Raw genomic sequence first — 144,179 nt, 5'->3', positions numbered from 1 at the left:
ATAGAGCACTGTTTACCAATAATTAACAAATCCAACTGATATTAAGAACTTAGCCCCCTCTAATGGAGCAGGCCACAGGGAAATATCAAAGAAGTGCTAACAGCTGGCTTGTTAATATTCTCAGTCTTTTTTCTTTTACAAGAGAAAACAAATGGGAAAGCACAGAAGCAATTACACAGTAGTCCTGTTTAAGATAAACCATGAGAAGTAAAAGTACTGGCTGGATTGATAGCATTACCATATTTCAGATCATAAATTCCTACACTGGCTGCAGGAATATAAAATACTACCAGATTAAGAAGTACTAATATATAAGCAGATGACTTTATTCTTTAGTAAATACTAAGAGAAAGACCCAGCCACAGATCCTAATGGGGAGGAGCATTTATCTCATTAAATCACCACCACAGGCCATCTGTTTTCAAGTCAAATCCACATGAAGGGACCCTTCAGATAGCAAAAAGACCATAGAGAATGCCAACTTTCACCTTGCTCTCATGTTTTGTGTTTTATATCTTAGTTTATTTTAAGCCACTGTGAATGTAGTTATTTGAACAGGTAAAAAATAAAAACTAAATACAGAGCTAATCCTTTCAAGAGGTTGCTATCCAATCCTTTGGATTTTCTCTGCCTTCTTCACTCCCTCCTGGATACGCATATCACGTCTCATCTCAAAGGTCAATTGGTTGAAGAAGGCTTCCCTGACTTTTAGACATGGAAAGCTCCCTGGCCATATATAGTGCGTGTCATTTGGGTTATCATACTCATCATATGTAAGTTTCCAGGGTGCTAAAACACCATTTATCTTTGGCATAGTTCCATTCTTTTCAGTACTCAGTGGAGTGCCTAGCACATGATGGATATTCAATCCGTATTTATTAAATGAGTGAACAAATGAATTAATGAAAAGCTTACATGGTAAAGATATAATTGTTCCAGCATGGCCCTAAACTAAGTAGAGATTTTTAGATAACATTTTAGAGGTATCACCTGGAAGGATACACTTAAGAAACTTTTTAATCAGGAGAACTTTATACTTATTAGGTCTAGAATACATATCCTATATTAGGTAATGGGTCTCAAACCCGTGTCTATCTAAGTAGCACCCAACTTATTTAATGTGTGTGTGTGTGTGTGCGCGCGCTTTGCAGGTGAAGAGGGCGGTTAGATGCCCCTACAGCTTCTTGCATTAACATGCTTAAATGCCCAGAGGAACATTTGTAGAAGATATTATTCCCTGAGTCACTGTAAGCTCTAGTTCTAAGAAACTACTTGGGTCTCCTGAAAATTTAGATTCAGTTTTAAACCAGAAGATAATCTAACTAGTTATTATTCATCAGGAACTCATTCTTTGGTTCTTCTTATTCCAGCATCTTGAAGTAATCATTTTCCCAATCATATTAGACTATCTCCCCCCACACAACAACTTACACTGGGACTCAGGACTCATGCCGAAGGAGTCTAACGATATATGGAAATATTTGAGGATATTATAGCCCAGCAAATAAAATTTAAAGCAAAAGATTAGTAAAATCCAATTTTACTAAATGGAGAAGCATTATGATTTAGTACCTTATACTTTGTGTAGTAATCAAACTATTTCAGTTTAAGTATGTCTGAAACAAGTATATAAAAACCAAAATTAATGTTCACACACCTTCATGAATACCAAATGCTAAATGGCTTAGACAGTAAAATAAGACAAAAAAGGAAAAAATAGGCTTAAAATATCATTAACCTTTACTTCAATTTCACTATTTGGAGTAGAGGGGTCTCTTGACATCATTTCAAGCTTTTAGCTGTTTTGGTTTTGAACAGTGATAGTCTAGTGAATTATGAACCTGCTGTAAACTATCTTATTAGCCTTGTTTTGAAATAAGTATGCCTTTATATTTAATGGTACAATGTTGAACTTGAAAATGTTTTGGGGTTTTTAAATTGCTCCTCAGGTTATTTTTATTTAATTTCAAGAAAAATAAAACCCTAAACTTCATAAATACTTCATTTTTGTTTTCATGAATACGTGTGTGTGACAAGTGCCCTTTGTTTCATCTTCATTTTTTGTTTATGTATATTTGTACAAACAATAATTCTTATTTTGTTTCATCATATTTCTGACTTTTTTCTTAGTTTAGATTTCAAAGTAGGTAAATGTAATCAAAGATATTGGAAATAAGGGTTAAATTTAAGCCTACTTTTCAAGGAAAATAATTACATCTTTTCCTTGTGTCTATTTTCAATATATAATATTAACATGGATCCAGCATTTTTAAAAAAATAGTGCTTCCAATTTATACTGTAGCATGAGAAATTGCTAGGTATATAGACCCAAGCTTCTATTCTACTCAAGCTAATATTCTTCATATTAAATGCCTAATGACTTCTAGAGAAAAATTGCATTGTATCACAGCATCTTTGCACTTAAAACACTATCTACTGGGAATATGTTATAGCAATACAGTATAATTAACTTCAGTATGATTTAAACTTGTTTCTCTTATTACTAATGAAAGTTTTGGTATCCCAATATACATTATATCATGATAATCTTTTAATCAAATTCAGGAAGGCTGGAGGAAGGAAGTGTTTGCATAGCTATGGGTTGAAGGGTTTTAGAATGGATATACCAGAAAGAAAAAAGGAGGAAGCCATTCGAATGTTTAGAAATATTGATAAAAGGGTGAAATGTGTTGCTGAAGAGAGAAGGAAGCAAATTCAGGAAGACTTGATGGATTAGGTAAGTGTCTCCATTAAGTTCAAGGCCTAATGTAATAGAGTAATAGAGTGAAAACTGAATGACTAAGAGTATTGTCAAAGTGGGCCAATTAAATTAAATTTTCAAGGGTGGAGCAGCTCCCAGGATGGTTAGGTAAGGTAAAAATCAAGAGAATGTGCTGTGGAAATGGAGAAGAGATACCCAAACTTTGAGACTACTTAATTGACAAAGTAGTGACCAAATTGGTGGGAACATTTGGGGTCTGAGGGTACCTGTGATCTAGATGCCACAGTTATCAGTGAATTGATCAAAAGGCACTTGAATGTAGGCAAAACTTCAGCGGGGTAGAAGGCAATAGGCAGATAGCCAGAGCTCAGAGAGGAGAGACTTTAGCTCCGGGGAGTCGGAACAATGAATCCATGATCTAAAAGCCACAGTGAAGAATTGTAGAAAGCCAGTTTTGTTTTTGTTGTTGTTTTCACAGAGAAAAAGCAGGCTCCATTGTGAAAACTGCAAAGAAGTGAGGGTTCTTTAGGGATGAGCCAAGTTTCCATAGTGGAAAGAAAGTGGAAGGAACACTGTGTGAAGAAAATGAGAGAACACAAGCTAGCAGATACTGATGATATTCCACTCAGATTCCATCTAATCCTTTTTACTGGTTTTGTGAGCTCCCCCCACCCCATCCACGTCCCCGTCCCTGTACCATCACCACCATAGTTCAGTAGCCTGGCCTTTGTAGGGTTTCTGGATTTACAAATAAAAATATAGAATGGCCAATTAAGTTGGAATTTCAGGTAGACAACAAATATATATGTTTTTTAGTATGAGTTTGTTCCATGCAGTGTTTGAGCCATACTTATACTAAAGAGAATTTGTTGTTTATCTGAAATTCAAATTTAATAGGATGTCCTGTATTTTATCTGGCAACCTTTTAAGGGGAACAGACTTGTAGGTATAATTTAGGCTCCAGAGCTCCTGTGTGGGATCAAGTGAGGCTAAATCTTTGCCTGAAGGTGGATCCCTGCTTGACTTCTTCCCTCTCCCTGCCCTCCTCCCCTCACTCCCTTCCAGGTCTCTGCTGGTACCATAGTGAGTCACTTACACATGATTCCTTGTCTCAGGTTTGCTTCTGTGGCATACGAATTATGACGAGGACTTTATTTAAAGAGAAACCGAGTATAAGAGTGGAAGAGTTTGTAAGGAGGTCAGCAATGGGACCATGAGTCAGGAAGAAGGCAAAAGGAAGGAACCACCCCCGCCCCCGCCACCCCACCACCTCTAGTTCTACAGATGAGGAAATTGTCACTTAGAAAAGTTCCTTAACTTGCCAGGCTAGTACAGTTAGAAAGTGGCCTTGCTGAGGATCAAATATAAACGATCTGATGCCAAAGCCTTTGCCCATGTCTGCACACAATACTCCTTAAGGCAGAGGAATAGGCATGTAAGTGCCTTGACAATATACCACCACGTGCCATCTGCACAGTGAACAATACACACATGTTAAAGCAATGAGCCCGGTTTATATTTTATGTGGTGCCTCTGAGAAACAGAGATCAGAGTGATGAATGGAATGGACTGACCTCAGGGTCCAAGGCCTGAAAGAAACACTTTGGTAAAACTGTTAGGACCCAGAGCTAGGATGCTTCTGGGTGCTTCCTGAGGGTGGAAGTCCCTGGCAGCCTCTCCGTCATGCCCTGGGAGCTGGAAGAGAAATCAGCTTTCCAAATGCCCTTAATGGCAGAACATACACAAGCTCTCAGAGAAGTTTCCAATATGAATCACATATATGCTTATAGGCACACTTTTCTCCCTTATTATTTAAACTTTCATTAGGAAACATGTTCCGGGTTAAAAAACACAAACATTTTTAGGTGAAAACATGAGGACGTTATTTTATTTTATTTTATTTATTTATTTTTTTTTTTAAAGATTTTATTTATTTATTTGAGACAGAGAGAATGAGACAGAGAGAGCACGTGAGAGGGGGGAGGGTCAGAGGGAGAAGCAGGCTCCCTGCTCGGCAGGGAGCCTGATGCGGGACTCGATCCAGGGACTCCAGGATCATGACCTGAGCCGAAGGCAGTCGCCTAACCAACTGAGCCACCCAGGCGCCCATGAGGACGTTATTTTAAAATATAGTTACTTACTTAAAGATTTATGTGATGCTCTCTTTGTGGTTTTTTTTTTTTACTATGACCTATTTTTCTTTTGTTCTCATTAACACACATTCCTTAAATATGAAATATTCATGATATTTAATAAATAATAATAGTGTTTTTCAATTGGAGATTAAAAGTTTGGAGAATGTGTGGCTGGGGAATGTGAAATATATCTTTGGCATTTGGACAGCCGTGGCTCCAAAATTTGGAGTTAAAAGGCAAGCAAAGAATGTTTTATTGCCAGTATCTAAAACAAATTTTATTGGAAACTTTTATGTTTGTAGGTTTGAGTAGTTTTTATAGTGAGGAGTTCTGAAAACTGCCATAAAATTTTGCTTTGGGGGTTATGATTACATTTGTATCTTTTCCAAACTTATATAAATAAAGAAGACAGTTTTTACTGTGAACGCTTAAAAGGTTAGAGATGTATTTGGTCTGTGATGAACCTTTATAGGTTTGATGTTACAGGAATTTATTTTAAAAATATCAATAAAAATACAACTTTAGAGGTCCTGATAAAGAAATTGCAGGAAACTTGATGTTGAAGTTTCCATTCAAATAGACTCACTAAAGATAATTTAATTAATTTATTGTACTATGCAAAGTATCTTTAATATTAGCTGATGCTACAATTTTACATGGTCGTGATATGTGGTTTACAATGGTTTTTGTTTTTTTGATGGCTAGGCAGTAATAAGAGGTGGATTTTTTTCTTGCTAGAGCTGTTTAAGCATAGGCTGGACAATCACGTAGTTGGGAAATTATAGAGGAAATCAACACATCTTAGAGGAGACCAGATGAACCTTAAAATCCTCTTCCAAACCTGACACTGTGATTTTTAATCTGTAAGGGGCATAATTTAACAAAAATAATATGTGGAAACATACCCCTTTCTCCTTTTCCTTCATACCAGAGGTTTTATCCTACAAAAACACATTCTGTAGCAGAGAGCAAAAGAGGAGGTAGAAGGAAGAAAGAGAGGGAGGAAATATTTGCGGTATAAATCATGTATTACACACGATTTAAAACAACTATGTAAAGAAGAAAGTATTTCCTCATTTTCTAAGTGAGGTAACTGAGTTAATGTGGAGCTAGAATCCAAACCTGAGTGTCCTTGATACCCTGACAGTTACTTCCCTAATTTATCAATTTTTAAATTTTACTACTTAGAATGCAAGGTGAGGTGAAAAGTGAGAAAGTGACTGTCTATCATATATAATAATATATAATAGATAATATGGGCTTGGGCTTCAAAGGCAATTGTCTCGATATTTCTGGGTGAGTCAACCAACAAATATCTATTGGGCACATATTATGTGTCAGATACTCTACTGGACACTGTAGATTCTGCAGTAAACAAAGCAAATAGAGTGCTTGCCCTTAGAAAGCTTGCCTTCTAGTGGAGGAGGAGACCAACAATACACATAAATAAGACAATTCCAAGCCTTGATAAGTGCTTTGAAAAAAAAATTCACGCAAAACAACAGCAACGACAACAAAAACCCCCTAAATTTGGTTTGGGTAAGAGTGGAAGGGGCTGAGGATGGGCAGAAAGGTTGAATATAGTTTGTGGAGAGCACTAAAAGCCATGCTAATGAATTTGGGCTTGACCTTGCAGGTGGTGGGGGATCCAATATGAATTTTTTTTCTAGAAAATTACATGAATAAATTTGTGTTTTAGACAGTTTCCGCTACGGATGGTGTAGAGACTGGAATGGAAAGGAAAGACACAGAACACAGGAAGAAGAAGGAGGCTCTTCTGGTAGTTCAGGAAATGGTGATGACATTACCAAGCTAATGAGGACAGATTGCGACTGTTAGTGAAATCTACGACCCAGTATTGGTGACTAGCTCTAAAGAAGGAGGGAGGCGATGAGCTGTATGGTGGCTGGGCTTGCTCATCTTGGATGCAAAGATAGCTCTCTTAGTTTAGAGAGATGAAGGACATAGGAGGGGGCTGGAAGAGGAATAAGATGTTTTCCCACAGATTATAAATTAGGTTTTTGGACAAATTGAACTTAAGGTAATTGTGGCATCGTCTAAGTTGATTTTTTTCAGTAGGCATCTGGAAATATACCATTTTCCTCACAGCAGTTGGGTTGAAATAAAAACTAGGAAGTTAGCAACTAGATGTGTTAATTGAAGCTATGCTATAAGAATGGATTAACGATGTTACAAAATTTGGGGGAAATGGATGTTGGGTATACATTAAGAAATATTGGTGATTAACATGCTTTTTTCCCCGAGTAATATCTTTAGAAGCTAATATAATAAGCACCAAAACTACTTAAAAAATACAGACAACAAAGGAAATTTCCCTGGAGTGTGCCCTCCTCTTTGCTTCCCTGTTCCCACCTGTCTCTTTCATTCTCTCTGTCTTCCACATGTACTTGGTTCTAACAGCATTTTAAGAGATTCTCAGCCTTTTCATTTTCTTTGTGGTAAAGATGACTCTTAATTGAAGAAAATTAAGTCAGAGGAAGAAGAATGCCCTAGCATCAACCTTGTACAGATGAATAGGAAGGTTAGCATGGTATACTGGAAAGAGCAGGAAATATGTTGCTAAAAAGCCCGGGTTTCCAGCCCAGCATTTCGACTCACTAACAGTATGAGCTAGGTCATGGACATTAACCCCTTTGAATTTCTGTATACACTTCACAGGATTGTAACAAGTATCAAATGAAATGATACATGTAGATGTGTTATGTACAGGGCTGTACAGATATTAGGTTTTCATCTACTGTCTGGCTTACTCAATAAATGTTTGTTGAGTGAATGATCACCTCTATTAAGGATTCTTGGATCTACTCCTATAAATCTGTCAGTCTCCATAAAATTGTTTCTTTAAGCATTTATAGCTGCCAGGATTTCTGGCCTTCAGTATGTTTTTAATACAGTCTTTTATTTTTTTGTTGCATTGGCTTTATCTTAAATAACAAATGTATTAAATTATTATATGTGTATCATATAATTAGTATTAAATTATGCTAACAATAATACTAATTTGTTTCGATTATCCCCTTTCAAAATGATCTTGATTTCTCTTTTTCTGTAAATCTTTTTCATTCACTTTTCAACTATATACAAAGAACATAAAAATATTTAAAATACTCTATAAAGCTAAACATAACGTTATAGCAACCAGAGAAGGCTATCATTTAGTTACGTTTTCGTTCAGCCATGATTTTTATATCGCCTACTAAATTGTATTTACTTCTAACATTTTTTTCTTACTGTAAAATATTCAAAATTGACCTGGACACTTGTCTTAAAAACTTGAAACTTAAACACCGTGATTATTTCTTAGACCCTGTTCCAGACCTCTGCGTATAATTGTATGATTTCTGAGGGGCATGCACTCCAGTCTGCAGCTTGCTTTTTCTAGGAGATTCAGTAAAGCTCCATTCCATGCTATGGCAAGAGATTTGGGTAGATTGCAGTCCAAATCTAGTACAAATAAACTGTGGAGATTAATGATAGTGAAAACATAATACTAGACTATAAGCTTTATGAAAACAAAGGCAATGTCAGATATTTTTAATATATTTTCAAGATCTAGCAGAGAAGTGACTCATAAAAGCTAATGTTGAACTAATAAATGGTGTGTGAAGCAAGTTTTAAGTTATGATTTCATAAATATTGTTTCATGCAATTAAGAATTTCTTTCTTTAATAAATTAGAAAGCATGTAATTTTTGTCCCCTGGCTTCTGGCTGGTCCTTCAACATACCCAGCTTGTTCTTATTTTGGAAACCTTAACTTGAATAATTTTTTCTGAATGGAATTCTCTTCCCCTCATAGACCTTTATATAGTTTGTTCCCTAACTTTATTCAGATCTCTCCTCAGCTGTCCTTCAGAGGGTCATTCCTTGACCACCTCATTTGGGTTTTTTTCTGCCTTGTCCCTAATTATTAGTCTCTGTCTTCTTTTCCTAATATATATATATATATATATATATATATATATATATATATATATATATGATTTATTTATTTATTTAGAGAAAGAGCGTGTGAATGGGGATGGGATGGGAGGAGGACAGAGAGAAAATCCTCAGGCAGACTCCCCACTGAGTGGGGAGCTGGATGTAGGGCTCAATCCCAGGACCCTGAGATCATGACCTAAGCTGAAATCAAGAGTCAGCCGCTTAACCGACTGAGCCATCCAGGTGTCCCTTTTCCTAATATATTTTTATTTATAGTATTTATTGTTACTGGAAATTAACCATTTCTTTGTACATTTGCATATTATTGCCCCACCACCACCACTCACACACACAGACACACACAGACATACACAGACACACACACACACACTGGGTTATAAGGTTTATACAGGCAGGGATCTTGTTTGTAGAGATCACTGCTATATCCCCGAAGCTTAGAAGAGTGCCTGAAAAATATTAGGTGTTCAATAAAAGATCTGTTGACTTGATAAATGAATTTCTGATATTTATATTTGGTTTATCTCCCAGGAATCCTGGAAGATCTTTGAGAGTAGAAATTAAATCATACGTCCTACTAATCCATGGTAAGGTTCAAGTTACTGAGTAAATACTTAAATGTACCATTTACTGGGGACTTGTTGTAAGCCAGGCACATGGATTTTCTCACTCAGTCTTTGAAACAACTTTCTGGCGTGGTTATTATTATCCCATTTTGATGGTAACGAAACTAACACACAGAAATTTTAAGTCATTACCTCAAAATCATTCAGTTATCAAGTGGCAAGGCTGGCATTTAAACCCCATTTAAACACAAAACCCTATGCTTTCTGTAGAATTCTCCAGAATGGAAACATACTGAATTCTGTTTCTATTTTATGATCCAACAGCAAAATTTTCCACAGCCCACCTAAAACTAAACCTGCAATTCAATCCTGTACTCAACAATTTGGCCTGATGTAAATGCTCTCATATTGGAAACATATTTTCCAGCCCCCAAAACTAACTCTCAGGCTCCAAACATAACCTCCGTGGATGGAAGGGCCTCCCAATTTTTTTTCTGTTATGATTCTTTCATCCAGAACATTTTACTACCATATCTTAGCACCTGAGTGAATGTTATCAGTTTCATACCTCCCCAGGTGACGTCATTTATACAACTTAAGTTCATTAGAATCTGTGTTACATATATGCTAAGTATAAAGTGATTTCATGGACAACAAAAGTTGTGTAACCATTACTGACAAAAATAAATACCAAATATTTCAGTACAGAATTGGACCCCAGTATATGAAATGAAGGAGAGAGCTGTCAAAGGAAACTTGCACCAGATGTTAAACAGGTGGGGTAGACTATTGGGGCGGGCAAGAGAGAGTGAACTCAACTCCCCCGAAACAAAATTAAGGAGAAATTTTAAGAGCTGAGGTGAGCTAGTGGAAAAGTACTGGAGGACATTAGGTGGGAGGTTGGTCAATGTCATTAGGTCACCTACAGGCAGGGATGTTAATAGAAGTTAGGCTCCTACCGTCCCACAGAGACTGGCAGATAGGGGCACTGTCTTTCTTGATCAAAGTTCAAGCAAGATGCTTCCTGGGTTCTGGAGAAAGACATTCCCAGGTTGTGAAACTGTCAAGAGGTTGGGAGAAGATTTACATCTCAAAGGGGCAGAGAAAGAATTTACAATATAAATTTTCTAATATAAGTCCTATAAGAAAAGGGAGATCCGGGGCTTAGAGTCAGGAAGAAAACTGTCTAAAGTTGAGTCGAGCTGTGGGAAATAGTAAGACCCCCTTGCTCGGTATAAACAGGTGGTCATCAATGTATAACAAATATTTTTGTCCATAGACTTGGATAATAATTGTGCCTAGCTAATATCAATAAATAGCTTTGGATTTTTCTCTTGAGTCTGCCTTGTAGTGTGATAATTACTGCAGTTTATCAGAGGAGTTGTCATGAAGCATAAAATAAAGGACCCTTTTGTCTATTTTAGAGATTACTATCTAGTGAGGGCTTTTGGGGAGATAATTCCCCCAATTTATTAACTAACCCAAAGGGCCAATTTTAGAGTGGGAATTCCAGATCTTCCTTATGACAGGTCTGTGGGTAGAAAAGATTATTTCTTTTTCTTTTTTTTTAAAGATTTTATTTATTTACTTGACAGAGAGAGACACAGCGAGAGAAGGAACACAAGCAGGGGCAGTGGGAGAGGGAGAAGCAGGCTTCCCGCGGAGCAGGGAGCCCGATGCGGGGCTCCAGAGCTCGATCCCAGGACCCTGGGATCATGATCTGAGCCGAAAGCAGACGCTTAACGGCTGAGCCACCCAGGCACCCCTAGAAAGGATTATTTCAGAGAGTTAAACTTTACATGCTTCAGAAAACAGCATTGGTTATGGTATTTAATAGCTGTGTTCCTGAATGGTATATGAGTATAGAAATTTTGCAATGGACTTCTATTTTAAATCTGATAAAATTTATTCATTCAACAAGTATGTATTGAGCACATTATGTACTATGTGCCAGATACACTTCTGAACATTGGGGATTCATTAATGAACGAAAATGCCTGCCTTTCTGGAGCATGTATTCCCGGTTGGGGGGTGGGAGGGAGACAGTAAACAATAAATGTAACACATAAGTAAATTATAGAGTATATTAGACAGTGGTGAGTGCTAAAGCAGGTAAAAGGGACTGAAAGGGCAAAGGGTAGAGCAGGGACAGGTTATCACATTAAACAGGGTTTTCAGGGCAAGCCTCATTGAGTAGGTGAAATTGAGCGAAAACGTGGAGGGAGTTAATCCTGAAGACATCTGAGGGAAGAGTGTTCTCAGCAAAGGGAACAGCAGTGCCCTGTCCCATAGCTGGGAGCATGCCTGGTGTTCCTGGAACAGCAGAAGTTCAGTGTGGCTACAACCCGGTGATGAAAGGGGCTGGGTAGTAAAGTCAGAAGGGGAGTGGTGAAATCTTTTTTTTTGAAAACTGCATACACTCTGGGGGGCAAAGGATGAAGCTAGGGGAACAGTTAGGTGGTTATTAAAGTAAATCACCTTTTAAAGCAATTGCACATTACAAAAGCAAATACTATTTTGCATGTGGATTACTTCATAAATTATACATTTTATTAGTTCAAGTTTTGTTGAATACTGTGTTTGTATAAAAGCTCACCTATAATTTCAAAATGTTGATGAAAACAGCAAATTAACTTACAATGAGACAAAAATTGATCATCCAAATAATAAAAACAGTTTATTTATTTATAGAAGATTTTAGTGATTTCTTTCACTTCTTACCTAATTGATTGTCATCCTATTAGCGTCCAAACAGACTTTGGTTGTTTGACTACCATAATCTTATGAAAATGATATATACCTCAGTCTCCCAAACAAGGCTTTTCTTTGAATAGCACTATACTGTTATCCCAAGAAAAGTAGAGTCATCAATATTTTCCAGACATTTGGATAGAATGCTTAGCATCTATTGATACCATCCTATGCACACTATCTTTGACTTGGTAATGTGAGGACCAATTCTAAATCCATATATTTATTATTTTTCTTAGATATCCATGGGATCTTTATATCAAACACATTAATTTCAGAGAATCTTGTGAAATCAGAAAGATGTATTTACATGAACTCAGGGTGTCTACCAATTCTATGATTCAATGACCCTAGTGGACAAGGCACCATTTTTATCGGAGATATATGCAATGGAATGCAAGTGAAAATTATACTCTGGCTATTTTCTGTTTTTAATTATCTTAGAAAACAAAACAAGAAACAAAACTATTTCCATATTCTGCCAAGTATTTGTTGTCACCTACTTGAAAAAGGAGTAATTTTACCTAAAGAATTGACATAACCATAAGAAACGCCCCTACCCAGTTAATGTCAAATACTCTATTTTGTCCATTGATGCGTGGTTCAAAAATTCTTTCACAATACAAAGAGAAATTAGAAAATTTTTAGATCCAGCTTTATTAATTTGGAGTTTCATTCTGTAGCTCTGATTTATTTCCTATAGTCAATATCTCCCTGCTTTAGATACTTAAAAATTTGACTTTTGTGCATATCTAAAGTGAGACTTTTGATATCCAAATAATACTGTGATCTTCAAAGTCTAATAGTTTTTTTATTGACTGCATTACTTCCTTACATATAATTTTAAATACATTTAGTTAGATCCCTTTACTCTCTAGAACAGTAGCCCTTAATCTCCAGTATGTACGTGAAGAAGAACATATTTAAAATGCAGCTTCTTGGTCTCATCTGACCCCTAAACCCAGGAATAGTAAGATTAAGAAGCCAGGGAGCTATATTTTTAACAACGTTCCTGTTGATTCTGATATAGTTCCACACAGCAAAAGCAGCACTTTAAAATAAATCAACTATTGAGACATAATATACATGCAATAAAATATGCATATTTTATACAGTCTCATGAGTTTTGAAAATGCATAAACTGCATACAAACCATCCCAATCAAGATATAGAACATTTGTATTACCCTATAAAATTACATTGCACCCCACCCCAGGCAACCAGCAATCTGATTTCACTCACTATAAAATAATGTTGCTTTTTCTAGAATATCACATAAATGGAATCTTGCAGTATGTATACTTGTGTCTGTCTTCTTGTTTAACATAATAATTTTGAGCTTTATCCATGTTCTAATGTGCATTTGTAGTTTGTTCCTTTTTATGGCTGAGTAGTATTCCATTATATGTGTATACCATAATTTGTTATTCATTCAGCTCTTTAAGGACATTTGTGTGGTTGTACTTTTAGGGTATTATGACTGAAGTTACTATAAACATTTGTATACAAGTCTTTATTTAAACATAAGATTTTATTTTTCTTAGAAAAATATGCAAGAGTGAATTGCTGGGCTAAATAAATACTAAATCTTTATTTAACTTTATTAGAAACTGGAAGACTGTTTTCCAAAATGATTGTATCATTTTACATTCTCACCTGCAAAATAGGAAAGTTTCAGTTGTTCTATATCCTCCATCAACACTTGGTGGTTAGTCTTTTTAATTAGACATTGCAGTATAGTTGAAATGTTATTATAGTGTGGTTTTAATTTGCATTTTCTTGATGGTTAATGATGCTGAACATCTTTTCATGTGTTTATTAATTATTTGTGTATTTTCTTTTTTGAATTATCTATTCAAGTCTTCTGCTCATGTTTTAATTGGGTTGTCAAACTTCTTATTGCATTGTAGGAGTTCTTTATGTACCCTAAATACAAGTTCTTTATGTATCCTAAATACAAGTTCTTTGTCAGATATATGTATACCAAATATTTTTTCACAATGTATCTCTATTTTTTCTCGATGGTGTTGTCTCTTGATACATCAATCCTTTTATTATTAAGTAATCATGAATTCTACCTTTTGAGTATATATATATATATATATATATATATATATATATATATATATTCAGCTTTTGTATTGGATGGTATTTCATTTCTCTTTTTTTTCCAACCAACCTGTCTCTTTATATTTTAACTATCTTGTAGATACCATATAGTTAGGTCTTGTTCTTTATATAATCTTATAAACTTTGTTTTTTAAATGAATATTTTAAAATATTTAAAATATTTAAAAATGAAATATTTATTTCATTCATATTTAATGTAGTTATTTGTATAGTTAGAATTTGTTAAATTTTTTTGAGATGACTTGTCAGAATTCCAAGGGATTAGCCAAACACAACTTGACAGGGCTCAAAGGTCAAATGTCTTCCTCGCAAATCTCATCAAGATTTTAGGATTTGTTATGGTAGGTCTGAAGTAATCTTTTTTCTGAATGAGTTTGGTACTTAATCCTAAATTCTGGCTTTTCTAGCATCTTAGCTAGATACTTGGGGGTTTTAACAAAGTCTATCCACTCTGGCTGGGCTGGGACTCTAGAATCTCCCATCATTGTTTGACTTCAGTATCCCCATTCTATTCCCAACCCCATTAAGGCAACTTTCTGGTAAACCTTGTGCAGTCTCATCATGTACATGTCAGGTCCAACTCTTGGCCATGAGCTATGAGAAGTCCCATCCAGACTTTGGGGTCCTCCACTCCTACTCTGTGGAACCACCTTTCTACAGTTGCCCTGCTATGCCAAATCTAATCATTTCATCAGTCCCAAAGTGTGGTTTTTGCCTCCTCAGCTTGTCAGGCCATGGGCTCCAGAGAGTCCTATGCAATGGTGGGGAAATTAACTATATGAAGAGAACAGACTGAAGATGGGGCTCACTCTATGAGTTTCCCTTCTTTCAGAGATCATAGTCTTTTACAGCCTATTGTTTCCTACCTAAAAACAGTTACCCTTATATAGCACAGTTTTATAATTGCTTATGTGGGAAAGGCTAGATTACTACTCTCTCATAGAACAAAGTAGACTTCTGAGAATAATAATTTTTAACCTTTTAGGACATTTCGATAATATGCTGAAAGCTATAAACTTGTTTCTGCAGCATTAACAGATACATTATTTAGATCATCTCTAGCCTATATTTCGACCATATAGTCAAAGGGGAAGAAGTGGAGATTAGAAGGAGTGCTTCTGTTAATTTTTACTTACGTCTTAAGTAATTTAAATAATGAGCAACTTGTTGTATACAATTTTCTGATATTTTAATTATGCATCACACCCCTAATTATTGAAAAAGGACTTCGTCACATTTACATGAAGTCATCTTTGTTAGATATTTAAATTACAACCCTTGTTTTCTTTTTTCTGGCATTTTCCTTTATAGCATTAATCATTTCATTACCATGAAATATTGTGAGTCAACTTCTTTTTTTTTCTTAAAATTTATTTATTTGCGAGAGTGTGTGTGGAAGAGGAGGGGCAGAGGGAGAGAGAGAATCTCAAATTTCAAGCTGACTCCCCACTGGGGGGGGGGGGCCCAAGGAGGGCTTCAGTTTGACAACCCTGAGATCCTGACCTGAGCCGAAATCAAGAGTTGGACGCTTACCTGGCTGAGCCACCCAGATGCCCCTGTGAGCCAACTTCTTTTAAGTAAGTCTGTAATATTTAGTTACAGTGAGATTTTATTGTATTTTATTTTAACCAAACCCAGGAGTCCCTTCCATTTAACTTATGAGTTTATGACATTTATCATTGTAATAACATTTTCATTTAACTTTGCTGTCCTATTTTACTCTTTTGTGTAACAGTTTTTTCCTTAATTTATTATTTATGCTTAGTTATTTTGAATAATTAGGGAAAGGTATAGCACTGTCTTTAATTCTAGTAGTGGTTACTTTTATAAACTTATATAATAGTGATAAAACTTATATTTCTTAATCTATCACCCTTAGAAATGAGGCAGTATCTAATGAATACCAATTGTGAAATATCAATAAATTAGCACACTTATAAACATTTTCATTCACTCCCTCTTTTTACTGTTTCCCAAGTTTTGTTAATATGCTCTGAGACTTTTTCCTCCAATCAATTTTAGCAAAATATTATTATAATTTGTTACATGGTTGCCTAAATGATAGCCTTAGGTCCATGTTTAGAGATTCAATGATTCTTGCCACCCCTTTCATACCACACTTCATGGTTGGTTAATTTACACCTCAAGGTAAATTGAGAACTTCGGGCAATGTGCCAGGAACTAGGAATTCAGCAATGGGTAGGGTAGCCACTAACTATACTCCCTAACAGCAGTTCTCAGTATAGTAAGTGGAATTTCCAAATGAGGAAAGAAAAGTTGCTTCCCTTTTTTGTACTTTCAAAAATGTTCATTTAAAAAACTTTCATATCATTCTTTTACTTTTCATTGATATCTCATTTGATAGTAGGAACCCCTATGGGCACTCTAGTTTCATTATTTCATTTGTGTTTCGAGGCATACATACTTGACATTTTAAATTTTTATTCTATTTAATTCTCACGGCTTCACAAGCAGCTCTTTGGTTTACCTCTGAGTAAAACATTTCCCCTGTCTCGTCTGCTTCATTCACCCTCACATATTTGTTTTGAACATTTGAAATTGTGCTTGTTCAATGGTGTGTGAGTTTGAAATGCCAGGGGAAATAATTGGACAATGAAACCTACTCAAAGTTTAAAATCTTAATTATGTTTCTAATGTTCTATCAGTTGTCAGAAGCCCGCTATGTTGAATCCTAAACAGTTATCAGGAAGTTCGTGTGTCTTAAAAAGTATCCTGGGAATGAATTTTTAAAGCATGTCTCAACTCATTTCCTTTCAGATCTCTTTCCATTCACAAATCATTACCATTGTCTTTCCAAGTTTCTGGTGAGAAAGAAATCCCTGAGAGATACAATGAAAAAAAAAAGTATCTAAATTGTCAGATGGAGTAACAGGGAAGTTCTAAAAGGTAGAATTTTGTTTCCTTTCTAGATCAGGAGTTCCCTGCCATTCAGTGGTGGTCTATGAAGTTATTTCACTAATTTATTCCTTTGTAAAATGATAGGAGGAGAAAGAAAAGGTTACAGCAGTCACCCTTAAATCACTACCCTGAAAATTCAAGAAGCTATCATGGTCTGGGTGAGCCCACCTGCAAAGAATTTTGGGAAGAAGGACACCTGAGCTGCCTTCAACAGAATTTTTTTTTTTTAAAGATTTTATTTATTCATTTGAGACACAGAGATACAGAGAGAGAGAGAGAGAGAGAGAGAGAGAGAGCATGAGCAGGGGGAGAGGCAGAGGGAGAGGGATAAACTCCCTGCTGAGCCAGGAGCCCGATATGGGGCTTGATCCCAGGACCCTGGGATCATGACCTGAGCCGAAGGCAGACGCTTAACCATCTGAGACACCCAGGTGCCCCAGAATATTTTTTTTTCTTAAAGAATTCTATGATATAATCTTCTTCAGAAAAACTTTATTTTATGTATCTGAGAACTTCATAATGTGATTAGTACATAAAAGACCTTATTATGTCTTGTGTAATATAATAAAGTTTTATTTTATTTATTATTTATTTAAAAAATTTGTATTGACTACCTTTTCCCAAACTTTAATCACTTCTTTTCTCCACAAAACATTTAATAAGAGTTTGTTGTTTTTATTGTTATCCTAGGAAGTACAGTTTGAAAACCTTGCCTAGGAAAATGCTTCTCATGAAGCCTAAGACTTTGATATTTAATAGTTTCAAAGGAATAAAGAGGGTGACAGAAACTCATTTTATTTTATACTTGACCAACTGGAACACACTAACACACTTACATCCATACAGAAAGATGCTTCATTGAAAAATTCTCTCTCTACACTTAGACTTAACTCTAGGAATAGGATGAATATGTGGCTCCTTGTCCCCCAAATATTAACTTCATTCCTATTATTCCCAAATATTAACACCTTCTGTATCAGTTTAATGCATAAAAATGAAATCTCATTTAAACTAATATTATTGGTTATAAGTTCACTCTAAAGTATTAAATATTTAGGGGCACCTGGGTGGCTCAGTCGATTAAGCATCTGCCTTCGGCTCAGGTCATGATCCCAGCGTCCTGGGATTGAGCCTCACATCAGACTCTCTGCTCAGCGGGAAGCCTGCTTCTCCCTCTCCCACTCCCCCTGCTTGTGTTCCCTCTCTCGCTGTCTCTCTCTCTGTCAAATAAATAAATAAAATCTTTAAAAATAAATAAATTAATTAAATAAAGTTATTTATATACATATATATATATAAATATTTAAAAATTCCTTAATTCCAAATGGATTCCTTAAGTTGAAAGGCAGAATGGAACAGAGTTAGTAAAATCATGAGTGAAGTGAACAACTTTTTTGAGACTCGGAAGAGGAAGTTTCTTCAAGACAGAGGTTGAGGGACTGGAACAAAGATAACATTTCCTGACTTGACAGTTTGGTCTACCCATTACCCACTCTAGCTGTGCTACATAAAATCATTCTCAAATGCACATTTCTAAAGTGATTTCAGAAAAGAACATACCAACTCTTATTCAATGGTATTATGTGACAAATGCAACTTTGTACCCTTGTCAGCATTAAGTGTTAAAAAATTTTTTTTAATGCTTGCTAGTTTTATGCAGAAAAATCGCTCATTATTTGTTCATTAGAAGTTCTTTATTAGTAAGGTGAAATATTTTTAATTTTTCTGTGAATTATATTTCTATCATATCATGCAACATATGTTGGCTATGTAGGGTCTGATGATGTCATCTGTAATAATTCTGTCCCTTTATTTCACTTCCATCCTTTCAATTGTTTTGCTTTATGAACATATTCAGTGAGAATGAGGTATAAATAAAACCGATCAGTTTTTCGCCTTCTCTCAGTAATCCTAAGGGATGATTTGATGATAAAGTTGCTCAAAACTATGATGAGAATACAGTGGAAGATTGTTTATACATTCTATTTACCATGCTGTTTTTAATTTGGCTAAACACCACAAATGTCAGAAAATAAAGATGCTTGCTATCACCTTTATTAGTTAACAATTTAAAACAGCTAGTCATTTTGTTATACCAAGAAAAGGAAGTTATGTAAAGTTATTAGAAACAGCAGATAAAAAAGGTCATTTTAAAATCTAAAGACAACTGTTGTAATAGAATCTATAGATTACCCCAAATTTTTGGGAGATCTTGGATTGTTTATATCAACTGTATTATGGAATAAAATAGCTATCTTCCCTACTGAAAAGCTACAGTTTATCATCTTTCTCCTTGTACTGAAATCTAGATGAAATCCAGGTGAATTATTTTACATAGAAAGCAAATTCTAATTTCTAGATATTCAGGGAATAGGTGCTCAGTCTTATTGATGGAAAGCCTCACCAGTGGAAATGAGTTTCATATAATAAAAATTTTACCAAATTTTTACCAAATTTAACAAACTTGTAACCTAGTTTTTAAATAATGTTTAAAAAAAAACAAGATTGGTAGTTAGATACATTTGGTACACTGTTTCTTACACTGATGGTTTAGGTATGTGGCCGCTTTTTGGATTTGTCTGAATAGTCAAAATATCCCATGCTAGAGATAAAGACCTAAAGAGGAAGGAGGAAGAAATGGGAAGGACTATTGCAATTGATGAGGGGTTTGTAATGTATGGAAATGAGAAGGATAGAGACAGCTAATGATACCAATGGCTAGAATTTATACTTATTATTTGCCAAGCATTGCACTTAAGTGCTTCCCCACAAAAGTATAGGTTTCCGCTTTCAAAACAGATTTGTATGGCAGTTGTTATTTTTAATCCCCAATGATGTGAATAAGAACTGAGGCTTAGAGAAGTGAAACCTCTTTCCCAAGATCAAGGAGTTTAGCAGCAGAGATAGAGTCAGCACATAAACTTATATGAATTAGAAACTTGGACTTTTTTTTTTTAAAGATTTTATTTATTTGACAGAGCGAGACACAGCGAGAGAGGGAACACAAGCAGGGGCAGTGGGAGAGGGAGAAGCAGGCTTCCAGCTCCGCAGAGAGCCTGATATGGGGCTCGATTCCAGGACCCTGGGATCATGACCTGAGCCGAAGGCAGAAGCTTAACAACTGAGTCACCCAGGCACCCCAGAAACTTGAACTTTTGTTTTGTTTTGTTTCTTTCTTTCCTTTCTTACTTACTAAAAGTGATATATGTACCTAATTTAAACATTCAAATAGTTTAATGAGACATAAAAAAAAAAAAAATCAGCCACCTTATTTCTGAAATCCCACACACCACATCAGATGCAATACACTTAATTCTTTTACCTGTGTCTTTTGGTCATTTACCCCAGTATGTCTAAATATCAAAGTTTTACTGTGAATTTTTGTAAATCAAGTTTAGTGAGCTCTAATATATCACAAGATGAGTTTAGATAAATGTGTTCATCCATGTAATCACTCTAATCAAGAGATAGTCATTATCATCATGCCAGAAAGTTCCCTGGGTTCTCCTTTTCAGTCAACCCTTCCACCCACCCTGACCCAAGGCACTGACGTAATTTTTATCAACATAAATTTATATACATTAGTTTTATTTCTCAGAACATCATGTATAGTATATTCTTTATGTATCTGGCTGCTTTTGGCTCAGCAAAATAATCTGGAAATGCATCCATGTTGTTGCATGTATCGGCACTTAGTAACACTCCCTTTGATAGATACACCACAAGTTATTTCTAATATTTGGCCATTAGGACTTAATTTACCATGAATATTTGTGCACAAGTCTTTGTGTGGACATATGTTTTTATTTCTTTGTAGTAGAATGAGGTAAGTGTATGTTTAACTTGATAAGAAACTGCTAAAACATTTTCCCAAATTGTACCATTCACATTTTCACTAATGGTGTATGAGACTTCCAGTTACACTTTCCCACTGACATTTATTTTTGTCAGTATTTTTATTTTAGCTATTCTCTTGGATCTGTAGTTATATCTCATTATGGTTTTACATCTTCCTGAAGGGTAATGATTTTGAGCATCTATTCATGAGTTTATTGGCTATTCATATATTTTCTTGTGGGAAATACCTCTTGAAGTCCTTGCCCATATTCCACTGGTATTTTTTTTCTTCTTATTTTTGAGTTGTAGGAATCATGAACATAGTTTTTGTATGTATTTTGTCAGACATATTTACTGCAACTATTTTCTCTCAAAGTGTGATTTGCCTCATTATTTTCTTAATTATGTCTTTTGAAAAACAATTTGTTGAAGTCCAATTTATCAATTTTAATCCTATCATGAGTGCTTTTTATTTTCTAAGAAATATTTGCCTATGTGAAGGGCATAAAGTTTCTCTACTCTGCTTTCATTTAGAAGTTTTATGGATTTAGATTTTTCATTTAGAACCACGATTCAGGGGTGCCCGGGTGGCTCAGTTGGTTAAGCAGCCGACTCTTGGCTTCAGCTCAGAACATGATGTCAGGGTCGAGGGATCCAGCCCTATGTCGGGCTCCACTCAGCATGGAGTCTGCTTGAGACTCTCTCCCTCTCTCCCTTCCCCCACTCACACACACACACACACACACACACACACACACACACACACTGTCTCTCTCTTTCTGAAATAAATGAATAAAATCTTAAAAAAAGAACTGTGATTCATTTCAAGTTAATTTTTGTGTGTAGGGTCAAGGATTGTTATTTTTGAACTGATATTCAAATGATCAAACATCATTTGTTTGAAAAGCTACCTTTTCCATGAAATTACTTTGGCACCTTTGTTAAAAATCAATTGACCATATATGTATAGATCTCTTTCTGGAATCTCTTTTTTGATCCATTAATCAATTTTTAAAATTTTTATATGTATAGCACACATAGTTATTATAGCTTTATATTAAGTCTTAAAATCATGTAGGGTAGGCCCTACAGTCCTTTTTATCTTCTTCAAAGTTATTTTACTTATTCTAGGTTTCTTATTCCACTATTTTTTAATTTCCATTTTAGATATTATGTATTGACCACTTAATTCTCAAGATGAGAGGTTAGCTATTTTCTTCTTTCCCCATTGTAATTTTGTCCAAATTTTTGGTTAAGTCAGTATTCAATTTATTGCTTGGTTATTATAGAGATATAATATTACTTATAGATGATTCATATGATATATAATCATTTACATTCTCTTTCTTGTAAAAAAGGTTTTTTGTAAAATTTTTGTTTTTCTTGGCGTTGGTATTTGCCTTATACTGCTGTTTGTTTAACCTTAGATATAGCTATCTCCAATTCTTCTCTACCTCTATACCAGAAATTCAAATCTCTTTGAAAAATGTTCATATGTATTGTTAGCACTTCATCAACTTCTGTCTTAATAATAATGTTTTCTCTCTAAGCTCGATATACAGTTGTCATCCCAGAATTTAGCACCATAATCTGGTAATCCTCTTAATTTATATCCTGTATTAGATTAAGATTTTCAGTTTCTTGCATCCTGTATCTTCCTTTTACTTAGTATGGAACACATCCTCCAGTGGCTAAGAAAATATGCATAGCAGCTTAATTTTTTGAGAAATTTTGCGCTTGAATAATGTATTTTTCCTCAACTGACATTGTAAGTGGATGTAAAATTATAGGTTAGAATCATTTTTTCCTCAGAATTTTTAACTATTGCTTTATTTTCTTTTAGCTTCCCATGTTTCTGTTGGGAGGTTTAATGTACTTTTGAGTCCAGATCCTTTTATGAGTGAGTGTGTCTGTATGTTTGTGAGTGTGCATGCAAAGAGGCATCTGTGCCATTATCCAAACAGAATGTTGTGTGTGCATATACACACATACGTTTGAATGCTTTTAAGTTATTTTCATTCTCATTCATCTAAAATTTCATGATAACATTCCTTAGTGTGTGTCTATTTTATGTACTGTGCTAGGTACTTTTGGCACACTTTCAATTTAGACACTTATGCTCTTCAGTTTGGGGATATTTTATGGAATTTTAAACGTAAATATCTTGTTTTGTTTTCCCCATTTTTTTTCTTTCAGAAAATCTATTATTCAGGTACTGGATTTCTAGACCAGTTTTTCTGCTTTTCTAATATCTCCTATATTTTATATCATAGTGATTTTATTTTAATTTCTGGATATTTGCTCAAAGTTATCATCCTATGTTTTTTTCTTTTCTTGATTTTTTTGTTGTGGTAAAAAACACAACATAAAATTTATCGTCATAACCATTTTTAAGTGTATAGTACAGTAGTGTTAACTAAGGCACATCGTAGTGCAACGTATCTACAGAAGTGTTGCATCTTGCAATACTGAAACTCTATACCTTTTGAAAAATAGCTCTCCTTTTGTCCTCCTCTGAGGCCCCAGTAACCACCATTATACTTTCTATTTCTAAGAGTTTAACTCCTTTAGATACCTCATACAAGAGGAATCATGCAATACTTGCCTTTTTTGTGACTGGCTTATTTCACTTAACATAATGTCCTCAAGGTTCATTCATGTTGTAGTGTGTGATAGGATTCCCTTCTTTATTAGGGTGAATAATATCCCACTGTATGTATATACAACATTTTCTTTTTCCATTCATCTATCAATGGACATTTGCATTGCTTTCACCTCTTAATTATTTTGAATAATGTTGCAGTGGACATGGGTGTGCAAACATCTGTTTGAAATTTGGTTTTCAGTTCTTTTGGATATATCTACAGAACTGTGATTGCTGGATCATATGGTAATTCTATTTTTAATTTCTGAGGAATCTTCATATTGTTTTCCATATTAGCTATACCATTTCACATTCCCATCAACAGTGCATAAGAGTTCCAATTTCTTCACACCCTCACCCACACTTGTGTTTGTTTTGTTTCATTTTTTGATAGTGGGCATCCTAACATGTGTGAGGTGATATCTCATTTTGGTTTAGATTTGCATTTTCTGATGATTAGTGATGTTGAGCATCTTTCCTTATGCTTGTTGGTCATTTGTAAAACTTTTTGGGACAAATGTCTATTCAGGTCCTTTGCCCATTTTTAAATTATTTGTTTTTGTTGTTCTTGAATTGTAGGCGTTCTTTGTATATGCTGGAAATATTTTTTTATTATTGAAGTATAGTTGACACACAATGTTATATTAGTTTCAGGTGTACAACACAGTAATTTGACAACTCTATATATTACTCAGTGCTCATCGCAATAAGCATAGTCACCATCTGTTATTATACAAAGTTATTACAATATTATTGACTGTATTCCCTATGCTATACTTTTAATTTAATTTAATTTTATTATGTTATGTTAGTCACCATACAGTACATCATTAGTTTTTGATGTAGTGTCCCATGATTCATTGTTTTCATGTAACACCCAGTGCTCCATGCCATATGTGCCCTCCTTAATACCCATCACCGGGCTAACCCATCCTCCCACCCCCCTCCCACAACCCTCAGTTTGTTTTTCAGAGTCCATCATCTCTCATGGTTCGTCTCCCCCTCCGATTCCCCCCCCCTTCATTTTTCCCTTCCTTCTCCAAATGTCCTCCATGCTATTCCTTATGTTCCACAAATAAGTGAAACCATATGATAATTGACTTTCTCTGCTTGACTTATTTCACTTAGCATAATCTCCTCCAGTCCCATCCATGTTGATGTAAAAGTTGGGTATTCATCTTTTCTGATGGCTGAGTAATATTCCATAGTATATATGGACCACATCTTCTTTATCCATTTGTCTGTTGAAGGGCACCTCGGCTCTTTCCACAGTTTGGCTATTGTGGCCATTGTTGCTAAACATTGGGGTGCATGTGGCTCTTCTTTTCACTACATCTGTATCTTTGGGGTAAATGCCCAGTAGTGCAATTGCTGGGTCATAAGGTAGCTCTATTTTTAACATCTCAAGGAACATCCACACTGTTTCCCAAAGTGGCTGTATCAATTTGCATTCCCACCAACAGTGTAAGAGGGTTCCCTTTTTCCACAACCTCTCCAACATTTGTTGTTTCTTTCCTTGTCAAATTTGCCATTCTAACTGGTGTAAGGTGGTATCTCAATGTGGTTTTGATTTGAATTTCCTTGATGGTTACTGATGATGAACATTTTTTCATGTGTCTGTTAGCCATTTGTATGTCTTCTTTGGAGAAGTGTCTGTTCATGTCTTCTGCCCATTTTTTGGCTTGATTATTTGTTTTTTGGGTGTTGAGTTTGGAAAGACTCTACCCTCAAATTACTAGAACTCATACAACAACTCAGTAACGTGACAGGATATAAAATCAATGCACAGAAATCAGTTGCTTGCTTATACACTAACAATGCAACTGTAGAAAGAGAAATTAGAGAAACAATTCCACTTACAATAGCACCAAAAACCATAAGATACCTCGGAATAAACCTAACCAAAGAGGTAAAGGATCTATACTCTAGGAACTACAGAACACTCATGAAAGAAATGGAAGAAGGCACAAAAAGATGGAAAAAGCATTCCATGCTCATGGATCAGAAGAATAAACATTGTTAAAATGTCTATGCTGCCCAGAGAAATCTGTACCTTCAACGCCATACCGATCAAAATTCCAATGACATTTTCAAAGTGCTGGAACAAACAATCCTAAAATTTGTATGGAATCAGAAAAGACCCCAAATCGCCAAGGAAATGTTGAAAAAGGAAAACCAAGCTGGGGGCATCACGTTGCCTGATTTCAAGCTATATTACAAAGCTGTGATCACCAAGACAGCATGGTACTGGCACAAAAACAGATGTATAGACCAATGGAACAGAATAGAGAGCCCAGATATGGACCCTCAACTCTATGGTCAGCTAATCTTCAACAAAGCAGGAAAAAATATCCGATGGAAAAAAGACAGTCTCTTCAATAAATGGTGCGGGGAAAATTGGACAGCTATATACAGAAGAATGAAACTCAACCATTCTCTAACACCAAACAGAAAGATAAACTCAAAATGGATGAAAGACCTCAATATGAGACAGGAATCCATCAAAATCCTAGAGGAGAACAGAGGCAGTAACCTCTTTGACATCGGCCACAGCAGCTTCTTCCAAGATACATCTCCAAAGGCAACTGAAACAAAAGGGAAAATGAAATTTTGGGACTTCATCAAGATTAAAAGCTGCTGCCCAGCAAAGGAAACAGTCAACAAAACAAAGAGGCAAGCCACAGAATGGGAGAAGATATTTGCAAATGACACTACAGACAAAGGGCTGATATCCAAGATCTATATGCTATACTTTTCATCTCCATAACTCATTTATTTTATAACTAGAAGTTTACCTCCTAATCCCCTTTACCTATTTTGCCCATCCCTCCACCCACCTCCCCTCTGGCAACCACCAGTTTGTTCTCTCTATTTAAGACTGTTTGGGTTTTGGGGGGAGTTTTTTGTTTGTTTTGTTTCTCAAATTTGATATATAAGTGAAATCATATGGTATTTGTCTTCTTCTGTCTGACTTACTTCACTTACCATAATACTCTGGGTATGTCCATGTTGTCACAAAGGCAGGATTTTATTCTTTTTAATGGCTAAGTAATATTCCATTATATATCCACTATACACATGGATTTTATATATATATATATATATGTATATGTATATGTATATATGTGCGTATACACACACACACACAGACACACACACACACACACACCCCACATCTTCTTTATCCATTCATCTATCAATGAACATTTAGGTTGCTTCCATATCCTGGCTATTATAAATAAGGCTGCAATAAATGTAAGGGTGCATGTATTCTGGATATTAATCCCTTACCAGATATATGGTTTGAAAATATTTTCTTTCATTCCATAAGTTGCCTTTTAACTTTGTTTTCTTTCCTGTGCAGAAGTTTTTAAGTTTGTTGTAGTCCGTTTGTCTATGTTTGCTTTTGTTGACTGTGCTTTTGGTATCATATCCAAGATAATGCCAAATCTGCTGTCATGAAATTTTGCTCTATGTTTTATTCTAAGAGTTTCATAGTTTCAGATATTACATTTAGAGCTTCAGTCCATTTTGAATTAATTTTTGTATATGGTGTGAAGTAAGGGTCCAAATTTTTTCTTTTGCTTGTAGGTATCCAGTTTTCCCACCACCATTTGTTGAAGAAACTATTCTTTACACATTGTGTAGCCTTGACATCCTTGTCAAAGATCATTTGGCCATATAGATAAAGGTTTATTTCAGGGCTTTCTATTCTGTTCCATTGGCGTATTTGTCAGTCTTCATGTCAGTACCATTCAGTTTTGATTGCTATTGCTTCATAATATGTTTTAAAAACAGGGTGTGTGAGCTCTCTCTGTTGCTTTTTCTGCTCTAGATTATTTTGGCAATTTGGGGTTCTTTGAGACATTGGGCTGTAGGGGTGGGGGAGTCTCATTTTTCATATGTGAACTTTCATATAACTGTATTTTCACTATAGCCTCTCTACCCTCTGTTGAGCTGGGTGCTACTATGTCCAGGGTCCCTTTGGTTCAGCAGAAAGTAAATCCCCAGTATTCTGCTGTGATGGATATGAGGATGGGAAGGGTGATAGTTGTCTTGCTGTGGGTGGAGGATAGGGTCTGGGGTCTCCAGTGATATTCTTTATTGCCTTGAAGTAAAGATTCAGCAAATACTCATTGGTTGATTGATCTTGTCTTTGAGCATTAGTGGACGATTGCTGGACTGAGGAGCAGAAAATTTAGACAAAAGCAGTACAAAAAAAGTTCAAGCAAGAAAAAATTGATACTGTTGAAAATGAAAGTGATTAAAATTGTTAGATTCTTGACATTTTTAATTGCAACCCGTTAGTCATTGTGAATATATGATTTCTTCACAAAGTCTTTTTTTAAGAAACATTATGGAATTTATATCTATAATATTTAAAACTCTGCTGTCATAAGCAGAAATATTATAACCCTAAACGAATAATTACTGAAGTGAACATGCTTAGTTTTTGCATGCAGAATTCTAAATATCTCTGCCAGTAGGATTAGAAATTTAAAGAAATTCTTTAGGAGAATAATTTCATTTCCCTGAATAGCTCATCATTTTTCTTCTGGGGTTTTTCATGTAGGCTATTTAGGTGAATATTAAAAGTGTGAATGGAAATATTTTGTACCCATGATGCTACAGATTGGCATCTTCAAAAGACAAGAGATATTGCCAAGTCTATCACTAATCAAGTTTTATAATTTACAACCTGTGCACACTGTGGGCTGAGAACCGTAGCAGTTGTGCTGAGCATTTCTGGGAAGTTACCATCATCCCAGCACCAATTATTAAAACCTCTTACACACATTAAAGCTATAAAGATTAAAAATATAGCACACTTGTCATTAAATATGGATGACTTCATCTAATATGCATTATATACAAAAACAATGTCCTGCCACTTGAGCTTTATCACTACCCTACGGAAAATCCACAGACTCAGAGTCCCACATCAAAGCTCATTTTGGCAAAGCCAAGGAACAACTTCGTCATGCAAAATAAACACAGATGTTCCACACTCAGGCAACTGGCTAAGAGGAGATGGTGCATAGGGGGATGCCTAGCTCTGTAAAAGATAATGCCTCCTTACATACCCTACAGCAGTATCTTCTGTGGAGGCTGCAAACAGTGCTTAAAAGGACTGATCGTCTGTTTTAAAAAATTATCTTTCCTGACTATAGCTGTGAAAACATTGAACTAGTTCTTTCTCCGTGTGTGTGTGTGTGTCTATGCAGAAGTACATGTGCACTGTCTGCAAATGTCGGTTTGGATGTTTTTGAGCTAGAGAAGAACTAAATTTCACATGCATCTTAGGCAGTGTCTTTCTTGTCAGTGATTTATTGATTTCTGTCTGTAAGGTATAATATTAATAACCATATTAATTATAAGAAGATCTGAGGAAGGAAAAGTTACTAGCCTCTCCCATTAACTGACAGTTAATGCTGGGCGGTTCCAAATGACCAGACAGCTATAATTGACTTCCCTTTGTTCCTTTCATTCTCAGTTAATTGCAAGAGAATATCTCTGCTAAACAAACATTCCTGGGACTCAAATGTATTTCTCCCAGAAATAAAAATAGAGTTGCAAAAGATAAAGAACACATATTTGGGATTTCTGATATTTGGCCTAGAATTGCCCTGACATTCAGTTATGGCCTATTGAAAATATCTACTCAAAGTAGTTTCCCTTTCCACCCCCCCCCACCCCCCCCAGTACTGGCATGTGATTGGAAAGGATAGAATAGGGTAGGATTGGAAAAGGAAGGTTAAGATTTGAGATTATTGTGATTTTGAGAACTATACATTTTTGCAAACACTTCTGTCTTGAAATAGTTTTAATCTGAAATATACCTAAATCCTATGGAGCATGGGGAGAACGTTAGAAGGCCAACAAAATCTCCCTATGTTCTGCCAGCAATATTGTCTTGGTTATAATGGGAAATCAATCCTAGCAGTCATATTCTAATTAGTACAAAAAATATGTGAAAAGCATTTTAGGGAATAAGTAACCTCTTGAGAAGGCCAGGAATCTTGTTCATTTATCTTCCACCGACTTACATTTTAAGTATCATGCTTTAGGTGTAGCACACAGAAAACTTTAGACTGTGTCCCATTTGTCTTTCATTTGCTACAAATATTTGTGTGCCCTTATACTCTCTTTATTGCAATGTCCTTTACACTTTTCTAATAATGCACTCATCAATATTTTGAATATAGACTCCCAGTATATATTTATTTATTGCTTTATGACTTATTAGAATAATATAGACACTGTAAAGTATACTCAAGGATAAAAATTAAAAACAGGTAAAGCAAGAATAAAGTTTTAAAGAAAATTTTAATTTTACTCATTCTTAATTTGAAAGCCCTCTTGCACTAGCATTTTATTTTAGATTAAAGGGACTCAAGGACTGACAGCCATGTGATCAATGTGACTAAATATGCCTTACAAATCTGGCTTAACCCTTATAAATAGCAATTTAAGGATCTGGTTCTAAGTGTAGTTTATTTCCACATTTGGTTATAACTGCCATAGTTGAAAAGATACTTTATAGAAATATAGTGAGCCAAACAGGAGGACATTTTTGGCTGTGATTAATAAATTATGATACTCACTTAAAAAATTTCAACCCCCCCAATTAAGCAAAACTATTTTTCTTAAAATTTGACTAATACTTTTCCTCCTTCCCTGATGCCAAACAGTATTCCTTGCAAACTAATAAGAAATTAGTACATTAATTTTAACAAATTTCTTCAATACACTGAAAGTTTTATTTTCAAGATTCTAGCATGCACAGGTTTAAAAATCTTACATAGGGATGCCTGGGTGGCTCAGTCAGTTAAGCATCTGCCAACAGCTCAGGTCATGATCCCACAGTCCTGGGATTGAGCCCCGCATCGGGGGTCCTTGCTCAGTGGGGAGCCTGCTTCTCCCTCTCCCACTTCCCCTGCTTATGCTCTCTCTGTCAAATAAATAAATTAAATCTTTAAAAAAATAAAATAAAAATCTTACATAGATTTATTTGCTTGGGAGAGCTGAAAATGCTGCTTAATAATGAAAAAATTTCCAAATATCAGTTTTAAAGATGCCCTCTCCATAGTCCAAGCTACTTCCTCACTTATTATTAAAGTGTTACCTTTACCTTGGAGGACCTACTAATATTTTTCCTCAAATATCTGTTAGGTAGATACTCCTGTCAGGCACTTGCCATCATAAAGAAGTTTAGTAAATTTGGAATACTTTACTTTTCATAAAAGAATAATGAATAACTTATTTTAATTCCAACAACTTATCAGAAATTTACCATGAGATAATCAGTGAATCTCTGTGGGCTAGAAAGATTTGTGATTCCCTGTTTTATTACAAGATAATATACATTCTATTTTAAATGTCTTATCCTAATACAATAACTGCATTATGAAATACTATAGTAGATTTTTCTATTTCTTATTTCAACTTCTTTTCTGCAATAGTTTTCTAAAAATGATATACTGAATAAATTTCACAAATGGTGCTATTGATTAATATAATCTCAGAATTCCTCTTTAAATTCTATTTGGGCCACTGCTCAGAGTTTGGACTTCCAAAGTTAAGCTTATATCAAATACTGTGTTTGCAAATATATTATTATTATTTCTTTAAATTTTATTTTGTTATGTTATGTTAGTCACCATACAATACATCATTGGTTTCTGATGTGGTGATCCACGATCCATTGTTTTCGTATAACACCCAGTGCTCCATGCAGTACATGCCCTCCTTAATACCCATCACCGGGTTAACCCATCCCCCCACCCCCTCCCCTCTAAAACCCTCAGTTTGTTTCTCAGAATCCATAGTCTCTCATGGTTCATCTCTCCCTCCGATTTCCCCCTCCCCTTGATTTTTCCCTTCCTTCTCTTAATGTCCTCCATGCTATTCCTTATGTTCCACAAATAAGTGAAACCATATGATAATTGACTTTCTCTGCTTGACTTATTTCACTTAGCATAATCTCCTCCAGTCTCATCCATGTTGATGTAAAAGTTGGGTATTCATCCTTTCTGATGGCTAAGTAATATTACATTGTATATATGGACCACATCTTCTTTATCCATTCATCTGTCGAAGGGCACCTCAGCTCTTTCCACAGTTTGGCTATTGCAGACATTGCTGCTATGAACACTGGGGTGCATATGGCCCTTCTTTTCACTACATCTGTGTCTTTGGGGTAAATACCCAGGAGTGCAATTGCTGGGTCATAGGGTAGCTCTATTTTTAATTTTTTTGAGGCACCTCCACACTGTTTTCCAAAGTGGCTGTACCAACTTGCATTCCCACCAACAGTGTAAGAGGGCTTCCCTCTCTCCAACATTTGTTGTTTTTTGCCCTGTCAATTTTTGCCATTCTAACTGGTGTAAGGTGGTATCTCAATGTGGTTTTAATTTGAATTTCCCTGATGACTAATGATGATGAATATTTTTCCATGTGTCTGTTAGCCAGTTGTATGTCTTCATTGGAGAAGTGTCTGTTCATGTCTTCTGCCCATTTTTTGACTTGATTATTTGTTACTCAAAATGGATGAAAGACCTCAATGTGAGACAGGAATCCATCAAAATCCTAGAGGAGAACATAGGCAATAACCTCTTTGACATCGGCCACAACAACTTCTTTCAAGATACATCTCCAAAAGCTAGTGAAACAAAAGCAAAAATGAACTTTTGGGACTTCATCAAGATAAGAAGCTTCTGCACAGCAAAGGAAACAGTCAACAAAACAAAGAGGCAAGCCACAGAATGGGAGAAGATATTTGCAAATGACACTACAGATAAAGGGCTGGTATCCAAGATCTATAAAGAACTTCTCAAACTCAACACCCAAAAAACAAATAATCAAGTGGAAATATATTATTTTTATTTAAAAATGTCATTACTGGGCGCCTGGGTGGCTCAGTTGGTTAAGCGACTGCCTTCGGCTCAGGTCGTGATCCTGGAGTCCCTGGATCGAGTCCCGCATCGGGCTCCCTGCTCGGCGGGGAGCCTGCTTCTCCCTCTGACCCTCCCCCATCTCATGTGCTCTCTCTCTCTCTCATTCTCTCTGTCTCAAATAAATAAATAAAATCTTTAAAAAAAAAAAAATAAAAAAAAATAAAAATGTCATTACTACTAAAGCACATCTCCTCTGACGCAGTTTTTTTAAGTGACTCATAAAAATAGTTATTCATGTATTTCAGTATTGAAGTAGGGTCTGGAAAACACCATAAGCTGAGACAACACCCATGGCAGGTGATTGTTGGGAAAGGTAATCTAAATGAAATCCCTTTTCCCTTTACTTCTGCCTTCCAGCTCTTTTGTCTCTCTGGCTCTGGGACCTGGGGTCTGGGAGTGGGTCCTGAAGGCTCTTTTGAGGTCCTGTTGGAGAGAATAAGGAGCTAGTGATGAGCTCCCTCCCTCTTTCTTGCTGTGCCCCCATCCATGGTCCCTTTCCAGGGGCCACAGCAGGGGCTGACAGCCTGTCAACTTCCACAACACAAGTTTATCAAGTTAGAGACCTCCTGTGATATTCATGACTTTTAGGATACTTTAAAAAAGAGAAGTAAACCCCATTAATCCAATAAAGAAAAATAACAAAATTCCTAAGTGGTTCACTAGTCAGAGAGAGGAAAAATAGTCCAAATAATCAGTGTCAGGTCCAGTGAAACAGAACAGTTTGGGGACACAGAGAAATACACGAGTTTTTAAATTTATTTTATTTATTTATTTTTTTAATGAAAAATACAGCAAGAGAAGTCAAGGAGAATTGAGTGCAGCACACACTCACACCTACACACACACACACACACACACACACACACACCCCTACACAGGCGCATAGTTTCCTGAGGCTTAAAAAAAATCTTAAAACTAAAAATTCAGTACATGAAATGAAGGAGAAAATGGTCACTGTTGATATTTGTATTAATCATATTGTTATCTACAAATATTTTAAAATAGAAATTTTAAAAATAGAAATTATACAGGCCACTGTTCGGTCATAATTTAATAAAAGTAGAAATTAAAAATTAAACAGGGGTATCTATCTGGCTCAGTTGGAAGAGAATGTGACTCATGATCTCATAGTTGTGAGTTCCAGCCCCACATTGGGTGTAGAGATTACTAAAAAACAAATAAACCTAAACATATAGATATATAATTTTAAAAAATAAGTTAAAAATTAAACAGTGAAAAAAGTCTTGCCTACATAGAAATTAAGAAATATATTTAAATCAAAGAGAAAATAAAAAGAAAATTCAAATCCAGATATAAAGAAAAAACAATATGAGAACATATGGTAATGGAAAAATTATGCTCATAGAAATATTTATACCTTTGTTATTAAAGTTGCATGGCAAAAGAAAGAAGTTAGAAAAATAACTACAAAATGTGTTAAAAGAAGAGGTGCCTGGGTGGCTCAGTTGATTAAGCTTCTGACTCTTGATCTCGCTCAGGTCTTGATCTTAGGGTCATGATTTCATGCCCTGTGTTGGGCTCCATACTGGGCGTGGAGCCTACTTAAAAAAAAAAAAAAATGTCTTAAAAGAAACTAGAAAGGTGGAATTATTAAAGATAAAGGCTCAATTATTTAAATTGAAAATCAAGAAATAAGAGAAAGAATAAATAAGTCCAAAACATGGTACTTTGAAAAAGATTATGAAAGAATTACCTCCAGGGCAGCAATGAGAGAAAAATCTATGAAAGAGAAAGGATACACAATCACAGATACAGAAATGATTTTTTAAAGCTTAATTATTTCTTTATGATTTTTCGGTCAGATGCTATTAATTATTATGATTTCTGCCACATAACATGGCTGATAAAGAGATCACATCAGGAGTAAAAGTTGCCCATACTTGAAGTCTAGAATTCTTCTCTTATTCTCTCCGAAGCCTACCAACCAAGCTTTTGCCCCACTACATCATTGAAACTCCTCTTGTCAACATTACTAGTAATACCTTGGTATTGCAATATCGAATATTCAATTCTTTTTGACCTCTTGGCAAGATTTAACCCAATGAATTATATCTCTTTCCTTGAAATACTTTCTTCTCATCAGTTCCAAGACCCCACACTTTCCCAGCCTTCCTATTACTTCACTGGCCATTCCTTCTCAGCTTTCTTTAATAAGTTCTGTATTATTTCCCTAACCTCTTTTTGTTAAAATGTCCTTGGTCCATTTGTCTTCACAACTTCATTTGGCCTCATGGCTTTAAACACTATCCAATCTCTCACTTCCAACCTACCTATTCACATACATACGTGCGTGCGCGCGCGCACACACACACACGATCTAATTCTACTACATTTGTTGCTTTCCCCATTTCTTTCTTTGAAGTTGCTCAGATAGAAATTGTTGGCATTTCCCTCAACTTCCTGCCTTTCTCTAGCATCCCATGTCCAGTTTGACAGGAAATCCTATTGTTTTACTTTCACATTATACTCAGAAACACTTATTTCCTCTGCTGGAAGGTACAACAAGAGAAGTTACCTGATGTGAACAACAGAAAGAAAATAGACTGGAAAACAAATATCAATAGAAACTCAGGGACCTGTAGGACTATAACAAAACATCTAACATTCATGTCATGAGAGTCTTTTTTTTAGAGGTGGGGGAGGGGCAGAGGGCGGGAGAAAGAGAATCTTAAGCAGACCCCATGACCCTGTAGGTCATGGCCTGAGCCAAAACCAAGAGTGGGACACTTAACCAACTGAGCCACCCAGGTGCCCCAATGTTGGGAGAGTCTTGGAAGGAAAGGAAAATGAGAACAGAATGGAAAAAAGATATGAAGAGATAATGGCTGAAAACTTCCCAAACTGACAAGACATATATATCTACAGATTCAAAAGCTTGAGTGAAACACAAACAGGATAAACCCAAAGAAATACAGAGACACACCATAATTAAAATTCTGAAAATTAGGGGCGCCTATGTGGCTCAGTCATTAAGCATCTGCCTTTAGCTCGGGTCATGATCCCAGGGTCTTGGGATCGAGCCCCGCATCGGGCTCCCTGCTCAGTGGGAGGCTTGCTTCTCCCTCTCCCACTTCCCTGCTTGTGTACCCTCTCTTGCTGTCTCGCTTTCTGTCAAATAAATAAAATCTTCAAAAATAAAATAAAATAAAATTCTGAAAATTAAACAGAAAGAAAAAAATCTTGAAGGCCATGAGAGAGAAATGTCACCTTACCATTAGGGTAAAAACAATTAGAATGACAGAGGATTTTTCATCAAAAACATGCAGGTCAGAAATAAGTAGACACGCAAATACCATATGGCCCAACAGTTGTACTCCTGGGCATTTACTTCAGAGAAATGAAGACTTATGTTTACATAAAAACCTATAAACAAATGTTGATAGCACCTTTATTTGTAATTGAAAAATAATAGAAACAACTCAGATGTTATTCAATGGATAAATGGCTAAACAAACTGTGGTACACCCATGCCCTGGAATACTATTTAGCAATAAAAAGAAATAAATTATTGATATATGCAACAACCTGTAGGAATCTTCCAGAGAATTGTGTTGAATAAAAAAAGCCAATCACAAAGAGTTATAGACTATGTGATTCCATTTATATAACATTCCTGAGATGATAAAAGTATAGAAATGGATAAAAGATTAGTGGTTGTCTGCGATAAAGAAGCAGGTAGTGTGGGAAGAAGTGTTTGTGACTGTAAAAAGGCTACAATGTAAAACAAGGGATCCTTGTGATGGAAACGCTCTGAATCTTGACTGTATCAATGTCAATACCCTGGTTGTGATATTATATTACAGTGTTGCAAGTTGTTATCACTGGGGGAAACCATTCTTTCTTACAAGTGATATGAAATACAATGATCTCAACATAGAAAACAATTAATTAGAAAAAAAATTCAGAAAGCAAGCAGAATAAACAAACTGAAGTGTTCCTTCTAAAGCTTATGATTTTTTTTATGACAGTGTATAAAAACATATAGTCACCTGTAAAAGAGCAGTCAAAACTCACAAATATCATAAACTACTTGTGAAAGGGGTCTATTCTTTCATCAGACATATGTTTGTGAATTCGGTTCTCATTAGACATGTGTTTGTGAATTTGGTTATTTTCATTGTTATTTAGAAGACTTGATTGATAGGGATTCCAAATAAATGTGTGTAAAGTTTATAATTCAGATTTTGTAATAGATGGCTGCATAACAGACTTTGAGGACTAGAGTGCCATTTTACAGATTAATTCATTTCTATTTTCCCACCTTGATTTTTCTTTTCAGGAATATATTGATTTTTCTTTTCAGGAATATTCTGGCTATTATTGGCCTATTGTTCATTTAGTTTGTCAAATTTTATGGAAAATTCTTTGCACACTTTATTGTAATTACAGTGAATCTATACCTTAATTTGGGGAACACTGACAGCTTTTTGTGATTTTGAGTTTACCTAACATGAATTGGGGATATCTCTTCATTTACTATTTTATCTTATAATGTCATCCACAAAAGTTTCATAATATTCTGCATACAGGTCTCATGTATTTTCGTTAGTACCTTAAGTAAACATTAAGTACCTTAAATGTTTATTCTTACTATATATATTTTTTAAAGATTTTATTTATTTGACAGAGAAAGACACAGAGAGAGAGGGAACACAAGCAGGGGGAGTGGGAGAGGGAGAAGCAGGCTTCCCACGGAGCAGGGAGCCCGATGCGGGTCTCGATTCCAGGATCCTGAGATCACGACCTGAGCCGAAGGCAGACACTTAATGACTGAGCCACCGAGGCGCCCTGTTTATTCTTACTATAAATGCTTTCCTTCTCACTACATTTTCTATTTGTTGCCGGTGTATATGCCGGTTACTAAACTCCTCTTATGCCTAAAAATTTGTCTAGGAAGTTGTGTTTAGATTCTTTGGATTTTCAATCACTTTTTTAAATCAATTTTATCTGAAAATAAAATGTAAATGTCTTTCCAATCCTTATATCTTCAATTTCTTTTTCTTACCTTACCGTATTAGACAAAACCTCAGGAGAATATTGAATACAACAGGTAATAGTGGCCATCCTTACCATTTCTTGTTTTGAAAGGAATGCTTCTAAAGTTTTCTCATTATTGATGATATTTACTCTAGATATTTTGTGTATGTGGGCGCTACCATGTAGGATATAACTTTGGTGATTAAATTGTGATGGTTATTACTACTTAGTATCAGAAACATAAGGAAATGAGCAGATGTAAGTAGGGAGTTGAGAGCAGAAGTTCAACTAGTAAATGGTGACATGCAAGTTTAAAGTCGAACTCTTCATCTTTACTCAGTACTGGAATATATTCATCCTTTAAATCTCTTTGTGTAGCATCCTTTGATTCTTTCGGGTAATCTTAGGTATGTCTCCCTGTATATGTCTGTTGAATTTTGTACCCATCAGCTTTGCAGCAATTATGGCGCTGTGTTGAAATACTGTGTTTACATATTTAGCAGCCAAAACTGTATCAGCTAGCTACCCTTTTGCACTTTTTCAACCCCACAACCAATCTCTCAGTTGAAAAGCCCTGTTAGTTTGTTAATTTATCTACGAAGCAGACTTTGAATGCATTTGATTTTATCTCCATTTTTACTTCTTTGTAGTCTAAGCCACCCCTGCTGCTCGCCTAGATTCGCCTCCAACCTGTTGCCCTTGGTGCACTCTTGTCGCATCATGGTCTGTACTCCATAAAGCAGCTTTATTGATCCATTAAAAGTACAAATGAAATCATGTCACTCCTTAGCCAATGGCTTCCCCTATACTCGGAATAAAATTCAAACTCCTTATCCAGGTTTTAAAAGTCCTACTTTATTTGGACTCTTTTTACTGCATCCCAGAATTGGTGACCTTCTTTTAGTCATTTGAGCAAACCCATCTTGAACCATCACCATTTCAGAGAGGCCTTCCCTAGTGGAAGAAATAACACAAATCAATAATATATAAATAAAAATAAGTAAGTAAATACAAAAACAGATACTAACCTAGCAGAAGAAATAACAAAAAAATAAGTCCCAGGAATAGGGCAACTACATAAAAATGGAAGAAATAACAACCCTATAAGAGATTTCTCCAGAGAATATATAATTAAAGCATAAGCCAAAAAAAGTACTTTGATAATGGTTATTAAATTTTGAATTTCAATAGTTCTGAAGGCTGGTCTGGATTTTTGAAATTTTAATTTAATTGAGTTAATCTTAATACTGGTGATTCTGATGCAGACTATCCATAGACAATGCTTTGAAAAAAACATCACTTTAGGAATTCAAAGGAGAAAGATCATCTGAAATGAAGTGAATAGGAAATGCTTCATGATAGAGAAATGTTATACCCTGGACTTTAGAGAATTGTTTGTCATGGATGGGTATGAAAAAAAAGGAAAATCATTTAAAATAGAAAGCATAAGAGTGAAGACTTTCACAACATAATGGCTTATAGATCAATAAGAAAAAATTTATGATGATTCACATTTTTTTTAAAGTTTTCAGGATTTTCAGGTTTCAGGAATACTCACATATTATCAATTATCCTCAAGATAGTGTGTAACATGTCCATCTGCTTTCCAGAACATATGACAATCAGGTTCCTAGCACCTATAGGAGCATGTCAGTCCACTGCCCTGAATTCATGTCCATCAGGTTAGAGAACAACTAAGCATTTAAAAATTGTGTTACTTTCTCTGTATTGAGGTCACCAAAGTGCCCTGAGTCTCAGCACAGGTGGCCACTCTCTGTGTGAAATGCCCAAGCCTGTAAAGCAAGCAGGTTATGTCATGGATCTGTAGTGATCACTGACACACGGAGTTCCTCCCTCACTGCATCTGCCTGAAACCTGACATAAGTCAAAAACTTCATAAGAGGCAAAAAATTCAAGGCAGCCTAATTAACCAATTCTTTGCCCATGTAACGAGCACATACACTTGGGAAACAAGGCACCCCTAGGTAGAAATGTTCCATCCACTGTCTTCAAAATATAGTCTTGAATGCTTTTGAATTTGTTTATTTTCTTCAGATTTTATCACCTATTAATAACTCGCTCGGTTTTTGATAGAAAGAGGCTTCTTCTTCAGCTCCTCCAGGTAATCATTCTACTTTCAGTAGATTTTGTGGCTACTGATAACCTTTCTTATTACTCCCAAAGGAAGAGTTCTATTATTAAATCATTTTAGGGCTAACTAATATTAAGAGTTCAATATCTTACTTTTTTATTTTTATTTTTTTATTTTACTTTATTATGTTATGTTAATCACCATACATTACATCATTAGTTTTTTTTTTTAAGATTTTATTTATTTGAGAGAGAGAATGAGAGACAGAGAGCCCGAGAGGGAAGAGAGTCAGAGGGAGAAGCAGACCCCCCGCTGAGCAGGGAGCCCGATATGGGACTCGATCCCGGGACTCCAGGATCATAACCTGAGCTGAAGGCAGTTGGTTAATCAACTGAGCCACCCAGGCGCCCACATCATTAGTTTTTGATGTAGTGTTCCATGATTCATTGTTTGTGTATAACACCCAGTGCTCCATGCAGAACGTGCCCTCTTTAATACCCATCACCAGGCTCACCCATCCCCCCACCCCCTCCCCTCTAGAACCCTCAGTTTGTTTCTCAGAGTCCATAGTCTCTCATGGTTTATCTCCCCCTCCGATTTCCCCCCCTTCATTTTCCCCTTCCTACTATCTTCTTTTTTTTTTTTTAACATATAATGTATTACTTGTTTCAGAGGCACAGGTCTGTGATTCAACAGTCTTACACAATTCACAGTGCTCACCATAGGACATACCCTCCCCAATGTCTATCACCCAGCCTCCCTCCCTCCCACCCCGCACCACTCCAGCTCAATATCTTACTTTTTAACAAACACTATCTTTACACTGACATGTTTCTAAGATTTGGGGCAATTTCTTTAGTGTTTTTTGGGGGGAGGGGGAGGAAGTAGGCAACCTGGTTAAATATGAGCACAATGCTGATTATAAGATATTACAATAACTACATATAGAAATGCACTGATTTCTAATTTAGAAATGGAACAGAAAAATGTAAAATAGAATATATATATTTAATAATGTATATTTGCATTAATCATTGTCTTTGGTCATAATGTATCTGCTGAAGCTAGGAAAGCTAGCTTTCCTCATGGTATATACTGTCTTCCTTTTAAAATATTCACCACACAGTTTTATATAAGTTCTGGGAGGTATTATCCTATACATCTCATTGGCATACTAGAGAACAGAGATATAATTGGGTTATTTATTTTATCCTGGGGAATATGATGAATGGAACAATTAGAATCCTCAAGACTGTGACATTAATAAGCTATTTTATAAGGACTAAAGACAAGTATATGCTATAGCTACCAGTTACCAATGAAAACGGAAAGGCATTTTTTAAAGAGAGAAATAAAGGGAATGGCCTTTGAATTTTGTCACTTGACTCTCCAGAACAACAGAATCTGGAAGCTAAAGTGTTAACATCTATAAGCTGTTCCAACAAGGGAATATATACTGTTAAATATTGGGAGTTATTTAAAATGCCAGTGAGTATAATAGCAGTGCTCTGAAATAACCATTTCATCTGCCTACATTACTCTAAAATTAATGAATAATGAAGCGATGCCCTTCACATTCTCTTCCCTTTCCATTCCAAGATATATTGATCAGATGACATTTATTTAAGTTTGGGATAATGTATTAATTTCAAGATAATTATTCAATATACTTTTGTCACTGTTGATATGCTTCAATGTCATCCAGGGGCCGGGGGATGAATAAACTGTTATCTGACATTGCTGGACAGGGTGCTAGAAATAAATGCAATTTTTCTCCTTGAGATTCACTGACTTGGGTTTTTATTTGGGGAGGGGCCTGGAAAAGGAGAAAGCTGAAGGTAGAGAGGGTATGATGATGTAACCTGCAGGTTAAGAGGATAAGGATATTTTGAAAGGTGGTACTCTGGGACAAAGTGCTTTTCCATTGTTGCTGGGGTCAGACTGATCCTCAGCAAAGCTGACAGAGCCCATCCTTAGTGGATGCCACTGCAATATTAACACTCATTTGGAGCAGATGTGGCTAAAAGCATGAAACATTGAACAAACAGCTGCCACAGATCCAGTGCCATTGCATAAGCACTTATGTTCTATTAATGCAGGGGATTGCTGAGGCCAGTAGGGCAGACGTTATTCCCCACAGTTCTTTAGCAGATGGGCCAAATGATGGCTCCTTGGAGAAGGGCTGCCCTGTTGAAGCAATCCCTCCAACCTAGGTAAAGATTCTAATACAAAATCATCTATGCACAAAAACGATTCATATAAGGTCAGATCATGTTCTGTCAAGATATTTTCTAGATAAATACTTCAGAATGCGCTCCTTTTAGTGTATTCCATTTCATTCTATTCTATTTTGATTCTGACAGTGTGCCAACGGTACAATGTTGTTTCTTCCTCTTTTCTCACTTTGCAAGTTGTATGTTCGTCCATGATGTATATAGGACTCTGTGTTTCTGCACATAGGATGAGTTGAGATCCTGGTACTGCAAACTTGAATCTCTGCTTGCCTGATTCAGTGGGTTCAGACATGGTGTTACCAAGTCTACAACTGGTAGTCTGACACCCATATGGGCTTCCAAGGTTTTCCTCTGTTCACTGGAACAATGTGAAATTTAGGACTACAAAGCAAAACTGTCAAGCAATATGGGTCATGACTATAATTTGTTCATAATAAGAATCAACACGTCTCCTGCTTTCCTGCACTGCAGAGACCACATGGGCGGTATATGCACGTTTAAAGAGAAAAAGAGCAGGCAATAATTCTAGCCTGCTCCCTCTCTGGCCCGTTTGTACTCAATGCCACCCCACTTGCCTGTGCGGGCTAGTCACCTGGGTCATTAGGCCTGAACGAGCCGACACACTGATTCCAGCAAGTGGGTAGTTCCTTTCAAGATGAGCCGAAGTGGGAGAGGTGCTGTCTGGAATTATATTTTTATGGATTTTCGAAGAACAACGCTTGCTAGCCATAATTGTACTTCAGCATATTATGCCATCTAAGTTGTCTGCTCTAATGTCAGAAGGAAAGAGGGAAAAAGAAAAGGAACAGGTGAAGGATAGTCAGTAGAGCCAGGTATGGAAAAGTTACGTAACTTCAGTAGAAGCATGACGTAAGAAAGCAACAAGCATTTTATCTATTCTTTCTCATTATTGGGGGGCTAGGGGGTGCACACTATGTGCTAAGCATTATTGCAAGGATACACATTCATTAGGTCAATGATTACATGAAACATATTTTAATACAGAGCAACTGATGAAAAAAGAAAAGTAGAACAAGAAATTGAACCAATAAATTAACCAGATCATTTCAGATTTTGATAAGTGCTCTACAGACCATAAAACAGGAAAGTGTATTGAAGAGTACCCAGGGTGCTGAGTGGGTAGCACGCTACTTTAGACAGAGTGTTACAGAACCTGGACTGGATCGCCGGACGGAAGAACCAAGCGGCACCCGGAGATCTTGGAGGATAGGAGGTTTATTTAACGCCGGCGGGCTCAGAGGCGAGTGATCTCCAAAGATCTGAGCCCCGAGCACAAACAAAGGGGGCAATTTATATACATCTACTTCCGCATACTTGGCACTTTTGGCACGTGCGTTAAGCGGGGCAGGGAGAAGAACCCGGATTGGTCCACACGGGAAGCAGAGCAGGGAGAAGAGCCCCATGGCAAGGACTGGGACTCTCTCGCTGGCTCGGATGGCCATCTTAGGACACAGATTTTCCTTATCAAGAGTGGTCGGGGAAGGGTTAGGGCGGGAGTCCTATGGCAGAAATAGGCTTGGTCCATTTGAGGGATTGAAAGAAGGCATTTTAGTTGGTGGGCTGGAAGCCTCTATATTATGATGTAAATTCACCTTTTTGAATTAATGTAAGTGGGGAGTTGGGGGAGAAGGGGATACAGAAGGAACTTAGCCCTGTGACTTTGACCCTGTTCAGCTGGTGAGTCCTCTGGGGAATGCCTCAAACAGTAGTTGCCCACAAGGCTCTGTTTTGTAGTCAAGAGCATCCTGCAAACCCTAGGCTGCCTCTCTAAACCTGGTGTCATGTCCAAGAAGGGAGAGAGGCAGGCGAGGATGCCAGCGTCCCTTTAGCCACATCTTCCTTTCTTCCCTCCTGACAGCAGTGTCCACACTTTCAGATATGAAGGAAGACGTGGAACTTTACCAGGGGTTCAGCAAATGTCAGGAGAAAGCTGAGTAATGCCTAAGGTTGGCCCAGATGCCTCAGAACTGAATGGAACGAAAAGAGCTGAGAATGGTACCAGAAAGTAAGTCAGCTCAAAATGTTCTTCTTCTTCTTTTTCTTTTAAAAAAAACAAAAAACAAAACAAAACAAAACAAAACCCTAACATGAAACAAATCCAAAGCCAGGAAGCAACAGTTCTAAACAATTTGTGCTAGATGCTGCTTAGAAACAGCAAGGGGATGTGTGAAATGACTCTGTCATGTTGAAATATTCACTGCCCTTGTGAGAGAGAAGTTCCTGGAGCCTACCTTTCTTGTGACTCTGGAGTAAAAATGTGAGCAATCCCTGTGTTAGCAAGGTGATATCAGTAACAGCAGAAGAAAAGAAAGGGGTGATATGTTAGTCTAATTATAAAATGCCATACAGACCTGGAAAAGATGAACCAGTGTGTTGTGGGGGAGAGGCCATGAGCTTGGTGGTAGGAAGGGGAGTGGTCCGAGATCCAGGTCCAGAAGCTGCCTGTCAGCTGTTTACTGCCGTGTTTTAGAGAGAATGTATCTTTAGTCCTTGCCTGATCTGAATACTACCAGCTGGCATTCTTAGCTTTATCCTCAGGCTCATAGGATCCAAAAGCCCTTCATGAATTAGTACATCCAGTAATTTTCAAACTATACGTATTTTCCCGGATCCTAAGGCTTTAGCTAATGTACGTCAGGAGTCCATCCCCTGGGGATGGAGGGGATTAAGAGGGTGAGAAGGAGCTTTCAGCTCCCTACCCCCATTTTAAATTGGTTCTGCTTTTTAAAAAGCCATAAAAATAAGCGTTGGCTTTGTAAAGACAGGAGGTGGAAGGAAGTTTTAACTGAAGCAATAAGGTTTGCTTCTTCTTTCGGGTGAGTTTGACTTCTTGGACCTACATGATGGTTCCAAACACAGATAGCAAGCTAGATGGGATTTGAGTAGACCTAGCAGCATCAATAGGCTATTCACAAGACTCCTTTTTCCACTTTTAAAAACCATCACAACCTGTCTTGTTCTCCAATATCCTGACGTAGTTCTTGGGCCTCAGTGACGGAAGCTTGTTCTAGTAATTATTGTTATGTTTCGGCAGACAAAACTCTGACTCCCTGTCTAGGGCTGTCTATGATGAGGTGCTTGAAGCCCATCTTACCCATGCTGAGGCCCGGCCTCTATCTCTTCTCTCCTGGGCAGCCTCCCTGCCCCTCTCCAGCCTGCTAACCTCTCCTTTCCTCCTCCTCTGATGGCGGGAGGAGCCTATGCACAATCTCCCTTCATGTTGGCTGGGAATTCTTTCACTAGTTTTGCTTTGTCAACACTGTGATGTCCTTAAAAGCGCAGACTTGTATGTGTTTCTCAAGTTTGGCAGCGCTGGCTCAATTATAGGCAAGCGATAAATATTTGTTGATTGCTAGGCCTTGCTCGTTTCAGGAACATTACAACTTACTGAAATTGGAAAACAGCTCTTACAACATCTGCTTTCTATATTATCTCTGTTCTGGAAAGGATTTAGAACAAATTTTATAATGACCATTTTTCTCTTCTCTAGTATGTATATAATCCTATTCCAGATCCAAATGAGAAAAAGCCTGTATTTTACCATCTTTCAGTCTTGCCATTTGGAGTAAATATAACACAGACACAAATACAGTGGCACCACTCAGAGCTCCGTACACTTCAGCAACTAATATATTGGCTTCTGTATGAAAATGCCATCCAGAACTCCTGGATTTTCATCTCAATTCTATCTCAAATTTCACATGACCCTAATTCCAAAACATCATATCTAGATCTTAGGTTTCTAATTTTTATAGCAGATAGCATTTCCTCTTCTACTGTGTGTGAGCAGTGGTATAAGTCTGATTTAGATGCCGTCTGTCAGGTGCATTAACCGCCTTAGAGAATAGTATTGTAGGAATACCAGAGATCATTGTTATGGTGTCTCCAAGACATTGTTTTAAGAAACGTAATTCCCTGGCTTCCAATGTAAGTTAAATGATATAGCATACGTTTTGCTCAGAGCATTGATGAGTCTGGTAAAATTGCCACCTGGCTAACAAGCCCAATGAGGAATGTACAGCAGCTCCAATGTCATTTATAACAATGCCTATACATTGGATAACAAGGGCAGCATTGGCTCCCACCTCTGCTGGCTGTCTTAACTGCTGGAAATACCGATCTGCTTTCCGAGCTGCTGTTGGCCATGGCCACCTGCTGGCTCAGGCACACCATTCCCCTGGCTCCCCTCCTGGTGTTGTCCTGGCAGCCTCCCCAAACTGCCAAGTTTGAGCCAGAGAGCACAGGGGTGTTTGGAACTTTCCCACTGCTGAGGCTGCATCCTGCAAACTGGCTGGCAGCGGGGCATCTTGTCGCTCTCCAGGGTCAGTGTGTTGACTACTATGGTGATCAGCTGGCTAGCAGCAGCGGTGATTGGAAATTGCCCCAGAGAACGTCACGTCTTGGCAAGGGAAGGATACTGAGGGAGTGAGCCTTCATAAGAGAAAATAAACAATGCTTTATGAGGTAGCTGCGAGCATTTTCTCTCCAGCCTGAATTCATTTCAGGCATTTAAAACTTTGTTCTCAGAGTTGCCTTTAAGCATTTATATTTTGGTTTGGCAACTCTTCGGGCCATTGGTGTGACTTTTAAGTTCTGACCTAGAACTTGGATGTTCCCATTTAGCACATGAGGAGTCAAAGGGAGGTCACAATGGTTTCAGGTGGCAGATTGTAAGGAAATACCGGGGTGCTCACTTTGCATTGTGCTCCAAGCATTGACACAACTTATTTATATATCTAATCATCTGCATGACAAACAAGAGGGTTTGGATGCATTGTAAATACACTGAACCACCCTCCCATGACAAGGGTGGGGTCATTTATGAGCTATTGTCCAAACCAGGCTGTAAAAGCCCCAGTCGGAGTCATAGCTGACTCTGCACTGCTAATGCTCATAATAACAAACCTAGTGTTCCAGGCTGTGTGAATCTTGCCATGAGACTCAAGCTTTCTGGAGTGCTTTAAAATGTAGATTTTATTTTTATTCAGATATGGTGAGGCTTATAGTTTAGGAGGTAATTACCATTGAAAAGACAGCTTGGTATATTCACAGATACCCAGAGGAGGGGGCACTCCATGCCAAGGGGGCCACGCAGGGAAGCACCAGGGTCAGTCAGGAAGCAGAGGGAATAAGGGGCAAATGTTGGCAAGAGTCTTTATTGGGTTTTCCATAGGAAGGGACAGACAAGACAGGGAGAGCAGGCTTAGGATTGGCTAGGTTGAATAATTTCAGCAGGTTCTGGAGCATAGGGATTGTCCCTGGTTGTGGTACCTGGCCCTGGGGTGATTAAGGCAGAGGAAGAATGGCCCCCAGTTAAGAGAGCCCATTAGAGAAAGGGGTTGGGGTATAGGCTGTGGAGGCTGTAGATGGGTTATTCTGATAGGAAAGGCATGCTCCCATGTAAGTTGTTTGCTATCTCTAGGAATTAGCCAGGCCTGGGTAGGGCAGCAAGACCCCAGATGTGAAAACACCAAGAGAGAGGAATGAGAACACATGCCTACTGTGTCCAGTTCACCAGCGTGCACAGTATCAGGTGACAGCGAATTTCCGACAATAGGGTTATAGCTGATTTGTTCTTTATATTGTCTTCAGAAATCTCAAACCAAAGAGTCCTTCAAATTTTCTAACTGCTTATGGGACAGCAGGGAAGGAAGGGTATAGTGACCTGGAACATTCAAAACTGCCAGCCACAGTTTTTATCACACAGTGTGTGCAGAGAGGGGGAAAAAGAAGAGACTGAAGAAAGAAACCTCATCAGAAACATAACTGTGTTGAGTGGAAACACTAGAGGTCATGGCGGCTGGGCCATATGATGTGTCGCATATCTGATGAGAGAAGAGACATATTAGAAAAGCTTCTGATATTAATTTGGTTTTGTTTTGCTTTATTGGGTGGCAGGGAGCTTTTTAGTCTGACTTGAGATTATTTGGCTTGTATGCAGTAGGAAGTCATGACAGATTTGGAGGGAGAATGGCCTGGATGTGGACCCTGGCTCTGGCTAGGAGCTCTGTGACATTGGGCTGACCTTACCAGGTCTAAGTTTCTTTATCTAATATGGAGATAATAATTGTACCTTGAGTGAAGGCTCGAAACTGTTAGCTTTGAATAAGTCAGATCCCATTAGAAAGCGGCAGCTTAAGAGAATTCCATCAATCTTGTGTCTAGTGTATGATTCTCCCTCTTATTTCGCACCCTTATTAACAAATATTGTATTTTCATTTTCCATTTCTGTTCCCTTCATCTTGATGTTACAACATTTCTAGTTTTTCTACCAAAATTGATTCTGATAAAAGGGTAATTTGAGCATGTGTTAGCATTAAAAAGGAATATAAGAAGACTAAAAAGTACAGACATGCTACAAGGGGCAGTTAACATATCAAGAAATTCCTCTAGTCTCAATAAAATCTTGTGTTCCGATTTTCCTTTTACTAACATATAATAGTTGAGACATATTAATTTTCTTCTTCTTTCTAGAAGCTGTGTAGGCTCATAGAAGAGAATTAGAAAAATGTTGTATAGGAGAAAGAAGGAAAGCTTTAAATCACTATAATCTTTCCATCCAAACTCACCATTTTCATGCTTTCTAATTTTTTTTTCCTAAATCAGTGTTTTAAAAATTTAATTGTTGCTCATGATATGCATATATTCACTGTTTTATTTGACATTGTATCATAGTTGTTGCATATTTTATTATACCATTTTTAGTATCCAAATAATATTCCCTTTAATACCTTTATGGTTATTACAGGAATTATTGAGATAGCTGAGAAAATGTAGCTATGGAACAAAGGTCCCATACCGATGGCCCATGTGCTAAAACCACTCAGAGGACACATTTGGGAGGAAGAACCAACTTTAAAAAATAAACAAAAAAAACTTTTAAAAATCCAAAAACATTTATTTAAAAATATGGTTTTCTGCTTCTCTCGAAAACTTGGACCTGGTGATGTTGTGTCTGCATTTTCCTGTGCAAGAATATTTAGAAATAGAATAGGGTCCACTTTGGACTTGGTGTAAGCTTTTCAGTCTGTTGAACCTCCCATCCCCTGTGGCTCCCACTCACTTAATTTGACTGCATTGGAGGCTAAGGAAACTTAGAGGGTATTCAAGCTAGTGCATGGTGGAGCTAGATGCCACTAAGACCACACCAAATTGTAAGTTTAAGCCATGGAGTCTAAGGGACAAGAATGGGGGGAGTAGTGAGACTATAACTCACTGGATACAGCAAAGATGAAGGAGGTAGAAGGATGTTCCTAACATCTGGTTAAGTGGAAGACTCAAAGGTCATTGACTGGCAGGGGAAGATGACAAGTTTGGCTTTTTAATCTATGGATTTTTTTTCTCTCTGAAGTCCTTCTTTCTGGAGGAATTTAAAAGTATGAATTATTACTATTTGTCTGCACTGTGATGCTTCTTAGGATGACTCCTAAGAATGGCCAACAGCATCTTTGATTTCTCTTGCTGATGTTGGCTGAGATCAGAGGAAGAACTGAACTGCAGGGGACAAGCTCTGGCCGTCGGGTTGACCAAGGCAATAAGCCCACTTTACCCCTCAGTGGTGTGATCACATTCTGGGTGTTGAGTCAAATCACTCTGTCCAAAGCAGAAAAGACTTGAGACCCCGTTTCAAAAGGAGTTCTTGGAATAATCAGACCATCAACCTGAAGAACACGATGGCTACTTTAAAAAATGTAAGGATGTTTTTGTATTAAAAAAAAAGAATCCATTTCTTATGGACGATCTTGAAGTATAAAATTAGGAATCGTAAGTAAAAATTGTATTTTGGCAGGTTTAAGAATAAATATAGTGAAAACCTATCTAAAAATGAGAGGCCATCAGAAATAGTCTCTCTGGAAAGTGTACCTTTCAGCAGAGGTACACATGCACATGCTGGAAAATGACTTGTCAGGGAACCGGAGAGAGGATGCGGACATTGACTGTTTATCTTACCCAGTCTTACCACTGCATGATTCTATAAGCCAGAGCATCCTACAGGCAGCTCCAGAGACTCTTAAATTGATAGATGGAGGCGGCAACTCTGCAAACACAACTTGCATTTCCTGTGGAGCTCAGAACTTGAGAGTAATCTTATATCTCCTACTCAGATCTGCACTGGTTGCCAAACTGCAGGGGAGTAAAAGACTCCGTGTTATCTTGATAGACGAGCTGGAGAATCCCACACAGCTGTGTTGTGGAAATGTTCTCGATTTCTCTCATGATAACATTGAGTCATAAAAGGAAGAAATGAACATTTATTTGCCAACCCCACCTGTCTGTTGGGCCCACCATATCTATATTAGCATCAAGGGAACTTGCCTATAATGCTGAAATTTTTATCAGTAGGAGAGAAGCAACTGTTCTTTCCCTTAAATGGTGGCTAAAGCCAGTTCCTCTTTCATCAGAAATTAAATGTTGAAAACTGAGCCTTGGGTGACTCGCTTGTCAACATTTACATTTAATAAAATGTTTGGAACAACAAAAAAATCTCAAAATTTTTGAAATTCAGAATTAGGGTACAAACTGCTTTTGTTCTGAATCCAGTCTGAATACCAGAAATGGTCTTTTATTTAGAAAAAAAAGGAAGAAAAAGAAAAGATAATTGTGTTTTCTGGATAAAAGCAAGATCAAATGGAGGAGGAAAAAGGGAGGTAAGTGAAAATTCAGGAGCAACCATATTTTCTTTAAATGCCAAGTTCTGGGATTTATCCTTTTCTTTTATTAAATTTCTTGGTAAATTCATTATTTCTGAAATCACTGCAATGACATCTCTTCCATTATCAGAGAAGATTAATTTTAGAGTTGAGTGGGAAGTGAGTTTTCAATCTATCCAGATTAACTGATGCACTAATTGAAGTGCCTGTTTTCTTTTTATTTATATTTGCAATTAGCTCATCTGCTTTCTTTATACCCTTAAGATCAGCTATTTTCTATGCAGATTCCTTTTAAAAATTGACCGTACCCTGTGACTTTTAACCCACACTCTCAAGTTGAAGTGTAAGTATGTCCTAGTGGGACAATGCGTGTTGTCCTGTTTTCGAGAATAATGCAAACACCAAACAAAAATCATCAATAACAAAACAAAACAGGTTCTCTGGACCACAACAGCAAATCAGACCTGGCATCTATACCCACCACCTTCACAATTTGATTGATAACTGTGATTTGCTGACTCTCTCAATTACTCTGGTTTCATTACAGTCTGAGAAATGTGCCAAGCACTCATTTGGTTTTTATTGTCTTTCTAGCCTCGTGCTTGCATGAAATGCCCCCAAACTGGCATTTCAGGAAAGGATAGGTAAATTACAGCCAAAAGAAAAAATGTATATATGTTTCTTCAATGTGATCTTGCAATCAGGATCATCTTGCATTATCACCCAAAACCATATAGAAACACACCATTATCATTCAGGACACTGCAAACCAGCACACAGCCTGTTCTAAGTCCTCTTAATGTGCAGATCCCATGTATGTTTGGATTTTCTCTTATTCTGCTAATAAAATCCCCTTTCTAATCTCGGGCAAAGAGAAGCATTTCCAGTCCATTCCAACAATCTTGCTCTGCATCTACCTGGTCACCGATCAGTACACAATACGGTTTTGAAATGACCTTGAACTAAAGGTGCAACACCAAACCTTATGACCATAACAGTTTTGCAGTGTTTTAGAAGCACAGGCTATTTTAATTATGTACCATTTGAACTTAGAGCAAAAGTTACAAATTATGTCCTTTCCCTCTAGGTAATAAATATTAGGACATATGGACTGTTTTCCCCAACATCCCTAAGACTGAGGACTCTCAAGCTTTGAACTAGCAGCTTAGGCCATACCTAAGCCTTTTACAGATTTAAATAGAACTTTCTAACTCTGGCCACTAAATGCAACTTCAAGATAGAGTTTAATGTATGTCAGAAAATGAACAGTCTAAATAGTGGCCCCTATAGAAAATAGTATATTGCATTTGATTTTATCACAATGCAGATAAAAATACACCAGGAAAAGGAAAGATGACCCCTCTTGAATTCTATTTCCAACCTGGGTATTAGTATTTTTGTTGATATTCTCCTTCAGCAGTAACTCCTAGCAGTAGTCTCTCTAAATAGCCAGCTCTTTTGACCAATGCCCTACTGGGGCTCTTCATCGGTAACCATGTGTTAGGGTGAAATTTGAAGTGGGTTCTTCCTCTCTGTAATAATAACATTCCAAACTGAAATCTTGAGGCTTGGCCTCTTTACACTTGGCCCAAATCTGGTCACTTTAATAATAGCTGCCTCTTTCTTACCTCCCCCATTCTTGCTTCCTTACTTCTTTGAGTAATCTGTATGCAGTCTACTTCCTGGACTACATGGCAAGGTTTTTCAATGTTGGGATACCTTCAAATACATCTTTGTTGGTAAAGACCATCTTTGTGGTCTTCCCAGGTCCAAATACAGAGCTTTGATGTAATAACCATGTTTTAATTTTTTTGTTACATAAATAAATAAAACTGAATAATCATCTATTAATATAATGTTCTTGGGCCAAGTTTATATAGAACCTATATCATATTTTGCTTGGTTCACTTTTACCTAAAATTGGGGGCATTTCTTAGAATCACAAACTCTTAAGTATATATTTTCTATAATCTGAAATTCTGAAATTAAAATACATTTGTGAAGGATTATATGTATTTTTAAAAAATTCTTGGAAAAGTAAAAAAACTCTACATTAAGCTCTACTTTTCCATTGTTTTCTACACATTTTTATTCTTTTAAAAGCCTTCCATAGATAACAGTGTAGAAAGTCTCACATCTGTCCCTACACATTAACAATTCTGAAAGCAGAATTGTCAGTGAATGATATCTCTATTTGGTGACAAGACTAGCCTTTGGGTTCAGTCCAGGTTTCAGATACAGTCTCTCCTGGATATGTTTAATACCTTTAGAAACACCATGCCTGGAAAAAAAAAAGTACTCATAAGAAAGAACACAAAGAATAAAAAGGCAGAGGATGTGGAGGAAAAGAAGAAATGCTTAATGACATATAGCATGTTTCCATTAAAATTCTATTAAGCACAAGTTTCACAAGGTCCAAATGGTATCATGCCTGTAACACTGCTTTGTTAGGGAACTATCACAGAAGTCATTCATAATCCCTTTGTTTCTAACAAATCATGTGATACATGATGTTGACTCCCATGGACCTTAACATTTTTTATGGGCTTGGGCATAAATAACATATTATCCAGATCATGGGTATTTTCTTTTTTTAATAGTTATAGCACTATCTCCGTCACTGATGTGATGCTGAGAGGAAAAAGGTGAAACTCTCCAGGACAGTTGTCTACTGTGTAAAAACAGGTGTGGAAAGAATGGGTATACAGTAGAAAGTCTTATCATGACTTTATACGTTATAGGATTTTTAGATCAAAAAGATATCTATGTTATTTTTTATTCAGTTGTTAAGTTCCAGGCACTGCTCTGAGCTGAGAAGCTAACATTTCCTGAAAAAGTGCAAAACTTTAATTAAGCTCTTAGAGAACACCAACAGGAGTTCCTGTCCTCATGGAGTTTAGAGTCTAGTGATCTTTAACATGAAAAGATTCTAAGTGCCTAAATCCATACGATATTGTCCTAGGTCAGAAATTGGCATAGCTATGGCCTAAGGGCCAAATCTGGCCCACCACCTATTTTTGTAAAGTTTTATTGGAACACAGCCATGCCTATTCATTCACATATTATCTGTGGTGACTTTTGCACTTCAGCAGCAGAACTGAGTAGTTGTGATAGGGGCCATACGGCTTGCAGAGCCAACAATATTTACTCGGTGGTCCTTTACAGAAAAAAAATGGCCAACTTCTATACTAGGTGAAATGACAGCTTGTAGAAAAGGACTTTATTGGTTTAAAGCTGGATTTACTTCCTACACCTCAACGAATTCTTATGACACCTCACTGTGCTTTATCAGGGAGGAAACTGAGGCCCGGAGAAGTTAATGATCCTGATCAAAGTCACAGAATCACCAAGAAACAGAGTTGGTATTAAATGCTGGTCTTCTGACCAAGAGTCTGGCCACAGAACTCTGTGCTAAACCTGGTCTGGAATACAGCAGAGAGGAAGACAGGATTATTCCTTGTCCTCTGGCTTACAATCAAAAGAGTTCAGTAGCTCAAAGCACTTCCTAGCCTTGAAGACCCCAGGAGCTTCTTTGGCATATAGAAGAGAATTGGTAAATTGCCCCCATCTTATAAAGTAGGAAAAAGACCATTGTTTCTAAATACATTGTTAGAGAAGCTGATAAGAGAAAAAAAATCTTTCCTATTTTATCCTGCAAGGTTTTCTCTGTGATATAACAGCCCTGGACTCAAAGTGTGTTTTTGAAGGCTGAGAAAAATAGAGATGTATCCTCAGCACCTAGCAGCACATGGTATTCTGTAGGTACACAATAAATTTTGGTGAATAACAAGGATGTTTTACAGAACTTTGAGAAGAATTTGAGCTTGTAAAAATACTGTTTGCTCTAAATTTCTGAGCCTGAAATTATTTCTTATTATAGATTCATAAGAGTATTACCCTTGTCTTTCAACTCTTGCTAACAAGAATAACTAACCAAATTTTTAAAACTTCAGACCTTCAGAGTTTTTAAAACATTTTTTTTTACTTCTCAGATTTAACTCTAGAATTAAATTCCTTACATTAAAAAAAGAGCTTGAAAAATAATCTTTTAAAATGTATTAATTTCAGTCAACAAATCAGTGACATGCCCAACCATAATGGAGTCTGAAGCAAAAGAAAAAAACAATAATCCTGATCCTGTCTTTATGTAATATTTTAATATATCATTCATCATGATTTGCTTGCACTAATTGTGATTTCTTAAAAATATTGCAAAAAAATGTTATTTGTATTGATTACTGATTTTTTTTGGCAGCCCCTTAAGTTTAGCCCAAAAGGCAAGTGCCTTACTTACCTCACTCTAGTTGCAACTCTGCACACACACAAATAATTTAAAGATATTTTTCTCTCACTGGAAAAATTGTGCAAAATAAAGCTTCCAGAGAAAAATTCATCCTGGCATTTTTTTCCTTCACAACTTCATTCCTAGATTTACAATAAAATAAATATTTGTAGAGTATTGTTTTACATCTGATTGTGCAAATCTGATTGTGCATCTGATTGTGTCAGTCATCGGATGACTGACGTGTCACAGTAGGAAAGAGAAACTTGCACGCCGGTGACAACCCCTGGTCAGTGTTTTGAGGGGCGTGGACAAGACCTGGGAAACAAGTTCAAGCTCTTCTCTTTGAGGATTTCTGCTCTTCGCCCTTCCTTCTCCATTTTTAGTTGGCATACAGTCCTGGTAAGTGCGTCTCTCCTGATTTGCCCCTCGGTGCTCTATCTCAAGGTTTCTACACCACGGAATTAGAGTGATGGAAGAAGCAAGCCTTCCTGGTCCAAATCTAATGCCACACTATCCAGTCAGTTTCTCATTAATTAAGCTGATAATTTTATCTCCATCTATCTACCTCCTCTGCCTTTATTCTCAACTAGGACAAACATGAAATGAGAAAAAAGAATGTTTTTATTGACCTTAATCCCAACATTTTCCCCCCAAATTTTGCTATTTAAGTGTAGTCAAAAAGATTTTTTGGTTTTGTAGACTTATTCTACCTCTAGTAACAAACTTTAAAGTCCTTTCTAGTTTCTATTCTTACTCATAACTTCAATGCCTTTCCAAATAAAGCATTTTAACTTGAAGGAAGCATTTTATTTAAATTAAATTAAAGTGAAGTATGAATGAAATTGATTATTTTAAAGACAAAAATATAATTCAACCATCTAAAATCTTATTTTCATTTTGCATATTAACCTGTCAAAATGTATATGTTTGTTTTGCAGTTTCTCTCTGATTGTGCATAACATATGTTCTGCTTTCCCATTTCACATTATATCAAATCCATTTTTCTGTGTTTTTATATAATCATAATTATACAGTAATCATTCTGCTATGTGCTTAACTTATCAGATCACATTCTATTTTAAACATTTAGATTTCTTGTTTTAGTAGAAGACAAAGGAAGTTCTTCATAAGTATAGAATATGTTTCAATTTACTTTTTTTTCTTCATATAAATTACCAGGAGTAGGGTTACTGGGTTAAAGGAATGACTATGATATATGATTGTAGTTAATTATTCAAGTTTTTTTAAATATTAAAAATAAAAATTATACCTCTAACAATGATGATATTGTGGTGATAACTTGCATTTGAGCCTTTCCCCCAAAATTTTAAAATAATTTTGTATATTTTGGTCTTACTTTCCTGATAAACACTAAACAAACTCAAATATTATAAACAAGAAAACTGAGGTGTAAGGCAATGTGAGGAATATGGTTGTGTTCGTGTGTTACCAAATAGCTGGATTAAAAAAATAATCAACAGTTATGTTATTTATAGAATATAAACATCTGGATATATAGAAGTAGACAAATGGTTTTCACAAAAGATTTTTTAATATTTTCATCTGGATGTCATTATGCTAAGTAAATATACCTTGTTCCCAACTACAAAATAGAGACAAGCGGTAAGAGATGCTCCCATAATTTAAAACAACTTAAATTTGGAACAAAATTTACTAACACTGAAATCAGCACAAAAATGACAATTCCTATTTTATTATTTTAGGAGGACTAAGGCTATAAAATAGAACATGAAAAAATATGGAATACTATTTTCTAACAACTACTAAAACTATTCTTGAATTCGTTTGCTTATTTATTGTATTTTACAAAGCCATGATTCCCTTGTTTAAAGTCTATGATTGAGTTTAACTATTTTTATGGATTGAATGTTTGTATCCCTGTCCCCACCCCATACATACATTGAAGTTCTAATCCTCAGTGTTATGGTAATAGGAGATAAGGCTTTGGGAAGTGATTGGGTTTAGATGAGGTCAAGAAAATGGAGCTCCAATGATGGAATTTGTGTCTTTATAAGAAGAGGAAGAGACCAGAGCTCTTTTTATTTCCACCATGTGAAGACACAGCAAGAAGGCAGCTGTCTGCAAACCAGGAAAAAGGTTCGAACCGAGAGTCAACCATGAGCCACGCAGGCCATGGGATTTTGTTATAGCAGCCTGAGCTGACTATGACAACCATCAAAACATCATTCTAGCTTTTTCTTTGGCCCAGTTACAGACACATATCATATCAATCAATTTATAATGATTACCTGGAATATGCATTATTTGCTTAAAATAACTGTTCGTTACTTGTAAGTGATTAGGGCTTCTGTTCCTTGTTTTAAATTTATTCTTAAAGGTTTCTGACATAAAAATCCATAGAAACTTTCAGATTTCATGTGGCATCATTTCAGACTTATTTTAAACTCATTTTGAGCTTGTCTGCAAAAAGCAATCTTAGTGTGAAGGCCATTGTTAATTGGAAATATAAAACTTAAATAATTACCTGTATAATAAAATCCTCATTTCATTTTTTAAATAGCATATCATTGTTTAGGAAAACTGAGTTTTAGTCTTTCTGGCCCAAGGTCTACTCAGTCCTTATGCTATAGATTGGAACTCTAAACTTAAGTAGGTAAAATAAGCCAATCCCATTGTCACTCAGGCTGATTGTGATATTTATTAAATTTGACAATAGCATATTTACATTATCACAATATACTTTGCTTTAGAATCATGAAAATAATTGGCAAACTATATGAGAGTAGAATAAATTGGGAATAAAACTGCAGATACAAATAGTGTTCAAAAGAAAAAAAAGTGTTATATAAGATAAAATTTTATATAGCAGAAGATTTATTTAATGAGTACTTGAATTCGAATTGGGTATATCACTTTCAGAGGGTTTTTTTTTCTTCTAAAGAGTTTTCCTATTTACATAAAATATTTTTTGATTTGTAAAAATTCCATTTGATGAATTTTTCATGAATATATTATCTGCCCTCTTTATCAGTCTGTATCTGGTCAGGAAAATATTAATATTACAAACAGAAAAATGTAACCAGGAATTGGATACAAAAGTGTTGGAATGGCTGGAGGAGCAAAAGGGAGGAGGTGACGTAACCCTGATCTTAGAAACTATACAAAAGTGCTATTGCTCCTAGGATAGAGGAAGGAAAATCATCCAGATCCCATGATCACTGTGTAGCTGAGGTTGCTGTAAGTGCTGGCCTTGGAGCCTGTTGAAAGAAACTAGGAGCTGATACCACAACTAACATTGCAAAATCCCAAAGCCTGCAGGTATAGCAATGGATTCCGAGCCCAAGAACACTGTCCTATATGTGGCATCTGAAGCACCTCTTGCCTACACGAACTCTACAAGAACCTGAGCGGAAATATGGAGACCATACTGCCTTAGAGGAGCCTCTATCTTTGCTGTTATTTCTGCCACTGCCAGAGTTAATGCTTAAAAGAGAAAATAAAGAAAAATACCTTTTTTTTCCTTCCACTTTATCACTTTCTACTACCTCCCATTGCCAGAACATAAAAGGAAGCCAGCTGGGAAGAGTGGCTGGGAATTATAGCTTCCAGACATCTAGCCCTCATGGCACAGAACAGAGCACAGAATGATGGAGATGGACAAAACAAACCCAACCAACCAAACAAACAAAAAAGACCAGGTAAATAATGTATACTATATAATATACAACTGGTAAATATTTTTTTCTTTTTCAAATACTTGAAAGATATAAAAATTAAAATAATTATTATACTTGTAATATTTATTAACAATTACTCGATACTTTGAACATTTGCTTTGAACATGATTTAATAGGCAATCTTGACTACATACATACATGCAAATAACATGTGATTAGAAAGTCGAATAAAATTCTTGTTACCTCGGAGAGACAAGAGGACTTCTTCGTCATCTGGAGACACAAGTCCCAATCTGCTTTGGCTGTCTCAGCCCATTCTTATGTCAGATGCAATTACTGCAATTGCAGGCTCTGTTCTGACCACTTGCAGTACTTCTCCTATTGACCCCCCTGAAGTTAGACGATCAGCTCTGGGTACCTCACTCCTGAACAGCTGAGTCACATTTGAAGTTTCCACTACCCATTCAGTTTTGGTCTATAAGAACTCACAGAGCTCAGGAAGGTACTATACTTATGATAACAGTTTTATTATAGCAAGAAAAAAAAAGGATACAAATCATAACCAGACAAAAGAAGAGGTGCATAGCATGAGAGGGTTCCAACATAAAGCTTCCAGTGTCATCTCCTTGTAGAACCAGGAGGTATCACTCCCCCAGCACATCAGTGTGTAACAACATGCACAGAATATTGTCAACAGGGAAGCTCCCTCGAGTGTTGGTGTCCAGAGTTTTATTGGGATTTCATTAAGTGAACATGATTGATTGAATCATTGGCTATGCGATTGAACTCAGTCTTCAGCCTCTCTCCCCTCCCTGGAGGTCCGGTTGATACCATGTGACTCAAAGCAGCAACCCTCTAATTACATGCTTGTTCTTTCTGGTTGTGGCCAGCCTCCATCTTGAGTCTATCTCATTACCCCAAACTATTTAGGAGACCACCATAAATAACAAACACACTCTTATCACTCTGGGAATTCCAGAGATTTATAGGCTACCTCTCAGGAACCAGGGGTGAAATGCCAGACAAATTCTTAAATAAACAGAACTAAAACACAGGACTAGTTTTTAAGCCAATCCTTAACAAGATGGCAGACTCTTAGAGCCTTCTCCCATGTCAATAAATGGGATCTGAAATTGTTCCTGTTGCTCTAAACCTGGCAAACAGAGCCAAATAAGTCTCCTCTCTCAGGGTTACTGGAAAATGACTCTGTATCTCTGTGACTGGCAGCTCTAATACGGACACACTCCATCTGCACTTAGGAACAAAATTGCCTTTAATCGCTATAGTTAAACTCTGCCCAAAGCTTTCCACTGTCTTAACTTTCACCCATCTATTTAGATCCCTTGAACAATGACTAAAGCATGAATTTGGACTGAGAAACTTAATTCCCTCTAGACAACGTGACCTGGGACTGTTGGCTTCTTTCTACTCTCCCTGCCAGTTCACCATTAAGGACTCAACAGAATGTATACACGTTATGACAAGATAAAGAAATCAGATTTCAGACAGGAAGCTCATCGTTAATATAAGCCTGTCAGGTGTTTTTAAGGGAAGAAATTAACAAAAATTATTTTCTCATGGTATTGTATTGAAGAGAATCTTTCAAAACAACTTAGAAAGAAAGTCAGATCTGATGGTTTCCTTTGACTATTATTTCATTCATTCTTAAGAAAATTGTTAAGCTTTGTATAGTGCATAAATGATTGCTTCATTTGTTTTAGTAATCTTTTCAACTATGTGATCAGGGTGATTATAAGATTATTAAGCTGGCTTACTGTTACCTACTGTTGGCATGGTATTTTAGGAAATATGGTAAGAATGCTGAATGTGGAACTGAAAAATAGCTTAAGTGTCCATAGTCTTTGGTAGAATAATCACTACTTGGATTATTTCAGTGAAATTTCAACAGAGAAATCTATGGTAGATTGAATTAGTAATGAAAATTGTTTAATTCCCTCTAGTCATAATTACACCTACACTTTGAAACAAAGTGTACTACCCAAACCCTCAGCCATGTGACTTGCTTTGGTCAAAAAAAATGTTAACAGATGTGACATAGCAGAGGACTGAAATGTGCTGGTACCTGGCCATGCATCCTGCAATTCTGTAGTTACCATGAGAAAAGCTTCCCCTGGATAGCTATTATAATTGTAGCCTGGACCCCAGAATCATCACACATGGAGATCTGAGCCTACCCTTCAGTGGAGACTAAAGTGGACTCAGACCCAACCCATAACTTGCAGCCAAGACCAGCTGAGCCCAGCCTAGTCAGTCAAGACCTAGCCGATCTATTAACATGCAAAAGAGAATAAACGATTGCTACTTCTAAGCCACTGGATTGTGATTTTCTAAGTGGTTTTTTGTGGCAATATTGACTAATGTGGAAATTTGTACCCAACAGTGGGGTGCTGCCATATCAAATATTTGAAATATGTGCATCAGTTTTGGGATTGGATGGTAGAAAACAAGAAGCCTGGAGAAAAGTCTGAGAAAATATTACATGGAGACAACACGTGTTAAAACTGTCACCTATGAGAACCTCAAAAAGAGAAAAGAAATACCTATTGAATTTCCAGCATTGGAGGAAAAAAGTTTTGAGGCAAAGGTTGAAAATGTGCTGATTGGTACTAACTGCATTTGATAAGGTCCTACAATATTGAGATGAGCTCAGAAAAGAACTTACTGGTAAATAAGAGTAAATAACTGTTGGTTTAAGCCACTGTGTTTGGAGTGGTTTGTTACACAGCATTATTGTGGCAATAGTTGACAGATATAGAACCTAAAATCTACATTTGTTTTAATCCAACAGCACTATGGTCTTCTTTCCCTCTATAAATATCGGCCAGTCTCTATGCTGGGTGTTATGAGGAATACAAAAGAAAAGGGAAAATTTAGCTTACAGAATTATTGATATTTGTGGGTCTTATTTTTAGATGAAGTGATTTGAAATATAATATTTATTGAAAGGGAAGTTAATACTTTAAAAATATCAGTAATTTTATAAACACAAACTGCTTTACATTACCTACAGATCTTTCTTGACTTACAATGAGGTTACAGTCAGATAAACTTACCATAAATTGAAAATAACATGTCAAAAATTCATTTAATATATTTAATCTACTGAACATTATAGCGTAGCCAAGCCTACTTTAAACGTGCTCGGAACACTTACTTTAGCCTACAGTTGGACAAAATGATGTAACACAAAGCTTATTGTATAATAAAGTGTTGCATATGTATGTCATTTATTGACTACTGTACTGAAAGTGAAATAGAGAATGGCTGTATGAGCACAGAGTGCTTGAAAGTACATCAGTTCTTTAACCTTACGATTGCACGGCTGACTGGGAGCTACGGCTGCTGCCGCCTAGCATCATGAGCATTGTACTGCGTCTTGCTAGCCCAAGAAAAGATCAAAACTCAAAATTTGAAGTACAGTTTCTACTGAATGCATATTGCTTTCACACCATGATAAAGTCCAAAACTGTAAGTTGAACAATCATAAATCGGGAACTGTTCATATTTTTAAATAGGCTCTGGCATCCTTACTACAAGACATTTTAAATATTGAAGGGTTGATAAAAACTGAATAATTCAGTATTAAATTACGTTATACTTACGGGTTTTGCCTGTCAGTGAAAGAACAATAAATATTCTTGTATTTATTTTAATTGCTGGTTAATGCACCTCTGAACAAATTAAGACATCCCAGAGTTGAACTGAACCAATATGGCCAGTGTGATTAGTTTGGTTTAAATCACTACCGGAGTCTTAATTCTATGAAGAGACCTCATAAATTCTAGCATGGTACAGGCCAACAAGGTTGCAGTGCCAGGGTTAATGTTTATGCCTGTGTCCTGGCTCAGTACGTTATCCCCAAATGAAGACCAGCCTAAAAGCAGTCCAAACATGAGATGGGCTGCCAGAGTAGATTTCCAGCATTATAGCAACTTGTATATATTTATTCACCTCAGTTGTCTGATTGAGAAAGAGTATCTATATCTATAAAGGGCAAGTACCTGGCACACAATGGTACTGAAAATTGTCATAAAATGAGAGTATGAACATGATTATTATGTGGCCAAGAAGTTCACCATCTGACAGATACAACAACAAAGGCCACACCTTGTATTTACTTAGGGAAATTTTGTGCACAATCTCAAATTATTTTTTTACCCTCCCTCCCTCTGATAGCCCATCCTTCCAGAAAGAAAAACAAAATTGAAATATGGGCACTAATCAGAAGAGGAGAGGAAAATCCTCACTGTTACTGGGAACCCATGTAAGACTTTCAAATTTCAATTGTGTCAAACATTCCAAGTTTAATATAAATGTTTTAAAATACTTTCTCACTGCATGCATTTAAACATATACAGAAGGCTCATCCAGTAAAACTAAATGATTTCTTGTCCCTCAGTGAGTTTTCCACTTTGAGTCACGAACCTCGTAAGCTTCATGATCCTCTCAACAGGGAGACCTTACCACATGCTACAGATTATATTTTTTCTTTCTTTCTTTTATAGCTGGAAAAAAAATTTTCTGTTTCCATTTCTTAACTTGCAATTTTATTCCCTATGCCAAACCAGACCTTTGGCTGTCCTTTACCTAAAAATATAAGTTTTCCTAGTATTAAGGACTTTTAAAAATTTTCCAGAAGAAGAGGTTTGTTATTTTTACTTAGTTTTTGGTTTTGTTTGCTGAAAAATAAGATATATGGAGACACACTATTTTTAAAGGCTCACTTTAATTTGTTGGATGATGACCAACCTAAAATATGTACTGTTAATATGGAATATGAAAACTCAGGAGACATTTCTAGATCAAAGACATCAGGCATTAGTAAGAGTAAACTAAACCAACTCTTGGAGTAGGATTTGCTTCTGTAGGATTCTCTTGTGACAAAAATCCCTTGTTAATACCTTCCAGATCAATCAAAATATTAAAGCCAAGTTTATTTACATCCGTCAAATGCAGTGAGACCCACTGACATCAGGGCTATGGAATTCTGGGTTTCACTTGCCCAGGAAGTTCACAAGCAGTAACAATAAGCTATTAGCATATTTCCCACAGACAGGACAGGGGATGACTGAATATTTAACCAGTGCCAAAACATCAGAATGTACCTCTTCTACTTAAGAATGGAATCTGTCAGCTCCTAAATTTTGTGTATTTTCAAGCAGTTAGCACAGTTTACTGTCTGAAAACCATCACGTCACCGCTCTTCTTTTTTTTTTTTTTTAAGATTTATTTATTTATTTTAGGGAGACAGAGAAAGAGAGAGCTGGGGGAGGGGCAGCGGGAAAGGGAGAGAGAGAAGCCTGGAGCAAACTCCCCGCTGAGCATGGCGTCAGATGCAGGGCTCCATCCCAGGACCCTGAGATCATAACCTGAGCCGAAATCAAGAGTCAGCCACTCAACTGACTGAGCCACCAAGGCGCCCCACATCACTGCTGTTCTTATAGCCAATTGCTTCATAAATGTTAAGTTAAAGGATAATTTTGTACATCTAACCATAATTGGCAGACAGGGATAGTGTGTTCCATGTATATTTTATCATTGACCCAAGAGGGGAGATCAAAAGGAGGGAGGGAAACCACTGCTCACTTTTTTGGCATACAATAATTGGCTGTTTTGTAAAAAAGTAGATGAATCCAGAAAGCATGCATTCAGTTATTGGGAGAATCTGATGTCATCCCATCAAGAGAAACTGTTCAAGTTTCTATGGTATTTTACATCTGCAAGCCACAGCATTATTTCCATCAGCTGTTAATGCTGCTACTAAAATTAGGGCCAGGAACTCCATCCACGGCTGAAGTGACTTAAGTGGGTTTGGAAATAACATTTGTTCATACTCTCTTTATAAGGTTATGGTTTGGGTAAGTATGGTATGTTGAAGGAGCTCATTTGTGGGATTTATTTCTACATAAGTAACTGTAGCCAAGTTCAAGGGGTATGATGCCTATTTGAGATTTCTCAATTCTACTTCAGTGGGTTGGAATACCCTGATCCAGTTTGGCTCAGAGATAATATTTCCTCTGGACTGGAGTTGTAAAGAAAGCAATTTAAAATGCATAAACACAGTGCCTGAGCCATGCAGTATATCCACCACCCAGCAGGGCATTCACACTAAGCACTGCCTCACTTCCTAACTACTCAGCTGAAGTCCTTGCTCCCTTCCCAACTATTAATATTCATGTGAATTTGTACCAGTGGGGTCTAGGCAGAATAAAAAGCATCATATTGGAACATCATAGAATAACCTGAAATTTCTAAGACCAAATTTCCCCCAGAACATGCTTTACAAAATGAAGAACCAGAAATTTTATTTTGTCTTAATTTTTGGTGTAGTAAAAAAATATGTTTATATATATAACTGGATGTCAGGAAACCTGAGTTTTAGCTTTGGCTCAGACAACAAATAATTAGGTAATTTAACCAATATATATATGAGTGTTCGCTATGTGATGATCATAGTAGTAGATGCCAGAATGTAGAGGAAATTCCTAGTTGTTGCTCTTAACAAGTCTACAGTCTGGTGGTGGAAGCTAAATGAATATTTCATTTTGGCAGGTAAGAACATTATCAGTCTATAGACCCTATCAGTAAAGTGGAATAGTTAAAGCAGCTATTATTTTAGCTGTGATTTTATGATTTGGTGTAAAAAATATATCTCACAAGTCAAAAGTTTTCACAACGAACCATATATCGAGCACTATGCACTGTACTTTATATGCATGCTGTCTCTTAATTCCCGCAAGGACACCATGAGGCAAGATACTAATGCAGACATGTTATATGCTTGGCCCAAGGTCACACAGCTGGTAAGTGGCAGACCCAGAATTGGGATGCCAGTCTGTCAGCCTCCAAAGGCCATGCTCTTACAACTGATGCAACACTTCAAAATAGGAGTAAACTAAGACTGTCCATCAGAGATATGATTAAGATGGAAATATAGCCTACAAGATAAAAAGTCATGATGCATTTTCAGGATGAAACTAATGTGTTGAAGGGAAGATTGAGAGGAATCATTTCTAGATCACATCTGTTTAGAGATTAAGTACAGATATGTACTATTATATTCCATAATTTATAGTTTTCTTATTAAATAATAATCAAGAGAAGAACGTGAGCTGGAATGTGGTGGTTGGGAATCATAAAACATGTTTTTATCTGCATACATTTATTGCTGGCTGGCTGACGAGGAAACCATGCGACAATCCACAGAGGCCCCAGCGGGGTGTCCTGGAAAGAGAGTGGCCCGGGAGCCCGACTCCTGCCAATGACTCTGCATGGCATTGGGAACTCATTTCCTTGAACTAGTATTCAGTGCTTCTATCTGAAAAATTAAGACAGTGGATCTGGTCCAGTTTTTAGCTTTTTGTGTCTGTTTCCAAAGGAATTAAGCTCCATGATATAGTCTGACTTTGGAAGTAGAAAGCCCAATATCCACTTAATATATATATATATATATATTTATATATTAGACTTCGGTTTTTGCTTCCTGTTCGAAATACTTTTTCTATCTCTAGCCCTCACTGGAACACACACACCCTTTCTCTCTCTCTCTCTCTCTCTCTCTCCCCCTCACTGTTTTTCTCTCTTACCTGCCTAATCTCCAGTCATTCTTTCAGGTCTCAACTTAGAAATCCCTCTGTTAGGCAAGCTTTCACTGACTCCCAAAGTCTTAGTTAAGTGTGCTCCTGACTCTATAAGAACTCTGTGCTTCCTCTGTCACTGAGATGTTGTGAGGGTTGGATTCAATAATACATGTACAGTGCTTGTATCATGCTCGGCTCATAAAAGTACTCAGTAACTATTAGCTAACGTAATCATCACCATTATCATCATGATTATCAAGCTTATGACACTATGTTTAATTAGTCTCTTTGAATCTCTGTGTCATCTACTAGATGTTAGGTTTAGCAGGGACCATAATGGTCTGACCTACTGTTGCATCACCAGCAGCTTAGCACAGTGAATGACAAGAGTAGGTAAATATGTTTTAATTAATGTTAAATAACACATAGCAGTTTACACAAGGAGACTCTCATTTATGCAACAAAGCAAGTTAAGCCTGTGAACACTTATATTCTAGTGGAACAGAATGAAACCTGCAATTGAAATAATTATGTTATGAGGGTTATAATCAAATTATGAACTAAATTTTATGGAGACATAAAAAAAGAAGTAATTGATCTTGTCTGGGAGATGAAGTACATAACACTTGAATTGAGCCTTGTAGAACCAGAGTGATTTCAGCAAGCAGCAGAGGTGTGAGAGAAGGGTTATATCACACAGGAGAAAAATGGTATAAATAAAAACACAAGGTGGGAAACTGCAGAATGTGTTTCTATTACTGACTTACTAGATCCCTGGGAGGGTGCACTGGGGTCAGAGAGGTTATTGGAGAGCAAAGGGCGATGACAATGGGAAGACAGTTTAGACTTTTAAATGTCTTAAATGTCATGCTATTATATCGTGATATGGAGCTTTCAAAACACTTTTCCTGATCTCTTAGTCACCGCTCAACACCATGTAATCTGTATCTCGAGTTTTATGAAAAGCTAGTTAAGCATTCACCACAGCTATTCACTTGGGATTCTATTTTGACTTTCTGTTTAACATTTCCTCTTTTCCAGCCTCCACCTCCATTTCTGAAACACCTCTCAAATTCAAATAATTATGCCCACTCTCTGCTGCTGAGTTCAAGTCATTAAAATATTACCTACCTGATCTCTTATTTGCAATAGATCGTTCAGATCACTTCCAGTTACTTCTGAAACATTAAACACTGATCTGATCCATTGTTTCTAATCTAAATTTTAATTTAATCTACGAGAACCACTATTTATTTTTAAAATAATGTTTTCTGTGCTTGCTTTGGCAGTACCTAAAGTTGGAACAATACAGAGACTATTAGCCCCTGCACAAGAATAACATGCAAATTCATGAAGCATTAAAATAATAATAATAATAACTGTTATTATTATTATTTTGTGAGAAGAAAGTATTGTAGCAATGTTCCACATGCTAAAAGATTCTACATTTCTCTTTTATACTGCTCTATTGAGAGCTTGATCAGTGAGGTCATACTCAGTGGCTAAATTGTCATGAATCTGGTGAATAAAATCAAACTGCTAAGAAAAACACTTTGAAAGCCTGTGTGGCTCAGTCAGTTGAGCACCCAACTCTTGATTTCGGCTCAGGTCATGATCTCAGGGTCTCGAGATCCAGCCCTGCGTCAGACTCTGCACTCAGCGAGGAGTCTGCTTGTTCCTCTCCCTCTGCTCCCCCCACCCCGACTCTCTCTCTCAGATAAATATATAAAATATTTTAAAGTTTAAGTGAAAAATACTTTATAAAACAAATATTCTCACAAATATAGTTTGCCTTAAAAAACATTTCTAATCGCCAGGTTATAAATCAATATTCTTTTAATCTATTTATATCTTTTTCATTATTAAAGAAAAAGGTCTTTTCTAGAGAAGTCAGTAAAAATTCACTTCCTGATAAGATTCAAAATAAATATCGATTATTTTACTAGAGGTTGCAAAATCATGATTTTCCAATTCTATTATTCCATCAACATCTACCAGTAAGAATTCTTCTCAAAGAACATTATTTATTTATTTATTTATTTAACAGAGAGAGAGAGAGAGTACAAGCAGGCAGAGTAGCTGGTAGAGGGAGAGGGAGAAGCAGGCTCCCCGATGTGGGGCTGGATCCCAGGACCCTGGGATCATGACCTGAGCCAAAGGCAAATGCTTAACAAACTGAGCCACCCAGGCGCCCCAAAAAACTTGCCTTTATTAGCCAGCACTAGTTAGTTTCAGATTCATTTCATAAAGGAAAAGCAGGTTAAATTTTTATTTTTAGTTTTTTGCTTTTGAATAAGGTAGTTAATGAATTGAGTTTTGTTGGTTTTCTCTCTTATGCTATGAATTTAATGGACTTTTACATAACATTTTTTTTCCTAATAATTTGTATTCAATGTTCTTTTTGATGCTTAAATTTTACTATCTTTGATTGTTGAGATCCTCTTCATTTTGGCTTCTATGGCCTTTTGAGGTAATTCATTTTCTTTGATAGCTTGCGTTTTGGCATCCCCCAGATCTTAGGTTCATCTTCTATAACTTGGCTTAGACTTAGAAATAGTCATTCTTCTGGTGCTTTTATGGAAATAAATAAATATAGACCATAATCCAGGTAATAAATATGCTCATTGCTATTATTATTGCTTTTCAGCAGACAAAACCATGAAATAAGCTGGTGGTGGTTGTTATTTTTGTCGATTCTTGCAGATATTTCCAATTCAAATTGAATTACGTGATTTTTATTTCTTTGTTTTCATACCTATCTCTCTTTTCCCCTCTCACAATAAAATTTCTTTTGTGCTAACACATTAATGTAATTGCTTTCTTAGCTCTGATTGTCTATAAAACAGAACCGGAAGGAGATTACCTATTAAGGGTTTATTTATTGGAAGATGCAAACCCAAACACAAGACACGTCGAATGCGGGTAAAAGGGAATTGAGGCAGAGGAAGAAGCCTAGTCATGTAAGAAACCTTCCAATCAGGCTTTCATAAATGACTGGCCTCAGAATAGTCCTCAGTGGGGGAAAAGGAAGTGAGAAGAATTTATTTTCAGGCTTCCTCCTGACTCCTGGCGCACTGGTCAAAGTTTGTCTCAAGAGTTGTTAATGGCCCTACACTTCCGTATGTGTTGCCTGGAATTATCCAGGAAGCCTAGGGACACCAAATCCCACACTCTATTAGGCCACATATCATCTGAGTACACAGCACTTAGAGGAGCTAGAGCATCTTTGGGTCTGGTCAGGTCAGGTCTGTGCACTGGAGCTGATGCGGCTCCCGCCATGGCAGACATGATGAAGCCCAAACCCTCCTTCAGGAGTCCAAGACAACTGGGCAGTATTTGGATAGGAGGCTGGGGTAGCAGCAGCTGGGGCTCTCTCCTGGGCAAGCAGGCAGATGCCGAAGAGTCCACAATGGTAGAACCCTAAATGTTTTCACATCAAAACTGAATTTAAATCTTTAAGCCAAATTATATAGTTTCATTGAAAAAATGAATGGAAGAGAAAAATAATCATGTTATTTATCTTATTTTTAACAGTTATCTGCGGAAATTCATAAATTGGGTCCTATACAGTTTCTTATTCACTTCATCCTAACACACACACACACACACACTAAAATTAATGGTATCAATAATATTTCTAAAAGTTAGATTAATGAATGAAATGTAAGTCTTTTTTGAAGCTCAGTTTTGAATATATTTCATCAAGGATATACAGTCAAAATACTGGGCATAAAAGTCAATTACAATAAGTATTTTCTTCATGTATATATCTTGCCAATTTGACATATAATTGGTTCATTCATTTCAGTTTGGTTCAGTGTTTTAGGAATAGATATATTTTTCCATTTTGAAGTAATTTATTTTTGGAGTATGAAAATTATATATGTTCCCAAGGTGAGAATTACATAAGAAGACATATTTAGAGAAGTTCTGTTCTAGAAGTTAACTGCCTTCTTTATCCTGTACTCTTTCTCATTTAATTAACCATTTAATTATAACACTGATTTATCCTTCCAAAATTTCTTTTTACAAATATATATCTATATTTATATTTCACTACCACTTACACAAAATACAATTTACTTTTAAAAACTGTTTTGCATTTTGATTTTTTTTTTTACTTAATATAGCCAGTCATTTCAGGTCAGTGTATACAAAACTTCCTCATTCCTTTCAGTGTCTGCATAGTATTTTCAGCTTAATTTTAAAGAAGACTAAACCAGAGGTACTGTAGCTCCTTACTCTTTATTCTCCAGAGCCAGTACATTTTTGGGCACCCTGATTTAACTCATAGCGTAATTAAAGAAATGCTATAGTGAGTATTTCAGTGTTAAAATCGGAATGTTTGCAAATACTTCCTCCTTTTCTCAGGTCATCTTATTAGAACACTTAATCTCTCTAGAAACCTTGCTATGGACTGAATATTGATGTCCCCCTAAATTCATATACTGAAGTCCTAATCCCTGGTGTGATGGCATTAGAAGGTGGGGCCATTGGGAGGTAATTAGATTCACTTGAGGTCAGGACAGTAGTGTCCTTTTAACAGGAGGAAAAGAGACCAGAGCTCACTTTCTCCCCACCATATAAGGACATAGCAAGAAGACAGCCACTGCAAGCCAGGAGAGGGATCTCAACAGAACCAAACTGGCCAGCACCTTATTTTAGACTTCCTAGCTTACAGAACTGTGAGAAATAAATATCTGTTGTTTAAGCCACCCAGTCTATGATATTTTGTTATAGCATCTCAAGCCGATTAAGATAAACTTCAACATCATTCACCCATTGCCAGATTTAAATAAAATAAATAACTTAAGAACATCTATGGCATGCAGTTAAGTGGATTTATTTGACCTGAGATTTGTTGTTGTTGTTTTCAGCCAAAGCTTCAGCAGCTTTCTTTTACCTCGCATAGCAAATGAGAAGGAGCAATCTTCTCTGGAACAATCCAAGGGCAGGCCTCTCAGTACCTCTCATCAACTCTGTTCGGAAAGTCTCCGCAATGGGCTTGTTTAGCCTTCCCACATAGACTTGGATCTCATAGACTTCAGCTTTTTTCAATCTGAGCAGAATAGAGAAGAAAAAATTAGGGCATATCTGGCAGAGCAAAGTACTATGATTATCTTTTTTTAATCAGGAAAAAAATTACTTCCCCATAGTCTCTTAACTCTAGCTCTTTAGAAATGTTATCAAATTATTTTCTAAACATAATTTTTTTACTTTTGTTAAGGTTTTTATTTTAATTCCAGTGTAGTTAACATACAGTGCTATATTAGTTTCAGGTGTACAATATAATGATTCTATTCATCAATCAGTGCACATAATAATAAATATACTCTTTAATCTCCATCACCTATTTCACCCATGCCCCACTCACCTCCCCTCTGGCAAGGACTAGTTTGTTCTCTATTGTTATGAGTCTGTTTCTCAGTTTGTCTCTATTTCTCTCCTTTTTGCCCCTTGTTTGTTTGTTTTGTTTCTTAAATCCCACATATAAGTGAAATCATATGGTATTTGTCTTTTTCTGACTGACTTATTTTGGGGTTGGCATCATACCTTCTAGATCCATCCATGTCATTGCAAATGGCAAGATTTCATTCCTTTTTATGGCTGGATAATATTGCATTGTGTATATATATATATATATATATATATATATATATATATACCAGTTCTTCTTTATCCATTCATCTATCCATGGACATTTGGACTGCTTCCATTATTTGGCTATTGTAAATAGTGCTGCAATAAACATAGAGATCTATGTATCTCTTCAAATTAGTGTTTTTGTATTCTTTGGGTAAATACCCAGTAGTGGAATTACCTGATTGTAGGCTAGTTCAATTTTTAAATTTTTGAGAAACCTCCATACTGTTTTCCAAAGTGGCTGCATCAGTTTGCATTCCCACCAACAGTGCAAGAGGGTTCCTTTTTCTCCACATCCTTGCCAACACTTGTTGTTTCTTGTGTTTTTTATTTTAGCCATTCTGGCAGGCATGAGGTGATATCTCATTGGGTTTCGATTTGCATTTCCCTGATGATGAGTGATGTTGAACATCTTTTCATGTGTCTGCTGGCCATCTGTATGTCTTTTTTGCAGAAATGTCTGTTCATGTCTTCTGTCCATTTTTTAAAAGATTTTATTTATGTATTTGAGAGAGAGAGAGAGCATGAGCCAGAGGAGGGGTAGAGGGAGAGGTAGAAGCAGACTCCCCTCTGAGCAGGGATTCCTGATGCCAGGCTTGATCCTGGGATTCTGGCATCACAATCTGAGCCAAAAGTAGATGCTTAACTGACTGAGCCACCCAGGTGCCTCCCCTCCCACTTTTTTTTTTTTAAGACTTTATTTGTCTTCTTGCCCATATTTAATTGGATTATTTTTGGGGTGTTGAGTCATTTAAGTTCTTTATATGTTTTTGATACTAACCTTTTATCAGATATGTCATTTACACATATCTTCTCCCATTTAGTAGGCTGTTTTTTAGTTTGGTTGATTGTTTCCTTTGTTGTGTAGAAACTTTTTATTTTGATATAGTCCCAATAGTTTATTTCCGCTTTTATTTCCCTTGCCTCAGAAAACACGCTTAGAAAAATATTGCTACAGCCAACATTAGAGAAATTATTGCCTGTGCTCTCTTCTAGAACTTTTATGGTTTCAGGTCTCACAATTAGGTTTTTAATTCATTTTGAGTTAATTTGGTGAGTGGTTAAGAAAGTGGTCCCATTTCATTCTTTTGCATGTAGCTGTCCAGTTTCCCAACACCATTTGTTGAAAAGACTGTCTTTTTCCCCATCACATATTCCTGCCTCTTCTGTCGAAGATTAATTGACCATAAAATTGTGGGTTTTTTTCTGGGCTTTCTATCCCGTTCCATTTTTCTGTGTGTCTGTTTTTGTGCCAGTACCATATTGTTTTGGTTATTACAGCTTTGTCGTGTAACTTGAGATCTGGAATTGTGATACCTCCAGCTTTGTTTTTCTTTTTCAAGATTGTTTTGGCTATTTGGGGTCTGTGTGATGCTATACAAATTTTAGGATTGTTTGTTCTAGTTCTGTGAAAAATGCTATTGGTATTTTGATAAGGATTGAATTAAATCTGTAGATTGCTTTGGGTAGTATGGACATTTTGGCAATATTTGTTCTCCCAATCCATGAATATGGATTATCTTTCAGTTTGTTTGTGTCATCTTCAATTTCTTTTATCAATATTTGATAGTTTTAGAGTAAAGGTTTTTCAGCTCCTCGGTTAAGTTTATTTCTAAGTATTTTATTGTTTTTGGTGCAATTATAACTGGGTTTGCTTTCTTAATTTCTCTTTCTGTTGCTTCATTATTAGTGTATAGAAATGCCATGGATTTCTGTAAATTGGTTTTGTATCCTGCAAAACTATGAATTAATTTTTCAGTTCTAATAGTATTTTGGTGGAGTCTTTAGGGTTTTCTGTGTAGAGTATCAGGCTATCCACAAATAATGAAAGTTCTACTTCTTCCCTTTTTTTTTTTTTTAATCTGATTGCTGTGGTTAGGACTTCCAGTACTTTGTTGAATAAAAGTGGTGAGAGTGACTATCGTTGCCTTATTCCCAAGCTTAAGGGGAAAACTCAGGTTTTCACCATTGAGTATGAGGTCAGCTGTGAGTTTTTCATATATGACCTTTATTATGTTGAGGTATGTTCTCTCTAACCTACTTTGTCGAGGATTTTTGTCATGTATGGATGTTGTACTTTGTCAAATAATTTTTCTGCATCTACTGAAATGATTGTATGGTTTTTATCCTTTCTTTTATTAATGTGATATATCACATTGATTGATTTGTGAATATTGAATAACCCTCGCATCCAGGGAATAAATCCCACTTGATTGTGGTGAATGATTTTTTTAATGTGTTGTTGGATTCGGTTTGGTAATATTTTGTTGAGGATTTTTTCATCTATGTTCATCAAAGGTATTGGCCTGTAGTTTTTGGTTTTTTTGTTTGTTCATTTTGTAGTATCTTTATCCGGTTTTGGTATCAGGTAATGCAGGCCTTGTAGAATGAATTTGAAAGTTTTCCTTCCATTTTTTTGGAATAGTTTGAGAAGAATAGGCATTAACTCTTCTTTATTTTTAAAAAATTTGAAGAAGATTTTATTTATTTATTTATTTATTTATTTATTTATTTATTTATTTAGAGAGAACGTGAGTGAGATAAAGGACAGAGGGAGAGGGAGGGAAAGAATCCCAAGCAGACTCTGCACTGAGCTCAGAGCCCAGCTCGGGGACCCTGAAATCATGACCTGAGCTGAAATCAAGAGTCAGATGCTCAACCAACTGAGCCACCCAGGTGTGCCAGTATTAGCTCTTCTTTAAATGTTTCAGAGAATTCATCTGGGAAGCCATCTGGTCCTGGGCTTTTTTGTTTGTTGGGAGTTTTATGATTACTGATTCAATTTCACTGCTGGCAATCAGTCTGTTCAAATTTTCTATTTCTTCCTGATTTAATTTTGGAAGGTTGTATGTTTTAGGAATTTATCCATTTCTTCTAGGTTGTCCAATTTGTTGGTGTATAATTTTTCATAATATTCTCATAATCCTTTGTATTTCTGTATTGTCGGTTGTTATTTCTCCTCTTTCATTTTTGATTTTGTTTATTTGAGTCCTCTCTTTTTTTTTTATGACTCTGGCTAAAGGTTTATCAATTTTGTTGATCTTTTCAAAGAATCAGCTCCTGGTTTCATTGATCTATTCTATTAGTTTTTTTAGTTTCTATTTCATTTATTTATGCTCTAATCTTTATTATTTCCTTCCTTCTATTGGTTTTGGGTCTTGGTTGGTCTTCTTTTTCTAGCTCTGTTAGGTGTAGGGTTAGGTTGTTTATTTGAGATTTTTCTTGCTTCTTGAGGTAGGCCTGTATTAATATAAACTTCCCTCTTAGAAGAGCTTTTGCTGTCTCCCAAAGATTTTGGACCATTGTGTTTCTTATTCATTTGTTTCCATGTATTCTTTTATTTCCTCTTTGATTTCTTCGTTGATCCATTCATTGTTTAGCAGCATGTGATTTGGCCTCCTTATATTTGTGTTCTTTCCAGGTTTTTTCTGGTGATTGATTTCTAGTTTTATAGTGTTGTGATCAGAAAAGATGCATGGAATGATTTTGATCTTTTTGAATTTGTTGATATGTGTTTTGTGGTCTAAAACATAATCTATTCTGGAGAATGTTTCTTGTGCATTAGAAAAGAATATGTATTCTACCTTTTTAGGATGAAATGTTCTGAATATACCTGTTAAATCCATCTAGTCCAATGTGTCATTTGAAGCCACTATTTGGATGATCTATCCATTGATGTAAGTGGGGTATTAAAGTCCCCTACTACTATTGTATTACTACTGAATACTTTCTTTATGCTCGTTATTAACTGCTTTAAATATTTGGGAGCTCCCATGTTGGGTGCATATTTACAATTGTTATACTTCTTGTTGAATTGTCCCCTCAATGATTATATAGTGTCCTTCTTTGTCTCTCATTATAATCTTTGTTTTAAAGTCTGTTTTGTCCAGTATAAGTATTGCTACCCTGACTTACTTTTGACATCCATTTTGCATGATAAATACTCCTCCATTTCTTCACTTTCAATCTGCATGTGTCTTTAGGTCTGAAATGAGGTCTATTGTAGGCAGTATATAGATGAATCTTGCTTTTTTATCCATTCTGTCACCCTATGTCTTTTGATTGGAGTATTTAGTCAGTTTACATTCAAAGTAATTATTGGTAGGTATGCATTTATTGACATTTTGTTATTCATTTTATGGTCATTTTTATTTGTTCCCTTCTTCTCTTGTTCTCTTCTTTCACTGTTAGTTGTCTTTCTTTAGTGATATACTTGGATTCCTTTTTACAGATATACTTATTTTTACTGCCTTTCTGCTTCTTACTTTCTTTACTCTTGTTCATGATCTTTCCACTCAGAGTCCCTTTTAACATTTCTTGTAGGGCTGGTTTATTGGTCATAAATCCCTTTAATTTTTGTTTGTCTGAGAAACTCTTTATGTCTCCTTCTATTCTGAATGATAACCTTGCTGGATAGAGTATTCTTGGCTGCATTTTTTCCTTTCAGCACTTTGAATATATCATGTCACTCTCTTCTGGCCTGCAAGATTTCTGCTGAAAAATCACCGATAGCATTATGGGATTTCCTTTGTATGTAACTGCTTTCTTTTCTCTTACTGCTTTTAAAATTCTGTCTTTATCATTACTTTTTGCCATTCTAATTACCGTGTGTCTTCGTGTGGTCCTCCTTGGGTTCATTTTCTTGGGGAATCTCTGTGCCTCCTGGTTCTGGATTTCTGTTTCTTTCCCCAGATTCAGGAAGTTTTTGGCTACTATTTATTCAAATAAATTTTCTGCCCCCTTTTCTTTCTCTTCTCCTTCTGGGATGCCTATAGTGTGAATGTTATGATGCTTGATGGTGTCGCTGATTTCTATAAGTCCAGTCTTTTGCATAATATTTTTTCTCTCACTTGCTCAGCTTGATTACTGTCCATTATTCTGTCCTCTAGGTGACTGATTCATTCTTCTGCTTTTTCTAGTCTAGTATTTATGCCATCTAGTGTATTTTTAATTTCATTTATTGTGTTCTTAATCTCTGATTGGTTCTTTTATATCTCATTGTTAAGGTCTCACTAATTTCCATCACTTTTTTCTCAAGTCCAGAGAGTATCTTTATGATCATTACTTTAAATTTTCTGTCAAGTATATTAATTATATCTGTTTTCCTTAGGTCTCTTCCTATGGCTTTGTCCTGTTCTTTCATTTGGGACACTTTCCTCTGTTTCCTCATTTTGTCTAACTTTCTGTGTCTGTTTCTTTGTGTTAGGAAAGACAGCCATGTCCACTGCACTGGAAAGTAGTGGCCTTATGAAGAAGAGGTCCTTTAGTGCCCTGCTATGTAGCATGCCCTGTTCATCAGAACCTGGTGCTTCAGGGGTGTCTCCTATGTGTGTTGCATGTGCCCTTCTGCTGTGGCTGAGCCAATTTTTCCTTCAGCCCAGTCATCTGCAACGGTTCTTTGCCTGTTGTGGGTAGTGATTGGTTCCTGTGGTGTTAATGGGCCAGTCTGGTGACTCCTTGGGCTTGAGTTTGGTCAGACCAGGTGGTTGCCAGAGATGTAGTAGCACCACACTGCCATGCATTTTCTTTCTATTTTCCCCTGAGAAGCTTTCTTTGGTGTGTGGGGTCTGCAGTCAGACCACTTGTCTGCCTCCAGCCCACTTCTGGGACCCACATCTGACTGGTGTGTGTGGTTATCTTTCCTTCTCTCTGAAGCAGAAGTCACTTTGGAGTGGCACTGGTCACTGTAAGGGCTGCTTACACACTTCCAGGCCTGTGGCACAGCCCTGCATGAGCTCCCAGAGAGTATTGGAGAGGGAAGATCCACTGAAGCACAGCACTGGGGGGCAGTGTGGGGGGTGCGCAGTGGTGCTAGCAAGCTTTATGTGCCCTGGGTTCTCTGTGCAAGGGGCCCTTCAGTGCCAGGGCTGCAGTGGGCTATCCAGAGGGGTAGATTGGTGGGAGCACAGTGCAGGGGGGATGGGGGACATTGCTAGCAAGTTAGATAACAGGTCCCTTGGGTGGCCATGTGTTTACACTGTGGGGTGGGGGAAGGAAATGGTGCCTGTCAGTTTCTTTGTTCCTGGAGGAGTTCCCCAATGATTTCTGTCCCTCTGGGACCTGATTTGAGATTAGCAAATAACTCTGTATGAGCTAGCACCTTTCAAACTGCTGCTTCTATGCTGTATCTCTGTGGGTTGCTAGTTGTGCTGTCTCTTTGAAGGTGGGCAATCAGTTTCCTCTGGCCCTCCTGACTCTCCCAGAGCCAAGCCTACTGATTTTTAAAAATTCCAGGGTTTAAGTCTCATGGGTTGTAAGAACTCATGAAATTCTGCCCCTCTGGTTTTCAAAGCCAAATGTTATAGTGGTTTGTCTTCTTTGGAGGGCAGGCTCTCCATTTTGGGAGTCTGTTTCACTCCCCTCTCTGTGTCCACAGAGTCCCTCCCTCCCATGGACAGTCCCATGAGTCTGCTTACTTCCTGTCTCTTGGCCCTTCCTACACTCTTCAGTGTGGCCTCTTCCCTACATTTAGCTGTGGAGCTTGTTCTGCCTGTCTTCAGGTCATTCTCTGGGTTATTTACACTGATGTGAGTTTCATGTAGTTGTATTTGTGGGACCAGGTATACCTAGGGTGCTCCCACTCTGCATCTTCCCCCTGAACATAAATTTTTAAGCAAAGCTATTTGGTTTTGTTATAAGACCAATGAAAAAAAGATTATTGTTACTCATCCCTCCCCCCTCCATTGTCAAAATGTTTCCATACCCTATTTTGAAATGTCTTTGATGAGCAGAAGGCTTTAATGACATAGATAATTTGGAGTAGACAGTGTTTTACTATTTTTAATATAATTTTACTGTTATTCATACACTAGTTCTATTAATCTACCTTTACTACAGGACATATCCAAACATTTAATTTGCTAAGATGTTTTCTAATATCAAAGATGTACTATAGTGAGAATTGAAGAGGTAGTTTTTTGAATATCTGTTCATGGTTTTCCATTATTCCTCACATGACAAAATATCCATCTAAGCCTCTGCCCTCTCTCCATGCTTTATTTTTATTAGCTTTTCCCCACAGAATAGAGAGGGGATTGTGATTTGTCAGACAATGAGAAAAGCATTAGGCCAGGTTTTTAAATGGGAAGGTTTACTGTGACTTAAAGATGGGATCTTGTGCTCCACACATGATTTGCCAGTGCCTTGCCTCCATTCATGCAGGCGAGGTTAACCTCCTACCTCTCTGTTCAGGTTCTTCTGTTTGAGACTAGGTAGATACAGCATCTGACTGTCCAGAGTAGATGACCAGGATAACAATCCCAGAACAATTACATGATGGAGTAAAAGACTGAGGTCTTTCTCCAAAGCAAACATCTTGGGCAAATACTAGGAACTTAACCTTATATTTATAATAAATTAGGTACTTTGTGTCTCTTTGAGATTTTCCTTCTGTCTTTAAAATTCAACAGTGAAAAGTGAGTGTATTTGGGCAGTACATTTGAGCACTAACACTTGATACGGAAAATTCTATAATGCCATTCTTTCCTTTTTATGTCCATAGAACACCTTCTTCTACTTCCATCATTACCACAGATCATCTACGAACATCTTTTTAAACTCTAGAGATCCAGACTCTGATCAGGTGATAACAGATTCTAGACCCAGATAGGCTGAGTTAAAAATCTCTAATCTATAGCTTACAAACTGTGTGATCCTGAGCATGAAGTTGCCCTTCTGTTCCTTGGTTACCTCGTCTGTACACTGACAATTATAAAAATATAATAATAATAATATAACAACATAATATAAAATACTATATTATTATACTTATATAATAACAATTATATTAATCCTAATCCTATGTAGTAGGACCTAAAGAATATGAATATATATAAATATATACATACATAATATATATCTCATACATACCATATGTATAAAACAGTCCTGGCTTATGAATTGAAAATTCTGGTTTAAGGTTTTTATTAATTTGTCTTTATAATCTCTATAATTTATTTCATGGCATTGAAAGTTGCAAGAGGGTAGCTGGTGCTATCTCAAAGATACAGTTGAAATATTTTTTTAAAAAGCATACATACATATATATGGAAATGGGAATATTTGATAATAATATGATAATGCAATAGAAAATGTGAGTTAAATCAGACAATTAAAAATACTTTGTGAAGAAGGACAGGCAAAATAACATAGATATTCTTTGATCTGTCATAGTTTAAATGCAGATGTATTTAAAAGTCAGAAGTTAAGCTCTCAAGGTCCTTTGCAAGGCTCTAATTCCATCACACAAAGGAAATGTTCCTTTTTGAGATGTTCCAATTTTGAGATTAATGCATGCACATTTTCTATTAAGATATACATAGAGAAAGAAAGTTAGGTAGACATACATTGTTTAATTCAGATTTGCCTACTTACAGATGGTAACATTCTGTGCAATAATAATGCTCTCAAAACCATTTGCAAATTTGTCCAGCACAACTCTGCCTTTAATGATGAAGTTTCCACAGTGGCAGATGGCAGAGTGAGCAGTGAAGGATGCTGCCGACCCACCAGGGTTATGTCTGTCACTAAAGCGATCTGGCTCCAAAAGCCGAAGTCTGTTGAGGTCATACTGGCTATTGCTCCATTGGAATGACTTGATTGATCACATTTGTGGTTATTCCATAAATGATGACCTTCTAGAAGGGGTCCTGGCAGTTTCATCCTGCTGTAGGAGAATGATATAGAGAAACACACAGTATCTGCAGTCTATCGACATATCATAGAAACAAAGGGGCAATTTATGGAACTTAAAAAAAAAAACACATTCACTGGATGTTGCTGTTCCCTTCTTATGTCTCAATGGTTAAGTAGCTTGTCAAAACTGCTGCAGTACTACTTTTAATATTGTCACATTTAGAGAGAGAAAAGGAAATGAGAACAAGATAAAATATATTTTTAAATGAATTTTTTAAAAAGCAAGGATTATTGTTTTAATGAGAGCATATAAACTTGAATTGAAATCCAGTTATTCTCTAAGCACCTAAAATCGGCAGAGAGTGTAGATAAAAGAAAATAAATTTAAAAACTTCAGTGACCAAGTGAACCGTTAGTATATTGTGGAGAAAATTATATGCTATTCCATGGGAAGTTTAACCCAATAAAATACCACTTATGAAGTATATTATATTGAAATCATCAAGTTCCATTTATAATGTGATATTATTGGACTCATTTATCATATAGCAAGTATGTGAGTGTACTTTTCAAAACTGAATTTATTGTCAACAGCACTTACACTGGAAGGAACAAAGTGCATTCCTCTGTCCCCATTTATTGAACAGTAACACAGAAAATTACAGAAAAATATTAATTCTCTTGTGTCACTGGCTAAAATAAGAAGAATAGCTTTTGTGTATAAAGTTACTCATTAATAGTAATAGCAACAATACTTTCATTGATAATTACTTGCTTTATTCAGAAACTTCTGAGTATTGCATTAGCTGTCTTCAATTCTTATGACAACTATAAGACTTATTCCATGAGGAGCCAAGCCAGTGCTGTGCTGAACCAGTGAGAGTTTCTTGTGAAATTTTCAGGAAATTTGCAAGCTATTGTTAAATATGGCCATTAGTAAAAATTAAATTATATAAACTTATGATTACATAAATTATATTTAAAAAGGTAATACATAAAACTCATCATGCTCTAAATATTTCATTACATTTTACTATTATCTATGTACTTGAGGTCTTTTACATTTATGGTTCGTGTATGTATATGAATGGAATACTATACAATGGTGTGCTACTGTGCATGTCTTCCCAACTCTGTGTTCAGTGATGCCATACTACGCAGGTAGCTTTAAATCAGCCACAGTGGGATTGTTTATACCCTGGAACTGGCTCTCCCACCCCAAGACTCAGGTGTTCAACAATTACTAGTCTATTACTATGTGAGACGTGTTGTTCTGACTTCAAGGCACATTGTACAGTAAGCCATGCTGTCTCCTTTTGAATGGTTTGAAGCACGGGTTTTCTTTATGGTCTCTACTGGCTTTGGGAGAGGATTTGGGCATGTGTATAAGCTTTTTCTGGAGAGATAGTCTGTAGCGTCTATTAGATTCTCAGAGACTCTATAACCTAAAAGAAACTTTAAAAAATTGATAAAAAGCCATTTCTATAGGAAAAAATACTGTATCATCAGCAAGCATTCTTTTTCTCTGAAATAAAGAAATCAAGTAGCCTGTAGTAGATATGATTAAGAATTTTGCTCCTCATAATGTGTTACAGAAAATGTTCCTTATGTATGTATCTTACTTAGTGATCATTCTTCATTAACTTGCTGTTTCCCCTTTTAAAAAGTTTCCCGATTTAGCAAGAAGTCTCCCCAAAGCATTAAATACAATAAAATACTTAGGAATAAATTTACTAAGGAAATAAAAGATCTATACGCCAAAAACTATAAGACATTGATGAAAGAAGTTGAAGAAGACACAAACAAATGGAAAGATGTTCCATATTTCTGGATCAGAAGAAGTAATATGTTAAAATGTCCATATTACCCAAAACCATCTACACATTCAGTGCAATCCCTGTGAAAATTCCAATGGAATTTTTCCACATAAATAGAAAAAAATAATCATAAAATTCATATAGAACCACAAAAGACCCCAATCAGCCAAAGCAATCTTGAGAAAGAACAAAGGTGGAGTCATTACCCTTTTTAATTTCAAGCTACATTACAAAGCTATAGTAATCAAAACCATATGGTACTGGCACAAAAGAAGACATAAGCAAATTGAACAGGATCAAGAGCCTAGAAATAAGCCTATGCATATACCATCAACTAATATTTGATAAGGGAGCCAAGAATATTCAATGAGGAAAGGATAGTCTCAATAAACGGTACTGAGAAAACTGGATATTCACATCCAAAAGAATGAAATTGGGCCCTTACTTTATACCATTCACAAAATTAACTCAAAATGGATTACAGACTTAGAGGTAAGGCCTAAAACTGTAAAACTCCTAGGAGTTTTACATAGGTGAAAACTCTGTGATATTACCTCACCCCTGTTAGATTGGCTATTATCAAAAAGAGAAGAGATAACAAATGCTGGTGAAGATAGGGAGAAAAGGGCACACTAGTGTATCATTGGTGGGAATGTAAATTGGTGCAGCCACTAAGGAAAACAGTATGGAGCGTCTTTAAGAAACTAAAAATAGACTAGAATAATATAATCCAGCAATCTCACTTGTGACTATATATCTGAAGGAAATGAAATCACTATCTTGAAGAAAGACCCGCAGTTCCATGTTCATTGTAGCATTACTTTCAATAGCCGAGACATGGAAATAACTTAAGTATCTGTTGACAGATGAGTGGATAAAGATCTTGAGATTATTCACAGACACACACACACACTTGTACACACGCACACACATACACACACACAAAATGGACTCTTATCCAGTCATAAAAAAGAAGGAAATCCTGCCATTTGCAACAACATGGATAGACCTTGAGGGTAACGTGCTAAGTGAATTAATTCAGATAGGAAATGACAAATGCTGTATGATCTCATTGATATGTGGAATCTAAAAATATTGAACTCATGGAAACAGTAGAATTGTGGTTTCTAGGGGCAAAGTGGTGGGGGAAATGAGGTTATGCTGGTCAAAGAGCACAAACCTTCAGTTACAAGATGAATAATTTCTGGGGATCTAATGTACAGTATGGTGACTATTGTTAACAATACTATCTGTATATTTGAAAGTCCCTATGAGAGTAAAACTTTAATGTTCTCACCATAAAAACAACAACAAAGAGGTAATTATGTGAAGTAAAGGATGTGTTAACTAACTTCACTGTGCTAAAGCATTTCACAAAATATACATGTAACAAATAAATAATATTTGGCACATATTTATTCTAAACATTATTTATTTTTTAGCTGAAATTCAAATTTAACTAGGCATCCTGTATTTTATGACAACTCTACTTTTAAAGGTCTTCTTTCCTCATTCTTCCATCTTCCTTTTCTTCTCATTCAGAAATCTATTGGATTCATGAACCACAGCTTGACTTTTATATTAATTATGTGAATAAGAGTTACTTATGTCTGAATTCATTCCCAGTTCCATTGCTTTCAAATTATTTAATTTCTCCAGGTCTCAGTTTTCTTGTCTGTAACACAGGCCTTCTTAGGATTACTAGCAAGAGTAAATCAGATAATGTATTCAACAATTACTGTAGTGCCTGCCAGTTAGTAAGCCTGCATTATATACCAGTCATGGTGATGATGATATAATCATCATGTTTTCATTGTCATAAAGTTGCAGCCTTCTGGATTACAACTAGCCTCATCTCACCCAACATTTCTCACGCACGCATTTCCTTTCTCACCTTATTTACTTTCTGGAATGAATCATCAAACTTACATAACCAGTCCCATACATCACCATCAGAGAACCCCAAACCTCCACTGGATTTTATTTCCTGTTTTGTTTTTTTTAATGTTTTTCCCAGCTTTGTTGAGATATAATCGACATATAACATTGTGTAAGTATAAGGTGTACAAAGTGATAATTTGATATACTTCTATATTGTAAAATGATTACCCGGAAGCGTTAGTTAATACCTCCATCCCCTTACATAATTACCATTTCTTTTTGTGGTGAGAACATTTAAGATCTACTCTCTTAGTGACTTTTGACTATTCTATTATGGTATTGTTAATTATAGTCACCATACTGCATGTTAGATCCTCCTGGTTTTTATGTTGGTGTGGTCTGAACATGCTCATTTATACTGAGGGATCAGAGCCACTCAACCATAACTTTGCTAACAATGGCCAGAGAACTGGCTAGTAAGGAAGATGATAATGACACTTTACGGAGTCTGAATTCTGCCAAAAGCTAAGTTAGGGTCTTTTGCATATGTTTTCATTCAATCTTCATAATAGCTCTATAAGTATTAATATTGACATTTTATAGATAAGCAAAAAGGAGAACTTAGAGGTAAAAGAAGCAAAAAATGGGAATAACTTTGGACTTTACTATTGGTAGGGAATTCTCCACACTTAGGTAATTATAACTTATAGTAGTATAGGTGTTCCTGAGGTTTTTATTTTTCTCCAAGGATGTTCATATACAATCTCATTTATCCTTACAACCATCCTATAACTTAGAAGCTAAGTAATCATTGTAAAAGTAATTATTGTCTCCATTATATAAGTAATGAAGTTGAGACACTGGGAGGGTAAATGTCTTGTCCAGGATTATGTGGTAATTGGAGTTATTACTAGAAACTGAACCCTATAATTCAAATATGCTCAGTTTTTCCTAATGAACCAGGAAGAGCAAATAGCTTTCATCACACATGAAAGTGCTAATCAATTGGTATTGGCTACCCGGGGTACCATGTTAATAAGACCTCGGAGATCTTTCTTAGGTTCAATGGCAAAGAATGCCATAGTAAATTAGTAATATCTGCTATGGACATGAGAGGTGGGGGCAATAATGACGACCTGAGAGGAGAGTATTGAACAAGCTAGTGGAGCCAAGTGTGAGATGCCCAATCAACAATAGATTCCCAAACTTCAAAGCGAGTAATCCCCAGAATATCTAAGAATTCTTCATTGAGAACCCAAAAGTGATAATTCTGTGTCATTTAATTGCCCCAAAGAACAAGGGAATGGATTAGTTTAGTCCAGACACCATTTGCCTCTTCTCCACTACAATATGTCTCTCTTATATAGTCTTTCATGGAACCCCAATGTATAAATGGGAAAATGCGAAGGTCCTGGGGTCCTGGCCATTCTGAACTTCATCCCTGGAAACTTCAAGTGACCAGAGCACAGGTTAAAAACCACAGATATAAGACATTTTTGTTTAACACTACCTGGACAATGAGTAATTTTCCCTTGGAAAAGTCTATGAATCCAGCCAGATGTTAATTATTTTATCTATATCAATGGAAATAATGGGGGGCTCAGACAGTTAAGCATCTGCCTTCAGCTCAGGTCATGATCCCAGGGTCCTGGGATCGAACCCTGCACTGGGCTCTGTGCTCAGCACAGAGTCTCCTTGTCCCTCTCCCTTAACCCCTACCCACGTCCACCCCCACCCTTGCTTGTGCTCTCTCTCTCTCTCAAATAAATAAATGAAATATTGAAAAAAATTAAAAAAATAAACTCTAATATTCTAGGAATCAGAGCCTATGTATGGAGATTGTTATAGTCACAAATATTATTTTGCCCCTAATATTCTCTCAAAGTTTTCTAGTTGATGTGCTTATTACACATTTTCATCTTCTTCATAAAAAAATAACATTTTCTGATGGTGTCCAGTTTGACTTCTAGGAATAATATTTCATTGACTAATTTTGTATGATTAATATATTTGTTAAAATTTTTTTAAACCTCGATTCAAGAAGTTGATCTGTTACTTATAGGCACATAAAGGATATATTAATACACACACATACACAGTCATATACATATAAAGAGCTCCTTGAAGTCAAAGGTTATAATATATTTATAATTCCATATATGAGCTTTGTGCAGTGGCAGTATTGTAGCCAATGAGGTTTATCTGAGGCGTGATTATTGCTGATTGAAAACAATTCCATATATGATAGCATCTGATAAACACTATCACATATTAAGTAATTGTTAAATGTTTTTAATTGAATGGAATTAAATATATAGTATATGTATATTATATATACAGTATATGAATATACAATCCTCAAACATCTTTGTGTCTTCAAACACAGTACTCTCAAAGACATTCATAAAATAGGTACTATAGTGATTAAAAGGATGTGATTTAATATCAGAAAGACCCGACTCAGATACCTGCTTTATTATTTTCAACCTGTGTGGCCTTGGATAGTTTTCTCAACTTTAAAATGAGGAAAGTAAGATAATACTCCATCATGCTGCTTTTGTGAGGTTTAAAGAGATAAAATATATATTTTACTTAGATAACACTTTGCACAAAATAAATATCCAGTAAATATTAGCTATATTATAATTGATAATCAAAGCCATTAATCTTAATAGTGTCATTATTATCCAAAAAAGTGGATTTTTGGCAGTTCTCCAATAATTCTTTAAAGGAAAGTAAAAAAATTAACATATGTTGGAAAACTTTTTGTGTAATTTGCATATCATGCTGAATTTTTAATATATTATCTCATTAAATCTTCACAATCAACTTGTGAGATAGCTGTTATATTCATTTTACAGAGAAATTATGAAACTTACTCAAAGTCATACAGCTGATAACTCACTGTTGCAATATTCAAACACAAGTCCGTACTAAACTATGATATGTCGAGGTCTGCGCTAAATACATAACCTGATGTTTATTACATGACCCAAGAACTTAATATTGCTGATGAGTGTACATCTTGAATTATTTAAAAAGTAGAGGCAATAATCTCAAGTATTTTCCTATGAACGTGTGTGAATGTGAAATAAAGAAGAGGAGGTAAGGAGAAGCAACCCTAGGAAGATATACGACGATCACACAATCAGTAGACTACTAATACAGATTCTTCCAATATTTTAATTATAAACATGGCCCCTCTTTCCATATCCCTACCCACAAATTAAAAGTCTTTAAAAACTACTTAATTCCTTCAAATTGAATAATACAAATTGCATCTAACACGTATGAGGCAACTATATATACACATATATGGTTTTAAAAATTAAGAATGCATAGCAGTACTTCTACCCTGAGATTTATACAGGAGAGTATTTCATAATAGCTTCTCCAAGTATGTGATGTTGACTTTATTCATTCATTTAACAAATGTTTATTGAGCATCAACTGTATGCCTGTTATAATTGCAGGTGCTGGGTTTTATACTAATAAGCAAAACAGGCAAAATTCCTGCTCTTGTGGAACTTAAATTCTAGTGGGAGAAACACTAAATCAATCGATCCATAAAGGTATAACATACAACGTGGTACAAGAGGACAAATAAAGCTGGGTAAAGGCCTAGAGATTTTTGGAAGAGAAGTAGTTAATATTTTACAATGTGTGGGCAGGGATAGTCTCTCTGATGGCAAGTTCTTTGAACAAAATCTTGAAAGTCAGCGAGTGAGGCAGACTGAAATTGAGGGGAAGAACATGGGAGGTGGAGGGAAGGGAAAGAACAAAGACTGGGTGACAGCAGCATGCTTCATGTGTCCAAACAAGAGTGAGAAGGCCAAAGTGATCAGAAGAGAGTAAATGATGAGAGAACTTAAAAATATGTCTTTTTAAGACACCAGCTTTAAAAATATATAATTATCTGTTAGTACCCTTATGAAATGAAAGAATGAATCCAAAAGGTAAAGACATTTCAGAAGATCTTTGCTCCCACCAGGCCTTGTCTCCATCACCACTGTGTCATGACGGAGCCTGAAGTAGTGATGAAAGGCCGGCCAGCTAGTCATTATCTGGCACTTAATTGGCAAGCAATTATGGCTATATTTTGGTTACAATGCTGCAATTTAAATATTTTTACAATTTTAGGCAATAATCCTGAATGATTATACATTTTGTGAACGAGACCTTATGCTTCAATTGTATGTGGCAGAAAAAAATTTTAGTGTCTTTGGGAAGTTTTAAGACAGTACTTAGACTGATATTTGAGGTAGTTTATAGTCAACTCAATAGTCTTAGAGATGTATTTCACTCTCCACTGCTTATTTCAGTCAATGGCCAACTCTTCCTACGATTTCTAACACATTGAGTAAAATATTATTTCAGTTGACCATCCGTGACTGACGTGTCAACTTCCTAATTCATGAGAGAAGTTTTGTTTTTATCAATTAAGATAGTTCCACAAATAACAAACTCACCAATGTGATACTTCTTGCCTTCATCTCCTCAACACTTGATAATTTAAGCATCAGAGTCCTTTGAAAAACATTGCATATTAGGCTTTTTCTTACGGAGGAAAATGAAGATTCTGGAAAGAATGGAATTTCACAATATTCTCTGTCAAATATTTTTCTTTCATGATTTTCTTATTATCAGAATCGATGTCATACATTTTATTAATAAGTTGTTGTTTTAATTGCCAAATTAGTATACATTTTAAAAAGTGATGATTGTGCTCAAGGAACAGCGAAAAACACTTAGCAGTCATGGGGTCAATTTATCATAATACAAGCATCTTTTTGACCATGAGGTGACTACTTGTCTGCTCAATTCTGACCACCTGCCTTATGAGAGAATGAAAGGCACCAGCAGAAAACAGATCAGATGGCAGAATTTGGGAAAAAGCCAGTTTGCAGAATGTGAGATTCTACTGAATATATTATCAAAAGGTCCCATATTGAACTTTTTTTTGAGCACAGAAATAAGATAGCTGTGGTACCTAACTGCTGCAACTTGGTTTAAGTTCAACCACTGGTTATTATTTTAATGAAATTGTGTAAACCTTTGTGTGTGTGTGTGTGTGTTTGTATAGTGAACATTCTCACTTTGAGTTTATTCAGAAAATCCAAAGAAATTCAGATATCAGAAATTGAGAATTTCTAAGAAAGAGTGTCCCACAGGTGTTAGGTTAAAAACACAAAGTACTTGGGGTGCCTGGGTGGCTCAGTCGTTAAGCGTCTGCCTTCGGCTCAGGTCATGATCCCAGGGTCCTGGGATCGAGCCCCGCATCGGGCTCCCTGCTCCGCGGGAAGCCTGCTTCTCCCTCTCTCACTCCCCCTGCTGGTGTTCCCTCTCTCGCTGTGTCTCTCTCTGTCAAATAAATAAATAAAATCTTTAAAAACAAAAAAAAACAAAAAAAAAACACAAAGTACTTGAAGTCTGTTATGTCGGTCAACCCCGCCCCACCCCTCAGGTTCCTCAATGATGATTTTTATGTGGCTTCATAAAATAAAAACCTTGCTTATAGTCATAGTCTACAGAATCAAATTTTAAGAGCTGTAGGAAACTAAGCTGGACATAAGAGTTTTTATAAAAAGTTTTTCTTAGATGAAACTATTAGATTATTTCTGGGAGAGGTAAAGAACTTAGTTTCCAATTTGTTTAAATGGGATTGAAGGAAAGGGGGATTTTTTGACATTCATTAGGAATCTAAATGTACCAAGGAGAGTTGTAAAACACATTTTATTGAAGCTCATTTAGATTGGAAGCAGAAGAACATCTGTAACTACTCTGAAGGGGACCCTGGAAGAACTTTTTATGAGTAAACTGGGATTGTTGCTTTTAATTATTCGAGTGTATAGATTATTCAGTAATGTGTGTAAAGAGCTTATTTAGCTACCACCTCCAGGCCACATCACTGGAATATAAGACGATCCTTTCTCAGTTCTCTCTGCTTGTGCTCTGTAATTTAAAATATAATCTTGAAAGTAACTGAAGCAAGTGAAAGTGTGATTTGTTTGGAGCAATGACTTGCTGTGGAATTCCTTTGTGGATTTACTTTTCTGTGTATCATTTTGCAAGACCCAGTAACAGCTAAATTGTTTTGGTTTATATTGGATTCCAAAGGCATAATGATTTTTTCCTTACTCATATGTAACCTCATTTTGGATTCTTCTGCAGGGGTTTCCAAAGTTCAAGAATGGCAAGCCAATCTAGTGTCTGCAAAATTTAATTCCTAAAGCATTTATACTAAAGTCCCATTAGATATTTTGTTTTTGAAGAAGCCAACATCATATGATTTCAACATTAAAACATAAAATGATGTCTTCAGCCCCTAAACTGATATGTTGCTGGGGGTGAATGATCACTGCACATTGATTAACACATCTCTCTACATTTGATAAGGAAAGGTGGCGAGGCCCCAGTTTACTGTCACATCGTCCTTATTTGATAGCACATTTAGTGAATGAAAGGTCATTGTATTTTACCCTTTTTCATAGTCAAACATGTCAAGGCAGCATATATAATTACACACATCTTTTAACTGCATTTCAAGTGCAGTTTTTTTTAATTTTACAGGATGCATCTTAATGAGAGAGGATGATTCTAGAATTTTTGCTAAATAGAACAGTGTCAGCATTGGCAAACAGGCTTATTAGAATAAAAGGATTCTCAGTCTGAAATACAAGAATTTTTTTCATGATATAGATATAAACAATAAGCAGGAAGTTAACGTGGTGCAAGTCACAAGTCCATGTAAGACATTGCTAAAATGGCACTTATAAATTTGTGCAAACAAAGGCACTACTTTTCTATAGTTTTTTTTTTTAAACCCCAGTTAACTTGGGAATAACTTGACTTTCATGGAAATTCACTAAACTATGTCTTTCTCCCCACTCTGTCTAGTGCTAGAATTAGGAAAGATGAATTTTCAGAAGAACAAGCTTTAAATTGGTCACTCTGGCATGCAGATTTTATTATGGATGCCTACGTGCTCCTCAGAAAGACACTTCTCGACTCCCTGGGAAGAAAGCATATGACGGAATTTCAGTAGTTCAGTTTTTACATTAAAATATGGCCAGTGAGGGGTTCCAATCTGTCAGGGAAAAGTGGCCATGCGGCCAGAGTTATCATTTTACTTTGGGGGTCTTGTGTTTGCCAAGTGGTCAGCCAGCTGTCCAGGCTTTTAAAATGAGGAAACTGAAAATATCTGGGAGGTAAATTGCACTGGAACAGTTAATATTCATTAAACCTGAAGGATTCTTAATGAAATTAAAGATAGAGAATTGCTGTTTTGAAATTTGGAGTTTTAATATTCCCTTAAGTTCCATGTAAACAGGTAGGAAATCAAATCTCACACAGCTGTGGGCATTGTTTCCTGGTGCAAAGAACATAAGCATCAAGGCTGATGGGCCTGATTGCAGTTTTGCGGCTGCCCTTCAGCAGTTGTATAAACTTTCTGAGTCTCAGTTCTATTGTCTGTTAAAGGGGAAGAAGAATCAGACTTATAATATTTATATTAATAAATATAATTATGTGTGGTGATGGATGTTAACTAAACTTACTGTCGTGATCATTTCACAATATATCCATTTTTCAAATCATTATGTTGGACACCTAACACTAATATGATGTTATATATCAATTATATTTCAATTTAAAAAAAGACTATGAAAGAAACAAAAAAATGTGTTCTGAGATACAGTAATATATTTAAAGTTCTTGGCAGACAGAAGACAATAAATTACAATAAACTATTTAAATGCACCTTAAAGGAATAACAGAGGCTGTGCTTTGAAAATAGATTGCTAATGCCTTGTTAGCATATACCAAAAAGGATCATCATCTCAGAATATGGTTAAAGTGTCAGTGCAGAACATCGATAGGGAAAATTATCAAAAACGTGCCTTTTCATCCGAGTAAAGAGGTTAGAAGTGAAGCCTTAGGAGTAATGACTCCAAACCAAAGAGATTGTCTAGATAATAAGGCTAGATTTATCTTTCCCTACTTTCTTGGGGGAGCCATGGGGAAGGCTGCAGGGGAAAGTGCCAGCCAGTCACGTTTGCATGAGATAAATAATCAGTTGTGAGCTCAGTGTGTGATTCTCGTTAAAATCCAGACATTGGAACAGCTCCCGAAACGCATTGCCACCACCACCACCACCAATCTCTTTTGCATCTCATTGGCATTTGAGGACGTTAATTGACTCATTATTGCAATTCATATTCAGGAAAGGAAGTTGATTAAGGAAGGCAGATGCAGAATCTCCAGACACATTCATAGCTGCGTTGTTTGTCCCGGCAGTTTACTTGAGTTATTAGAATATTTAGGAGGCTATAGCCAGAGGGACAGGGAACGTGTCCCACTAAGTGTCACCCTCACAAAATAGATTTTTACTAAAAACAATATAATTTTGTAATAATCTTATTCTACTGTAAGGTCTAAATAGTGATTATTTTCTTAGCTTTTTTTATACTCATTACAGCCACTCATTTGTTTTAATTGCTCTTCTGGAAAATTAGTTCCTGATACTTTGGTTGTATCAAGGAATATTTTTTAAAAGTCTATAAAAAGTATCTCTAGATTGTATTGAGTAAAAGAACATTTAAAAATTACCATTGGTAGTACAATTTTATAAATAGTTTTTAAAGGTTTCCTTTATTGCAATTCTTAATTTTGACTAAGTAGGCTGTGATAAATTTATAGATCCAATGTGTTTTATTAACAATCTGGGTGGTTGTTTCCTTTTGTTACTTTGATCATCTTTAAATAATCGGGCTAGTTTCCATTTGTATGTCTAATATTACATACCAATAAGATAGTTATATATATATAAACATATATGCTTGTTAGATGAGAACTTTCTGTTTTTATATTTGGGTCAACCAGTATTTTGAGCTGAGTATTGAGAAGTATTTTCTTTTCTTTTTTTTTTTTTTTTAAAGATTTTATTTATTTATTTGACAGAGAGAGAGATAGCGAGAGCAGGAACACAAGCAGGGGGAGTGGGAGAAGGAGAAGCAGGCTTCCCGCAGAGCAGGGAGCCCGATGTGGGACTCGATCCCAGGACCCTGAGATCATGACCTGAGCCGAAGGCAGACGCTTAACGACTGAGCCACCCAGGCGCCCGAGAAGTATTTTCAATAATTGATTTGCAGTAATATGGCATAAGTAAAATACTATATACTATATAATTCTGAGGTCAGTTTAACATAAATAAGTATAATTCACTTGCTACTTTCTTTTTTTTTTAGAGAGAGGTAGAGAGAAAGAGAGAAGGGGAAGGGGCAGAGGGAGAGGGGGAGAGAGAGACTCTTAAGCAGGCTCCACACCCAGCATGGAGCCCAATGTGGGGGCTCAATCTCATGGCCCTGAGATCATGACCTGAGCAGAAAACAAGAGTCAGACCCTTAACTGACTGAGCCAGCCAGGCACCCCACTTGCTATTCTTTATATTGAATTTCCTTAATAATAATTAATTTTGAGAAAATTATTTTTTCCTTTTCATCTTAAATGTGAAAGTATTATTCAGACCTTACTATGAATAGTTTTAGTAACTAAAAGTAACAGAAATTTATCGTTAAGAAGTTCCTCCCAATTAATCCTAGAAAAAACTCATTTGATATTATAATAGCAGTCATCTTTGCCATTTGATATCTTTTCTTTCCAGATTAGCTATTGTTCAGATTTAACTAATTTTATCTTTTTCACTTGATCTGTATCAATTATACTGAAATCATAAGAACATGTGTACAGTTAATCATTTTTATACATATATAGATGTACATGAAAAAGAAATAAATAGCAAAATGTAATGGATCTCCTTTTACCTTGCCCCAATAGTTTATTTAACTCACTAATTTTCTGGCCCCCACAGAAAATAAATCGAGGCTTACTTTTCCCATATATTAGTAATTTTAAATGTCAGTAGCATTACAAAGTATTTTTTCTATAAAACTTCAACTAAAATTTAATGAGCAATTATTATGTCTGTGCCAGGTATTTAGGGGTGGAACAGTGGTTCACAAATTAATAAAGCATAATGTCCACTATGCAAGAGCTTCCAGTGTGGGTAGCATATAAATAATTCCATATAATAGTAAAAACATGATATACATAGTTCCACTAGAAAATAAACAACGATAAATAAGAACTCTAAGAAAGGAACAATCTACTGACAATCCTTTTTAGAATCTAAAAGGAAGATCAATGAAAGATCTGTGCCTGAACTCTAAGGTGTACATGATTTTGATACAAGGAAGAAGAGAGTCATTCCATGTGGATAAAGTACTGAACAAAAGCACAGAAGTAGGGGCGCCTGGGTGGCTCAGATGGTTAAGCGTCTGCCTTCGGCTCAGATCATGATCCCAGGGTCCTGGGATCAAGTCCCATATGGGGCTCCTGGCTCAGCGGGGAGCCTGCTTCTCCCTCTCCCTCTGCCTCTCTCCCTGCTCATGCTTTCTCTCTCTCTCTCTGTATCTCTGTATCTCAGATGAATAAATAAAATCTTAAAAAAAGAAAAAAAAGAAAAAAAAAGCACAGAGGTAGGCATGCTCTGGGAAAAATAAATAGTTCTGCATTATTGAAACGTAGAGTGACTGAAAGTGAACCAAGAGATGAGGCTCAAAGATAGGCAGGGGTAGACTGGGGAAGGCTTTGAAAGACACATTGAGGAGTTTGCTCTTGATTCTACAGATGACTTAGAGCTATGAAGGTTCTAGCAGGGCTAAGGTGGATATAGAGCTGCATGTGATGACAAGAGAGGTTACTTGAGCAGATTACGTTTCAGAGAGCTAATCCTGGTACAAGCAGGGTTGATATACTACACCAGGGAAAGCTTGGAAATGGGATGTTGGGCAAAGCAATTAGAAAGCTATGACTAAAGTCCAAAGAGATAATAGACAGCCCCAAAGAAGAGGCAGAAAGTGGAAGCTATGTGTTTGTAGGACTGGAGATGTAGAACTCTATGGACTGAGTATTAAGTGTAAGGGGAGGATGGTTGGGAAGAAGGGAGAGAAGACAAAAATGATGATAACTGCAAGATTCTTAGCTGGATTATTGGCTTTATGATTGATATAAGAGGAAAAAGAAAGAGAGAAGAGAAATATCTCTATGAGGAAATATCCAGGAGGCCACTGTAAATGTGGGTCAGAAGGTTAAGGTCAGGGCTAGATATTTAGATCGAATGTCTCTCAAGTAAATATGGGAAGTGAAGCTATGGGAACATGTGAAAGCATTTGTGAAGATGATCATATCATGAACGGAAGCTGGAGAATGAGACTTTGCAAATGCCCACAGGAATGTGATGTCTTGATGGAAGGAAAGGAGTCAGCAGAGATTCTTCTTGCTCCCATAAAACTTTAGTTTATGAAGACCCAGAAAACATGGCAGGCTTAAAGGCCAGGTGACATGAGAAAAGAGACTACAGAGACACAATTACTGTCAAGGTAAAGTCACAAAGTCTCATTTTTTAAATTCAATCATCTGCTAATTTCCTCACTCAACATTTAGTGAATAACTCTATGACCCAAGCATTGTGCTAGGTCTCAAAATATGTGATGGCTCTAAAATTCCAGACCATTCTTGGTAATCTTATGCAATCCCTGGTTGCTTTTTCCCCTTGCCTCACATTTCATATTAAGGAATAATTCCTATTTAAGCTCTTCCTTTATCATGTAATAAAAAATTATCATTAAAATATGACTATAATAAAGATACTCCTTGATACTTTAATAATGCTTTTACAAACATTTGTTCACTTTAATCCTCCCAGCAACCTTGTGAGGTAGACAATATAAGCATTGTAATCCCCATTTTATAGATGAGGAGCAAAATGACCAAACAGTGTCTTATACGCAGTGATTAGTCAATAAATATTTATTTGCAGGAATTCTACAAACAGGTTGTTGCTGAAACTTTCTCAATGAGCTAGATTGTAATTTTAAATTTTAGCATCACCCCTCACCAAAAAAAGACTCCTTTAAACATAGAAAGTGAAAATCAAGTGAGGTGGTTTCTGCCTTATGTCAAACCTGAACCTTCTCTTCCCCTCACCATCATTAAATATCCCTAGCTATACTGGCCACAGCTCAATTTAGATATTATATCCAGGTGACATCCCTTCCAGATCTCAGACACTTATCCTTGTGAAATAAAAACAAGCTTCTTAGTTCTCCCATTGCCTTCAGCTTTCATTTTTCCCTTTTCCTAGGGAAATGTATACACCGTAGGTTTTGAGTACTAGTTACTTCCAACAAGTTTTGCTGCGTTCTCTTCCAGATCCGTCAAGTTAAAAATCTCACAGTGATACTCTCTGAAAGACATGATTTGCTGGAATTGTCCAAGTCTCGTATTAAGATAAATACTTGATGTCAACCTTGTGTTAAAGAGTTTGCATTATACTTCTAAAGAATAATTTCACCAGTATGAGAGCTCTAACCAATTGGTAAAGGTTTCCTGAAACACTAGATTAAAAAGAGTTCAGTGAAAAAAAAGCCAGAAGTAATTGTCAATGTTTGTGGTGGACACAGGGGAGGGAGGAGAACACACGTGTTTTGTTCTAAAGGCAACTTGAATCAGACTATGCTGGGATCAGATTATGAGATTTCTAGAGTGAGTAGTGTGATGTTCAGTTCTCTTTAAAACAAGGGCAGGCCCAGGGGTAAAGTGCCCCCCTTAAGTGAGGAAGATAACCTTTTGCTGAGAAATCTGGCATGCAGTGCTGAAGATGGCAGTTGATGCTTTAATCAAACAGAAGTAGACAACTATTTTCGTCAATTCTTAATTGCATGTTTGCAAATACTTTTAACCTAAGTCTCAGTGTTTTCTGTGTTAACCAGCTGACATTTATTGCAAAGCGGAAATGATGGGAAATTTAATTCAAATGAAAACTAAGCAATTGTTTTGAATTTGTGAAATGAATTTCTCTCTAGGGGGCCTATGGAGCTAACGGGAATGGGTGTTAGAAATATGAATCCCCATGCATCAACATAAACAGAGATAACTAAACATGACTGATTATAATAATAGAGAGAACTCTCCAGAGGGCTTCATGCACATGGACACATCCAAATGCTATTTTGTTAAGTTTTTCTAGCACTGAACATCTCTACAGCCTGTTTTATCTTAAAATGGATTGCTGTCCCAGACACTAGATCATTCCCTCCAGAGCCAGGGTTGCCTCCAATTTAGGTGACTTACTCAAGGTCACTGAACACGAGGGGCAAAGTAGAGGATATTTCAAAGGCTTTTGAGTTCCAAGTTGCTGCTTACCCACTGGATCTCACAGAGGAAAATATATAAAACCTACAGATCTATTTATCTACAGATTTTCTTTGGCTGAAATTGTGCATTTATAAAGTGATACCTGCACTCATGTCATGGTCCCTTCATTCAAAGCAGTTAAAAAGAATTTTATTTAACCCCGGGCAATTTATGTTTTTTAATTACTCTGGGATTACATAATGTGACATAGAATGACCTGTAGATTCCATAGGGCAAAATGCAGCAAGAAAATAGATTGAAAGTGAGAATGACAATAAAAGATACCAGGTATTCTGCACGCCTGGATGAAAGTGAGTCATAGAAAACTGCCTATATTGCACAAAAAATATTTCCACGTATATCTTTTATCAGAAATTATATACCACTATTCCATCTATATTTCAGATGTTTGCTTTCCAGAATACTTGTCCTGACTCCCTCTGTCTCTTGCACCAGAAACAGCTCATCTACAATCAGTCTACCTGGAACAATCAGAGTCCAACCAGGAAAATAGAAGCCATTGTAGATCTTTCGAATAAAAAAAATTCAGAATTACAAGAGTTATAGAATAGCTGAAGGTCAAATAGGAGATGGTAAGACAAACTAGAGATCATTCACAACAGTGCCACTGCTAGAGCTGAAGGAACAGAGGGAGGTGGTATTTCCAGAATCCAGAAGCCAGGACCGTTCAGCAGAGCTAAAACCACGTGAAGGTTGCCCATTGGGAGCTGGAAGCACAAAGAGCATTGTGCGGTAGGAACTGGCACCATGGAGGAGGGCAGACACATCTGGAAAGGGTTGTGGGGAAAGCCTTGACCTCCCTTTCTCATCCTTCAATCTTCTATCAGGTTTGTGAGAGAACAAGTGAGTTTAGAAGATAATGTTTCAGGAAATGTAGAGCAGAGAAAGGGAGAAGATGCATCTGAAAGCAAATGGTAGTTGGTCAACTAATTACCTCACTTAAGGATTCTCCTTAACACAAAATTCTTCATTTAAAAAAAATCTGTTTAACTTACTTTGCATAAAAAGAAAATTTTCTGAATTTTAATTTTGTTTCCTTTCCATCTAGAGTGCATTAGTAGGACTCTATTTCTTTAAGAGTAGAAGTCAGACAAGAGCATTTTGGCGGAGTGGGTATCCAGTGACATTGGAAGCAAGGGTAAGGGATAACATAAGTTGAGTAGAAGAAATATTTTTGCTGTTAACAAGCAGGATCTTTTTTGCGATCCTGGCCTTTTGGCAATAGTGTGACTACTTTCATTAACAGACCCCCTTTTCTTCGGTTTTATGTAGAGACTCCTTTGAGAATATGATGGAATCTTTCTGTATGCACATGCAAAAAAATCTTGAATATTATTTTAGGGGAACCCCACCCTGGCCCAAAGCCCCATGATGTATCTATAGGGGGAAAAACCTGTCCTATTCATACTAGCCTTTCTTTTGCTCTTTGCTAAACTCCTTTGTAACTCTTCTGAGCATCATAAAAGTTCTCCAAGCAAGAGTTAAGGTGATTGCTCTTCAAACACATGGTCCTGGAACACAGAGAAATTGTATGCTAACTGTGTTCATGTGTATTTTTCTTAAGGGAATGTTCAACCACCACCCCCACCCCCCAAATTTTAGAGACAAGTTTCCAGATATTCTCCAAGGTATGTAAAATGTTTTTGTGTGATAGGCAAGATCACCTTAGGTTGATAGAGTATACAAATACAAATAGTAGGAATATACTAAAGATAGGGGAAAGTGTCTTACGTAAATCAATGGGCAATTTCCCTTTTATATGGCTCTTCTGAAGTTGCCACATTGGTTCTTCAAGAGTAGAAATTATACCTGTCTTGGCTTCTATAATGAAATATATAGTGGTCTTCGTATGCTGGAAGTGAAGCTTCTAGATGTGGCTTCTTTTTCTACAAAGAAACATAATGAGCAGTCTATATCCTTCTTTTTCTGAGTTATGCTTATGTATACCAAATTTTATAAATGAAAACAATGTGATGTTTACCATTGAAGATTCATCATGAGGTCATAGAATGTCAGCTCTGGAAGAGACTTTAAAACTTATCTATCCCAACGATTTATTTTATATAAGGGGAAAGTGAGAACTCATAAGAGAATATGACTAGCCTACCACTGGTCAATACCATCTATCACATTCCCAGTTCCTCGTATCTGTAACTTAATGGTTCTGGGCTATCATTTTACCTGCCAATAGGGTAAATTTATAATTGATAAGGATTTTTACTTTTCTACCAAACTTTTTGATCAAAGATATCAATTGAGCAAGTCTATAAACAATGAAAATGCATATCCATCAGTGTGTTGGCAATTTTCTGTCTGTACAAGCAAATAGTAAAGACTTCTGGCTTGGTTTCAAACTCTTGGTTTCAAGATCCTTCATGAGGGCCAACTGTGACCAAGGAAATACGGTTGGCAGCATCCTAGCTTCTTTAGACCTCATTTTCTTTATCTGTAAAATTAAGACAATCACAATACCTACTACATGGGGTCATTGTGAGAAAATCAATGAGCAGAAATGCATGGAAAGGGCTTAGACCTATAAATGGCATGTGGTAAGTTCTTTTGTAAACACTAGCTGCTGTAGTATCAGGTGCTTTGGAATCAGCATACTGGATGCTTACACCTTCCAGAAGAGAACTGAAAGACATCGCCCTAATCATAACCAAATGGAGATGCTCAACTTTGCATCTGCTAAAATTTAAAGCTGATTATTAGTGGGCAGAAAGAAATTTCCATTTGGGAAATGGTTGAATTGAGTTGTGAGACAAGAGCCAGGTGATATAAGATTTATTGTTTATCAATGAAGAATTCATAATAAGTTTAAAATGAATTGCTTGGAGCACAATCTTAAAATAGGAATACATAAAATACCAAACATATGAATACTTTGAGGCTTATAGCCAAAAGCCCAAAGGCTGTCTAGACCAGAAGCTTATAAACATCCCTTTATGGAAAGAGTTTGGAGTAGCTGAGGTGGTTGGTGGTGCTAGGATAGGAAGGAGAATCCCATTTTGCCTCATTAGAGGCAGAGATCTTGTTCAGATCTATTTTTTTCCCTTGTATGATAGTTTTTCATGTTATCTTTAGCTTGGCAGAATGTGGTCACAAAGATGCCTATAGCTTCTTCTAGTTTGCCTCTCCTGCAGGATTCTCAAAGCTTTAAATCACAAAGAGGAAAACTGTTGAAATTGTTTCTCTCAATTTTGAGATTTTTTAAATATTACTTTTGCTTTGGCAAAATGCATTTATTCAAGCACAGTCTCGTCTGCACTCTAGAAAATGTGATACCATTTTGCACTGAATGTTTAAATGCAAAAAAAAAAAAAAATTGGCCGATTAACAAATATAACTTCTTGTGATTCTGTTCCAATAATCTTGGAGAATTGTTACACTGTAAACCCAGAAAATTAACATTGCCAGATAAACAGTCTGATTATATCTGGCATGATCAAGGTTTCACAGTGAGAAAATGTACAGTTTCCTAAGGCCTCTGACAGAAAGCTACTCTCAGACCTTTTCAAAGGTTTTCAGAAGTTATTACTTGAGATTAACTATGGCATGAACAAAAAGGTTTGAAGTCTTGTTTATAGTTAGCCTGTGGCTCTGAGTTAGCAAGTTCTCTCTTAAAGGATCAGTATTTGAGCTCTGGGTGCTAATGAGTGAAGGTTAGCCAGAGGGAATGTGGATGAGGGGAGCAAAAGACCAAATCATTCTCCAGGGAGGGGGGAAGTAAGCATAGAAATAAAATTCAATAATTTTTAGAAGTCAAATTATGTTTTAATCAATGCCTCTAGAATAAGCTAAAGAAGACCCACGGACGTTCCCAGCTGTAAGAGTAGAAGTCTGGTTTCACATTTGCATGATTTTGAAGGTCAAATGCCTGCTATCCAAGTCTTACTGATCCATATGGACTAGAAATGCCACAATATGCAATCATCATGAAGGCAGATTGTCTCCTGTAAATCTGTCCTTTCTGTAACACATTCAAAATGTACCGTATTGGCTGGATTATAAATCCTTTCAGGAAATGCATGCACATTTGTAGAAGCAGCTTCATGTTGATGGATGATGGCATTGGTGTTCAGAGAACCCTTAAAATAATTTATCATATGTATAAATCTGCCTCTCCATGTGTCTGGATTTCCTGTGACCAGGTATATACCTGTAACTCAAAATCCTGTTCCAGAAATGAGTAAAACCATCTCTGGGCTGTTCCTGTATTTTCTGTAGATATGAAACCTGTAGATTTTGTATTATTCTGGATCCCAACTTTATTTGCTAAGTAGAAATTTACTTAAATGAACCCTTAAAGTTTGGTAATTCATTTATCAAAGGATTCTCTCTCTGTTTTATTTCCATTAAATAAAGTCTCTAGTATGTTTAAAATATTACTCATTTTATAATTATTTTAATATACATAGTATCTTCAGGAACAGAACCATTGTATAAAAGAAGGTCAAATGAATTGGGCGGTGATTCCAAAGCATTCCAATGTATTGTAGAAAATTATTAACTTTTACATACCTAGTTTTGTGGATCTTCTTGTATGTACTAAACATTATTGAACTCAACAACTTCCACTATTCTCTAAGCAACTTACTTCACTTTATTTACAAAAAGTAAAGTATCATTCCTTCTCTTAGAGATCATGTACCTTTCATAGCATTGATGAAAGTAACATTTTCCATGCTCATAAATAGATAAATTAGATCCATTCCATGAATACTCAATGACTACTTGTCTCAAAGAAACAAACTAAAACAAAACCAATGTTAAGTCCTAATCTTGATTTCTTGAAAATATTATGGGATGCCAGAGTTAGAAAGTGCTTCTCTCTAAATAAATACACTTATTTGACAAACAGAAAACTGAAGTCCAACTTGGAGTGACCAAATAAAATCAAATGATGAGCTTGTGGCTGCGTTGGAACTAAGACTAGAATTTGTGTTGGCTCTCAAACTAGTGTGTAATCATTTCCTACCATGTTGCAATGCCTTTCAACCTAATCAACAAGTAATATTTTATAATAAGAAATTGGCTGTACTTTATACACTAACAATGAACCATATGAAAAAGAAATAAAGAAACAATCCCATTTACAATAGCATCAAAAGCAATAAAATACTTAGAAATAAATTTAAGAAAGTAAAAGATGTATACACCAGAAATTATAGGACATTGATGAAGGAATTTGAAAAAGACACAAATAAATGGAAAGTTATCCCATGTTCATGGATCAGAAGTGATAATACTCTTAAAATGTATAAACTACCCAAGCCATTCATAGATTTCAATGTAATCCCTATGAAAATTCCAATGGAATTTTTCACAGAAATAGAAAAAAAAAATCCTAAAATTTATTTGGAACCACAAAAGACCCTAAGCAGCCAAAGCACTCTTGAGAAAGAACAAAGCTGGAGGTATCACTCTTCCTGATTTCAAACTATATTACAAAGCTATAGTAAACAAACAGTATGGTACTGGCATAAAAACTGACACATAGAGCAATGGGACAGAATTGAGAGCCCAGAACTACACTCACACATATATGATCAACTAATATTTGACAAGTATTCTCCAAGAATACTCAATGGAGAAAGGATAATCTTCAATAAATGGTGCTGGAAAAACTGGATATCCATATGCAAAAAATAAAATTGGACCCCTATCTTACACCACCCACAAAAATTAACTCAAAATGGATTAAAGACTTAAACATAAGACCTGAACAGTAAATTCCTAGAAGAAAACATTGGGAAAAAAAAAAACCCTTCTTAACATCAGTGTTGGCAATATATCTTTTGGATATGATAAGCAACAAAAGCAAAACTAAATACATCAAAGTAAAAATCTCCTGCACAGCAAAAGAAACTATCAATAAAATGAAAGATGACTTATAGAATGGGATAAAATACTTGCAAGCCATATATCTGATAAAGGGTTAAAATCCCTGATATCTGATAAAGGGTTAAAATCCTTGATAAAGGGTTAAAAACATATAAGGGACTCATAAAACTCAATACTAAAAAAAACCCAAATAATCCAATTAAAAAATGGGCAGGGACTTGAATAGACATTTTTCCAAAGAAGATATACAAATGGCCAATAGGTACCTGAACAGGGGCTTAACATCACTAATCATCAAGGAGATGTAAGTCAAAATCACAATGAGCTATCACCTCATACCTGTTAGGATGGCTATTATCCCAAAGACAAGAGATAACAAATACTGGTGAGGATGTGTACAGAAGGAAACCCTGGTCCATTGTTGGTGGGAGTGTAAATTGGTGCAGCCACTATGGAAAATAGCATGGAAGTTCTTCAAGAAATTAAAAAAATAGAAGTACCATATGACCCAGCAATTTCATGTGTGGGTATATATCTGAAGGAGATAAAATCACTATCTCAAAGAGATATCTGTACTCCCTTGTTCCCTGCAGCACTATTCACAATAGCCAAGACATGGAAACAACCTAAATATCTGTTGATAAATGAATGGCTAAAGAAAGTATGGTATATATATGTACAATGGAATATTATTCAGTGGTGAGAAAGAAGGAAATTCTGCTATTTGCAACAACATGGATGGACCTTGATGGTATTATGCTAAGTGAAATAAGTCAGACCGAGTAAGACAAATACTGTATGACCTCACTTATATGTGGAGTCTAAAAATATGGAACTCATAGAAACAGAGTAGAATTGTGGTTTCCCGGGGCTGAAGAGTAGGAGAAATGGGGAGATATTGGTCAAAGGGTACAAACTTTCAGTTATAAGATGAATAAGTTCCACGGATCTAATGTACAACATGGTGAATGTTGCTAATGATACTATATTGTATACTTGATCGTTGCTTTGAGAGTAGAACTTTAATGTTCTCACCATTACAACATCAACAATGACAACAATAACAACAAAACCGTAACTATGTGAGATGTGTTAAGTAACTTTATTGTTTGTTTGTCCTCTTCCAGCGAGTGTGCAGCTTTGGGAGGGACACACATGCAGCAGTAAGGGAGCAAGGAGACAGCTGCCTAGCCAGCCAGATCAGTGCAATCAATGGTGATCCATGGGTGATCCACGGGTGACAGACGTCACAGCCAGATCGCCTTGACATCCTTAAGTAACTTTATTGTGGTAAACATTTTGCAATAGATACCTGCGTCAAATCATCACATTGTACATCTTAAACTTACTTGATGTTTTATGTCAATTATATCTCAATAAAGCTGGAAAAAGAAAAGAGTAAATGAGAAGCTGAATAGATGTTTCACAAGTTGTTTTTTGTTTGTTTGTTTGTTTTGCCCAACTGATGTCTTGTTTTGCACTCTAATTGGTTTACTTATGGCACTTCCCAGAAAGTAAGATATCATTCATTCATTTATTCATTTATTCCACAAACATTTCCTGAGAACTGGATATATGACAGGCACTCTAGTGGGTGATACAAGAGAATTTACAATCTAGTAATATAACCCACTGAGGAGCAACACAAGCATAGATGAACAAAGGGCTTCCTAATATAATCCTTGTGTTTGTTTCTCCAAGTAACCTTAAAATAAGATGTAAATTCTGGAGCCACACTACCTAGTCTTGATCTCAGTTGTACCACTTTCTAGCTTCTGGCCCTTAGGAAAATTACTAAATCTCTCTGTCTCAGTTTCTTAATATGTAAAATTCTAATACTTTCCTTATAGAGTTGCTGTGATTAACTAATTGGGTTAATAAACTGACTTAATGTGAAGATTTTAGAATCATGCCTAACATTTAAGAAGTAGTCAATAAACATTAGAATTATTCTTATTATGGCTACTAGTATTATTTTTACAACCACACAATAATAAAAATCCTCTCCACAGATAGCCTCCCGGACAACTATGATTTAAACTCCATTTCATATTATTTTAATCCCTTCCAATTCTCCTCCTCTTCTTTAATTCCCACAGAGTTATCTCATTTTAAGATACATTTTCATGGCTATTTCTGCAATCAGAACATTTAGCAGTTTGGTGATGAAATCAGGGCAGTTTGAGATGTCACACTCTAACTAGTTACACTGCACAAAGCCTAACAGTTTGCTTTCTGTTTTTAAAGAAGCGTTTCATTTAGCCATACTTGTGGCGGCACATGTAATTGAAAAGAGGCATATGGAGACCAGCATGGAAGCCTAACAAACACTTCAGAGTGGCTTAAAAACTATGCTAATCAGTTTGGGAAACGATGTTTTAATCTTAAAAAAAAAAAAAAAAAAACCTCCTAAAACCTAAGGTGACTTTTAAAGAAATGTAATCATTGTCAATATCACTTAAAACTGATTTATTTCCCTCTGCCCTGACAAATGTTGAAAATAAAATTGAATCATAGAAAAAGGAAGAAATGAGAGCACCCATGACCTGTAGTTTTGTGGCACAGAAATGAACTTGTAAAGGCAGTAAGCCGGGACACTAGTCCCATGGTCAGAGTCAGTGTAGACAGTCTCTCCTACAGGACAGGGAGAAGGGACACGGGCTCAACAACACTCCTCCCCCTGCAAGAAAGCGCTGAGCATTACCTGAAAACAAGGAAGGCATCAGATGAACAGACCTTTATAACAGAATGTGCATCTGCCAAGACAAAAATACACCCCAAGCTTCTGGTGCTGGCGCGCTGACAGTATGAGCAAGCTGTCTTAGTAGTGATTTTGCAAATCATTTGAGTTTAAATTCTATATAGGCCGTAGGGCCCCTGGAGCATCACTTTCTATATTTGGCCTCCTCATTTAGCTATGTTTGGAATAAATAGGCTATGGGTAAAAACCATGCCCTTTAAGAGTTTTGCATACACAGACTAATTCTGCATATATATTATACGTGAACAGAGTGATTGATGCAAGCCTATGCTTACACACACACGCACACGCACGCACACGCACACACACGCACACACACGCACACACGAGACTTTCTAAATGTATTTTTAAGCTGTTTTCCTATGACTTTTTCTCTCTCTTTTTTTAAGTTCAGCTCTCTGGCATTTAGTAACCCACAAGCTGCTGTTTCTTTTTCCAAATAAGTTCAGCTTGATGGTGGGGCCAAGAAAAATGAGCCCAACTGATGATTGCAATCTTGAAAGAAAATATGCTTTTTATCAGAGACCACATGTTGCCAATGCCAATTAAAGCAAAACTGGGAGATTTTATCAGATACCAACCTGGAGAGGAGAAATGATAAGCCAAGCATAAGACAGGAAAAGTTTAAGCTTCAGGTGGAATTGCTGGGGATGCCCATTTAAGAGGAAATGTAAAAATTTAAGGTGGAAAGTATAGCATATGTTGCAGATTTAGCAGTTTGTTAACCATCTAGATAAGAAATTAGACAAAGGCAATGTGAAGAACTTTGATTCAAGGCGGTCTGGTTGAATCCTGGCTGTACCCACCAACTACCTGAATCACCTTCACCCCTCTGAGCCTGTCTCCCCATTTATAAATCAGGAGTCACAAAATTTTGTTTGCATTTTAAAGAACAATAATGTGGATGAAAATACTAGTTTCATAATATTTGCTTGATAAATGTTGAAAGAGAGAAATTAATTAATTTCTGGACAAATGCTTCAATAACATCTTTTTTTTCTTTTTCTAAAGTGTTACACAACCATTTAGACACATGCATCTTGTAAATGTATTAAGTGTTGTGTGCATTATTTTATTGTCTTTCAAAGGTTGGTAAGGAGTACCACAGTTATGTGACATGTTCTTATAGTTTTATTTCTGACATCAAGTAATAATATATTCATGAGATCATCTGATTGCACTCCATAGAAAAAGAATCACTTTTTCCACTATTGGAAGGTGCAAGGTGTCAAGGTTAAAAGGTTCACTTCGGTTTCTCTGCCTTGGTTTCCATCATCCCTAAAATGTTTATGCCACCCTTAAAAAATTACTGTGAAGGTCAAATGAGAGGTATCATGAAAAATTGCTTGTATCCAGAATATAGTAAAGGTTAGCTCCTTTACCCTTTTCCCTCAGGTGAGTTGAGTAGCTTTTATATTTTTAAGAAGTAATAGGAATTTGTTAAATGAATGGGCCACGGTCTTTAATCTGAAATTCTCAGATGGAGAATTTTTAATCCTGAAAAATGGGTACAAGTGCTGAAATTCTCAGATGGAGGCCTGGGAATATTTTTGCACTCACCAAAGTGTTGCACTGAGAGATATTTTTAGAACTTGGTGAGAATTATTATTTAAAATATAACACCATGTAGGATGCGGTAATTATGATATAAAAAACAGGTATTGAATATATATTTTTCATAATAAAACTTGTTGTTTATGTAAAACTACCACTGCTCACTTTTATATCTTTTCAAAGTTTATAGTGAATAGAAGAAGATACATGTACTATACTCACCCATGATTATTTGAATATAGTATTCCACTGATCCTAAAGTTCTGGAAATTGTTCATCCCTTTCTAGAAAGATTCACTATACATATTTGTATGAAGTAAGAGACCAAGGATCCCTAACTCAAATAAATTTTTCCTTTTTCTCCATAGGTATTATTTAAAGCCAATTAAGGAATTTGGAGTTTCAGGAAGCAGATAACTAGGTCATAAATGTACTATCCTGACAAAGCCAGAGGCAATGTCAAGGTCAATGAAGGAAATGGGTTTGTATTAATGTGTGATTTCAGCTCCTCATATTTGGATCCAATCATAATAATTGTGTGCTTTTTGCCAGCTTTCCTGGGTGTTCAGCTTTCCCTCCAGAGACTGAAAGTAGAGTTAGTTACAAGCTCAGAGGACTAAATATACTGCAGCTGGATTATAACTTTCGTTGAAAAGAACATCAGTTGCTTGGCTCAGAAGTTCTTCTGTATTTTTCTATTATATAGACACTTAAGAGTTTTATTCCTCTTCCCACATAGCTCCAGCTTTTTGAAATTGCATTAAGACATTATCAAGAAAACAATATAAATTTCGTTTGTACCATTCATCTGAGTTAGTCATAAAAAGAAACAGTTACAGTTGACCTTTGAACAACATGAGTTTGAACTGCATGGGTCCAGTTAGACCTGATTTTTTTTTTTTATGAATACAGTACAGAACTGCAAATGTATTTTCTCTTTCTTGTGATTTTCTTAATAACATTTTCTTTTCACTAGCTTAATTTATTCTAAGAATATAGTATATAATACATATAGCATACAAAATTAGTGTTAACTGATTGTATATGTTATCGGTAAGGCTTCTGGTCAACAGTAAGCTATTGTAGTTAAGGTTTTTGGGGATCAAAAATTATTTGTGGATTTTTGACTGGGGAGTCAGTTCCCCTAACCCCCATGTTTTTCAAGGATCAACTGTATTTTATTTCTACAAATGTGGACTCAAGTTAGGTACACACAAAGGTAATATAACATTGCTTACTTTTCAAGAAATCTGGACATTGCTGTTATCAGCTGCTGAAAAGTTTATGTGAACAGAATGTAATTTGTTTTCACAGGGTGCATATATATGTGGATCTCTCTCGTTCTCTTATTGTTCATCTTTATTATTTCCTGTGTTGGTAGACTTTGTTAAAAATAATGAAAGCCACTGTTAACATAATTTTTATTGTAGAAAAACGAAAAGCAATCTAAATATTCAATAAGGTTAAACTTATTATGAAACATTATATAATATTATTATCTATGTGATTAATGTTTTTAAAATTTGACTTACAGGTAATTCTAAAAAAAATTATTGGGTTGTACCTCACACCTATTAAATTAATTTTCAGAGAAAGAACAAGACAATCTGCATTTTTAAGAAATAGATCAAGTAATTTTGGAGAATGTTACACTAGAATGTAAGCTTAGAGTGAAAGAAATTATAGTGCTACTATAATGCTCTGTACATCATAAGTGTTCAATGAATTTATGCTGAACAAATGAATACATTATTATCTTCTTTGGAAAATGTGTTATTCTCAAGAATGAATGAAAGTATATAAAACACCAAAAGGTGCTCTTGATATAATATTGGATGAAAATAGACAATAAAAAATTGCATGCATTCTAAGGCTACAAATATTTAAAAAGGATTTTTTTTTTTTTACAGAGAGAGAGAGTATGAGCAGAGGGGGATTGGCAGAGGGAGAGGGAGAGAGAGAATCTTAAGCAGGCTCCGTGCCCAGCGCAGAGCCCAATGCAGGGCTTGACAAGGGGCTCAATCTCACAACCCTGAGATCATGACCTGAGCCGAAATCAAGAGTCGGTTTCTTAACCAACTGAGCCACCTAGGGGCACCCTTAAAAAGGCATTTTAAATAGAAAAAATAACACCAAAAGCATCATCTATATAAGAAACAAAATTAGGGGTGCCTGGGTGGATCAGTCAGTTTAACGTCAGACTCAGTGTCAGATCAGGTTATGATCTTGGTCATGGGACTGAACCTCGCATCTGGCTCCACGCTGAGCACAGAGTCTGCTTGTCCCTCTCCCTTCCCCTTTACTCCTCCCCCTCTGCTTCCCCTCCCCACCCCACTTGTGCTCTGTCTCTCTAAAATCGATCAATCAATCTTTGAAAAAAAGAAAAAAAGAAATAGAATTTCACCAGAATTAAAATCTTTGCAAGACTCTCTCAAGGAAATGAGAAGACAGGAGAGAAAATATTTGCAAATTAAATACCAAATAAAGTACTTTATCAAGAATATGAAAAGGACTCTTAAAACTTAACCATAAGAAAACAAACACATTTTAAAATAGGCAAAAGACTTGACTAAAGAAGATATCTGGATGGCAAATAGCATAAGAAAAATGCTCAACAGCATTAGTTATTAAGGAAGTGCAAATTAAAACCACTATGAAATACTACTACACATATATTAGAGTAGCTAAAAAAAAATAGTTGACAACATCAAGTACTGATGAAGATTCAAAGTAATTAGGACTGTCATACATTTCTAGTGGAGATGCAAAACGTTAGTCTCTTTAAAAACAGTTTCTCAGTTTCTTATAAAGTTAAACATACACTTACCACATGGCCCAACAGTCCCACTTCTAGAAATGAAAACTTATTTTCACACAAAAATCTGTACATGCATGTTTATAGCAACTTTATTTATAATCTCCAAACACTGGAAACAATGCAAATGTACTTAAATTGGTGAATGGTACACTGTGGTATAGTCATGCAGTGAAATCTTCGGCAATACATAAAAAAAAACCCAATTATTGATTGATGCAACCACATGGATGAATCTCAAATGTATTATGCTAAATGAAAGAAGTTAGGTACAAATTGCTACAACCTGTATGATTCTATTTATATGATGTTCTGGGATATGTAAAACTATAGGGACAGAGAATGGATCAGTAGTTGTAATTGGTAAGGGTGAGATGAAGGTTTGACTCCCAAAAGACAGCATGAGGATTTTTTTTTTAGGGTAACAGAACCATTCTGTGTCTTGATTGTTATGATGATTATGTAACCCTAAGCATTCATCAAAACTCAGAGCTATACATAAAAGAATAGTGAGTTTAAAAAAATAGTGAGTTTTATTGTATGTATACTTAAAAAAAAGTTAAAAAAAGAAAAAAATAGAAGAAATGGAAGAAACCCTAAAATTAAAGACAATAATCATTGTGATGTGGTAGTGAATTTCTTTTTTGCCTTCATTTTCCAAATATTTCTCTGATGTGGTTGAAATAGTTATTTAAGTAATAAGTTATTTTTGTATATAAAATAAAAGACTTCATAATAACACTATGTTTGATGAGCAGAGTCATGTGTCCTTTAGTCTTCTTCATAAATTAACATTACATTTGCTTTGTGGAGTTAAGCGTTAGTTGTAATTGGGTCTATATGGCTGCAAATCAACAGACTGAGAAAAAAAAGACCTAGTCAACCTAACCGATATTTTTCTATATGACAACCATCTGTTTAAGTGCTATATTTAATAAAAATATAACCTTTCTCTGTATGCTGCTTCTTTGACCCAAGCTATTTGCCTCCCCCTCGTGTCTGCTCCTCCCACATCCACACCCATACACATACCTACATGTAAACATTGCCACATACACTGAGACATACTTCCAACTTAAAAAATCCTTGCATATTGTTCAAATATGGTTTTTAAGTTATCTTTCCTGGAGTCCTCCTTTGATTCCTCTGCCCAACCTCCTTCCAAGGATTTTCCCAAAAGGCCCCTTCTCTCTGTCTGCATGGTAGAGTTCACACTGAATTTATCACATTGTATTAAAACTCTCATTACAGGTAACTTGATACACCAACTAGATTATAAGATTTTTACAGAAGGTTGTCTAATATATTTTGATACCTCCACTAATCAGACAAAAGCCTAGAACATGGTAGCTACTAGATACATTTTTATTGTCCAGCCTGAATCGAATACACTTACTGTTTTAGTGGGTATTCTCCCCGTAATTTTAGTCTTACAAGCAATCTTTTCTTTCATTTTTTGTTTTTTTTTTTAAGAAAGTCTTTTTTAAAAGGGAAAAATAATCCCTCATTGCTACAAAAGGGGGTGGTTGGTATATGTCTTGTTTGAGTTCAATAGATTCCTAGAGCCATACACCTTGCTGGGTTCATCCATTGATTACCAAGTATGGGCAACATCCTGATAGCTCAAGGAAGGTATGTTGTAATAAGCCTTTCAACAATGTTAACAACATGGCTGCTTTCTAAGACCTTGTCAGTTACATTATTTTGTTATTCGTGAGAAGAAACTGTTAAGGAACCAGATAGAGCAGGTTCAAATTTCACAGAAAATAAAAAGTTAAATACTAGACAGAGATTTTGTAGAAAACATATAATGTTAGTTTATAGGTAACATAATATATCTTCTGGCCTCCCAAAGAACACAAGATCATAAACTCATAAAATCAAAATGGTTGTAAGAAATCCACCATCTCATCCCATTATTTTATTTGTAAATTAAATCATATTCACACTTTATCCAGCTGGTTAGTAGCAGAACCATAATCAAAACTTACAGTCACTGAAACATACATGATTTAGTAATTCTTTTGAATTTTAAAAATAAAACAATGAAAAAAATAAGAATGTATGAATATACAATATGAGCTACTTGCATGTTTTCTAAAACTAAAAACAAAGCCTTAATGTGTTTTTGATTCCTACTGCTTGCATCCAATATCAAGGGTGGAATAGCAACATTGCCTTTTTAACTAATTTACTAGTAATATTTTCTAAAGTACTTATAAAAAGTTTGAAGAAGGGTGATTCCCAAGACATAAATTCCACAGTTCAAGGATTCTTTATCATAGAAATTAACTTAATCCTATTCAGCAGGACAAGCAAAAGTCTAACATTTTACCAAGTCCTGCCCTATAGTAGACAAAGAGAAGCTTGACTTGCTAGTATTATCAGTGTCTCAAATATCAAAAAGACAAAATCTTTATGTATAAATTGGAAAAAAATGTCCAACTGACATCCTTGAATCTTACAATTCCATGCCACCAGTTGTCAACAAGGATGACTTACAAGCCTGTTAGCACTGCATACTTTCAAAGACAGGTGGCCAAGGAACCGTAGCACAAACAAGCTCTACTCCCTGCTCATCCTATGGAAACATCTACTCAGTGTGACACTTGCATTTGACCCATAAGCAGAAAGTTACACCTGATACAGGGTGACCCCATTAAAAATAAATACCTGTCTCTTCCATCCCAAGCTTCCTTGGTTTAGCAACACAGTGTCCATTAAAGATATTACAGGGGAACTCAATCACTTGTCCGAAGGAGATACTGAATTAAAAAGTGCTCTGGGGGTAGAGGTAACATCTCTATGGATAATAAGAGACCCATCAGACTCAGCTCAAGAGAGTAGAAGTGACAAAGCCAGTCCCTATTGACCATCAATTACCACTAACTAAAATAGCAACCACGTTTCTCAGAGAGACACTGTGCATTCCGCTAGGTTTTCAGCTTCAGCCTCAGTTCATGTCTCCCAAGCCCCACTGCCCTTGAGTCTTATGCCCATTTGAACTTCCACAGAGATGATGGATATCCAAGCCTAAGTGGTTCATATAGTTTTGATTTAAAAATTCAAACATGCTTTTCTGTCACTCTTTGTGGAAGAAATACTCTTGTGTTTTCTTTTCTTTTTTTTTTTAATATAGAAATTGGATTAAACGGCATGCTTTGCAAGCAGATAGGAATGCTAATTAAAGGACAGACTTCACAGCCACATAAAAGCAGCTCCACACAAAAGTCTTCTCATTCCATCTCAAATGTGGTGTTAACGACTTGGTCAGACAGAGCTTGCATGAACTCTGCTCACTAAAGATAGAACATCAAATAGTCTTAGCAAAGAAGAGTGAAGTCACAAATTTAAGTAATCAGCTCCTTACATTTCTATTATGATTGGTGATATTTGATTGGTATGGGTGAAAGCTAATGTCTTGATTACAGATGCCAGCAAAGAAAGTGTTAGAGAAGACTGGGTTTGTTCTGAGAAAATCAAAAATATAATGCTGAAATGTGATCTGACTGCTGAAATTTTAATGTACTTTTTGTTATTGCTCACTGGAACAAAAGTTTTAATCAAGAGAATATCTTAATTTTAAAATCACAGCACAATAGAAACATAAACATAGCATAATCCTTACTTTTACTATATTTTCTCTAATTTGAACATCATTTATTCACTCAACAAGCTGATACTGATGTAGCAGGCCCTATGCTCTGTATTAAGGACACAAAGGTGAATAAGTCATGGTCTCTAATCCCCAAATATGACACTCTAGGGAGGATGTAGGATGCTTGAACAGAAGGTTACAAAGTAAGGCAATAAGGGCAATGACAGCTAAATGCACAGATTATTCTGAGTATCTTCCTTAGTCTAAGAAGTAGGTATCGGAGTGGCTGCAGGGGAGGGGGACTGATCAGGGAAGAATTTCTGGTAAGGGGCAAAGAGGAGGTAAAATATATTTCAGATGGACAGGGCATGAAATTGGGGCAGTGTGTCAGTGTTCTAAGTAATTCGAAATTACTCAAATGCACAGAATTCAAATGCACTGCAGGAGCTGATGCTGGGATTGTAGGCAGCAACCAGATCAGGATGGTCCTGGCACATAATGCTAAAAAATGTAATCTCTGTTCTCTATGTCAGAAACCTATCAGAGTCTCCAGTGGAGGGCTGGTGTGTGCAGTGTGAAAAACAGCCCAGGTAAGTCTGTCATGTTCTTCTGGTTCAGAACCATAGATTCATTCTCTCAACAAATAATTGTTGAGTGCTCCCTTTGTGTCGGGCAATGTGCTGAGGATACAATATTGAACAAGACAGGTAAGCTCTCTTCTTTGTAGAAAGATTGATAGTGAACAATTTGAGAATATTAAGTAAGATTTAAAAATTTTCTGGCTGTCATGTGGAGAAAGGGGTGAAGGCGAGATGCAAGGAGACAAGTTAGGGGGCTGTTGATAATCTGAGATAGTCTAGGGGGAGTCAAAATGTAAATGGTGGGAGTAAGAATGGATAGAGGAGATAAATTCTAGAAATATTTAGAAAGCAAAATCAACAGGGCATGATTGTTGAAGATAAGATAGGGTGGAGTTGGGGCAGATGAGGGAAGGAAAATTGGGTAGATGGTAGCCCCAGCAGTCAAGATAAAGTATACATTAGAAGTAGTCTATCTTAGTCCAAGACCACAATATAAAAGGCCTGGGAAAATATATATAGCTTTACATGCAGGATTTTATAATACCAACATTTTATACGGGACTACATTAAAGATGGTCGCACAGCTATTGATCTGCAATGTCCTAGGGGAAGATAAACATTTAGTGATACACCGAAAGAATTTCAGAAACAGGATATTTCTATTTTCTCTCATGAATAAAAATGTGCTATTACATTAGCAGAGGGTTTTAAATAAAGGACCTCAACATTTCTGAACTTCTGAACTTATCTTAACCATCCCTTCTCTATTTCTATGTCAGTCGTTGTTCATATTAACACTAACATGAACTAACCGTGGCTCAGGTGAGAAAACAATGCAACTGACACTTCATTTTCCTCTGCCAATAACTCAGGAGGGAAGGACTCCACAAATTAGGTTGACACATGGTGTCTAGAAAGAATTAATTCCCACTCGATTCTGGGCAGACTTACAACCTGGGCTCCATCCATAAGGACTGATGGGAATTCTGAGGATTGGTTTGTGTGGTGTTATTTTCTATTGCCATCAACAACTGGACCTAAGAATACCAATCACCAACGAGCACCGTGTTGTTTTTGCTGCTGTATTATCGGGAGACACTTAGGAATTGTTCCGCATTTGGAAGTTGTTCTTGACCTGCATTCGATAGTTTGGCTCTATTTGTCATGTTGATATCTTCTGGCAGGAACACTTAGACATTTATTGTAAGAGCTTTATCAGAAGACAAAAATATTTTGGATATGCCAAATCAAATTATAGTGCACTTGAACAGTCACCATCCATCTTTTACCCATGATTAACATTTATTATGCAGCATCAGAAAGATTTGGATTAAGAGACATCAGGAGGAAAAAAAATATATATGTATATATATTTAAATGTTTCTTGCTGAAACCAGTGCTGCTTAAGGAGCAGTTAACCAGCATAACTGGTGGATTAATTGTACTCACAGTACTCTCTAATACATATTGGATGGAATTCAAATTAGCTTTAGGCAAAATTACAAAGAAGGCCAAATTTTATCTTTAGAATCCCCTTGTTTTCAATTTCCTCATTCATTCAAAGTTTATTTACTGAGTACCTATTATGTACTAGATACTAGTCTAAGCAAAAAGTTCCTACCCTTGTGGGGATTACCCTCATTCTTCTTCTAATTCTTCTCATACCCAGCCCTCAGTTTATCCCCTTGCTCTAGTTTTCCCAGAAATACAAAATACTCTTATTCTCTTTTCTCATTTCTCCATTGAAACATATCTCATTCATTAGTGATTACCTTTCTAGGGGCTTCTGAAAAAAAAAAAGACCTCATCTCAAAGACATTACTGTAACACTTGGTAACTCAGTTATGTAGCTTGCTGATGTGAGAAATAGGAAAATGGAAATAATTTGGAACCTCCGGATCAAACCATGGAGTGTGAAAGCTATGATACCCGGACAAAGCAGGGGCAGCACAATCCAGCAGGAAGAGGGTGAGTTCTGAAGCCAGACAGGTTTAAATCCCAGTTGCACCCCTGGCTGATGGTGTGACTTAACTTGCCTAGATACAGTTTCCTAGACTTTAGTAATGAATACTAGTAAAGGATTAGAAATTTATATATATATATATATATATTTAGTGACAGGAGAAAGTAAATGGTCAAGAAATAATTATTATAATTTTATTTCCTACAAGTTAAAATTAAGGAATGTTTCCACCATCAGTCCCATTTGTTCAGTGACTATGTTGCACCAATATTTGTCTTGGGGCTCATGGCACTATTAAAGGCCACTAATTGAAAATCTATTCGGTTTTGGGGGGAGAGGAGAATTTTTTTTAAATTTTGAAATAATTATTATAAAATTGGCTAGTTAGTACAAAGAACTCTTCATTTTGCTAAACCATTTGAAAGTAAAGTTGCTGACCAGGTGTGCTATTAACCCAACTTTAACATTTATTTCCTTCAAAGACATTTCATAACATAACCACAGGACCATCTAAATCAAGCTAATATGAGTATATTTCAATCTTCAAATTCTCAAACCCTATTCAAATTTCACCATTGTCCCAATAATGTCCTTTATAGTAAAATGATCCAGTTCAGAACAACACATGGCATTTACTAGTCATGTGTCTTTAATTTTCTTCAGATCACAATAGTGCCCCTGTCTGTCCTTGTCTTTCATGACTTTGACAATTTTGAAGATAACAGGCCAGTTATCTTGTTGAATATTCCTCAATTTGTTTGTCTGATATTTTCTCAAGTTTAGAGTCATGTTATTCATCATTGGCACAAATATCACAGAAGTAACGCTGTGCTCTTGTTGCAGCTTATCAGGTGGTACACGCTTTCAATTTGTCCCATTACCGAGAATTTGTGATTAATGTTGTATCTGCTAGGTTTCTCTACTATAAAGATACTCTTCCACGTTACATTAATACATTTTTTTGTGGGGTGGTACTTTGAAACCATATGTTTCCTGTTTCTTATCAAAATTTGATATATTCATTTATTTATTTTCATATTATATAAACGCAGAGATTCCAATTTCATTGTATGCGTTATAATCCAATACTAGCATTCTTTATTTTGATGCTAAAATTGTTTAAGATTTGGCCAGTGGGAACTCCTTCAAGTGGATTTCTGAGTCCTTTGGGGATGTCTTCATCATCCTGCAGCACCACAAGATGCTCCAGCCTCATCTTTTACTTTCTCTGCCCCAGCCCTGAGAATCAACCATTTCTTCAAGGAACCGTTTTTCTTTTAGCGCAGTATCCAGAAGCCAATGTCTGAGTGCTGCTATTGGGGTATCTCTTCTCTCAGGCCCTCAGAGTGGACAAAGGGAGAGAATATATGTGTGTAGCTATAGACTTAGATTTATTTCCGTACATACCGAAAGACACTGAAAAACATGAGATCACATCAATATTTTGAAATCCCACCCAACACCACAGGGAAGGAAAAGAAAAAGAATAGGAGGAAAGGAAAGGGAGAGGAAGGTGAAGAAGGGAAGAGAAGGAAAGGGAAAAAAAGGGAAAAGGAAAGGGATTTAACGGGGGAAAGGAAGGGAAGAGGAAAGAAGAGAAGCAGAACTCTGTGATGTTTTTAGACACCCCTTTAGAAGAATGTAAAGAAGCACAAATTCACATTTCAAATGGAATGACAGCAAAGGCTTAAAAAATGTCTGTGTTTTCTGTTTGTTTGTTTTTGTTTTTTTTCCCTGCCTACACTCAACAGTCAGACTTACTCCCTCCTATACCTCCCTGTCTTTTCATAAGAATGTGAAGAAGAGTTGAGGATGTTCCAGACCAACCATCAATCAACTGACCCCCAGATTTATAAGAGAACCTGGCCAAAATGAGCAGACCAATCTACCCAATCCATAACTAAGAGTCAGTACGTGGGAAGCCAGCCGAGACTCAAAGAACCTCCCAGCTAACCTGTAGTCCTGTAAACAATGATAATTTGGTTATTATTTTAAGCCACTGAGTTTTGGGGTCCAGTGTTATATATCATTATTTGGGCTTGTTGAATTAATCTAGAAGTTACAGTTTGGTTTTTTTTAAGATTTTATTTATTTATTTGACAGAGAGAGACAGCGAGAGAGGGAACACAAGCATGGGGGAGTGGGAGAGGGAGAAGCAGGCTCCCCGCCGAGCAGGGAGCCCGATGCGGGGCTCGATCCCAGGACCCTGGGATCATGACCTGAGCCGAAGGCAGACGCTTAATGACTGAGCCACCCAGGCGCCTTAGAAGTTATACTCTGAAATCAGAAATACTCTTCCCCTATCAATTTATATTTTCTGTAGTACTTAATATCCCATAGGCATTGTTTTACTCAAAGTTGAGTAAATGGACTATGGTTAGGTTTCAGGGTAAGCTAGATATATATGACTGACACCATTGGAATAGAATCTTGTCTCTGTTTGATTCACTAAATGACCACAGGCTAAAAGCCAGAGCCACATATTGAGCATTTCAAGAGCACAGATAATGTATTATTTTTCTTTGTATATCTAGCACCTAGGAGAGCCCCTACTATATTTGCAATAGTGTAGGAACTTATTCAGAAAGTGAATGAATAAAAAAACAAATGAATTCTGGCCAGTTATTTTAAAAGTTGAGCAAAATAAATATTTATTTAATGAAAGAACGAATGAGGATTCAAATTCACTAAACAGAAAACTCTTTGTTTAAAATGGTCAATCCTTCTAATAAAATTAAGGAGTAGGAAAAAAAAAAAAAAAAAACAAGCCAATAGACCTGAGTCTATAAATGAAGAAATCTGTAAGAAAAAAGGAGAGCTACAAAATATTGATAAAGGGGGCGGTTTTATAATGCAAGCATCATAGCAAAAGAGCTAGGAAAGAAGACATGTCATTTTGCTGAAAAATCCGCATCCCCGGAAGTTCTCAGTATATGATTTACATGTCACAAAATCCTAAAGAGAGCCAGATGTGCAAGCAATATTCTCGAAGTGAGTGTACAAGCAGTATGCCAGGACTCCTGAGTTCCTATAAACGTGGGAACGTTGCCTCAGAAGAGGGTGCACATAGTTGTGTTTCTTGTGATCTCAGCAGAAATTAATATTGTTAGCATCCTTTAAGAATAAATATAAAAGCTTGGCTTTCTTCTCCCATGTTCCAATTAAAATCAGGATTTTAACAATTATTTTCAGGAACCAAGTTGATGTTGATACATTACTATGCGGATAGCTCTGTGTTGTAGCAATGATGTTTTGTGCTTGGATGGTAATAACCGTCAAAATGCAAGGGGTTAGTGAACAGGACCCACGGGGAATGGCAGGATGACACTCTATGCAAGACATTCTGCTAATAGGTCTGAGAGCAATTACTGTATGGTTTATGATCACAACATTTAACCCTCTCACTCTCAGACTGGAGGAAGCTTAGCCAGCAATTTGCTTAAGGAAGTTTTCAGCATTCCTTTTTTTACCGGTAAAGTCCATTTAAGAGGCATGTTATGAAGACTGTCAAATATGTCTGTGCATTAGAGACTTGAAGGTGGTCTATAACATGACTGCCGCACAGCAAATGAGCAAACCCAGAGGAGACTGGGGCCTCTGACTTCACCTACTTCAGAACCTATTCAGATTATCTGCATTTCTAACTTTAAGTTCAGTTGATCAGTTACTCTTTCATGCACTGCTCCTTCACATCAGCATTAAGATTTCATTATTTTTATTTGAGTGTTGTTATGGCATTGTGCTAGCTCCTATTTTCTTTAAAAGAAGTGTAATTGTATGAGTCGTGTTTACAGAAGACAACATAAGCCCTTGGTAATCATCTCTTACCCATTATTCAACATTTTTTCTAAAATATTCCAAATCTGCTACCATCTCCCTTCCTGCCAACTAGTATGGTGCCTTGGTTTCTCAACTCCTTAGTTTTTTCCATATTCCAAATCATGTTCTGTAACTTGTTTACCCCATCATCTACTATCAAGAAAGAACAGCAAGTAATCTTCAGATTAAACCATAACAAGGAGTGTGTGTGTGTTATCAACCGAGCACAAAAAATCATAAACAAATATGATTGTTGAAAGGAAGGTTCATAATTTGGCGATTGGAGAAAGACAGTGATAATAGGTTAGATGTGATATTGAGCCACATTTAATTAGTAGAGTTTTTGAGCCCATAAGATTCAAATAGAATAAGTTTCTAATTCCATCCAGCATGGCTTCTAGTGACTGACAATTTGAGTTAACAATCAAAATATCATCTTCTAATTTGATCAGTACATATAACATACGCATTTTTACAAATGACCTCTGAGAGGTCCTTCTAACAAATATATGTTTGGTGTAAAGAGACTATTTTTTTCTCTACAATCTCATACAATAAATTTAGCTTTCTTTTGTGCAATACTTGATTGAATCAATTTGCAAAATAGAAGTATTGTTGCCAATAATAGCTTTCATTTTTTAATACTTACTACGGAAAGTTATTTGAGGTATCTGTTTAGTTGAGGTGTTTGCTTGGTTGAGAACCCCAACCAGGGCTTATAGGTACATTTGTACAGCTTGTAAATCTAGGGAGTACTATTTACATTCTATTCATTATAGACAGACATATATATATATATATATATATATATATATATATATATATATATCCTTATAATAATTTTCACCACATTCAGGACTAAACTTTTGCAGTGGAAGGGCAGCTTTTTCTAATTCACACAAAGGCACTGTTAAGGCCAGCAAGAGGCAAATTTCTCAGATTTGTTTTTCAACCCTCAAATTTGAGGTTTCTAACAGAAGTTCATATGATATGACTTTGCTTCCCTGGCTAGAGATATTTGGATTAGTAGCAGATACCTGCCCATGCTGGGCCATCAGAATTTTATCCTGATCTGTTTCTCTGTCAAGTTGGAACGAAGGACATGAAAAGCCAAGAACTACAGGGAGGCAACTTTTGCCTCATAATGAGGTCAAAGAAACTAATCTGCAGGGAAATAAGAACATTAAAGAATAAAGAGAGGAGCAGGGACACAATGTGGAAGAAGCGTAGTATCTAAGAAATGGTTGGCTTAGTTTTCAATGGCTTTCCATCTACTGATTCCAGTTGCTTCTAGATCCAGCTGTCTTTTGTTGCCATGGATTTCAGGACATATGCACACATTATTTTAATTCCCCCACAACTGAAAAATTAAATTAGATTGAGTGGAGAATAGTAGCCTTATCGATAGGAAATGATGTTTTATAATGACTGCTCTGATGGAAAAGGATAAGGTGTTGGATCCCAGACCCATATTTGGGGAATGGAGAGTTTTTTCTGGAGGAAGTGCCATCTGTGGAGTGGCATGCAAGAGAAGTGGAGTTAGCCAGATGGATAACTGAGAAAGGATTCCAGAAAAAGGGAATTACATTACGAAGGCTGTAGATGAGAAAGGGCTAGGGGAATTGAGAAGAAAGGAAGTAATTTGAGCTGGTGGAAGATGAGACTGGACAGTTAAAGTCCAGCTTTTAAACGGCTTCATAAACTGTCATAAAGAGTTTGAACTTGGTGCTGAGAGCAATGGAGAGCACAAGATTGGGCTACTAAATAGGCAGAGGGCAGCCATTTAGGGATTTGGGGGTCTTGTTGTGTTAATTACTTTGGTTTTTATCCAAACGGCATGTTTACAACATGGGAGAACAGATTGACATTTCAGGGAGAAATAGATAACTCTAGTTAGGATAACCAGAAATGTAGGAAAAAGTGATGAGAGGAAATAGGAAAGCAGAGGAGGTGAGGGTCAGGTGCTTGCAAGAGATATTTCATAGGTCGCAGAGACACTGCAGGCAGAGGGTTGAGAGGAAGAATCTCAGAGAACAGCTGGCCATCTGCAATGGACCACTTTATCAAGTAAAACTGGTGTGTGATTTTTTTTTTTTGAGAAGCATGTTTTTCTCCTTTCTTTCCTGGCACGTTGTGAAAAGTAAGTAAAGCAGGGTTATGTAAGATAGGAATTGAGGAGACCTGAACAGCTGTAAAACCCACTCTATTTGAGAGCATCTAGCTGGTCCAAAGGAAGTATCCAAAGGGCAAGAGGATCTCTGGCTCAATATGGGAAGGTGGTGACATCCAAAACTTTTTTTTTTTTTAAACAGAAGCATGGCAGTATGAATCCATTTATTCATTAAAGAAATATTTATTGCATACCTTTCATGTGCAAGGCACTATGCTGGGAATTGGGTATATATTGACAAGGAAGATAGACACTGTCCCTGCCCTCATTGAACTCAGTCTACTAGGCGAGATAACCATTAAACACATAAATTTAAAATTATTAATAATTTTGAGTGTATAGCAAGGATTTCTACTCATCTGTGTGTATTTAAGGAAGTAGTGTTTGAATGGTACTGTGGGCCAAATTGTGCCCCTCCCTCCCCCCCGAATACGTGTGTGGAAGTTCTAACCCTCAATATAACTGTACTTGGAGACAGAGCCTGTCAAGAGGTAACTAAATTTAAATGGGCTCATAAGGATGGGGGCCCTAATCCAATAGGACTGGTGTCCTTATAAGGAGAGGAAGATACACCAGAAGTATGCCTGCTCAGATCGCCATGACAGAATACTGCAGACTGGGTGACTTAAACAACAGGAATTTATTTTCTCATAGTTCTGGAGGCTGGAAGTCCAGGATCAGGGTGCCGGCAGAGTTAATTTCCGGTGAGACCTCTCTCCTTGGTTGCAGATAATCACCTCTTCCCTGAGCTGGCTTTCTAGGTCTCAAAGGGAAGGCAAGTCTCATTCTTGTCCTGTCATTACTGGTCATGAAGCAATACATAACAGCCCATGTAAGTACATATGTATGCATGAATCTTAATTGAACAAATATTTTTGCACTGTCTATCATAGTAACATTTCTTCCTCACAGAAACCTGATGAGGTAGGTAATATTCTCACTGTTATACAGATGAGGAAACTGAGGCACAGAGTAGGTAACAGAAAACTAGGATTTGCTTTGGAAGGTTGGTCTCCTCTCACCATGCCCATTATAATAGTATTTAATTTTCCTTCCTTTTTAGATACTTAAGTGAGATAGCATTGACAAACTGTGCTCAAAAGACTCAGATGTAAGAAGACTCGCTTCTACTGGGGGCACCTGGGTGGCTCAGTCGGTTAAGCGTCTGCCTTCAGCTCAGGTCATGATCCCAGGGTCCTGGGATCAAGTCCTACATCGGGCTCCGTGCTCAGTGGGGAGCCTGCTTCTCGCTCTGCTGCTCCCCCTGCTTGTGCTCTCTCTCTCTCTGTCAAATAAATAAATAAAATCTTCAAAAGAAGAAGAAGAAGAACACCCGCTTCTAGATCCTGCTGGTCCAAATGAGCCCCCAGAACTGGGCTCCAGGTAGTTTGCATTATAGTCCCCACCTCCTGGCAAGGAATTCTTTGACTGAAAAAATAAAATTCACAGTCTTTTAGAAGAACCCCAAGAATAATCCATGGTAAATACAGCCAGTGTCAGACAGCCTACGCTAAAGACTGATGGAGTCGGCTTGGACAGAGAACACCTACAGCCCTGGCAGGGGAGTCAGAGCAAGTTGTCCCCTGGTAGCCCTCCTGAGGGATCCAGATTTCCACTCCCTCACCTCCCACTTACCTTCATGAAGACGTGGGGTGGGGGTCTTATAAATCTTCTGCTTTAGACAGAGCAGGTTACAGATAAAGGGAGAAAGTACCCTTGCATTCCCGGACCTGCTTTGCAGCAGTCTAGCTGCGGTGTGTTTGTGTCTCACCGCAAGGTGGAGCTCCTGAAGACATGGCGCCCGCTGCAGGGAGTCGCCCTGACGTGGGGAGGAAGGCTGGGTCACAGCCCATACGTGCAGCTCTCGTTCCCAGAGATGTTAGCTTCCGGTGGCCATTTATAAAAGCGAGGCTAAAAAAGAAACGTAAAACTTAAAAAAAGTAGCTAATCACAACTTGCTCAAAGGGAACAAGATGATAAAATGGTAAAAGAAAAAAATCAAAATAAAGAAGAAAATAAAAATAGCTAAAATAAATAATAGGGCACGAATGGGAAAAACTGTTAGACAAAACAGATCTACAGCTCAGTACAAGTGGCGTGGGATGTGTCACGAGTGAGGGCAGTGGCAGGGGACCAGTGGTGCTCTGCACTTTGCCCTTCCTGGCCCTTCAACCAGGTCCAACCCCAGCTGGTTCTCTAAGCCCTGAAGCAGGAGACCCTTGGAGAGATTCCCTCAGAAGGAAACCTCAGGCAAAGCCCTGGAATCTGTCTCCCCTGCCTAACCCAGATGCCTTCATACCCAAACTTCTAACAGATATCTAATCAACACACAGAGCTCCCAAGGAGCCTCTACTATCCAGTCCTACAGTGAATCCAGAAGAAAAAACATAGAAATACCTACCGCCTCAGCCCCCATCTGCCTGAATTTGCCTTAATTGTGCTGCTGTTGAAGAAGAACACATAGTTTCCCTGTCAGTCTTTGCTTAGCTTTTCACTACGAAGGTCTCTGTCCTCACAGGGCCCAAGGTAGTAATACTATTGTTGGTGCTCTTGACCAAAACTGTGGCATCTGTTGCATGATAACTGATTGTGTATGTGTACGTACACATGTGTACATGTGGGTGTGTCTGTGTGTTACATTGTGAACATCCTTCTCTATCTTTATCTACTTTTTTAAATGGTACTGATTTAGGCAACCACCTGGGTAGGTTGCATTAACGGCCCTGATTCTTCACCCCTTTGCCATGTGTCGAAGTCCAATTGAAATATTAACCTCATCCGGAAACCACCCTCAGACACACCAGGATAACGTTTGACTAAATGTCTGGGCACTCTGTGATCCAGTCTAGTTGACACATAAAATCAACCATCACACCACGAGACTTCGCAGTTACTCCCACAAAAAGTATGTGCTATTTTCTCAACCCTTAGCTTAGCTGTGGCTATGTGACTTGCTTTGACCTGTGGAGGGTTAGCAGGCATGTCATGACCTAAGGCTGAACAAGCTTCTTGGTGCTTCTATCTGTCCTCTTGCACCTCTGCTGTGACTCTGAAATAACACATCTGGCATACCCTTCTAGGCCTGTGAGAAAGATGAGCAACTCATGAAGCAGAGTTGAGTTGCCCCAGTTGAGCTCAGCCTGAATGAGTCGACCTCAGCCAACCCACAACCATGTTAACTAAGTGAAAGCTTGTTGTTGTATGACTCTGAGGACTTGTGGGTTCAGTTATATAGGACCGTTGTGCTCATAGTGAACCATTACACCATCCACTTTGTTTATATGGACCTTTTGTGTCTGTTCTGTATGTTCATTTGTTGCCAACCTTCCTATACTACTTGGTCCTTTTATCGGTTCTGTAAAGACAACCCAAATTATTGTGATAGCACAGATATTTTACTTAGGTTTAATATCAACCTTCTCAAGAGTGTAATGTACACTTTCAGTACTGAAAGTTATGCGTGACACAGCACAGTTCTGTAAGTGCACAATGTAAGGAAACACAATACTTTAATGCAAAGGACTGAAACTCTATAAAACATGGAGGAGATTCCAGTGGTCCCTGCTCAAAACCCTTTGATGTCTCTCCACCAGTTTACAGAATAAAATCCAGAATTCTTAGTAGGTTCTATGCCATCTGGTCTAAACTCTTCCTATACCTTGTGTAAACTGTAAGTTAAACAGCAGAATTAATGGGTTGTTATTATAAAAGTAACTTGCTTTTTATCTTTCACCATCTTTTTAAACTGTTCAATGTAAATATTCCTTCCCCTACTCCAAATGAAAACTTAGACAATCTCATGGCCATTTTTTTTCTCTTAGATTTTTTTTCTTTCTTTCTTTTCTTTCTAAACTCCCTTTAAGTTATAATCATGATCTGAATTCAGTGACTAAATTTGCCAGTTGAATATGTCAGTCAAAGCTCTAACGTTAATGTAATGGTAAATTTCTTTCCTTCCCCTAACTGGGTCCTGGGATAAACTACTGTTTGCAGGAGAAAATGGAGAAGAAGATTCCCCTTTTGTCTCATGCACTTCCTCCCTCACTTAGTCAGCTGCTGTTTCTGACCTTGCTAAGGTAGAACATGGAGTAGGAAAGAGAGGTAAGGGAAAAGGCAAGCTCTCATCTGACCATCCTGAAATAAGATGGCTCTGTGATGGTTTCCTTCACTGTGTAAAAGCTTTTTATTTTGGTGTAGTCCCAATTGTTTATTTTTGCTTTTGTTTCCCTTGTCTGAGGAGACATATCCATAAATATGTGTCTAAGGGCGATGTCCAAAGGATTACTGTCTATGTTTTCTTTTAGGACTTTTATGGTTTCAGGTCTCACATTTAGGTCTTTAGTCCATTTTGAGTTTATTTTTGTGTATGGTGTAAGAAAGTGGTTGAGTTTCATTCTTTAATTTTTTTGCATAGCAAAGGAAACCATCAACAAAATGAAAAGGCAACCTATTGGATGGTAGAAGATATTTACAAATGATATATCTGACAAGGGGTTAATAGCCAGAATATATAAAGAATTTATGCAACTCAACACCAAAAAACTAAAAATCTGATTTAAAAATGGGCAGAGGACCTGAATAGACATTTTTCCAAAGAAGACATATGGGTGGCCAACAGACACATGAAAAATGCTCAACATCACTAATCATCAAGGAAATGCAAATCAAAACCATAATGAGATAGCACCTCACACCTGTCAGAATGGCTAGTACCAAAAAGACAATAAATAACAAACGTTACTGAGGATGCAAAGAAAAAGGAACCCTTGTGCACTGTTGATGGGAATGTAAATTGGTACAGCTACTGTGGAGAACAGTATGGGTTTCCCAAAAAATTAAAAATAGAAATACCATATGACCCACTGATTTCACTTCTGAGTATTTATCCAAAGAAAACGGAAACACTAATTTGAAAAGATATATGCACTCCTATGTTTATTGCAGCCTTATTTACAATAGCTAAGATATGGAAGCAACCTCAGTTGTCCACTGATAGATGAATGGATGAAGAAGATGTGATATATAGATAAATACATATATATATATATAGAGAGAGAGAGAGAGAGAGAGAGAGTACTAGCCATAAAAAAACTGAGATCTTGCCATTTGTGACAATATGGGTGGACCTAGAGCATGTTACACTAAGTGAAAGAAAACAGAGAAAGACAAATACCATACAATTTTACTTATATGTGGAATTTAAAAATTACACAAACGAACAAACAAAACAGAAACAGACTCAAAAATACAAAGAATAAGCTTGGTGGTTGCCAGAGGGGAGGTAGGTAGGGAGATGGGTGAAATAGGTGAAGTGGATTAAGAGGTACAGACTTCCAGCTATAAAATAAGTAAGTCACAGAAAAGTACACCATAGGGAATATAATCAATAACAGTGTAATAATGTTGTATGGCGACCGATGGCAACTATACCTATCATGGTGAGCAGTGTGTAATGTATAGAATTGTCAAGTCATTATGTTGTGGACCTGAAACTAATATAACATTGTATGTCAACTGTATTTCAATAATAGGGATTTTTAAAAATAAATAAATAATAAAATAAAATAAAACATCTCATGCTTCTGATCCTGGCCAATGTTTAAAGCTGCCTCTTCCTTCGAATGCATATTCCTGTGTGTAAGCAGGGCTTCTTCTTCAGCCAACTTCCCCAAATTTCCTTCAGCTTGCAGTGCTCCCCAACAGCCCCTTACAACCTGGGTCCACTTGTTTTGTAAGGCCGCTATCTGGACAGGATCCTTTTTAAACTAACAACCAATCTCAGGTTCCATGCCTGGCCCTTCAAATTTACAAGCAACTGACTGGCTTGAAGAGGACTACTTTGCTTTATAAACTATTGGCAGAGTCCACATAACTTAAGCCCTGTAAGTTGCCCCATTAAAGTCCCCCTGCTAGGGGCACCTGGGTGGCTCAGTTGGTTAAGTGTCTGCCTTCAGCTCAGGTCATGATCCTGGGGTCCTGGGATCCAGGCCCAGTCGGGCTCCCTGCTCCGAGGGAAGCCTGCTTCTCCTTCCCCTTCTGCTGTTCCCCCTACTTGTGTGTGTATGCGCGCTCTCTCTCTGTCAAATAAATAAATAAAATCTTTAAAAAAAAAAGTCCCCTTGCTAAATTTGATGTGAGAAAAGAACATGGCACAGAGAAAGGTCCCCCGGGACAGGTCTCTCCAAGGAAATTCTCCTCTGTAATCTTTTTTTTTTTTTTTCATTTATATTAGCTCTTTTACACTGTGACACGCTGAGAAGTTCAAGAGTCAAATCATTGGTTTTCAGCCAAATCTTTTGAAATTTTTCACCTGGCTCAGCACATCTCTGCTTAAAATTTCCAAATTGTCACCTGTTTCACTGGCTGCTCGTTATTTCCCAGGTGGCCTATTGTTCACTCACATGATGCTTGTGTTCTCTGAACTCTTCAGCATCTGTTCTCCCTTCCAATAAAGCTTTCCTATGCAGCCTTTCTGCTTAAGTCTAAACTCTGGTCTACTTTCAAGGGTTCACACAACTGTTTCCTCTTTATAAGCATTCTTTGATTTTCTAGTCAAAATGAATATTTCCCTCTGTGTTCTCAGGGCGATGGCACCTTTAGTAGAACTCTTATTATAGCAGAGCTTGCATTAGACTTCCAAAATACAATATTTCACAGATTCTAGGATAAACAGTTGTTCACGTTTAAACATCTCTGAAATAGGCATGCATCCTACAGTCAATGCAATGACATAATTGCTTGGCGGGGTTTTGTTTTTCTACTTCTTTGTGTTATATAGAATGATGGTACATCTCACAGTTGATAGCATTTTAGTAGTTTGTGAGCCCCCAGAGCTGAGAGATTTTGCCTCATTCCTCTCTCTATTTCCTTCAGTGATCAATTCAGTGTCTTGCAGCAACTAGATGCCCAAAATGTATGTGTTCTATATAGTGCTGGGATACTGTGCTTTTCTTCAGTGTCCATTCCCAATTACAATTTCATTCAAATTAAAAGAGATTTGATGGGACATTCATTACTTAAAAAGTAACATTTATTAGTCTATGTGTTGTGATTAGAGCTTTAATGTCATCAGGAAGAAGTTTAATCTGACTTCATTTTCACTCCATTAAAAACCTTGTAACAGTGTTAATAAATTAGATCTCCAGAGTCATAAAAGTATATGTCATAGCCCCAATCTGCGTGTTTTTGACCACATTTGGATATTTAGCATAGTTTTAGATTTGGGAATATTCACCATTTGTACAAATTAATGTTTTCCATGATTTTAATGAGGCCACACAAATGTATAAATTGTACAATTTTTGTCAGTCCTGTAGTCAATGGCACTAATAAACTGGGGACTACACTGTAGCAATTAGAGTTCATTTCTTTGCTTAAAATGAGCACTTTCTATTGTGAGCTCATCACAGACTTGCCTTTTTTACACAGAATTATAATTAGACATTGTAAAGAAATTCAACCAGAATTATTATTTTAGGGAAAAAAAGAGACTTAAGGGAACAAAATAAACCCAAACACGTAGTATTAATAAGGCATGGTTGTGATGCATAAAGGCCCTCTTATGCATAAGATTTAATTACCAAGATTCTCAATTTAGAATCATTCAAGGCACAATATTTACTAACTTACAGGTAATTTCATTTGTTTATAGACGTGTACAGAGGCCTTAGAATAGAGAAAGAAAACACAATAAAGAGATGAATAGTCTGGAGCAAAAGGCAACCTAATCAAATCTCAAATGTACCCTTTCCTGGATGCAAGCACGACAATATTTAGGATGGAAAAACTTACTTCATGCATATACTAAGTGAAAATCTTTTCATATGACAAGTTAATCTGTAGCTTACTATCTATGTATTTATTAGTTTCTTTCATTAACTTTGTTCTTAAGTATTTTTCTGAATTTCCTAAGAAACAAAAAATTGCTGGAATTCTGAGATTATGAGGTAGTTCATCAAAAGATTGGTTTCTTTTTTTTAATTTCTATTTATTTTTTAGTTTAAATTCATTTAGCCAACGTAGAATACATCATTAGTTTCAGATGTAGAGTTCAGTAATTCATCAGTTGTATATAACACCCAGTGCTCACCACATCATGTGCCCTCCTTAATGCCCATCACCCAGTTACCCCAAAAGATTGCTTTCAAGGATGAAATGTACTATCTAGAAAATTCATATTCTCTTATATTTTCTTGTATGAGGCAAGTAAAAGCCCTTAGCCATGAATAATAATAGTTACATTTCATAATCATTGTTCACAATAACCCTGAAAATAGGTGTTACCATTTTCATTTTAGATAAGTAAACACATTCAGAGAACTAACATGGTAAAGCCAAGTTTTGAATTTGGGTCTCTCTGTCTCTAAAGAGCACATTCTGTCCCCACTCTATCCCACCACAGGTGTGAAATGTTGCTGTAACTCTATTTGCTCTAGAATAGAATTAGGTGAGTTTTAAGTTTAATTTTAAGGTTATTGAAGCATCATTTTAGATCACATTACCTACTATCTGACAACGAGTATATGCTCTAAGTCAAATTTTGGATTTTTTTAAAAAGATTTTATTTATTTGAGAGAGAGAGAGCGCACGAGCAGGGGGAGAGGCAGAGGGAGAGAGACAAGCAAACTTCCTGCTAGGTGTGGAGCCCTGGGTGGGGGCGGGGGTGGGGTGGGGAGGGCTCAATCCCAGGACCCTGAGATCACCACCTGAGCCTAAGTCAGACGCTTAACTGACTGAGCCACCCAGGTGCCCCAAATTTTGGTTTTATATATGAAAGAACTTTCTAATGATTAGAGATCTTCCATAATGGGATGAAAATAATTCTCAAGCAGGGACAGGGTCACTGGCAGAGTTATTGAGCTACCCTATTTTGAATGAAAGTTTGAATAACTTAGATCGGTAAGAGCCTTTCCAATTTTGACTATTTATGAAAGCACTTTATAAGGTAGTTGTGGTGAGGTAAAAAGAGTCAAGTTCAGAAAACAAGTCACAGAGTTGGTGGTCATGGGTTTGAGTCTTGACTTTTACTATAAGCCTGTCTGAGGGTTAATTTACCTTTCTGGGCCTCAGTTTATTCAACTAAAAAAGAAAATGGGGACAAAATTATGCACTTCAAAGTCACTATCAAAAGTAATTGAAAAAGTAACAATAAAGATACTTTATAAGCCATAATATACTGGCCACATATAGTGGTGCTTTATATGTATGATGGGTAGAGTAATGCATCCAGGAGTATTCTTTAAACTGAGCTTTATTAGGAACTTCATCCATTCTCAAGTAAATTAGTCTGTTTTCATTATACAATCCTGAACCTTCATATTTTCCTCAACCATTTGTTCTCCTTCACTGACTATTTCAAACAGAAAAATCTGTGTTTTTTTATTGTGCTATGTTCTGGATTTCCTTAGAAATTCAGTATGAGTGTCCCCTTCCAGAATAACTCAAACTTCATTTAAGTCTTTGCAGTAGTTGGTTCTTTCAAAGACCTTTCTTTGGACCTATAACTCTCCATCTACTATAGATATAAATAACTGGCTGTGTCCTATGCTATTTTGACTTATCCTTTCTCACACACTTACTTTTTTTTTTTGAGAGAGAGAGAGCGAGAGAGGGTGGGAGGGGGAGGGGAGAAGCAGAGGGAGAGGAAGAGAGAGAATCTTAAGTAGGCTCCACGCCCAGCACCCCAGCATGGAGCCCAATGTGGGGCTTGATCTCAACCCTGAGATCATGACGGAGCCGAAATCAAGAGTCAGACGCTTAACCAACTGAGCTACCCAGGAGCCCCATACTTACTTTTTAAACTGATTTCTTGTTCAATGACAAAATATTCTTTAACTTAATGGTTGTCATTAAGAAGTAACTGTATAATTGTCCACACTTGAAAACACCAAATATACTCTCTCGTATTAAACAATAATGATAAAAATTAAAATTCCTAATATTTATTTTCTGCCAAACATTGTGTTTAGGGATGTGTAGGATTGCTTTCCGGATCTCAAGCCTATTCTATTTCTAATGGCATAAGGACAGTTGTGGGGAAAAAGAGAAAATCCTCGGGCTTCCTTTCATCTCTACTTGTATGTTTACTTAAGTCCTGTAAGCATTTTATAATTTTTAAAAACTTTGATCTGAATGGAGACTCAAATATGTGAAATATTAAGACCCAGACCTGAGGTGTTGCGCAGCAGTGCAAGCAAGCAGCGCCGGGACTGGGGCGACGGGTCCAGTTCACGGCCAGGACTTGAAGCCAGGACTGTCATTCTTGTTGCATATTTTATTTGTAGTTTTTTAAAATTTAGGGAAAACACTTTTTTTCTAAATTAAAAAAAATAAATCCTTTTTAAAATTGAAATATCTGGGTTTTTTGTGTCCATTAACTGTGAATAGAACAAATTCAAAATTAATTTTATTATCTATGGAAGTCCATGATTCACTTTTTATTTGAGGATTTTTTGTTTTTTAGCTTAATTCTTCCAGTGTACCTCATAACTTTTCTAAATGGATTCTAATTGCTTTAAGTCTTGAGTTAACATTCCCTTATATATCTGAGAATTCTCATGAAGAAATCAGCAGGCAGGGAGACAAGGGAATAAACATCTGGACCTCACTCTCTTCCAATTCTTGCCGATCACCTGCTCTGGCTCCCACTGCCCAAACCCAAGGGAAATCAGAAAGCCCACATAGAAGCTGTTAGTTGCAACCCAGAGCATTGAAACCCCTCCCAAGGATTTGGTTGGTGTGTGATTCCCCAGTTGCTGCGGGTCCTTCTGTTAAAGGCTTTCACCTACAACCTTCTCAAGAGGACTATCATCGGGTGATTGAGGTACGTTACCTGGAGTTGCCTGTGAGTTACACAACTTCTGTGACTGATGGGGAGGTTGCTATGAAAACCTATATTCCAGAGCTCCCCATGGGATCATTCCAAAGCTACAGTTCACTTGAAACCACATTCTTCTGTAGTTCTTTCCCATTTACTATCTGCCTCCCTCACACCCCCGCTGGTTTGTCCTGAGAGCACCCTCTTGATGCATCGTGTGTACTCCAATCCCCATCTTAGGGTGTGCGTCTAGGGAACCCGCCATAAGAAAAGAACAACGACGTATTGAATGTAGTCATAAAGATCAGTCCCTAGAATAGAGAGCAGAGTGAAGAAGGGTGGAGAGTAAACCTGAAGATCTGCTAATGGGAGACTGGCATATCAGGCATCTGGAGGAGACACTACTAGGTGCTCATCCAAAATGCATTAGCCCAGTCTTTCTTACTAACAGATCCTGACTTCGAGAGTAAAAACTACTAAATTTCTCAAGATCCCTTAAAGCCAGGGATGGCTGTGTACCCCAGTTCAGACCAATGAGATGTAGGCAGAAGTCTCAGGGGAGATTCTCTCTTGCTAATCAAAAACCCAAAGCTACAGTAGGAGAAAGACATTTTGCCCTTTTCCTTTTCTCCTTCATGCCAGTAGCACAGGGACAGGAAGCCTGGAAGGGCAATAGCCATCTGGTGACCATGATCTGAAAAGTATGAGGACAAAAGACAATATGCTAGGATAATTTAGTAGTAAAAGACTCTGGGTCCCTGTTGTACCAGTCTGCACTGCCTACCCCTAGATTTCTGATTGTGCAAGAAAAAGAAAACTTCCTCTTTTTAAACCACTCTGAGTCAGATTTTCTGTTATTTGTGGCTGAACTCATTTGTGTTATAGCAACCATTCAAAGAATAAAATAAAGTTATACTAGAGACTCAGAGTTTTGTTTTCTCAGAGCAAAGCCCATCTATAACATAATACCTTTAAAGTCTAGGCATTTAGTCTAGTTCATGACTTCTTCATCAAGTGCATCAAGTGCACTGAAAAATAAAGCCAAGCACTCTGGCAAGACAAATCGATGTTTTAGTCATGCACAGAGTCATGATTCTGCAGCCGGAGACAAGATATCTGGAGAGTAGGGAGGTCATTCGGCAGGCAGAACAATTTTAACAGGTGCAGGAAAATTAGCCAAATGGAAATGGGCTGAGGCTGAAGGTAATTCTCCGTGTCTTATCCAAATAAGTGTCTGAGAATTATTGACCAGTGTAAATGCTCATGGCTCTGGTTTCAAATCTTGCCCAAGAGGAGAAATAAGTCTTGTCACAACAAAATATCCAAGGGCCTTTTGGGCAGATATTACGCATATTTCCCAGGAGGAATAGTTTTCTGGGTCAAGTCACGTTTGTCTTATATGGACACAGACATAAGTGTTTTATTTAAATAGCAAAGTACAATGTGATAAGTGCTAATACTTCTGACAAGTGTTAAAATTGAGAATCCATGTTTTTAAAGCCTTGTGGGTAACATCTCTTTGTCTTTGTGATATGTACATAATCTTATAGTCAAGCACCAGGAGCAATAGCTCTGGGCCTGAATTGAATATTTTGGGGATAGGGGAATTCTGAGAAGTAACTAAGTAACAGTAACCCAAACTGATTTATCCCATCCTGTATTCCAGTGCAAAAGAATTTCACATAATTTTCAGACAGAGACAATGAAATTCTATTTGGTCCAAAAAAGATGCTGTACAGGATATTTTTATGAGCCCTGTTAATATGTTAATAGAAGTGGACCGTCAGGATGCACACTACACACACACCTACACACACACTACACTGGTAATCATCCCTCTATAATCATTTACTTATTTTATAGTTTGAACCGAGTGTTCCCTCTGGCTTTGAATACGAGTCCCATACTTGGAAACCAAACTCAGCCAACATTTATATGATAGAAAATCAACCCTAAATGATGTAAGAAACTTTATTCCCAGAGATCATAATTCCTGGATGTAAAATACTATTCTGAGGAGAAAATTTAAACTCTATTCTTGCCAACCACAAAAACAATGAGCCTGACTACATTTGACTGGTGTGTGAATCAGAACACATTTGACTGGTGTGTTAAATGGAGTAATGACCACATGGAGAAGCAATTTGTGAAGAAACACTCACTTTAGACAAGAAATGTTTGACTTAGTTTTCATACTCTCTAACACTCAAAAAAGTTTATATTCAAGGTATAGATACAGTGAACTATAGAAGAGGATTCATCTTCTAGCCTGAGGTCGATGGCCTGATTCATCTCCCATTCATTCATTCATTCATTCTTCTGTCCATTCAAAACAGATAAAGACATTTAATATGTGATCAGCTAAGTACAGGAATTCCAAGTCATAAGTGGCAAAAGTCCTCAAAGAGCTTACAGCCAATTTAGTAGCAGAGACAACTTTAAAGGAACAGTTACAATTATAAACACATGCACCCAACAAGACCACACAACAGGGCTGTGGACACTCTACAACTCCAGAGGGAAATGGGGAGAAGAAGTGTTAAGAAACACTTCACAGAACTATTTGGACGGATTATTAGAGAATCAGTGAGAATTTGTCAACTTAATACCGAAAGTAAGAAGGAAACACTCAATAAAATGCATCACATAGAATAAAAATGGCCACAAGGATGATTGTAAGCCCATGTCTGTAAAGATAGAATGAAGCTTGATTATGAAAGCTCATGCTTGGCACATAAGGATTTGGATTTTAACAGGGTGATAGGGGTCCACTGAAGGATTTTTAAGTGTGGAACATGAGTAGATGCCTATTTTAGAAACCCGACTTTGACAAATTTGGTTATATTGGAGGAGAGGGAGAGGAGAGACAGAAATAACATGCAATACAAAAGGAATGGGGAGAAACTGGACTAAAACAGTGATTTGGATAATAGTAGAGATAATACTGTCAGATGCTGAGATGTGGATATAGGCGAAAAAGATAAGCTGATAATCTTAGGTTTTTACTCTGGAGGTTTAGGTGGGTGATATGGCATTTAATAATATAGGAGAGATATACAGAAAAGAGTGGGGAAGATAGTTCAATTATGGTCATATAGGACACCCTAGTAGAATTTTCTGTGGACATTTGGAAATATAGATATGAACTTGAAGAAAGGTGAAAAATGGAAAGTCACTGGCAGTAAGAATAGAACTTAAAGTAAAAGGATTGGACACCATCTCTCACAGAACACATTGTTGAAAAGAGAAGATAATTAAGGATAGATTCTTAGGAAATATTCCATTTAAGGGTCAGACAAGAGATGAAAGAATACTAATTTTAATATCAGCCATTACATCTGGCTTACTTGTGTCCCTTTTTGTGTGCATTTGTTATTTGTTGAATCTTCCAACCTAGATTCAATTCAATTGGCCAGTATGACAGAAAAAAAAAAAAGCCTGAATTTGAGTATCATTTCAATCAATTGTACTAAACATTTTCAGATGAGTCTCAATATGAACCTATATTAAAATATCATGATATTGTTTTGCATTTGCACCAACAGTTCTAACAGTTTTCAAAGGAAAGAGAATCATCTACACAGTAACCTTATGAAAATATCTTCAAAAAACTTCCCTAAACTATTCAAGAATTATAATACAGTGTTAAACAATTCTTCAGAGTGTCCAGACCTCAGGTTATAAATTTGAGAATAAAAAGCTGGCAATATGTTTAGGGGAATATAAAGAACATGTAAATCTGTTTAGGAAGAAACATCACATCTCTAGGTATACAGGTTTCAATATTTACCACTAGTTTAATAATCATGCATTTTTAATTTCCAGAGAATCTTAAAGGAGATGAGATATTCAGAAACTGCAGCCTTCCTATCCGGACAATAGCAAGAACAACAAAATACAACGTCCCACCTATTAAGTGAAAAAGGGAAATTGAACTGAAATCACTATTTCACATCTATGACACCAAGAAGTTTCACTTTAACTAAATGCACCGTTGGTCTAGAACAATGCAGTTTTATCATTAACAGATTGCAATGAACAGGTCTTCTGGCAAGACATTTTCTGAGCCTTAACATTTGACAGTGTTTTCCAAGTATTTTTCTGCCCCCCAAAATAATTTATAAGATCTTTTATAGATACCTAGTTTTATATGCCATGTTGCCTCATTTGATACTCAAAACAACCTGTAGCATAGGCAAACTGGCCTAATTATTTCATTCTTAGAAATGAGGAAACTGAAAAATAATAATAAAGGTAATACTAGTTAGGACTTTTCAAAACTTAGCATGTTGCAAGCACCGTGCTCTGAACATCTCTTTCCTAAAGCTGTCTAATCTTTGCAAACAACGAAGGAGTCAATACTAATTTTATTTTCAGTTTCCAGATGCAGACACTGAGTGTTAGGCTTGAGATCTTTTCCAAGGTCACATAGCTAGTGGGTGTTAGAAATGGAACCCAACGAGATCCATCAGACACTAAATTCCATGTTTTTAACCTTTGTTCTGCTTCTGCATGTGAAATGGCTTTGGAGAGTCCTTGTCAAGAAAGAGTAGATCAGGAAAAGGTAGAGAATCAGGACCGTGCAGCAATTGTGACTCACTTTGTGGCATATAGCTATTAAATGCTAGAAGGGGGATTAAATCCAGGTTCATGACTCCAAATCGTGGGACCCTGAATCCAAATCCTCACAAAGTACCCTGAAGATGGACATGGTTGAATAATGTAGATGACCAAGTTCACAGTTACTCATAACTGCTTTGGATTTTAAATTTTCATGCCAATTATGTTATCTATGCTGACATTCAGAGTGGTCAAATTTATTGAGCACTGATATAGACTCTGTGTAATTTAAGAATAGTTGATAGAATCTCACATGAATCTTAAACCTAGACAAATTTGGACAATATGATAATGTTTACTGAGTGCGTCCTATGTTCCAGGCACTGAGCTATATTATTTATAAATATTACCCTATTTAGTTGTAAACCTCCCCGGGTATCACATTATAAGTTTATTTTTTGTATATTTAAATTTCAAGAGGCATCAGGTTTTCAAGGGACCCCATGTCCAGGAAATGAAGTAGAGCTTCAAATGTTTAAAAAAATGTCTAAGAACTATCCAGAAGCAATAGATGGGTTTTTTCCAACAGAGCCTTGCTGAGACCAAATTGCTGCATGATGAAAATGTGCTCTTATCACTCCTAGACGGGGAAGGTGACCAACACTGTGACATGCTCAGGCGAATGGCTCAGTGCAGCACTTTCCCGGACAGGAAGCATTTTAGCCCTGTGCTGGCTGTGCTCTTGAGCCAGAACTACATTTTCAGTCCAGTGAACCCCTGAGATAGTGTGCTTTCAGGGTAGTCAGCTATGAGGTCTGGAGAATCTTGCATTCTGAAAAGTATTGCAAAACAGTGCCATTACGAAGAACAAAGAGAAGACATTAAAACTCTGTCTTATCACAAGACATAAAGTACTCAAAAAATACAGAGTAACTGTCTATTTTTATTCAGTAGACAACTGCACATAGGAAAGAATCTGTTTGCTCACCTAGTGGTTATATATGAGGAGGAGTAACAGCTTCTAAATTAAAATAAGACTGGTCTTTTGGTGAGTGTACATGAGCATAATATCCCATGGAATTTTTTCCCCAGACAGTTAAATTAACTCATTGGAAATGTAGCATACTAAATGATGCCTTCCAAGAAGTAACATGCAATCATTTCTTTTTCAGGCTTGATTAAATTCCCTCTGCCTGTACAAATTTTATATCTGTGCCCAAATTTTATGTATCCATTTGATCATTGAATGATCATCAATCTGATCATTGAACAGAGCACAGACTCTGCCTGATCTATCCCCAGTATTTGATAAACTCAAGTAAATAGCAGTTTTCTTCTTGTTCTAGGGAATTGCACAACTCCAAGGGGTACCATGCATATGCACCATGTCTGTGGTTGCGCTCTAAGGGTTATGTGAACGCGCCCACATCCCAAAAATTGTACAACAGGATCTTGTCTTCATCTGACTATAGAAGAGCCATCTAACTAAAGTAAGTCTTTGTTATAAGTGAATGCAGAACCACCTTACTGAGCAAAATACCTTGCTCTGGTCAGACTTGGTGTACATGGGATTCCCACATGGGGTGGGAGCCTAGAGCGGAATCCCAAAGCAGAGTCCAGTAAACAAGTTAGATAGAAAGATAGATTCCAGGAAGGTGGCAAAATCAACAAGATCAGAAGCATTTAGATTCAGAGTCACCATGTGCTCCATCAGCAAGGTGGAGATACGCTTTGACTCTGAGGACAGCACAGTAGCCTCTGCTGCTGCAGCCTTGCCAATCCTACTTAATGTGGCCATTTCCCTAGTCACTGCGTGGACTACCCCTCAGCCACATGGGGAAGGGGCTGAGGGTGCCAGGGAGCACGGCCAGTGCTTTGCTGAGCAATCAGACAAGTGACAAATAGAAACCAAATGTGAAAATCCACAGCACTTGGTAGAGTTGACTATCGTGTGCTCCTTTAGTTTGAAAGCATTGCAAACTATATAGCAGGTTTATGAAAATTATTTAGCTGGTTTATAAATCAAACTGACATTTATTTTTATTCAGATATATGGAACGTGAAATATTCAGGTATGTGCAAAATATGAGAAAAAAGCCATCAAAATTTTTTTTCAAGGCTCCTGGTTGGCTCAGTCGGTTGAGCGTCTGCCTTCGGCTCGGGTCATGATCCCAGGGTCAGGGGATCCAGTCCCACATCTGGCTCCCTGCTCAGTTGGAAGCCCGCTTCTCCCTCTCCCTCTGCCCCTCCCCCCTGCTCATGCGCGTGCGCTCTCTCTCTCTCTCTCTTTCTCTCCCTCTCTCAAATAAATAAAAAATCTTTAAAAAATTTTTTTTCTATCTTAAAGAAAATCAATGTCAAGGTCAGAAATTAACAGAGTATCTGAACTCATTATAGTTTAATACCCAGAAGTAAAGAATGTGATTTTTTAAAAACCATACTTAAGTCAAAATGAACCTATACAAGCAGTACTACCTGATCTTTGGATTCCATAAGACATCCCCCAGTGTCTTTCTAATGAAGTTCCCTTCTTCTGCTTAACTTTGTTTGAATAAGGTTTGTCATTTGCAAATAAAAGAATACCAACTAGCAAACTGGTATAATGACATTTGCCTTGCAGGTTCTAATACAGCTTGGGTTATTTTTTGAAAAAGGACTGGCAGGCAGTCCATAAATAGTGGCTGTTATTAGCAGGGTAAATTGACTATCTTAGATTTACCTGGTTTATCTTTTAATATTTTAGGCTCAGTGAAAGAAAGGTGAAGGCTATTTAATGTTGGAACCGCTGAAGGAATGATGGATCGATGGGAGAGGAAGGGGGCATCAGCATGGAAGCAAAATCAATGCTGGTGGTCAAAAGGTGACAGATGCTAAAGCTACATCACTCTCATGTCTTCCTCAGTTACCTTGCCATGTTAACTCCAGATGTAGCTCTTTAACAACACACAGTGCCAAGCTGAGAGTTTACGTCTAAGAAAAAAGATCTTGATTTCATACGGGCTTCTTTCTCAGTTCATAAAAAAAAGCAAATGAAATTTCAAGCCAATTTCCAAGAAAAGTGTCAATTCTTTGTTAAGGGGCAGACGATTAGCACTCTAACAATAAAAAAATCTAGTAATCACATGGGGATAAGGAAGGCTATCCCATAATATTGTTAGGCTAGCCATGTTGAAAATAACTGAAAGGTATTTCTGATTATATTTTGTTTTCTTCCACTGATTTAAATGGTTGAAGGGTTGAACTGTAATTATTTTGTTAAAAATCAAGTATCTAAACACAAAAAAAAGTGATCTAAACACAAAAATACTCTAAGTCTTAGTATATAGAGGCTAAACTGAGTAAAGGTTATTTAAATATGCATATTAAAATATAGCTTATTTAAATATGCTCATATGAATTAATTTGTCAACCCTAAAATTGTCTTTTTTCTCTGTCTGAGAAAAATGTATGAAATAAAAAAAAATACATCCATCAGGGAAAAATAATATATGAGAAACCAAAGTATTAGACAAAAACTTTTGTGATTTCTGTCACAGGTTTTCATTATAGTCATGGAGAACTTTGTGGTTTAATTATGTTATAGCCGTAGCACCTTTATATTAAAGGGTTGAAGAGTGGAAGTAGATAGACTTTTTAAATAAGTGGAAGGATTTTACCTTAAATAGGAAGAATTACATGTACTTGCATGCATATGATAGCTGGAATCTACGGTTCCTTAAAAAAGAACAACTCCTCTTATGATTTGTAAGTGAAATCAGCCAAATGTCTGGCTTTTTGGAGGGTTCACAAGCAAGGAGTGAAAAGCAACCCTCTACAGTTTACATCTAGTACAGTTTCTAATCAGTAGAGGGCTCCCTCGTCTGTACAAGACCCGCATTACAAATGCATAGTCTGCACATGTAGCAGTCACACCCTGTGCGCGCGCGCGCGCACACACACACACACACACACACACACACACACACACACTCTTACACACACCAGCTAGATTAATAAAGCTGTCATTTTTCATTGTTTTCAAATCACCTTTAATATCAGTTGATTTTAAAGCTTAGGGAAATGAATGCATAGGCAACACCCACTGGCAATATGTTAGAACATTCTCTACCTAAAAATACTGATAGGTGTTTACAAGTTTCCTTCATTTCACTGTGACATTCCTCAGCTCTGATGTGCATTTGGCTGCTTTCCTGAATTCACACATCTCTCTGTTTGCTCATGTGCTGGTGCATTTTGCAGAAGTGTCACTACCCAAGCTCTGCAAAATAATGAACTAAAGCTTCTAAGTGATGCTGCTGAGGCACTGTCTTTATTATGCCTTCCAAAACTTGAGAGTACAAAAAAAAAAAAATCTCAACTAGTTATGTTTCCTTTTGATAGAAGTCACTGAACCCAGCTGTATTTTTCTCCTGTTGAAAAATTGATGAAGACATCCTAACTGGGTTGACTTTTATTTGGGAGGTTTTTTTTTTTTTTTCCTCTCCTTGGCCTGTGGGCTAGCTGACTCACTGATCCATAATGAAAATGCCAAAACTATGAAAACCCCACTGGGGCAGAAATTTGTAACAGAAAGGGAATTTCTGGCTGTGCAAAGCAGGGCTGGAATAATCTCAGGCCGTACCCCCAGGCCAGTTTTCATGATATAGTTAAAAACTAGCTGGGCTGCCAACAGAATCAACTGTGTAAACATCTTGCTGATTGTTTGTTGTAGTGGCCCAACAGAAGCTCGAAAACATTAGTTTGCATGGACCACTGGTGGAACCCACTTATATCCAGCTGATCCTAGGTTATTACTCAGATATTTGCTCAGCGGCCAAATCCAAGAATTCATTTGGATGCTCTTAAAAGAGATAGAAGGGAAAGGGCCTGTGTTTTTCCTAACTTCTTAAACCACCAGGCCTGTGAAACTTTTTCCGCCCTCATTTCATTCAGGATAGAATTGATTGTTCCTCCCTCCCCGTATGCCCCCACTAGGCTGTTTACCTCTGTGATCATTTCACTTGCTTCTTTTGGTATCACATATTTCCATTAGCCACTCCATCATGGAGTTTAAAATGGGGCCATTTTGATAGTAATAGGCTGCCTCTTGCCCTCTATCCCATTTACTCTTTGCCGAAGTCAAACCCTTGAAATGCCTCATCTCATCACCTAAATATTTCTGGTCATATCCAGAAGATGTCTGTCTCACATATGCATGATAGAAGTCAGTCAGGTCTCAGATAGTAACTGCTGAATACATCGCCACTTCAGTTCAGGACAAGGAAGCCTGTCTATGCCACAGGTCTGAACCGTGTTTCATAATCCAAAGCTACTGCCAGCAAAGCTGGTATTTTGAGCTCCTCTCCCAATCTTGTGTTACTCTCTCAATTGGTTATAAAATTGGAGTGGAAGGAAGAAACATGTTCAATTATAACCATCTCCCCTCCCCAACCTCAGCAGCTATGCAATATTATCCTCATGGAGAAACTAAAGTCCAGAGAGGTTAAGCAACATATAAAAATCATCCGTTAGTAGGTGTCAGTCTCAGAATTCAAACCCAGCTCTCTCTAATTCCAGAATCCCATGTTGTTTCACAGCTCCAGTTACATTAGATAAGCTGCTTACCCTCACATAGCAAGGGCTCATATCCAGATTATTAGACTTCTGCCTACAAAACATGAGGTGCAAATACAATGGCTTCATAGACTGAGATGAGGCCAGTCTCAAACATCATTCTAAACAAAGCCCAACCCCTTTGTCTGGCATTCAAAGTCACCCACTCTTCACGACCATGACTCCCCACTGCAGATGTCTGTGTTCTGAAGTATGCTTGTCCACTCTGTAAGGCATTTCCAGACCTTCCTCTGAGCCTCTGCTCATGCTAGTCCTCTCAACCTTCCCTTTATTCACACTTCTCCTCATTCATCTCGTTATCGCTCATACTTTAGGATCGTGGTCCTGAACACTTTCTCCACTTACCTTGCACTCTCTCTGCTTTCTTTGAACAGTTACTGTTGTAAATCACATTTTGCATTTATACACACTCTCATATTGTTGCAGAGTTTTGCAAATGCATATGCCATTTTCACATGTCTGGACAGTAATTTCTGGAGATCCATTAACGGTCTTCTCTGTATTTGTAGATATTAAGTAAGTTTGTTCATATTAGATATAGGTGACTTATCTCATCACTTACAGATGGTTTTCACTGTATTGACAGGTAAATCACCTTTTCCCACTTCAAAACTACTCAAGCTCTAGAAATCATCTACCTAGAAACAATGTATCATATATCCCTGCCATTTT

General features: G+C 36.7%; 1 long non-coding RNA gene, 1 other non-coding gene and 1 pseudogene across 3 annotated transcripts; all 3 read left to right on the top strand.

The window, feature by feature from the left end:
* The first annotated feature begins 50,548 nt into the window (after positions 1 to 50,548).
* LOC144381258 (uncharacterized) lies at positions 50,549 to 104,672 on the top strand. Of its 2 annotated transcripts, none has more exons than XR_013446150.1 (4): positions 50,549 to 50,615; positions 55,128 to 55,302; positions 58,444 to 58,583; positions 104,385 to 104,672. It is a non-coding gene; the product is annotated as an uncharacterized LOC144381258 (long non-coding RNA). The 2 variants fall into 2 exon arrangements; XR_013446149.1 differs by having other exon boundaries at positions 58,197 to 58,583.
* Positions 67,437 to 67,533, top strand: LOC118521108 (U6 spliceosomal RNA; annotated as a pseudogene).
* Positions 86,301 to 86,439, top strand: LOC118521106 (U4 spliceosomal RNA). Its single transcript, XR_004909989.1, has one exon. It is a non-coding gene; the product is annotated as a U4 spliceosomal RNA (small nuclear RNA).
* Positions 104,673 to 144,179: the final 39,507 nt, after the last annotated feature.

This window comes from Halichoerus grypus, chromosome 3, assembly GCF_964656455.1.
Source record: "Halichoerus grypus chromosome 3, mHalGry1.hap1.1, whole genome shotgun sequence".
Lineage (NCBI taxonomy): Eukaryota > Metazoa > Chordata > Mammalia > Carnivora > Phocidae > Halichoerus > Halichoerus grypus.
The sequence above is the reverse complement of the archived record's forward strand: the minus strand, read 5'-3'. Positions and strand labels throughout refer to the sequence as shown.